This window comes from Drosophila persimilis, unplaced genomic scaffold, assembly GCF_003286085.1.
Source record: "Drosophila persimilis strain 14011-0111.01,24,50 unplaced genomic scaffold, DperRS2 tig00000000-arrow-pilon, whole genome shotgun sequence".
Classification (NCBI taxonomy): Eukaryota; Metazoa; Arthropoda; class Insecta; order Diptera; family Drosophilidae; genus Drosophila; species Drosophila persimilis.
In genome coordinates, this window is record NW_020825288.1 from 17238774 (window position 1) to 17351670 (window position 112897).

The 112897-nt window shown below is 45.3% G+C and overlaps 18 protein-coding genes, 2 long non-coding RNA genes and 1 other non-coding gene across 33 annotated transcripts; 7 read left to right on the forward strand and 14 right to left on the reverse strand.

Moving 5' to 3' along the window:
* Positions 1–14643: 14643 nt before the first annotated feature.
* Positions 14644–19851, reverse strand: LOC6587531. 3 transcript variants are annotated; one of them, XM_026989172.1, is made up of 3 exons: positions 17223–17348; positions 16844–16909; positions 14644–15501 (listed from the first exon to the last, which is right to left on the reverse strand). In XM_026989172.1, exon 3 carries the CDS (start codon positions 15486–15488, stop codon positions 14733–14735), a length of 756 nt encoding a protein of 251 aa, XP_026844973.1. In that variant the 5' UTR covers positions 15489–15501; positions 16844–16909; positions 17223–17348; the 3' UTR covers positions 14644–14732. The 3 variants fall into 3 exon arrangements, with proteins under 3 accessions (XP_026844973.1, XP_002014042.1, XP_026844970.1); XM_002014006.2 differs by lacking the exons at positions 16844–16909; positions 17223–17348 and adding an exon at positions 19773–19851; XM_026989169.1 differs by lacking the exon at positions 16844–16909.
* On the reverse strand, positions 15831–15904 carry Trnai-aau. The gene has a single exon. It is a non-coding gene; the product is annotated as a tRNA-Ile (tRNA).
* On the forward strand, positions 17602–21589 carry LOC6587275 (mitochondrial dicarboxylate carrier). Of its 2 annotated transcripts, none has more exons than XM_002014007.2 (3): positions 17602–17931; positions 20317–20748; positions 20814–21589. In XM_002014007.2, the coding sequence occupies exons 2-3, from the start codon at positions 20348–20350 to the stop codon at positions 21259–21261; spliced, it is 849 nt and encodes a 282-aa protein (XP_002014043.1). In that variant the 5' UTR covers positions 17602–17931; positions 20317–20347; the 3' UTR covers positions 21262–21589. The 2 variants fall into 2 exon arrangements, with proteins under 2 accessions (XP_002014043.1, XP_026844959.1); XM_026989158.1 differs by lacking the exon at positions 17602–17931 and adding an exon at positions 20150–20254.
* A 230-nt stretch (positions 21590–21819) lies between these two features.
* LOC6587663 lies at positions 21820–22585 on the forward strand. The gene is made up of 2 exons (XM_002014008.2): positions 21820–22039; positions 22203–22585. The coding sequence occupies exons 1-2, from the start codon at positions 21836–21838 to the stop codon at positions 22518–22520; spliced, it is 522 nt and encodes a 173-aa protein (XP_002014044.2). The 5' UTR covers positions 21820–21835; the 3' UTR covers positions 22521–22585.
* Positions 22533–24533, reverse strand: LOC6587801 (lipase 3). Its single transcript, XM_002014009.2, has 3 exons — positions 24448–24533; positions 23669–24388; positions 22533–22949 (listed from the first exon to the last, which is right to left on the reverse strand). Exons 1-3 carry the CDS (start codon positions 24526–24528, stop codon positions 22569–22571), a joined length of 1182 nt encoding a protein of 393 aa, XP_002014045.1. The 5' UTR covers positions 24529–24533; the 3' UTR covers positions 22533–22568.
* A 1049-nt stretch (positions 24534–25582) lies between these two features.
* Positions 25583–26806, forward strand: LOC6587748. Its single transcript, XM_002014010.2, has 2 exons — positions 25583–25852; positions 25908–26806. The coding sequence occupies exons 1-2, from the start codon at positions 25758–25760 to the stop codon at positions 26119–26121; spliced, it is 309 nt and encodes a 102-aa protein (XP_002014046.1). The 5' UTR covers positions 25583–25757; the 3' UTR covers positions 26122–26806.
* Positions 26807–26886: 80 nt separating this feature from the next.
* LOC6587812 (flocculation protein FLO11) lies at positions 26887–29314 on the reverse strand. 3 transcript variants are annotated; one of them, XM_002014011.2, is made up of 8 exons: positions 29211–29314; positions 28757–29151; positions 28191–28616; positions 27892–28020; positions 27504–27828; positions 27350–27441; positions 27151–27280; positions 26887–27088 (listed from the first exon to the last, which is right to left on the reverse strand). In XM_002014011.2, the coding sequence occupies exons 1-8, from the start codon at positions 29296–29298 to the stop codon at positions 26970–26972; spliced, it is 1704 nt and encodes a 567-aa protein (XP_002014047.1). In that variant the 5' UTR covers positions 29299–29314; the 3' UTR covers positions 26887–26969. The 3 variants fall into 3 exon arrangements, with proteins under 3 accessions (XP_002014047.1, XP_026850953.1, XP_026850954.1); XM_026995152.1 differs by having other exon boundaries at positions 28191–28649; XM_026995153.1 differs by lacking the exon at positions 28191–28616.
* Positions 29315–30959: 1645 nt separating this feature from the next.
* LOC6587865 (28S ribosomal protein S21, mitochondrial) lies at positions 30960–31391 on the reverse strand. The gene is made up of 2 exons (XM_002014012.2): positions 31205–31391; positions 30960–31135 (listed from the first exon to the last, which is right to left on the reverse strand). The coding sequence occupies exons 1-2, from the start codon at positions 31349–31351 to the stop codon at positions 31019–31021; spliced, it is 264 nt and encodes an 87-aa protein (XP_002014048.1). The 5' UTR covers positions 31352–31391; the 3' UTR covers positions 30960–31018.
* Positions 31392–32046: 655 nt separating this feature from the next.
* LOC6587785 (dnaJ homolog subfamily A member 4) lies at positions 32047–34812 on the forward strand. The gene is made up of 3 exons (XM_002014013.2): positions 32047–32104; positions 32969–34100; positions 34185–34812. The coding sequence occupies exons 2-3, from the start codon at positions 32997–32999 to the stop codon at positions 34293–34295; spliced, it is 1215 nt and encodes a 404-aa protein (XP_002014049.1). The 5' UTR covers positions 32047–32104; positions 32969–32996; the 3' UTR covers positions 34296–34812.
* Positions 34813–35748: 936 nt separating this feature from the next.
* On the reverse strand, positions 35749–38896 carry LOC6587735 (WD repeat-containing protein 36). 2 transcript variants are annotated; one of them, XM_026984671.1, is made up of 4 exons: positions 38883–38896; positions 37568–38723; positions 37075–37506; positions 35749–37012 (listed from the first exon to the last, which is right to left on the reverse strand). In XM_026984671.1, exons 2-4 carry the CDS (start codon positions 38709–38711, stop codon positions 35838–35840), a joined length of 2751 nt encoding a protein of 916 aa, XP_026840472.1. In that variant the 5' UTR covers positions 38712–38723; positions 38883–38896; the 3' UTR covers positions 35749–35837. The 2 variants fall into 2 exon arrangements, with proteins under 2 accessions (XP_026840472.1, XP_002014050.1); XM_002014014.2 differs by lacking the exon at positions 38883–38896 and having other exon boundaries at positions 37568–38755.
* A 1306-nt stretch (positions 38897–40202) lies between these two features.
* LOC6587761 (neuropeptide CCHamide-2) lies at positions 40203–46569 on the reverse strand. 4 transcript variants are annotated; one of them, XM_002014015.2, is made up of 4 exons: positions 46456–46569; positions 42341–42421; positions 40735–40961; positions 40203–40667 (listed from the first exon to the last, which is right to left on the reverse strand). In XM_002014015.2, exons 2-4 carry the CDS (start codon positions 42414–42416, stop codon positions 40560–40562), a joined length of 411 nt encoding a protein of 136 aa, XP_002014051.1. In that variant the 5' UTR covers positions 42417–42421; positions 46456–46569; the 3' UTR covers positions 40203–40559. The 4 variants fall into 4 exon arrangements, with proteins under 4 accessions (XP_002014051.1, XP_026849740.1, XP_026849745.1 ...); XM_026993939.1 differs by having other exon boundaries at positions 46341–46569; XM_026993944.1 differs by lacking the exon at positions 46456–46569 and adding an exon at positions 43861–44186.
* A 1723-nt stretch (positions 46570–48292) lies between these two features.
* LOC6587668 (GILT-like protein 1) lies at positions 48293–51693 on the reverse strand. Its single transcript, XM_002014016.2, has 4 exons — positions 51567–51693; positions 49230–49364; positions 48794–49153; positions 48293–48733 (listed from the first exon to the last, which is right to left on the reverse strand). Exons 1-4 carry the CDS (start codon positions 51636–51638, stop codon positions 48548–48550), a joined length of 753 nt encoding a protein of 250 aa, XP_002014052.1. The 5' UTR covers positions 51639–51693; the 3' UTR covers positions 48293–48547.
* Positions 51694–52486: 793 nt separating this feature from the next.
* Positions 52487–52930, reverse strand: LOC6587686 (dolichol-phosphate mannosyltransferase subunit 3). Its single transcript, XM_002014017.2, has 2 exons — positions 52766–52930; positions 52487–52703 (listed from the first exon to the last, which is right to left on the reverse strand). The coding sequence occupies exons 1-2, from the start codon at positions 52913–52915 to the stop codon at positions 52569–52571; spliced, it is 285 nt and encodes a 94-aa protein (XP_002014053.1). The 5' UTR covers positions 52916–52930; the 3' UTR covers positions 52487–52568.
* A 297-nt stretch (positions 52931–53227) lies between these two features.
* LOC6587654 (coiled-coil domain-containing protein 149) lies at positions 53228–56928 on the reverse strand. 2 transcript variants are annotated; one of them, XM_026995307.1, is made up of 8 exons: positions 55894–55961; positions 55498–55839; positions 55248–55408; positions 54598–55188; positions 54322–54429; positions 54161–54251; positions 53970–54108; positions 53228–53905 (listed from the first exon to the last, which is right to left on the reverse strand). In XM_026995307.1, exons 3-8 carry the CDS (start codon positions 55362–55364, stop codon positions 53311–53313), a joined length of 1641 nt encoding a protein of 546 aa, XP_026851108.1. In that variant the 5' UTR covers positions 55365–55408; positions 55498–55839; positions 55894–55961; the 3' UTR covers positions 53228–53310. The 2 variants fall into 2 exon arrangements, with proteins under 2 accessions (XP_026851108.1, XP_026851107.1); XM_026995306.1 differs by lacking the exon at positions 55498–55839 and having other exon boundaries at positions 55894–56928.
* Positions 56929–56964: 36 nt separating this feature from the next.
* On the reverse strand, positions 56965–58050 carry LOC6587671 (copper homeostasis protein cutC homolog). Its single transcript, XM_002014019.2, has 2 exons — positions 58042–58050; positions 56965–57919 (listed from the first exon to the last, which is right to left on the reverse strand). The coding sequence occupies exons 1-2, from the start codon at positions 58048–58050 to the stop codon at positions 57104–57106; spliced, it is 825 nt and encodes a 274-aa protein (XP_002014055.2). The 3' UTR covers positions 56965–57103.
* Positions 58051–58053: 3 nt separating this feature from the next.
* On the forward strand, positions 58054–59996 carry LOC6587722 (programmed cell death protein 10). The gene is made up of 5 exons (XM_002014020.2): positions 58054–58312; positions 58422–58599; positions 58739–58871; positions 58938–59102; positions 59529–59996. Exons 1-5 carry the CDS (start codon positions 58241–58243, stop codon positions 59611–59613), a joined length of 633 nt encoding a protein of 210 aa, XP_002014056.1. The 5' UTR covers positions 58054–58240; the 3' UTR covers positions 59614–59996.
* Positions 59997–60975: 979 nt separating this feature from the next.
* Positions 60976–86830, forward strand: LOC6587796. The gene is made up of 18 exons (XM_026991774.1): positions 60976–61269; positions 67567–67732; positions 67799–67897; positions 67953–68183; positions 69722–69845; positions 69903–70282; positions 72231–72753; positions 72819–72930; positions 76626–76771; positions 76851–77051; positions 77299–77483; positions 77545–78217; positions 78293–78579; positions 79767–79847; positions 81370–82023; positions 82705–83022; positions 83371–83659; positions 86686–86830. Exons 1-18 carry the CDS (start codon positions 61160–61162, stop codon positions 86814–86816), a joined length of 4710 nt encoding a protein of 1569 aa, XP_026847575.1. The 5' UTR covers positions 60976–61159; the 3' UTR covers positions 86817–86830.
* On the reverse strand, positions 72945–73604 carry LOC113566392. Its single transcript, XR_003409074.1, has 2 exons — positions 73558–73604; positions 72945–73506 (listed from the first exon to the last, which is right to left on the reverse strand). It is a non-coding gene; the product is annotated as an uncharacterized LOC113566392 (long non-coding RNA).
* On the reverse strand, positions 75419–76135 carry LOC113566393. Its single transcript, XR_003409075.1, has 2 exons — positions 76093–76135; positions 75419–76033 (listed from the first exon to the last, which is right to left on the reverse strand). It is a non-coding gene; the product is annotated as an uncharacterized LOC113566393 (long non-coding RNA).
* Positions 86831–93693: 6863 nt separating the features above from the next.
* LOC6587810 (sodium-independent sulfate anion transporter) lies at positions 93694–98300 on the reverse strand. 2 transcript variants are annotated; one of them, XM_026986558.1, is made up of 6 exons: positions 98159–98300; positions 95461–96119; positions 95059–95395; positions 94727–94989; positions 94481–94666; positions 93694–94416 (listed from the first exon to the last, which is right to left on the reverse strand). In XM_026986558.1, the coding sequence occupies exons 1-6, from the start codon at positions 98187–98189 to the stop codon at positions 94057–94059; spliced, it is 1836 nt and encodes a 611-aa protein (XP_026842359.1). In that variant the 5' UTR covers positions 98190–98300; the 3' UTR covers positions 93694–94056. The 2 variants fall into 2 exon arrangements, with proteins under 2 accessions (XP_026842359.1, XP_002014060.2); XM_002014024.2 differs by lacking the exon at positions 98159–98300 and adding an exon at positions 96195–96318.
* A 2146-nt stretch (positions 98301–100446) lies between these two features.
* Positions 100447–108333, forward strand: LOC6587833 (ataxin-2 homolog). 2 transcript variants are annotated; one of them, XM_002014025.2, is made up of 5 exons: positions 100447–100846; positions 103299–103720; positions 103785–104718; positions 104787–106261; positions 106319–108333. In XM_002014025.2, exons 1-5 carry the CDS (start codon positions 100770–100772, stop codon positions 106759–106761), a joined length of 3351 nt encoding a protein of 1116 aa, XP_002014061.2. In that variant the 5' UTR covers positions 100447–100769; the 3' UTR covers positions 106762–108333. The 2 variants fall into 2 exon arrangements, with proteins under 2 accessions (XP_002014061.2, XP_026840130.1); XM_026984329.1 differs by lacking the exon at positions 100447–100846 and adding an exon at positions 101010–101096.
* Positions 108334–112897: the final 4564 nt, after the last annotated feature.

Sequence of the window (112897 nt, forward strand, 5' to 3'; positions counted from 1 at the left end):
AAATAAAGAAAGTGTTGCCAACGTTACAGCAAAACCCTCTTCTTTGCACTTCTTTGCACAATGCGTGCCAAAAACATTCAGCTCATCTGCATCTTGAGTTCATCCTCTCGAGACACGAAAGAACAAGGAAGAACGCTATTGTGGAGCGCTAAGAGCAGCGACTAAGGGATACCCGCTACCAGTTCGACTTGGACTTCAACCAGCATCTTCAAATATTCAATCACTTCAAGAAACCCCCTTTGACCCTCTACTAAATTTTGTAGGAAACGAGTTGTCAGCCTGCGGAGCGCCCCTTGCATAAATCTACAAGAAAGTGTATACCCCTGAACCAAACGCCTGGTGCGTGTAAGTAAGAGCTTCTCACCTTTGCTCGCGCTACTCGAACAGGAATTCCAGGCACTCTGTCCCCGCCTTGCCCCGCCATTGTTCCTGGGAATTGGCAGGCATTTTGCCAGCGACTTCTAAAGGCATCCTCCCCATGCATCTGCATCTGCCAGCTAAGCCATTTCAGTCTGCACTTGGCCAAGTGGCCGAGAGAGACCCATTACTCAAGGGGGCTTTCGGGGAAGCTCTGTATTAAAATTGAAATGGATGTGAGTGCAGTACAGTGCCAGGAAAGGGCTTGTAATCCGGGCGTATTGGGCTAGAATCAGTAAATAAATCAAGTTCAATCTTAAATAAACGGGAATTATGGCTTCTACTCTTTGGGCATTATTATTAATGATTTTTCAAAAGCTGTGGATCCAGATTCACGAAAAAATGATTGGGAAATTTGATCATGGACAGGCAAACGACAGATCTGTTAATGTGTGACTTTATGCATACTTACCCATCGAATACAAATTAGCTTCTTTGAATAGATTTTCATACGCCCTGTTGCCGGGGAAGGAGCCTGGTGATGTGCTGCCAATAAAATACAATGGACCGCCATCCTCGTCCATCATTGTGGAGTGCAGGGCTTTTGAAAGGAGCAAAAGTAACTTCCCAAAATGGACAAGAGCGGGTCTTTCATCAATAAATTTTGTGGCCTGCCGCCTAGTCAATCATAATCTGACACAATAAAGATATTAATCAGAGCCATAAATTTACTCACGGTCTAGACAAGCAGTTTAACGGCCAACAGCTCCTCGCACAAAGCTCCCTGTCAGAGACGAAGACGAAGAGTTCTCTGATTCGCATTTTTTTCACCCTTCAAACAGGGCTTTAATAAGCTGCTGGAGCCGGAGACCTCAACAGTCCGCATATTGTCCCGGTCATTACGCACAGACATTTCAGATTACTCTTCCAGTTTATGAGCGACAAACTTTCACTTTCCAAAGCAGCAGATTCATTTGTTGTTCTGTCAGAGGGAACAGCAAATAACCGTGACTCAGAGTGGCAGGCAGACTGTCTATAAGCCGGTCATGTCCATGTCCAGATTTTAAAGCCAAGCACCCTCACATGCATGCCGCATGCCGCATGCCGCCCGGTCATTCTGCACGGGTCCTTGTCTGCCCCTAACGAGCCAGCAAAGAGCTGGACAAAGTTCCCCCAGCTCCCATGGTGCCCATCAGCGTGTAAGCACAAGGGCCCTCCAGAGTCCCCTCTTACCTCTTACCTCCAACCCATTGTTATCAATGCCAAACGGATCAACTTATGCCGTAGGCGAGCAAATTAGAATCTGGCCAAAACGTCTCAACTAGCCTTCAATTAAAAATGCACACTGCGGTCGAACAAGAAATCAACAGATTTCTCCGGCCCGATGCGGTTGGTCGAGTCCTCAAGTAAAGCTGTGCAAACAGGACTACAGGCTGTACATATATGTACGTGCATCTATATATAGCGCAAGGACCTAGTCCTGGCCCTTGGAAAAATATTTTGCTGAACCCAATTGATTCTTTTGTTGTCATTGTTGTTGTCACGAGGTCAACTCTTGCTGTGGCTCTTGCTCTCCTTCTGGCGATGCCGAATAAATATTATTTTTGATTTGTGGGAGTTCTGGTTTCGGCTTAGCCAGATTTTGGTGGGATAAGTGTGGCTCTCCAGGAATTTCGGAAACACGCATTGACATTTTCGAATCAGGCGATTTAATTAAATATTAATTGCATGCCAAAAGGGAAAATGCGGTATCCTTGATGTGGAAAGTGCGCAATAAAAATGGTAAACATTGAAAGGCTCACAGCCTCTGGCCCTAGCCCTGGTCCTGGCCCTGGTCCTGGCCCTGGTCCTGGCCACAGAACAATACTGCAAATTAAAATGAAAAGCGGAATGTTGAAATCCGAGCAGCAGCCAACAGCTGGCACTGGCAGCCAGCATTTGACAACAAATTAGACGGGTGTCCTGCCCTCCGACCCCACCCGGTCACAGTTCAACAAACGAAAAGTGCTTGCTTTATGGCCTCGATGTGGATGTACTCGACGCACTTGAGGAAAGGGCTTCCAGAACCGGCGGCACCCGCCTGCGGCTGCGGCTGCCGGTGCGGGTGCGGGTGACGGTGGGCGGGGAAACAAAACAAAAGTCGAAATCCCCGAAAAGCAGACAACTCGAGATTAGCTGCAGCTCAGTCGGAGTCCAGGCCACAAGTCGAGGGCCAAAAATAGCTCGCAATACTGGGCTCAATTGCAGCCAGCGAAACAATAAAGTGTCTTAGCCCGGACCTTGGACACGGAGCATTGAGCATTGGGCATTGAGCAGAGACCCAGACTCAGTCCCAGACTCAGTCCCAGACTTGAGGTCTGTCTATGTTTTTGTTTGCCCTTACCAGTCGGTTCCTCGGCCCCAGCAATTGCCCTTAAAGCGCACCAATTTAAGGATTCGACAGAAATGTTCCTAGAACGAGAGCTTAATCGCGTTGCCCTTGGATGTGTGTGCTTTTTGCCCTGCGGAACGTGTCCGGGCTAATTTGTTTGGGATTTAGCGCCATCATCGTCCGTGCGGCTTATTCTGGTAGAGTTTCAGTTGACGTCAGTGGAGCCGAAACTAGTATTGAGTCGACTTGCACAATTGAAATTAAGCCAATTTGCATAGATTTCATTAATTGAGGCGCCACTCGTGCAAGAGAACGGCAGCCTATCAGCGCCAGTTGGGAATCCTGCTCAACTCGGAGACAAAAGTAAAGTTTATTAATTAGCATTCGCCTGGGAACCAGCCAAAGTGTCCTTTTCGTCGGACGGCAGCTGAAGAGGCAGCCCAGCCACTTCCATCTGGCAAGTCAACAAGATGCTTTAGTTGAAAATGTTCTTGTGGGCGTATTGGATATTTAATTCCAACGCTTTTCACTCTGGTACTTTTTGTAGTTATCCGATTGCACTTCCGATTGAAATTCGGTTTTATTTTAATTGAATTAACTGCATTTTAATTGCCACTATAAATGGAATAACGTACCTCAAAAGGTACAAATCGCATTTCACTAATTTAAAAGTGAGCAATGGATTTTATTGAATTAATTATTCCAATTATTTCTGTTGGCCAAAAATCAGCCTGTCAGCTGCGTTTAAAAAGTTTCAGACCTTAGGGGAATGCGCCACCAAAATATTGTCCAGTTTCTAATTAGTGAATAGTTGAGGTTGTTGGGGCATGCCACTATAATTGTCATGCATCATGGATTTCCATGCCACCAGGCAAAGGAAAAAAAACTTTTAATTGATTTATTGCAAAAGTGTTGTAAAAACAAGTCGATCACTAGATTGCACTAAAAAGTTCTGCATGAGATTATTATAATCGTTTAAATTCAAATGGAATTGTAGCTCGTCCTCCGGCTGCTTTTCAGTCAAGTGTATCCTTTTCGCCATTAAAAGAAAGAAATTATTTCCACAGACTCAGAGAATAAGTAGACAAACATCAGATCGATTAATGGGAAAACTTAGAAATGAACTATAACCAGTGCCCTTTCATTCAAGGGCGTTGCCTCTGAAATAAGAATGGGAATAGGGGAAAATAAAGCGAATGAGTTATTTCTTTGATATCCCATCTTATTTTTCGCATTGCTCATTTAATTGAAAAATCCTAAGAACCTCCAAAAGTAATAAAAATGTACTTGTTGTGGTTTTCAGAAATTGCAGATAAAGTTCCACCAATAGAAACAAAAGGCTGAATACTTCACACATGCGTATGTAGATTTTCTTATTCTTGTCTTGTTCTTTTCCCCATTTAACAACTATTTTCCATTGTCAACAACAGCGACATTTGGTCGACGCTTTTGAAGGAGTGCACATGCAATAAAACTCGAGTAAAAGGAAACTCCACTCTTAAATGTTCTTTGTTACTTTTGTAAGAAAAGCACCATCCAATACTGTGCGATCTGATATGCTGTAAAAAACTGACATTTAACGAAAATAAACTGTAAGTTCAATCAAATTTATTGCATCTAAAACCGTAGTTCGTTTGCAATATATTTATTTATTTGAAAACGCCATAGAAGACCTTTTCTTGCGTTTTTTTTGCAATCCAACAGGACATAATTGATTTTATTTATTTTGTCAATTAGTTTAATAATGATCATAAGAACCACAATGTTTCTAGGTCTTCATATGGCGAATCTTTTCATTTGTTACAGTCGCCGCAAAACGTTTTGCCTTTCGACATTCCACAAAATGTTTGCATCTTGTATTTAATGATGTTTACGGACTTAATGGAGTATTTGCAATTTAGTGCGTATACTTTAAAAATATTCACAATGAAACCTAAATATATCTCAATGCAAATACACAAAATCGTATACATACTTCAGATTACAGTATGGAGACCACACTCTAATAGGTCATCAATGTTTCTTGATAAACTCATAGGTAATGAACAAAGCAGGATTCTCAGAAGCAGAGCAGAGAACCGACAGAACACCAACAGCATTCCATGGAACTCGACTTTTTGCGCCAAACCGCATTCAGCCAGCATCGTGGCCCCAGGCTTCTCCCACCACCTCTGACAGATTGACAGTTAAAAAGTGTCAGTGGCAGTGGTATATTAAAATAAACCTGAATTGGCATTTAGTTTGCCTGAGAATGAAAATAATAGAACTATGTTTTCCCCCCTTCCTTGTTTTCTTAAAGCTTGGATAGTCGCAACGTCGAAGTTTTTCCCAGTATAATGTGGGTATCAGTGAACTACAATAAATACATTTTTTCTATTTAATTTTGAAGGCATGTACTATCCCTATTCTAAGCCTGGACAATATGGGGTTGTGATGGACGTGAAATATCATTTTGGATATCCAAGTTTTACAATTTTTTCTTCTACCATGCTTTTTGGAAACATTTGGAAGCATACGATTATGCAGGATTTACCATCAGGACCATCAGAATAATAAATAAATATAAGAAATTATTAAATATAAAGTGAATTGCTCTGACGATGGCACTTATTCCAACATCCATTATGTGTGCTTGAGTGGTACATTTTTGTGTTATTTTTTTTTCATTTTAATGAATCTTGCTATTGGCCACGTCCACACTCGATGGAAGAACCCCATCCACATGTGGGAGCAGCAAAGAGCTTCCTCTACGTCGATGCTCAACTGGAGATGATTTCGAGTCACGTTCTCATGAATCCCAGTATGAATATATTACATTCCTCTTTTGGTGCATGACCATACAGAACCATTATCTAGGAATGCTTTCATTTCCAGTTCGAAGTGAATTCTTACAATGAGCAAATTGCAGTCGAAATGAATTCAATTAAAATTCAGTATAAACTAAAACATATCGTTGTACGGATTAAATGGCAAACAATTGCTGGTGAAACAAAAGAATTTCAACTATTTCGGAAGGAGTTGAAAGCCTCGTTAGGAAGGACCTGACCTGTGTGTCTGCATTTAGCGGGACATGTTGCCAACATCCGTTCCACAACAAATCACACAAAGGAGCCTAGCCGAGCCGAGCCGAGGCGAGCCGCACACGCGACCGGTGCGCAGCTGGTGGCACCGTGGGGCCTTCATGTGGGGCCTGGCATGGGTCATAGGAGCCGTTGCCAGCGTCTGGCACGTAGCTTTCGGTCTGCTGGAGCAACACGCGTCCACATGGCAGAGGCAATCGTTACACTGGCATTCGTCTCCAGCTGCTTGGCTGAGGCGATGTCTGACGCTTTAAGCGGCATTAAATCGTTGATTTCTTCCAGCCTGGCATGTGGTCCACATTTCCATTGCGGATCCCGCCTAGACTTGGCCTAATTGAAATGGCTTACTGGCGTATTGAGGACATTTTCTTACGTTCAGATTAGACAAACGCCCCTAAAGACTGTGAATGAGAGGACAGCTCCAGACAATAAGTACACGCTCATTTGTTATGCTGATGAGAAAATCAGCAGACAAGTGCACTGCAACACAAACACAAACACCAAAGGTACAGGGCAACAAAGGAGCCCGACCTGGCGTACAAATGATCTGCAAATCTAGTCAAATTTATCACGAATCACGCATTCCTTGGTCACGAAATCTGGCAGACTGACAGACAGGGGCCATAATATTTAGAGTGATTTTCACTGCTGACACAGCAGCCAGATATGCAAACTAGCCACAAGCCAAGAAGCTGGGGAGCCCATACATCAAGTGACCTTTCGTCAAGACACGCCTTGACCGCGTCCGAGTCGGATGGACTCCGTCGCGCCGGTCCTCGTCCAGGCCACAAATCAAGTGCAGGCTACAAAAAGCCAACAGACGAACAAACATCGGTCTGGACACATAAATAGCACGCCCACATTTAAAACACTCAATGCATAAATCAATGCTAAATAAACAATGGGGCGGGTCACGGACTGGAATAGTGGAGCAGGAGTGGGGGAGAGGGCAAAAACGTGTGCGCCCCGAGGCATGCTACACTTTTCCTGTTTGTGTTTCTGCCTCACTCATCATTATGTAACATTTTGCAGGACAGTCGGGGCAATAATGAGAATTTTTAAAGACAAAAGGCGCAAATACATTGTGACCTCGCACAAACAAGGCAACGAACTGAATTAAATGGGAATGAAAACAGCAATAAGTCAACAGTAAATCAATTGGAGCACATTTTAACGCGATTTCCGACTGATTTATGCGCAAAGAAGCGAGTCGAGTCCGAGCACCATCACCATCCACAGCACAATTACTGCCATCCGATAACTGAAGAATTTCACTGGCATCTATATATGTATACGGCACTTCACCGCCTTGTCTGTCTATTTTGGTTCAGACAGTACAGCCAGCAGCCTTGCAGCATATGAAAGCCAAATCGGATAAGATAGGATTACAGCTTAATATAATCTCCACGGCATAACCGCCCATTAAACGGCATTAGCAGAGGACGGTTTCCCAGGACCTTCAACAGAATTGCATAAATGCAAGCGAAACGATCACAATTGTATCCAAATGATTACACCTTTTATTTATCCACTGGGCTATATTATCTCTGGAATTATCCCAAAAACTCGCATATGATATATATGATATATGATCTAAGATAGCTTTATGTAATAATTACATATGCAGACTGTAAACTGAAATTGTTATTCTTTTTTAAGAACTAATTAAAACCTATTTCAGAGTAATGTTAAGGAGCCGTCCTCGAGCTGAGACATCCTTTACAGATTATTAGCAAATCTGCAATGAACATAAAATGGGTTTCTTCTGCAGCTGGCACGGTGCAAGCCACCAAGTTAATTGCAAGTTTCAGAGCGTCCCGAGAGGAAACGACCACAAAACCACCTCTTCCGTCTTTAAAATACAACTTGGCGCCATTCAGCAGCCATGGAGCTAGCATGTGGCATGGTGGCAAGTTCCTCTGTTCACCACCACTTTAGCAGACGCACAGCGGTGCAGGAAAGCGGCGAGATTTAATTGTTTCTTGGTCTGAGCTGCTGTTCGTATATCGTTTGTCGTCTGTCCTCTGTCGTCTGGCCCGGAGTGATACCAAAGACACAACCCGGGCAAACAATGCATCATTTGTGCCGTGCACAATGCATGTAAATTAAGCGGCTAAGTAAGCGTAACGAGACGCGAGAAGCCCCACGTGCTCCTGCCACAGACAGCGCACCGGCGCGACCTGACGCCAGGACAATGCGAATGGGGTCGCAGACGTGCGCTGAACGTGTCGCTAGTTCCTTCCTCTCCCATTCCAGGCCCCAAATTAATCAGCCTGAGGATGAGGCCATGTGTATTCTCGAAATTGTATCCCTTCAGGGCCCTAATTAGCAGACAACTAGATGCAATTACTCAAGTGAGAATACAACAATTATACATAGTATGATTAATAAGAAAATTAAATTACATTTACAATAATATCTTCTATCTGCAGTTAGCCGTAAGCCGTCTATAGCTATAATTTATAACTATAAATTGTTGGTATTTATCTTGAATAAGTTTGTCCGCAAATATTGATATCTCATCAGCAAGAGCGCTTCACAAGTCCAATCTTGTTGCGGTAGGTCAGATTTTTGCAATATTTCAGCAGGCACAGCCACAGCCCGGCCTGAAAAGTTTGGGCATAACGTTAATGGCCAAAATCTATGCCAACGCTAGTTGTCTTATCGCCATCCAAGCAACTCCTATGGCTCCGGCTTTGGCAGCCACTCAATTTGCATAATTTTGTGTTAATTGAAAAAGTTTTGCCGTCCAGCGAATTTATTGCCCAGAAGAACAGAACTCCCATCTGCTGGAGGGGAGCTGCAAACTGCTTAAAATAAGAACTGAGAGTGATGTGATTAATAATATAATTGAAACACTGGGGTGGGGAGAGCCTACGCCGGCTATTTAGGCTAAGCATGGCCAAAGGCAGCCAAGGAGACACGCGCCCGCATCGAGGACTCGCCATCAAAGTTATGGCTCTGACTTTGGCAACAGTTCGAGCAGAAGTGTCTCTGTGCGTGAGTCTGTGGCTGGGGCTGTGGCTGTGCATGTTCCTAGGCCGCAGAGTGGGTGGCCACGTGTTGGGGGCCATGTCATACTGTGGTTTTGTATTTCATGGCAACAACAGTAGCTACAACAGTTGTAGCAGCAGCAGCAGGACTGAAACAGCAACAAATTGCTTACACTTACACTTTTTGGGCCGCACATTTTATTTAATTTGATGATTTCATTAAACAAATTGCCCAGCGACCGGGTGCTCTTTCCTCCTCTTCTTTCAGTCTACTTGTTAATTTTAACTCTGGCGTCTTATACGAGTATGTGTGGCCCTCGATGTTTATGCTTGTAGGAGCTCGGGCCTCCGAATGGCGGCTGTCCCGGAGCAGGACAGCTCCGACAAAGAAATAATTAAAATTAGTCAAAGCTAATGGAGGAGCCACATCGGGAGCAACTACTCGTACAACTGATTGCAGCTAATGTCGAGTGACCTTCATCTTCATCAGGCCCGCGCCTGTCCACGCATACCCACATAGCACCGGGGTGGGCGGGGCTCTGCCCGAACAACACCATCCACTAATTCTGCCCGCTGTGTCTTTTGCCATTTTGGCTTTTCAAGTAATCTGCTTTAATGCCTTCCATTATCATTCGCTGTGGTTTGGTCCCTTTTGCTTCCTTCTATCTGTGTGTGGGTGAATGGGTGGGGCTGAGTGTGTTCGCGTGTGTGTGTGAAAACCCTCTTGTTTGCTTTTGCCTTGCTGTTCTGTTTCCGTTTTGCCGACACATGAAAATTACAACACGCGACTCTCCATTTCAGACAGTTCACACATTCTTCGGCCACCTGTGTGAGTGTCGTTTACACACGAGAGTGTGTGTACCTACACTGAGGAAATCCGTAATGTTGCAAGAATGATACGTTCCGGCCTTTTCTCCCAGCAAGCTGTTCGTGGCACCACACCGTTCATCATTGAACCGGCAACAGCAGAAGGGTGCCGTCAACACTTTTCACATTACTTTTCTCTCAATGTGCGTGAAAATACTCGAGGGCGTAACACTCTGCGGGGGCCTTGCCAAAGCTAGCAAATGTTGATATTCGCCCACTGTCGGCCGCCCCTCTTTATCTTGCCCCATTGTGCAAGGGCTGAGGGTGTGCAAATTTACTGCAACGCCAAAGTTTTCAGCAAAATTACGGCCATAAAGTAGGTGTCGGGGCGTCAGCACAAAGCACACGCAAGAAGGAACCGCAGGAGCAAAACACAATTAAAGGTACAAGCATTTTGTGGAGCATAATTCTGGCAGCATTCTGCCCGACCAATGCTTATCAAATGCAGAGCTCACTGCTCGAGTCCTTGGCCATAAACATTAAATTTTTTATTATATAAGTGGCTGTTTTACTAGGACGTCGACTCTTGACTGTTCGCGCACTGCTTTAGTATGCCAGGCAGGATGCGACAGCGGACACGGGCTGCCCGATAAGCCCAGCATTTGTCAAATAAAGATCAGATCGAGTGGCTACGTGACGGTAAGTATTTTGCTCAACTTTGGATACTGGGCATTTCTTTGAGGTTCCCTTTCAGGTTCAATATCAGTTACTACTATATACATATGGAAATTTCGTAGTCGAAGTGCAGTAAAAATATGAAAAGATGACAAGAGACTAGATTTTGCATTGATATTCTTCAAAAGCCATGCCTTTGTGTCGCCTCTGCGCATCGGTCTGTTTGTATGTTTCATGTCAGCCAATCTGTGCTAAAATGTAAATTCCAATTCCAAAGTGCCTCTCAAAATGCCCCCTTTGTTACAGTTGAATGGCGCTCTTTCGTTGGTCGTCCGTTGCATCAGTGGCGCGGGCCACGTGTTGCTGCCTCCGATTCTGATATGCCAGTTGTCCTGGGCCCTGTACAAGGATGGTCAGACGAGCCCTGGTCAGAGCCAAGGCCACGCCGAGGGCATCTTTATGACAGCCGGGCAAGCCATAAAAAGTGTTTCTGCAAATAAAGCAAACGACCCGACCGGACCGGACCGGACTGGACCGGACTGGACCGACAAACAACGCGAACGATAGAGCAGCCAGGGAATAGGAGATTTTTATACAATTTGCTGGTAACGAGCCATCAATATCGTATCTTTCTATGTTATCCTCGGACACTTTTATGGCACGGAAACGTCCAAGTCTGACCGTGCATATCGAAATTGGTAATTGTTTGGCCCGCGTCCATGCTCGTGTCCATGTTACAGCCTGTCCCGTGCCCGCTTGCGATTCGGAGTTGAGTTGGAGCCCAGAAAGATTGTCACACCATTAGATTGAGTTTTCAATTTGCTTTGCGATGCGTTGCGTCGCGGAGGTGCCAGGCTATGGAGCACTTAGCTGGGCTCTAAGCCCGCCCACGCCCACGCCCACGCCCACAGGCTCGAGCGCCCCCACAAAGCCATCCAACCGCATAATCGTGGCACAGCCCACATTAGAGTCGCGACTCGAATATCCGAAAGAGTGTCAACCCACATTGAGTGCCACCTGAAGGCAGGGCCAAAGGCTGTGCGGCATGTGTGGCAGGAGAGTGGCAAGACTATCGCCCGGAGCAGGAGCAGGAGCTGCTGGTGAGGCTGTACTGGGCGCCAAATGTTGTGTATACGCCGCGCAATCAATTTGAATGCTTTCCGGTTTATCAGGCACTTTTGCGTCTCTATTCGGGTGGCAGTCACATCGCGCATCGTGTGGCAATGCGATTACTGCATCTATAAATTGTTTGGCCTAATGAAAGCACCCGATTATCAACCAGAAATTGCGGCGGCATTTCACCGCGCTACGAGAGATTTAAAATAAATCCGTTTAAAACGCGCCTGCGAATCCACCTTCCGCACGGTCCCCCCCAAATATTTTGCGCACCAGTGCACTGCCATTGGCCCGGCCCGGGATGCTGCGGCATTTGAGTGAAAATTATTAAATTCGTTAGCGCCCATTTCGCTAAAATGTATCTTTAATTGCTTTCCCGGAAGCGGAACCGAAACGGAGGAAGCCATGCCAGGAAAAGTTTTTGCCAGCGAAAGGGGAAGGCGGGGGAGAGCACAAAGGACCCCCTAAACAGTTGAAAATTTTCCTCTTTTCTTTTTGCCAGAACACGACGAAAATGTTCATATTGAATTAGTGAAATTGCATGCATTTTCCTTGTGTTTTTCCTTCTTGCTCCGTCGAGCCAAATTAAATTAAAAAAAAAACCGGAAAACCGAAGTGGGCAAAAAAATGTCACGTTGCTAGAGCTGCGATTTCAAGGTCACAGAAATTTGTATTTTAGTAAAGCGATCAATCTCTTTGAAAAAAAAACTCTCTTTTCAAGACTTAAAGCTAAAAAATGCTGCTAAATATAGAGAATATGTATGTACATCTTTTCTAACCCAATGCCACATCCTGCTCACCCACTAAGGTGGCCTTTCAGCTCTAATAAAATGAATGTTTAGCAAATTATTTATTAATAAAAGATGCCACTCGCGATATCCATATGCTTCTTTAATGGATTATACACAATTAGTTCAAGTTAATTTAGTTAAAGTGTTAGCGAACTGATTTGCCTTTGCCTTGCCCATTTATATGTAGATTTAGGCTGCTTATCTTGTCTGGGAAACAACTCTTTGAACAAGTCGTCTTAGAGTTTTCCTCTCAGAAGAGTTCATGATGCCAAAGGATGTCGCGAGACGCTGACACTCTAAAGCCCAAAGTATCTGAAGTGTGTGCGGTAGTTAAATAAATATTACGCACACGCCATGTGGGGGGCCACAAAAAAGATGATGGGCCGAGAGGAGCTGCCGATAACTCAGCGGCAACGCAACGACAAAGTGGCGATGAAAATCGAAAGATATGGCGCCATATCAGCTGGCAAGCCAAAGCTGAGCCGAGTCCTTAAAAAATTGATGCCCCTTTTCAGTTGAGAAGGGTGAACAGCGAAGCCTTCGCGCTGGGGTTGGGGTAGAGTATCGTATGATGCTGAGGCCTAGGCTGACGTGGTCTGACGTGTCTGTGTTCGTTTGCCTGGTCATTGTACTCGAACTGTTGGCTCCCCAATTTCCAGCCCGGACCGGACCGCACTAATACGACGTTATTATCATTGATGAAAGGACGGCCGGGCCCGGCCCGGCCCGGTTCGGCTCGGCGAGCCAAGTTTATGTTTATGGCGCTCCTATGTGAATAAATTATGGGAGGCGGACAATTTTTTGGTCTCTTTTTCTCTCGATGCCCTATTGCTATTGTCATCAGTTCGCGGTCCAACATGGTAAGCCCACATCTCCATACGAGTATTCCTTAAATGCCAGTATGTATACATACGAGCTTGTGTCTGGTTATTAGGCAGCTGCATGTCCAGAAATATTGCGGCCGAGAGCGGTCGCCTGTGGCCCGTTCATTTCCGATTGTGCCCGAAAGTACGGGCATGCAACAGAAATTGTACATATACTCGGTCGTATGTAGCTGTGTTATTAGCATGGCTCTGAGAGAGGCGTGCCAGAAGCCCCCCTCAAAGTAACATCCTTTCGTATTTCATGTTTTTTTGACCAGTCATTACACCCACTTCCCGCATGTTGCTTCTGATGCGACTAAGGACAAACCGGCAATTGGATTTGGCCCTCTCCCTGCCTCCGCCCCGACCTGTACACATATACTTTTCTGCTTCCGGTTCCACAGCCTTTCGTCTCCATTCCTTTTCAGCCATCTCGAATTCGATAGCATATTTTGCGACTGGATGGCACTATTGGTTGGAGTCCCCGTCCTCGCGGATAACTTCCAATGAGAAACCCTTAGCGCTCTGGTGCACAAAAACATTTGCGTAATTAATGAATTCATCTGTTGGGTTTGTTTAAAGGCAATATCTTCGTGTACGCCACGGAGAAATGCAATTCCCGATTCACGCATGGCAGGGTCTGGCAGCCATTGGGGGGTTCTTCGATGGCAAATTAATGAAAACAAAATTGTAGCTCTGCAGCAGACAATGAAGGCCACAAGTGTTCAAAAATGCTGACATTTGCGGGGTTCCTTTATTGGGCAGTGTTCCGAATTTTGGTGCTTATGAAATCTCCTTTATTTCTGTCGAAAATTTGTCTTTAGGATCTTTAGGAACCCTCCTGCGCTCTTTTAAGAATTTCCAGATATTTCTTGAACACACCAGATAGCCAGTCATGTTATATGAGACCAATCCTGAAAGATTAAGCGCGTAGTTTAACAGTCAAACGAAATACACATTAATCAAGTTCAAAAGATAAACTTAACTTTTTCGACAATAAAATATTAAATTTCTTGTAGAGATTTTCGCTCGAGGGACGACGAACAGTGCGAAGATGGGATAACTTCTCACAATTAACGAACTGAAGGGACACTCGGGACGCTATACGTATTGCGATGTGGAAACTCAATCCAGTACAAAGAAATCGCAGATATAAATAAATCTTGTCCAGAGCGGAGGACCGACCTCAAAGTCCGTGCCACCCAAGCACATTTGAAGAGCAGTTAATCAACTTTTTTCTGCGTTGTTTGGTAAAATTCAATTGCCAGTTTTATTGTTTTCTTTTTCGGCGACGTCCTTTACCATATTGGGGGCCTAGCGTTGTCCAGCCCCGGCGAAAGTTTCTCGCTCTGAACTTTACTTTGGGGCCAGCCGATGGCCGGCTGCTGTAAAGTCATTTATACTCGTCCTTTATTGATCGTGACCAGACATAAATTCATCATTATTCCCTCATCAGTGTGGCTGGTGACGTCAACAGATGCCACCAGATAGCAGAAGGACAAAAGCAATTACAACGAACGAAGGAAAACAACAGACAGCGACATTGACGAGAAGGCGTATGCGATGGCTGATTGAAAGTTTGGCTGCGGATCTCAGAATATAGAAAAACATGGCTTTATTAAAATTCATACAAATAATTATATCAAATGGTAGCTCGGAACTGGGGCCCCGGACCGCGGCTAGACTTTCACTCCCACCTCGCCGGGGGTAAACACCTTGACATTGCGATCGTTGACCTTGTAGAGCACCTCTTTGCGTGCCTCCTCGCACGCATAGCTGCCCTCGTCGAGGACCCGCTCAATCAGCAGCTTGCCGTCGACTTCCCGGAACACGCCGCTCTTGAGCCTTACGACCTGGATGCGCACTTGGCCAAGCTTTGCCACGTTGTTGTCGGTCGGCTGGTAGATGTCGCTGTTGCTCAGCTTGGTGATGACCGTCAGATTGTCGCGCTCCTTGGCAAGGGAAGCCAGGTCTTGGCAAAACTGCTGTACCTGCAGCTTGCTGGCACCGAGATTGAACAGGATGGACAGATTGTCGATAAGTATAGTGTAGCTGTTGCGGTTGGCGTAGTTGCTCTCCACCTGGGCGCGGATGTCCTCCACCAGCTGCTCTGTCAGCGTCAGCCCGTCCGGGTTCCTCAGCCATTTGCAGGATAGACCCTCGCTGGCCATGTCGCTCAGCACGTCGATCACGTTGAGGGTCTTGCCCTGGAAGATGTTCGTGTTGTAGCCAAGACGCATGCCCGCGTTGAAGTAGTGCTGGTAGTGGTGCTGCAAGCAGACGAGCAGGGTGCCCGCGTTCGAGATACGCAGCCGCTGTCCCAGGATGCAGCTGATCAGGAAGCTGCCATCCACATTGGACTCCTCGCTGATGTGCACGAATCCCGGCAGCTTCTGATCGTTCAGTCCGCAAGCTAACAGCACTGAGGTGGCCATCACGTTGAAATATCTGAAATGAAGAGTCGATTTATAAATGCCATCAAAAGAGTTCAATTAATTAACCGGCTGGTCACGGGATGTCTGGCCAAGGAGGTTAAAGCACTCGACTTGACCGGAGCAAAAACTCCTAAGTAATTTATTGAGCAGGAGAAAAAAAAAGCAAAATGAAAATAGAGGAATCTACATTTTGTCACTTTATCATGGCTGTCAGGGCCACTCGTGGATATAAATCGGGCAATTACTAGCGGGTAGAGTGTGGGAAAATATGTCAAGCAGCATCAATAAATTATTAAGCATTTGAAACAGCAATAAATTAAGAAAAAAAGGAAAAAATCAGTCTGGCCCATGAGGGGATCGAACCCGCGACCTTCGCGTTATTAGCACGACGCTCTAACCAACTGAGCTAATGGGCCGCTGGACGAAATCGCGACAAACTCAAAATTGAAACCCAAAGCTGCTGAGAGAAAGCTTTTTGGCAGAGCTTTATTCTCACAGCTAAGTTGTAAACACTTTGCCTTGCCCAAAGTTATATTTAAACAGAACTTAGCACTTGGGCAAAAGTTGCTAAAAATTGCCGGCCACGGCACTACTTAATGTGTTAATGTACATGTACTAGAAACGTGCGAGGAAATATTTAAATTTGCTTAAAACATGCCCATAATAACAGCTGATAATATCGCTGCCTAGCTTCTCCATATCTTCGAGAATCAGATTGCACACCAGATTAGAAACAGATTTTGTATTGGGAAGCGCTGGCTGCTTAAAGTGCCAGAAAGTCGCAGACAAACAAGAACATTCTAATTAAACCTTGACTCCGAAATGCATTTAAAACCAACTGTGAGCTTTGCTTCTTGTGCACATACTCGTGTTGCTACATTAGTGCATACAACAGCAGTCAAAAAAACAAAGCTGATAGTAAAAATAATGCATAAACTTTTCTTATTCTTTTCCAATCTAGCGTTACTCGCCAATTTGCATAGTGATTAAGAACCACTATATTGGGAGCAGAAAATGACAACAATCGATCGTACGGTATGTACCTGTCGTTACATTACGTTTTGAGTTTGAGTTACAAAATTGCATACGAAGCTGAAGAAGATTGCCGAGAATGCCGAATTTTCTGGAATATTATATGGAATTATATAGTTGGACCCTTTTTCAATGATTTTGGATATTTGAATGACTTTTTTAAACTTTTTCTCCGCCTAGGAAAGAACATTTGAACACCTCAAAGGAAGCTGTTCCATGCTATCCTAGATTTTTGACCGCAGCTGTATAAAAATTTAACTCCTAATTAATAAAATTTTTCGAGCAATTGAGCTAATGTCTGTCACATGATTAATGCCCTTTACCTTGAACTATTTTGGGAAGGCACATGCCTGGATTTCCTCTGATGACGTAAAGCAGATGTACTCGGACTGGGCGTGGAAAAAAAGTTCATAGTATATTTTAACATAGCTTGTGTATGACGAAGTGGGGAGGATGTGGGTGGATTCGATATTGAATTGAATGGAGCTCGAGATAATGGAACGGTCTGTTGTCACTGGAATGCCAGAGTGGCCATCCAAAAGTTTATTCTTCTGTCTGTAGGGAGGTGTAACCAATTCGATTTCATTCTTGAGCAATTACACAGAATGTCTATATGTTTATATTCTCTTATTGTACAATCATAATGCACGCACATACACACGAACCTTGGAGAGCAAACGCGCCGTAAAAAAAATCTCTCACCAGTTTTTATTTGTTGCTTACGCTCCCGCTCTCTCGTTGTACACCGCTTGCTTAGCTTTCTCTCTGTCCAGCCGTCTCTCTCTCTCTCTCTGTCTCTCTCTTTCTCCGTGCCTCTCTCTGTGTCGGCGTTTCCACTTTTGCTTCTGCTTCTGACTGGCGAACCAGCAGTCTGACAGCTAACTAACTAAGCTGATCACGATCCCGATCCCGAACCCCGATCCCAGAACACTTCCCATGTGCCCGCCTTGACCGCGCTGCCACCTCGGCGGGCGATAAAACAAATCCAGAGTCGGAGCGAGAGCAAGAGCGCATGTGTAGGGTCTGCTGGCAGCCGGCTGATGTGTGGGCTCCGCTGGCGGTGATCAGTACGATTTCTGTGCTCGACCGTTACGTTACGTATACGTGCGCGCCTAGCCTCCAGCAGCAGAAGCAGAAGCAGAAGCAACCCTGACCAACCCCAGAACCCAGAACCCAGACCCCAGACCAGTTTTCGTGGACAGCAATGACGTGCTGAGGTCGTCGCTCGCTCCCTCCCGGCTCGCTCTCGCGCTGCGCTCTCTTCAGCGTGTACTTGTGTATTGGTGTGGCGTTGCCAAAATATAAACTTACTTAAAAGTCTTCTTAACGGAAAGCAGCAGCAGCAACAAAAGAAGGCAGCAGCAGAAACAAGAACGGCAGCGAACACACACGGCAGCATTTCTCGTTCAAGGTAAATTTCAGATCAGCTGTGACCGCCGCTGCTCTTCTCTCGGGCGGACGTTTCAACTGCAGTCGTTTTAAAGTGCAATTTGCGTCAGTTTATTATTCAATTTTGAGATGCCGCGAATGCAGGGCAAACAGGAGGCTCTAAAATCCAGCGACAAATAGATAATCTCCCCGGAATCATTGAATTATCACGCGATGTTGCGTGCCAGATTTAATGATCTAATCTAGGCTAGTCGACACGTGCGAGGCCCCAAAATCGGCTGTTCCCAAGTGGAAGAAACTGTATCACTGCCCCCGATCTCCAAACTTTTTTGGGGGCTCGGTTTGGCAAAACAACATTTTGTATGGCAGCGGATCATGTGATACTTGCGCCGCGTTATTGATTCGACTTTGACCAGCATTCAGTTTTATATTGAGATAAAATTTAGCCAGCCAGAGACGAGAATAAACCCAAACGCACAAAAATAACAAAACAGTTTGCCGAAAAGTCTTTCGCTGTCTGCATCTAATTTATGGAGCAATCGTGGCACGTGGAGGATGTTCCTCTGCAGGCCCATTGTAAACATATAGTAATTGAATAAATAAATAGACGGCCGGGAAAACAAACACATGCTAACAACAATGTTGCCGGCTGGGATTTCGATCAGCGGTAAACACGGTATCAATCCATAAACAGGGACACAATAACAAATCGAATGTTGATAAGTTCAGGAAGGCCCATAAAGATTGGTACCCACAGACCCGCCTCCAAGTCCAGTGTTTATTTATGGCAACAAGGCAACCTGCAAAAGAAAAAATCTAACTTTATGGATAGATACGAAGTTTAGTCACATCGATGTATTGGCCAATTTCTCTTAGATAAGTCAAACCCAAGCGAACTTTTCTTCAGATGTAAGCGACAGTGTACTTAGCTACTTAAACTCTCAAAATACTGGCAAAACTGAATAGTTAGAGTAGTTAGAATGAATAGTTACCATCGGGGGCCAAGGCATGAAGAAATTCAAGAAAATGCAAGGCCCTTCGTAACCCTTTTTGGAAAATTTACATATTTTGTGCAAAGCAGATAGTAATAGACATTTTAGAAGCGTGTTTTCTTGGCCTCTAGGTTACTTCTATTAGAAAATTATTCCTATATTTGAACCCATTCAATACCTAACCCTCTTTTAAATTTGTATGAATATTACTGACTCGATACTTACTCGTTCCTATAACTATGATACTATGATGGTTTAATTCTGCCCAAACATTTGGCTCTCCCATTTAATTCAGGTTTTTCATATGTGGGACGGGACTCTTAGGTTAGCTTTTAGAGAACATTAGATAGAAACGTGGACGTTTCGATGTAGAGCCTGATCATTGATAAATATATGCCCGTTGTACACAAATAAAATGAATGATAAACATTCTTATCACTGTTGTCCGATCTACCCGATAACCCTACAGGTATATAAGTACTTATGTGTGCAGATGTATATATGTATGTACATAAGCTAATATGCCGAAAAGCATTTAGCTTACATGCATAATACACATATATGGACATACATTAGCAAATAGAATCAGTACAAAAGCCGCACAAGTATTAACCATTCGGAAGACTCTGTCACGCTCTCTTTCTGCCTCTCTCACTCTCTCTGTGCATATGCTGAGGGTCTGGCCCCTCTGGCTCCCAGAATCAGCGCCAACGCGGATGCATTTGCGAAAACTGCAGCGTACACTTAAAACAGAAACTGGAGACGCTCGCCCGAAAAACCTTGCAGACTTGTGGGAAAGGGCAGTGACGACCGGCAATGGCGACTTGTTGCGCAAGTTCAGGGGTAGCAAACAATCGCTGCAATCACTTACCAGTGGAATGGGCGGGAACGCGAAACTCGGGAACAGTTTATAGACTGGGAAGATGCACTTTTAAAGATTAATTTTCTAAACAGATTTAAAAAATTCACAAAAAAAACATGTTGATGGGTCTAGTATGACCGTAGAAGCAGCCATCAGCTGTTTGAAATGGTGGTTGTTGACACGCGCGTATCGTTCTGTTAGGCGCTGGAAATGTACTGTTGTGCGCAGAGTGTGCTGCTAGACGCAAAACGTTAACGCCATTTAAAAGTGCGCGCGCGCACAATTGCAAAGCTTAAAGCTAAGCCTTCCAGGCTCCGTTAACGTCACGGGTCAGCTGTTGCCGCTGGAGCCTGACTTCCCGTCAGTTCCTGCGTGTGCTTTGTGAAAAGACACCATCATGACATAACACCTCTGCCGCTAATTGTAGTTAAAATGCCGTCCCGCGATAGGATATAGCGTCTTCTAATGTAATTTAGATACGTTTTTACTAGGTAAAACCAGGCGGAAAAGTAGCGGTCCGGCATTAAATGGTTCTCCACGATTTCCATTGCAGCTAACAGTTTCGAAGTCCACACTCAGACGAAATGACCACCAAGCAGAAGCAGTCGCGATGGTACTTCGGCGGCCTGGCCAGCGCTGGCGCTGCCTGCTGCACCCATCCCCTGGACCTCATCAAGGTCACGCTGCAGACGCAGCAGGGCAAGCTGTCCGTGTTGCAGCTGGTCCCAAAGATCATCCGGGAGCAGGGCGTGCTCGCCTTTTACAGCGGACTCTCAGCCTCCATGCTGCGGCAACTTACCTACTCCACGACGCGATTCGGGGTCTACGAAGTGGGTAAGGAGTACATCAAGACGGACACGTTCGCCGGCAAGATTGCCCTGGCAGGTCTATCGGGCCTGGCGGGCGGCATTGTGGGCACACCCGCCGACATGGTCAATGTCCGGATGCAGAACGATGTGAAACTCCCACCTGAGCAGCGAAGAAAGTGAGTCCCGGACGAATTTCTAGGTGATTGACCGAATTCCAATCAATGATTTATACCCCCGATAGCTACAAGAATGCCGTCGATGGCCTGATCAAGGTGTACCGGCAGGAGGGATTCGCACGCCTCTTTTCAGGCGCCACGACGGCGACGGGTCGCGGCATCCTCATGACCATCGGGCAGATCGCGTTCTACGACCAGACCAAGCTGTACCTGCTGGCGACGCCCTACTTCCAGGACAACCTGATGACGCACTTCACCGCCTCCCTGGTGGCCGGCACCATAGCCACGACCCTGACCCAGCCGCTGGACGTGCTGAAGACGCGCTCAATGAACGCCAAGCCGGGCGAGTACAGCGGCCTGTGGGACATCGTGCGGCACACGGCCAAGCTGGGACCGATGGGCTTCTTCAAGGGCTACATTCCGGCCTTCGTGCGTTTGGGCCCGCACACGGTGATCACTTTCGTGTTCCTGGAGCAGCTGCGTCTCAACTTTGGCTACGTGAAGTCCAGCTAGCCGGGGCAGGGCCCCAAATGGTTTCCTATTAGGCAATAAGCTGGCCAAGAGGTGTTCCCACTCCCCATCGCAATGCTAACATTCCAGCTGCATTACTTAACAACATGAACGACACTTCACTACACTGCACTGCACTACAGTACAGAAAATAATTTAGTTTTAGCCAAATGTTAACCGTTAAAGGATGCTTTTATTGTTGCAAATCGAGTGTGTTTTAGCTTTGTAGGCCCATCCACTGTCGCAACGGAGCTGCACTCGACGCGTCGTTGCGCATACTTTATCATTGCCGTGCTATTAGTAATTAAATATACATATAATTTGTTGTAAATGGGCTTCTGGCTGTTGTTGCTTTCTGTGTAAAGACTGTCTGTCATGCAATAATTAAATAAACTAAGCAAAAACGAATTGAAATTGGATATCACTAATCTATCGACACCCCAAACAAGCTCGCATCCGGTACGATACTTGTACAAGCTGAACTTGTAGCCCAGCGAGATCCTTATAAGGGCCCGCCACCAGGCCTTCACTCAACAGTGAAATGACTTATTCTGCCGGGTCAGTGTCAGTCCAGCAGATGCTGCTTCTGGGCCTAGTCCTGCTGGCCGCCACCCCAATTCGAGTTCAAGCGAAGCACACGCTGAAGCTGCATAGCCTGGAGAAGCTGCACGAAGATAACGACGATCTGGAAAGCGTGTTGCGCATAGCCGAGGACGAGGAGAACTTGGTCAAGGTCAGCGGCGAGCTGAAGCAGCACGTGACCATCGACAACGAATGGCAGGTATGGAATCATCTCTGCAGGGGCCTTCAGATTTAATCAAAGGATGTCGCCCCAATTCAAGATACGGAATCTGCTCCAGCTCAAATTAGTCCCTTACTTTTAAACGATATTTGGTTAAAGTGTGTGTGTATTATTCATCCATTCACGGGCGTACCCTTTGCAGATCCACTTTCTTATATCCCGCGCCAAAGAGCGCGACGAGGAGTTCGAGGAATTCTTAAACATGCCTCGGCTCGGCGTCTGCGACGTTATGAAGACCTATTACAAGGAGTTCCTGTACGAGAAGCTGAAGGAGCACTCGAACGCCCCGCACCCGGACTCTTGTCCCCTGCCGCCGGAGCACTACCATCTCAAAGACTATCCCCTGGACGTGCAACAACTGAAGAAGATTCTGGTGCCCGGCTACTATCGTATCGAGAGCAAGCTGCTAAAGGAGGACCACATCAAGCTGTCTTATCTGGCGGTTATCCAAGTCGAGTGAAAACAAGTGCACTTTACCCGCATTGATTTTATTTTGGAATTAGTAAAATTATTCGTGGGACCGCATCTGTTTCAAGACCTCATCGTACACGTATTTCTTGGCTTCCGTTCCCCAGATGAAATCCAAATGCGCCCATTTCTCGAAGGGCACCAGGTAGTCCAGGCCCAAGTTGGGAAGCTCGTCTCGCAGCTGCCGCACATCACCCACGTCACACATCCAGTCGTTCGCTCCATAGTAGAGCATGACGGGGGACTTGGCGTTGGCTAGCTTGTAGTTGGGGGGGAAGTACGATCCGTACTCGTAGGGGTTACGCAGAGCGGTGTAGTCGAACTTTCGGAACTTGCCCGAGTTGTACTCCTGGCAGAAGTGCAGGTTCTGGTTGACGGAAGCACCTGCCGGAGAGGTGGCCTTGATATGCTCCAATAGTTCCTGAAAAAAGTTTCATATTAGAAATATAAATGAGAACCGCACACGTATGTAACTTCAACATGCAAGAAAAAGATATGGAGAAGGTGGATATTTTCACTAAAAGAGAATTCTGACTTTTAAATCTCAGCCATAACTACTAAGACACACTGGGAGAGAGCGAGACTGCGATGGAGAGAGAAACGATCCGATCGCAACGATCTTATCTTATCTAGTAGAAAAGATCATTATTTATTACTCTCCATTCCCGATTTTGACCGTATCATCAATACACGTCAATACAATACGCGTTGTAGCTATACACTTATTTTAGTGTGATGTTACAGGACCCTCCCTCCACAAAAAATCAGGTAATTTAGTCGTTATAGTCTGTGAGATCTAGGCGCTTATAAAGTCTGACGGCTGGAAAGGTATTTCTATATCGATTCGACTATTGATGCTCAGGAAGAACTATCACATTTACAGGAACAGGGGTAGCTAAACTATATATATATACGGTCCTGATTATTGATTACTACACTCTACTCTACACTAGACATTCTGCAGTACGCATTAGTTCCTTCAGAGACAGAAGGGGACTGACACTTGTTAGTACTGGTATTAGAGCAATCGGAACACCTAAGATGGTTCTATAGTAATACACTATTGATACTGATACGATACTGATTATCGTTTGCAGGTATACGTTCGTTGACATCATATATAAAGAGAGAAGTACTCACATAATCCAGCTGATCGGAGTCGTAGCCGCCGATTAGGAAGATCTCGTTGGCACACATTTCGGCGTAAGGGGAGGTGGCCTGGCACATCTCGATGCCCAGATCCTGCTTGAACTTGTTGCTGGGCATGAACTCCATGGAACCGACGAGCTCCACCATGGCATTGGGCTGGCCGAGGATAGGTGCAAAGGCGCGGGTCATGGGACTCTTCATGTTGCCCATGTAGGCGGCCGGACCCAGTAGATGGGCGGACTTGATTTTGTTGTTGTACTCAGGCTTCTCGGAAACCATGACCAGGTATACGGTGGTACCCTGTGAGTGTCCCACGTACTGCACCTGCGTCTGTCCAGTAACCTCCAGAGCGTAGTCGATCATGGCGGGCACGTCGTAGATGCCAATCTCGTTCCAGCTGAAGTTCCAGAAGAGCTGCCAATAAGTAGGCCAGTACTTGTGCGCCTTGGAGTAAGTGTTTCCGCGCGCATTGCCCATCCAGACATCGTAGCCTGCATCGGAGAGGATGTAGGCCAGCGACTTCTCGGGTCCCATCAGAACCCAGTCCGAAGAGGAGCTGAGCATGCCGTGCATCAGAAAGGCCACGGGTCTGTTGGGGGTATAGCCCGTCTTTGGGGAGTAGGGGATGCGATGCATGGTCAGGATGTAGTTGTCGCTGGTGGTCACCGTGTGGCGCTCCATCGGATACCCATCGTCCTCGATGCGCTCTCCCTATAATAATGTCTGATAATAGCAGAAGTGCCCCTCACTCGTATTCCTTGCACACTTACGCAATCGGAGATGGGTCGGCTCCCAGCCAGGACCAGGCCTAGGCCGATCAACACTATGGATAATTGTAGGGTTCGTCTCATCGCGCAACTGTGGTCCGAGCACCCTCGGATTCCTCCTTTTATAGGGGTCTGCTGACCATTATCTTCAGATACGACTAGTTGGCCGCAATCAGATTTATTGTCTGCTGATATAGACGCGACTGAAGCTTGTTCGAACTGACCCCCCCGAATCAGTTAAATATATATTCGTAATATAGTATGCAGAGAGATAGATAGACTTTGGTCTAATCAGTTTCTTGTTCTGATCGAAATCATTGGTTTCCAATTTACGATCGAAAACCTGGACCCCCAACCCAGCACCTGTTTTTATTATCATTTTCCAATTATTTTGATACCCCCCATTTAGAACGAGTTCAAGGGCGTATTACACTTTTCATTGATGTATGCAACAGGTATAATGGTGTGATGTAATGGGAAGAGTAAGAAAATGACTAAGTTCCCTAGCAAACCAACTAAGTAATATTCAATTAAGCCAAAGACTGGGGTATTATAGTATTAGAAATGATATAGGTGCACACAAATAATAATAGTAAAGGGATTCAACCCTCTTGACAACCTTGACGACTGGAAAGAGGTGGAAAGGACTCCTTTTCGAACCAAAAGAAATCGATCAAAATAATTATCCTAAAATATGCCCGGTTTGTTTTATAGATATAATATAAAGAAATAGTGCAGCTTAATGTATTAAAATAAGTAAGAGATACTCTTAAGCGGTAGAGGTCACTGAGAGACGAGTTTTGGCTATAATTTAATTTCAAATGAAATCTTTACTAGTGGGTATCTTATAGTGTATAAAGTAGTCAAACCAAGCAGAGTATAGTATAGTATTTTGACTGGCTTTTGTTTTTATATTAACTCGTTTATGCAGAGATAACTGTTAAAAATAGAAAGTGCGATTACCAAAAGACGACACTTTCTCAGGAATTTCTGTGCGCACTTCGTCAGCATGCCTCTGGGTTCTTGGCCACATTTTGGTGTAGGGCTTTTCTGGCAACATTTCTGTGGGCAGGAGCTCTTTTTCACGGCCCTTAACTGAAATCAGAGCAAATTGAATATTGATTTCTGGGGACCACACATGATTGGTGGTCTGGTGTCTAGCACACGTATGCCGTGGACTGGCTCCCCATGACGACGCTTGACCACAACATTGCCTCCTGTGTGGGAAGTGGACATGTCAGAACGGCCACATATGACATTCGAAGGTACATTTTTGACGCGAGTGGAGTAGAACTAGCCAAAGTGATCCCAAAATGAAGAATCAGCAAGTGTTGGTTGACTACTGGACCATGCTCAAGACCTCTGGGCTATGCCTACTGCTGGCCTTCTGTGGATTCGTACTCCTCAAGTAAGCGCGAGTCCCCTGATGGGAGAGCTCCCTTGTAACTCGGAGTTTATTCCAGGATGGTGCAAACTGTATTCTGGCTGCCGGGGCACCTGAAGAAGAACCAACAGCGGCTGGAGGAACTGGCCAAGCAGTACGCCAAAGAGATTGGGGACGACGAGCGGGCCGAGATCGAGAAACTCTTCAACAGCAACGAGCCGCTGACGGAGGAGCGGATCAACCAGTTGCTGGACAAGCCGGCGGACGCGGTCGAGCCCAAGAAGGACCAGTAGACTAGATCGCACGCATGTTTTATATATATATATATATATGTATTTTAGTGTATAATCGATATTTCTTGATACAGGTTCTAGTTCTTATTTGCATATCGTATATGTAACTCACAAACAATCAATCGGTTAACCAATTCATTAATAATGCACAATAGCTCAATTACTGCGGGGAGAACGTATAATAGGTGTTATTATTGTGTCTGCTGCTGCTGATTCTGCTGCTGTGTAGGGAGCAGCTATGTGTGTATATTCGCTACTGATATATGCGGACTCAGAGCCCTTTCCTGCATCGTTACCAAAGATACTCCGCTCCTGCGACCTCCTCGACCGCATTGTTCCTAACTAACTCATATCAAATACAAGCAAGTGTACCATTTACTACGCAGTAATTATTCTACTTTCTGTGTTAGATTCATGTTAAAAGCTCAAAATAGCGAAAGTCTCCATCTGTTGAGGGGTTCAGTAATTAATTTTGCTATGGTTCCTAAAAATACCGTGTACTTAAGGGGGTTTCTCTGTCTCGTCCTCTGCCTGACAACAAAAATATCACGAGAATCTTTTGCTATATTACACATAGGATAAAAACATATCCATTAATCAACTTGGAAGTGCCAATCGACCGGGTAATTTTGAGTACTCACAATAAAAAACATAGGGCTAAGTCTAATGAAAGAGTCCTAGGCAATTCCGAGAGAGAGCATCTTCAAATCTGTTTGTTAAATGTCGATAGCTGATAGCTGGTAGCTGATGGGGATTATGCATGTATACATTTATATATATATATTTATATATAGATAGATTTATATTATTCTGATAACATTTGCTAAAGCGCTGCGCTACGCCGCGCTCTACTGGCTGGGAGTATGTATTGGAAGCCTGTAAAATGGATTGGCCAGGTTGACCCGTGCTGCCGGCAGCAGTTCTGGATGCTCGGTCAACGTGTCTGACAAGGCGCTAAGTAGCACTCCTGAAACGGAATTAATTGAGAGATTCATTAATTTATTCATCTTGGGTGATAGCCGGACTTACGTAATACTTTTTTCTGCAAATCAACGGGTATAACGCCTAGGTTGCCCTCATGTTCCAGGAACTCGGTTAGCTTCTGCAACTCCATTTGTGCCTCATCGGATCCATGGGCCAGGGACTGGGCAAACATCACCTAATCAGGAAGACAATCAATCGTTTAATGGAGCACTCAGAGCTAGGCTAGGCTATTTCTTGTTGCTACCTTTGCCAGCTTGTAGAGGATCTCCTCCAGGGAGTACTCGTTGTACAGGTACTCAACTATCTTGGCCCGACCCTCGTCATAGTCGGTTAGTTCTAAGAAAATGGTATAACGTTGAGGAATCTACATATGACTAATATGTCTGGTTAATTCCCACCTTGTTGCGCCTCATTATCCATATCCTTCAGCTTGTTCCAGAAGTTGAAGCTATCAAAGGTTTTCACTGGCACGGCTCCTGCCTGCGGCGCAATCCCCTCTGCAGCATGCACATCCGGGAAGGGTTTCTCCGTAGTTGTACTCGTGGTACTGGTAGTTGTTGTTGTTGTGGATGTTGTTGATGTCGTGGGGCTGGGCGGACTGTGGCGCTTCAGCTGGTTCTGGCGGACCTCCTCGGGGAAAATGCGGTTGGCATAGGATCGCTGCAGGAACTCAATGCCCAGACGAATATCCTGCAAGAACTTGAGAGCATTCTCTCTGGTGATCTGGGGGATAGAAAGATAAAATTGAGAATCGGACGGCCACGGAGAAGTTGGGTGATAACCAACCACTCTTCCACTGACTAGTTCCTCAACTGCCTTGACTACAGCCGTCTCGTCGCCAGTCCAAAATATATACTGAGCCATGTCGAATGAGGAGTACTGTCCATTAGGACTGTGCAGTAGCCCCTGGACCGTCTGGAAAACAGATTCGCAAAGAGATTCGATTAGCCAGAGAGCGAACAAGGTGAAGCTACAAAAATGACTGGATTGAGGTTAAATTTTCGCTGAAATTTGCCAATTTATTGCCAATCAATGGTCAATGGTCTGTGATCGGATATCGGTTATCGGTGATTTGTCATAAAAACCTTGGCCGTTATCTTCGGCGCGCTAGACCTCCGTTCCGGATTCCATGACACCACATCAAAGATGATGTCCCCAATGGTCTCCTTGTTGACGTCGTGGTCGTGGCTGTGGGGTCCTGCCACCTTGGGAGGTGTCAGGGCGGTCAGTTCCGTTTCCGCTGCAGCTGCTTCGATATTATCTGGCACGGCCGCATCCCCTCCAGACTCGGATTCGGGTTCGTGATCAGGTTCAGGTTCAGGTTGAGATTCGGCTGCTACTTGGGGCTCAGATTCGGGCTCGGGCTCGGGCTCGGGCTCAGGCTTTGGTTCCTCAGGTGGTGCTGGCGTTGTGGTTGTGGTTGTTGTTGTGGTGCTTGTGGACGTGGTTGAGGATGTTGGCAACACCTCCGGATTCTGGCCGAAGGCTAGACGAGCTGCACCGTAAAATGCCTGTTGGTTTTTGGGTGGTTTCGTGGATATACACTTGGATTTTCAAAAGACACATTTGGTGTTTACAAGGCGTGAGAGAGAGAGAGCAGGCAAGCCACACTACCGACTGGGAGGAGGGCTGGGGCTGGGATGGGGCTTACCTTGGCATGAACCGTCGGCTCGACCACCGTCTTGACGGCTGTCTTCGGCTCCTCCAGCTGTGAGCGTTCGCTCTCCTCCTTTGACGTGGCCGTCGTGGTCGTGGCAGAGGTACTGGTGGTGGTTGTAGTCGATATCAGCGGCGTGGCCACCTCCAGCTGCCGCTCCAAATCCGGCAGGATGTTCACGTTAGCACTTTGATGGGGCTCGGGGGCGGCGGCACCCTCCTCCACGCTCTCCTTGGTAGTAGTGCTGGTGCGGGCGGTGCTACCGTCATGCTGCCGCTTGCTCACACCCACCTGCTCCTTCCGCAGCTGGTCCAGCTCGCCGACATCGTCCTCTATTTGGGGGAAGACCGCATCGTTGCGCTTAACGGCATGGACTTCGTGCGAGGGATCTGTGGGAGGGACCTGGATTAGCACTGGGTCCACTACGGTGCGGCGGCTCGGTTCTCACTGTAGATATAGGGCAGCAGGGCCGGGTAGGCCTGCGCTAGGCCGAAGCACGCCAGCAAGAAGATGGCCACCAAGTTGCTTGAAAACATGCCGCGTATTCCAGATCTGAAAGTCGCATTAGACATAATTTATTCGATTACCACCGAGGGCTCGATTAGGCGCACACCAACACTAACATCCGTGAAGATGTAACGGCCCGGCCCCAAAAGGAAACACACAATACAGCGGACACACACACACATGCACATATCCAAATCACGCTAAAAATAACACAAGAAATCGATAAAACAGCACAACAAGAAAACAGCCAAAGTAAAGCAGTAAAAAAGCCAGTAAGAACGCAGTAATCGACTAAAAGATACTCCCTACTCGGATGTATAGCGTGTGCACTGGTCGGAGCCATTTGGAATTCAACAGGCACAAGCCTTCCCTTTTCCGAAAAAGATTTGCTGAAGATTGTTTCCACTTAACGGAGGGCTGAATTTCAAAATTCAAACGACTATCAAAGCTGATGAAGAATAGCCTTTTTAAGTTTTTAAGTTGGCAGGGGCCCTCCCTCCTCTTGTTACATCTGCCGAACGCATATACCTTGTTCTCTACGAGTACCGGGTATTTAAAGAAGCGGGGCGAGAAGGCGGACAACAACAAAGCACCAAACATGCCAACTTTCGCTCCCACTGCGCCATAGTCCCATCGGACTCACACACACCACAGAGAAAGCTTTTCTTTTGGCGTGAATTGGGTAAATTGGCCGCATAAGCGAATTATCGATGTCATTGGAGGAACACTTGAGCACGTTTTGGAATCCCAGTTGTGGGCGCTATAAAAGAGCCACCAGAGACAGAGGCAAGTGTTTGCAGCGTTGCTGCAATTGCACCACACACACATACAATAACACAAACACACATGTACAATCACATGTAAAAACAAGAACCCGCTCGATTGGGCCGCAACGCACTTTATCGAACAAATAAGTTCTTTCTATAATATTTCTGAAAAGTATGCTACATATCTTTGATTTGCAAAATTTACAAATATTTGACAATCGACAAAACTTCCTCAAGCCAATATAATTTTTACCTCTCAGATTTAAGACAAAAAAACACGTCCGATGCGTTCGAAGGGAGAAAATGTATAAACCTATCAGTACCGTTAGTACTGTGGGTCCGACAAGGTATAAGAAACTAGGGTGAGGCCTCTTGACGCTCTTTTAGGGACCAAAGCTGTGAAGTGGCCTTTTCTCTTTCATTGCGACAAATGTGTTTCGCCCCACATTTGGGGCACACTATCCATGTAATCTGCATAGTACGCTAAAATCGAATCAAAAAAATTCTGAACAAAGAATCATATTTAGTAGCCACCATTAAAGCATTTATGAAGTTTGTGTGAGCCCAAACAACCAAAAAATCATTTAGTCGTGCTCCCACAGAATTTCATAAGCGTTTAAAAGAAAACTGTGCCATAAGAGGCGCTGATTTAATCTAATTGTTTGAATAGCCGTACCCTTACCGGGTAACCATCAGCAGAGTAATATTTAACTGGTCAGATGTTTGTAACGCATCTCCGACAAGTACATTTTCTTAATCAAGATGACAATTTACTTCAACCATGTCCATCTTAATGTTTCTACAGGAGCATGTCCCTCATTTCTTAAGCTATATGGATGCACTGAAATAAAGAAGGATGGATTTCTCACTGGCTCAGTGCTATTTGAGATCCCACATGTTCTAATCAATGTAAACATCTTCCATTTACCAACAAGTTTTCTTAGATTTATTACATTAAGAACACTACGAAGAGCCTAGGAAACTAACTGCAGCCGGGGAAAGGTTCAACACGGTTCTTGCGGAGCACAAACTGTATTTTGCGGTTCATGTCTTCATTGTAGATGGCTTTGCACTTCTCAAAGTTCACACGGCGACGCACCTAAAAGAGATCAGTCAGAATTAACGTGTTGTTTAGATATGAATACGGAGGAACAGGCCGTCCACCCACCTGGTAGGGCTTCTCATAGAAACGCGTGCGGCGAAACTGATCAAGAATCTCTTCCTTTCCCAGCACGCGGTTGAGCATGCGGCAGGCCTCTTCCACATTGTTATTTTGCACTAGCACAGTGCGGGCCAGGAACTGGACGTGCCTCATGTTGTCCGATTTCAACTTTTATTTCAATTTTCAATAAACAAAATAAATATTTATTAAGTAACCAGGCGGCAGTAGTTCGATTGTTTTCACAAGAAAAATCGATAGTTGGTTCATTTGATTCAATTGATTCATTTGGAACCATCTTAGAGATGCTGTAGTTCAACATAATATCATTAATGTTCTTAAATTGATCAAACAAAATAATATAATATATTAAACAATATACCATAAACAATAAACAATATACCATATTCTGACGTCGAAATTTCAGCTTGGCGCGGAGCAGTAGTCGATAGTATCGATAGCCGTCAAAAGGTTATTGGCTCCGACGAGGTGTCTTCTACACACTTCATTCATGCTTTGACCTTTTTTGTTAAAACGTTTTTTTTTAAATAAAACGCAATAAAAAGGAGTTTATTTCAACATATCTTTTAGAAAATTGATATATTAATCGGATAAAATTATGTGTTCAGCTATAGAAGACATATTTAGCTAGTAATATTCGACGGAATATCAAAAACGAGGAATATGTAAAATATAACTTGAATTCGTCAGTATATTTACGGTATATTTTGAAAATGAGGTATGTTGAGGTATATTTCTGAGGGTCGGACGGTATATTTTATCTCACTCCAAGCGTGGCGAGCACGGAAAAAGTAGTCAGTTTTATAAATTATTGTAAAAAGTGTAATTATTAATAGCAAAAGTTAGTTTTGCTAGACACTCGAATACACGGCAGCGTTGATTTCAAAGGTAAGTGGCGAGTCTGCAAATAATTCCGTTGGTCTAATATGGCAGATTTCGTTTTGCATTCCCATTGTGTGTGTATTTGGTGGACTTCTCTGGCCTTTCCGCTTTTGTTAAGTAATCAGCGATAATTAATTTTTCGTCAGCCAACGAGATGGGCTACGAAAATTGCATTTTACACATTCTTTTGTAAAATCGATTGAACTTGTTCTTTTCGCTCTCCCATGTGCCTCGTTCATTTTCGTGCAAATTATTCTGACGCAGCGTCTTGCGCGGCACATGTTTGTACCTAGCACACACACAAAGGCCAATGGGTGTGTGTGTGTGTGTATGTTCATGTACTTAACTTTATTTAGCGAACATTTATTGGCATGGTTTTCAAGAAACAGAAAGGCAATCAATTGAAAATTGAACAAAGTAGTTTCTGCATTGCCCTTTATTCTGCTTTTCACTTTGTCCAAGTGCTGGGTGATTTTTTTCTTTCTTTCATTATCGTGCTCTTCTTTGCGGTCGCCGTTCGCAACGGCGCGGTGACCAGGGCTGCCAAACGCTGACGAAATTTTCTAGAAACTCTGGTGTGTGTATGCGTGTGTGCGCCCGTGTAGTCGTTGATGGGGCAGAAGGGCAGGGACGCAAGGTAGCGGCGTCAGCTGCTCATCGGTCGCCGACGGCATATTGAAATAGAAAAACTTCTAGAAAACGTGGACTGCGTCGCAGTTTTCGCGTACTACTGCTCGGCGTTAACCTTGAACCGGGCCTTCCGGAAGCAGCACATATGCACACACTCATCCCAGAGATATGAAGGCATCGCACCGCCCGAGGTAGAGGGAATCGTAGAACTCTATAGTAATACTTCATTTCTGCTTTCAGTTAAACAGGTTCAATATATTAATACAAGATGGTCAAGGAAACCGGATACTACGATTTGCTTGGCGTGAAGCCGAACGCAACTCCCGACGAGCTCAAGAAGGCCTACAGGAAGCTGGCACTCAAGTACCATCCCGACAAGAACCCCAATGAGGGGGAGAAGTTCAAAGCCATCTCGCAAGCCTACGAGGTGCTGTCCGACGTGGACAAGCGACAGGTGTACGATGACGGCGGCGAGGCGGCTATCAAGAAGGGCGGTGCCGACTCTGGCGACTTCCGCAACCCCATGGACTTCTTTGAGAAGTTCTTCGGAGCCGGATTCGGTGGCGGCGGCGGTGGCGGACGACGTCGCGAGCGTCGCGGCAAGGATGTGGTGCACCAGATGTCGGTGCAGCTCGACGAGCTGTACAACGGCGCCACGCGCAAGCTTCAGCTGCAGAAGAACGTGATTTGTGACAAGTGCGAGGGCCGTGGTGGAAAGAAGGGCAGCATCGAGAAGTGCGCCAACTGCCGGGGCAACGGCGTTGAGGCGCGCGTCCAACAGATTGCACCTGGCATCATGCAACACATCGAGCAGGTGTGCCGGAAGTGCTCTGGCACCGGCGAGGTCATACAGGAGAAGGATCGCTGCAAAAACTGTAACGGTCGGAAGACGGTGCGCGAGCGCAAGGTGCTGGAAGTGCACATCGAAAAGGGAATGCGTGATGGTCAGAAGATCGTATTCACAGGGGAGGGTGACCACGAACCGGATTCTCAGCCGGGTGATATCATTATACTGTTAGACGAGAAAGAGCATTCACTCTTTGCACATGCTGGCCAGGATCTCATGATGAAGATGCCGCTGCAGCTGGTAGAGGCGTTGTGCGGCTTCCAGCGCCTGGTCAAGACTCTGGACGGCCGTGATCTGGTCGTGGCCACGCAGCCCGGTGAAGTTATTCGCCACGAATCGACCAAATGCATCGCGGAGGAGGGCATGCCCATATTTAAGAATCCAATGGAGAAAGGAATGCTAATCATTCAATTCGAGGTGATTTTCCCCGACGTGATCAACCCGTCTGTGGTACCGACGCTCAAGCAATGCCTGCCACCGGCCCCAGAGATCAGCATTCCATTCGAAGCAGAGCAGACTGTTTTGGTAAGTAGATAATATAAAGTGAAACAGCTATCTCCCTTCGAATCTTGCTGATATCATTTGTTTCTTACGTGATGCCCCAAACAGGAGGACTTTGATCCCAAGCAACGCCGCCAGCAACACCAGCGCATGGCCTATGACGAGGACGATGGCGGCTATCAGGATGGCCCCCGAGTCCAACAGTGCACATCAAGCTAAGCGGTTATACATACTTACTAGTACCCCAGACACACCCCAAGCCCAACAAATCCATACGGCGTGCCAGCGCTGTACCCACACTGTAGCACACTGAGCTTGCAATGGCCGAAGACCAGCCACACAGACCCAGTTGCGTGTTGCATTGTACTACTCCAAACACCACACTCTACACTACACTACACAACAAGAAACCAACCAATCCAGAAACTAAAGTTATTTCATCTGTCCACGAGATATGCAAAGCTACGATAACGATATTTAAATCAATGGAAACTTATCAGATGTGCACTATGGCTATAACGCGTGGTTGTTCGAAAACTAACCAGAATATATCTTCTCAATACGTTTATGTTGAGTTAAGATTGTTGTCTATGAACCCCAAACTGAAACTGAAAACGCTAACAACAAATCAGTCGCCACTAGAACCGTATCTAAGAAACAACGTCTAGCAACAAGTTTAAGTTATTTAATTCCAGCATAAATAAAAGCGTTAGTTTAAACGGATATAACAAATAAATAATTAATTCACAATTTCAACTCAATCCGGTGTACTAGTCGACTCTTTCTTCCAAAGGTCGTGTCGCCATTTGCCTCCAGTCTGCTGCAGCTATCTCTCATTCAGTTATCGCTGCACCGTCATCCAAAGCATGATTCACACGCCCCTAATCAAATATACTAAATATGGCATAATATTATAATAATTATGTTCCGGTGAATTCCGTTTCAAACCCGCACAGCGTCATGGCAAATCCAAAGGGTGTAGCCAGTCTGGTCGGGTGACCTGTGTAGGCCTTAGGTCCTCATGGGTCTCCTTGTTTTCGATGAACAAAAATGCATTGGAGATGGAACGTAGGATGGAGGAGGTTTGGGCTGCGTTTCTGCCTGGCTTCGTCTTAGTGCTGCATGGGCCTTTTGATGATGCAGTTATTGTAAATACACCTTTCATTTCAAAAAGAAAAATGTTTGCCGTATTTCAATATTGGACTTGAGCGCTTTTCCGTATGGCTTCCATAAGTCCAAATTGGTTTGTGTAGGCTTTTATATGGGAGAAGCATGTGTTTAATCCACAGTTGGATTTCTATGCCATAGCTATGGACTATGTTACTCTTCTCGTGCTCACCGGTGCCACTTCTCGTCGTCTTGGCAAAGTCCTATATAAGACACACAGAATACACACTTAGTTGCCAACCTATGCATAGGCCAGTACATCTCTTTCGACTTTATATTTAGTTCATGGCTTCTAATCATGAGACGTATTTATCCTCCAAGTGAGTTTTTTTTCAAATGTGAGGCCAAGATATTTTATCAAATCTGCTATCAGGACTTGATTACCATTTAGGCTTACAGAATGACAGTTTCCTAAAAACATCCAGTTGCTTCTAAAGAATTTCCGAAGCATGGGTAGGATTTTGCCCAGACAGCATGTCGTCCGCTTTTACGAAACTAGGAAGGCTTCGTCGTTTTGTGTCAATTTATTTACAGCGTAAATGGATGAAAAAACTACAATTACGAGTAGATGGGGGTATGGGGGGAGACTATTCACTAGTTCGCAAAGTTACGTAGGGCGGCCACCACGCCGGTTCCGTAGGTCAGCTTACTTTCGACTCTATCCCAGGCCTGCTCCTGTACCCGCGAAACAGTGCGCAGTGCTCGGACCAGGTCAGGGGACTCCGTCAGGGTGAGGCCGTGTGAACGAAGAAAGACACTCAGGTAGGATTGGGCCAGTTCAAAGTTGAGGTTGGTGCTGAACATGAACTCGATGAGCTTGAGGAACTGCACCATAGCCAGAAGGGTTCCGCCGGCCTCCGGATGCAGCGATTTGATCTCAAAGTCGACCATCGAGGGACCCAGCTGGGTTATGTGAGTCACGGCGGGATTGAAATCGCTGCTGGTGGCAGTTTCCTCCAGCAACTGGCCGAAAGTGGTTAGATTGTTGAGTGTGGAGGCTTGTAAGATGCGCGAGCTGTCCTTGTCTGAGGCCGAATTGGTCACATCGAAGCGCATTTCTAGGCCAGACACAGTGGGCAGGAAGAAAGGCGCCTGCTTCGGTGCCTTGGGTGGGGCCTTGGGCTTGTTGCGCTGCTTAATAAGCTCCAGATCAAGAAGGTTTTGCCAGCGTGAGGCAGCCAGGCCCGATAAGGTGATTAACTCGGGTGCCAACTGCTTTGGTGTCTCGTATTGGGCATCGATCGTCTCGCCCAGTTCTTCGTCGTCCCCATCGATTTCCAGCTCCTTCATGCCATCCTCCAGATCCATGGCATCGCAAACGTTTGTGGGCAGTCCGACATATGGGGCTGGTTCATGTGGGTCAATGGAACGCAAGGAAATCTGATTGAACAGCGTCTTGTTGGCCCAAAGGTAGATGCCCAGGAGATTGACGTGAGCCGTGGCCAGAAAGTCACCATTGGGAGACATGCTCAGCGATACGCAAGGCCGCTCGACACGGAAGTGGTCAATCATGTACGAGGAGGGTATGTCCCACACCTTGATTGTGGAGTCCATTGCCGCTGTGATCAGCCAACGGCTGTCCGGACTAAAGGTTAGATCGTTCAGTTTGGCTGTGTGGCCCACAAACTTTCGCACAATCACCCGCGTGTGCATGTCAATGACGTACACCTTGAAGGTGTCCAGTCCAATGGCCAGCATCGAGCTCTCTCTGTGCTGTCGCATTATCGATATACCATCTGCCAAGCGCAATATGGCCAGGGGCTTGTCAACTGCAGAACGAAGAAAACTTATTAAAATAATTGAATCATTCTCCGAGTGCAGGGGTCATTACCCTTTCCCTTGAAGGGCCAGAACTTGAGCAGCCCCTCAGAGCAGCCAGAAATCACGCACTGATTGAGATTGTCGCTGGCCAATCCGCGCACGGCCTTCTCGTGAGCCGGCGCTCCGTAGCTGGCGCGATGCAGTCCCGACTGGATGTTGAAGCGCTCGATGTCGCCACTGCTGTATCCAATGATCACAAAGTTGCCGCAGTGCGTCAGGACAATGCACGTGGTCTCGCTCTGGAAGTTGACGCGATTCTTGTTTTGGAATTGCTTCGGCACCAGGCGGTGCTCGCCCATGCGGCTCTTGTCGAACGTCCATGTGGTGGTCTGTATGATGCCCGCATGGATGGCGGCTATGTTGTCCCACTCCTTCTCGCGCGCCGTGTCCGAGGTGAACTCCAGAATCGGCGGCATGCTAAACTTGTCGAACTGAAAGCGATCTGCAAAAGGAAATCGTTTCGTGAGAAACTTTGAATGCTTTAAAGGATCATTCTGACTCACTCTTATACTTGGTGGCCTTTGGGTTGTAGGAGGCCCTGCCCATACTCTTGTTCAGAGACTCGGAGAGGGTGGAAAAGACCCGCAAAGTGCTGTCCTCGCCGGAGGAGAGTATGGAGACGCCGGAGCTGCCGTGATAACGTATGCAAAGCGGTGGCTTGGTGTGCCCCTCACGAATGCGCAACTGGCGTGCGCCACCGTCAGGCATGTCGAAGACAAAGAGCTTCATGGAGTTGTCAGGGGAGGTGGTGAACACGACCGGCTCGCTGGGAAAGCAGATGGCCGTGGTGATCTCCTTCTCATGCGCCTGCAGTTGGCCAGCCAGCTTGCGCTCTTCCAGATTCCAGAAGGCCATGTAACCGTTTCTGCAGGCTGACACCAGAATAGGAGGACCGTCCGTGCGGAAGGCTAGACTGGTGACCACGCCCCAGTCCTGCTTAAAGGCCATGAGCACCTCGTCGAACTTCAGATTCAGCACAATGATGGCGCCATCGCCATGCCCCACAGCCACCACGTCCAGTGCTGGCGCCGGCTCGATGCAAGTCACGCGGCTCTCGTGGTGGTTGAAGGTGCACACAATGCTGTTTTTCTTGATGTTTAGGATTTTGATCTGGCCCTGGCGGGAGCCGAGCACTATCTTGTTAATGTATGTGGGCGGATGAGCTACAGCCGTAACCTGGAACTCCTCCACCTTGAACGGAACCTCCAGATACACATCCTCGGTGAAAATGTTCCACACTTTCAGCACGTTTTCGTGGTCCACGGCAATCAGATTCGAGCCGAAGGGCAGCAGAAGGTGCACATCCCGGTTGTGGCCACGATAGACATGGCGTATGTGCTTGCCAGCCCGCCAGGCGTAAATGCACTTGTTGCTCGCCGTGTACGTGTGCAGCCTGTCGGTTGCCAGGGCCGTAATGTCGTCCGGGTGCAGGCCACTCACATGGAGAAGGCGGAAGTGGCTGGCAGTGTACACCTGGAACGAGCGCCCGATGCAGGTGATCACCAGCGTGTCTCTGCGGCGCTGGACGTACCGCGTCACTGCGGGTACATGGTTGCTCACATAGCCCAGGGCTCGGTTGCGGCGAAAGATTTTGCTGCTCTCCTTGAACACGGCCCGTGGCTCCGACTCATTATTATCCTCTGTCATTCTGTGTATTTACTTTTTTTTGCAGTTTTACTTATTAAACAACATGCCGCGACGAAGCACGTGCAGTAAATATACGAAATATACCGTAAATATACTGACGAATTCAAGTTCATATTCCTCGATTTTAATATTCCGTGGAATATTATTAGCTAGATAAAACTTTTGACATACCCACATAAATTTTTCCGATTATTACATCGGTTTCCTACAAGACTGGTTAACTGTTAAATACTCATCATTATTGGATTGTTTAAAAAATAAGGTTTAAACAAAACCGATAAACAACAATTTCCACTAATTTAATTTAATTACATAGTAACTACACACTAACTACATAGTTGTTACATATTAACTACATATTCATGTAATTACCAAAGGCGACACCTGAAGGGGTACGTTTCCATGGAAGTGCCAGTGCGAAAAACCTCCGTTATCCACTTTTTGACATGACTTTTTTCCGACATTTTTTAAAAAATTGAGATTTTGATGGCAAACGATCAGGAATGTGGCCTGGGACATGGCTCTAAGTGGCATTTCTACACGGTTTGTACATTGGTGCATTGGACAAGAGGGTGAGTCCATAACGCGTCTTAAAATATACTGGAAAATACTATGAAAAGTATTAACGCGTCTTAAAATATACTGGAAAATACTATGAAAAGTATAAAAATTGCGTGGTGTGGCAAGAAAATAAGAAAATCCGATAAGGTATACGGTCCGGTCCGACCCTCAGAAATATACCAAAATATACCGTCTTATTTTAAAAACATACCATAAATATACTGACGAACTCAAGTTGTCTTATACATATACCTCGATTTTGATATTCCGTGGAATGTTACTAGCTATCTAGATCTTTTAGCCATGCCCACATCATTTTGTCCGATTGATGAATCAATTTTGAACTTGACTGGCTTATTTTAAATACTTCCTTTTATTGGATTTCTATGTACCGTTGAAATGAAAAACATGAAAAGTATATTGTACACTGCGCAACACAAAATTTACATATCATAAACTAAGTGGGCTCATGGCACAAAGCTGGCTGCTACAAGCGCACTGGCGGCGAAAGAATCAAGTTTAAATTTTGTTTTTCACCAACATGCATACATTTGGTCCAGCAAACAGTAAAATAAAAACCAGCTACCAATTCCATTTTGTTGCTTCTCTAGCACATTAGCTTATTTATTTAACCACTTTTATCATTATAAATAGAAACTCTTGTGAACATTTTATAGGTTGCATTGTCGTAATATAACATTTATACACTTATAACGATTAATGATTAATGATTAACATACATATACAATGTACCTTACACGGCCTTCCGCTGCCACATGGAGCTCCAAGCATTGATGGTGCCGTGTGCCTTTGGAATCCGTATAGGTGATATATAAAGTAAAATTACAACTACATATAGTCTTTCGCTTTCCTCGATAATAAACATAAATAGTGTGCGTGTATGCATAAAGATATTGAAACACGATGTAATTGAATTGTATCGGTTTTATTCATCTCTCGACTCCTCCATATTTTTTTGTGCACTGAAATCCTTACCAGCCCCTAAAAATTTCAGTTATTTTTCATGCGCTCTAAGAGTTGAAGCAGAAACATTTGCTGCGCTATTTGTAGACATTTATCAAACATTCTATACATTTTGCGGAAGTATGTAAATAACACTCATAGTAATTGGTAATGTCATAATGTTGGAGGTGTTGGTTGTGGCTCTTCTTAATGGTTTTGTCACTTTTGCTGTCGGTGCAGTTTGTGTTGGTGTTGTACTCCATTGGATCGGGTGTTACTGATGCTGATGCTTGTAGTGCTTGTAGTTCGTGTGGTCAGTGGTTCTTAGTTCAACGCATTCATCGGCACATCGCGGTTGAACAACTCTCCGGAGTTGGTCAGGGGATAGTCGAGTTCGCTCAGATGTGGGGCCGGTCGGCGTGGACGGTTAAACTGCAAGAGGGGAGCCGATTAGCCGTTAGTCAAGCCGAAGCCGGCGGAAGCCCTGGCCCACACCTACCCATGACTTCATGATTTTGTACAGCGCCTGACGGGCGGGGTAGTCATCAAACTCGCCCTCGGGCAGGGCCTGCGCCTGTTCGTTTGGCGCCAGCATGGGCAGCAGGCCATTCGGACGCACATACTCCTGCTCAGCCGCAGACTCGCCCGCTCCGGCTCCTGTGCCGGAGCTCAGGGAGCGCTTGCCGTGGCCCCCATAGCACACATGGCCGTAGGCCTGGCATCCCTCTGTAAGAGTGGGAGGGTGAAGATCGAAAATTAATTATCCATCGGTAGGTGACCAAGAAATTGCAAACGCTTCTAGCGGGCCACCTAATCGATTTCAGCGCACAAAAATCCTGGGACCCCCTTCGCCGATCCTAGGCCCGACCCCGACCCCGACCCCGACCCCGAACACGGGCTGAGGCACGACCTGTGCGTGTGCACTCCCCAAAGGAACGCACCACACACAAACTTTGTACCATTACGAGTATGTGGGTCGGGCAGATAGACTGCCGCTCTGACAGCCGAAATCTTTAATCGCTCTCCAATGCTCGGGAGAGACATCTTGTGATAACCATTTGACCCCGCCCGTTCCGCCGGGCGTCTGGCAGTGAGCGAATAAACTTTTGGCTGCCTGCTATTTTTGAATTTCCGCCCACACTGGCAAACATAAATTTCCCCTCTGCCCTCGAGGGAGTTGTCCTTGACATTAGCACAGCGCCGAAGAGATTGTGGGGCTGGGTAGCACGGACTCTTCGTGGTCTCTGACTGAATGCAAATATGGCTTGATTTTTAGGGTATCTTTCACATCGACGATGTGTGGATTTCTCTTGTCCCACAATGTTTTGCTTGTATTCACTTTGGGAGCCTGCCAACAGCCTACTCGTAAATGCTATTTCAAAGGCAATCAAATCGAAAAGTTTCGGTAATTGATGCGAACTGGGATTCAGATGATCATCCAATTATGTACAGACATACGCATATCCCAGAGGCAGCACAAATGCCGCTCTATAATCGAGAATATTCAATCAAAAGTGAACAGTCAAGTAATCCGGGAATATTCGAGGATACAGACGGACCACAGAAATGCAGGGAAACGGAAATTGCAGACCCGTGTTGCTCGTGCTCTAAGTTTAGGTTATCATTGCTATTTAATTTTGATTCAATATTATATTCAAAACCCGTTCTAGCGCTATCCTTGCTCTCCCCTTGACTCCTCGTGAGTCTTGTGCGTTGGTCCCCATTGCATTCTCGTGAATGATGCTCGTTATACGACATGACTTCTGTGGCCTTTGGGGGCACCATAGAGGAGTCAGGAAATGGAAATTGCACACCTTACAGCCCCACTGGCCCAGCTCCGCACTTGCCGTTCCCGCAGCTGCATAAACAAAGACTCCGGGGTCCCTGTCAATGGCTGTCGCTAGAGGGAGGAGAAGGGCTGTCGGGTGCCGTTTGTTTGTCTTGCATTAAACTGCAACAATTGATGCTGCCAAGGAGGGGCCTGGGTATGTGGCATGTCACACATTTATGGCTTTGTTTTTCGCTCTTAAATTGAATGCGATATTCATGCGAAACGACTGTTGCCGCAGCGTCCCATTTAAACTATGGATGATGCGGCTACTCACTTTTCGCCTGGCTCTGTTGAGCGGCCAGGACCACGGTGCAGATGACAACCAGCAGCAGCGAAATGGTGGATTTCATGATAGCTGTAATAGAGAGAAAGGGGAAGAGTTAGAGAGCTGGAGAGCGGAGGATGGGCACCTGTTGAGGACGGTGCCTGGATTTGACAGAGCGCGGCCCCGGAGGGTGTGCTACACTAATTAGGAAATCCGTGCACACGACGGGAAAGAGTCAGAAGTCACACAAATCGCACAAGTCAGCATGCATTTAGGGAGCTAATCCTGGGCCGCAAAACTTTTTGAACTATGATTTATGTAACGCCCCCACACACACCCACACACACCCACACACTCGCACACAAAGACAATTAACTTGAGGGCAAAGTGGCAAACGTGGAACCTCGGCAAATGTTTGTTTATTACGTGCTTTGAATTCCCAGAACATCCAAGATATTCAAAGATGAAAGATAAACTCATTTAATTTGCCGAGACCTGCATGAATCCTCTCTTAGTGTGTGTGTTTTTTTTTTTTTTATATTCATATACTTATTTATTTGCTCTATAATATTTACAATTTATATTTATCGGACAAGAGTGTGTTGGGACTAGGGGCCCCGCGGACTGCGGTACTGCCGCAAAGCATTGCTTCGCAGTGGCGTGGACTCCTACTCCGTCTGCTCCTTCCGCCTTCTCTCCAAGGACCTAAGCGTGCGCATCACGCTAGAGGCGAACTCCGCGGCCGCATCCCACACCTTCGGGTCTGCCAGCATCAGCGGCACCAGAGTCTCGGTGCTGACCCTAGACCCTGCTACTGTCTCCAATGTCTGACGCTCGAGGTCAAACCTGTGGCAGTCGAAGAGGACGTGGCGAGCGTCCTCCTCTATGCCTGTGCCACACTCGGGGCACCAGTCCTCTGTCTCGTGGCCGAAGCGCTTGAGGTAGCCGCGGAAGCAGCCATGTCCGCTCAGTGCCTGGGTAAGGTAGAAATCCACCTGGCCGTGCTTCCTTTCAACCCAGCATGCTATGCTTGGGATGAGGGTGTGGGTCCATCGGCCTTTGGGTGAGTGGTCCCATCGAGTCTGCCATCTGTCTATGCTGGTCCTTCTGGCGGCGTCCTTAATTTCTGCTTTGGAGCGTGCCTCGGCTGCACTGTCCGTCATGGCATCATGGATCTCCTTCCTCTCCCTTATCAGCTCCCTGAGCGGGACTTGCCCGGCAATGACTAACGCGGCTTCGTCTGAGATGGTCCGGAACGAGCACGCGATCCTAATGGCGCACAGTCTGTACGTTGCCTCTACTCCTCGCATGTGTGTGTGTGCGTGTGTGTGTGTGGGCCTAAGACTGAAATTAAAATTTGATTCCAGATGATGCCGATGCCGATGCCGATGCGGATGTTTGATGGGTTTTACAGCCCACATCAATCATGCGGCAAGTGTGCGTAATTAAGTTTATTGAGAACCGAACCAGGTCGCGTGTCACACTCGGATGCGACTGCAGTCCCGCTCCAGAACGGGGAATTCACTAACCTTAACTGATTGTACACGTAACTCCCTTTGTTTTCCCTGCTAACAGGTTGCCGTTGCCTTGATAAACCCTGTTTATCAGCAGCACTGGCACTCACTGGCACTCACTGGCAGTTCGCGCACACTTGGTTTGAGCTTATTTTCAAATTTTATTCGCCTGCCCTGCCTCGGCCTACAATCTAGGTTCGATAGATGGATGGGTTCTATAATCACAGACACGACCGCGGTTGGGGCGGATGTTTTTGCCAGAGTCACTTGATCTGGGACCCTCGAATGCGACTGTTCTCAGCACCGCGCCACCATCAGCCGAATTCTTGAGCACGATTTCACATTTTCAAGCACCCGCCAGCGACTGAGGCCGATCCGCCGACTCGCCCCGATCTATATGCCACATTGAAAGCCCAGCCCGGCCCGGCCCGGCCTGGCTGATAACTGATAAGCCGCGATCTACCCGGTAATCTCCGCGCAATCCGTGTCACGCGTGCTCCTTCCAGCTACCACCCCCACTCCCATTTCCACTCCCACTCGTAGTCGCAGTCGCGCCCCATTAATATTTCCATTCCTGTCGTCTGCCGGGCTATTTCGAGGAGCTGTTCGGGCTAAATTTATGGTCGGCCGATAAGTGATTATTAATATGTGGAGTGCTACTGTAGAGTGCAGGAAAAATCAACACCCACACCCACGCCAGCGCCAGCGCCTGCGAAAACAATAACAGTATTCTCATTACATAAACAACATGATTACCGGCGGAGGGCGCTGGACGACGGTTTATCAATTTTCCCAGCTATTTAGTCATCATAATGATGCCTTAATGAGATGGTGCTGACAGAGCCACTGTCACTAATACCCGTTCGTGCGGCTTCAGGGCATCGTAAATCACATTTGGAAAACTTTCCACAGGTGCTGCCGAGCTGTGGCTAGATATGGGTGTACCAATAGATCCCCCTCGGTCCAATCCCAATCCCAATCCCAATCAACATCTGCCAATGCAAAGTTCACGAACACCCGTTCGATCGGTTTCCGTGTGAAATTTTCTAATCGCCAGCTGATAATCCGAACAGAACAAAGCAAAACGATGCTAGATGCTAACCAGGTCAGCCTACAGAAGCGTGCCTTTGGCATGGATTGGATGGAGTTGCGGACAGTTGTACTGGGATCGATTTAAAGATAAAAAGATCCACATTCACCCAGGTGTTGAACTATTTTTAATTATAGCTACGTAGTCTTTGAGTCACAGCTTTCTGTGGTCTGTCTACACCACGTTTAAAGTGGTGTACCAAAGAGGGGAAGTACCAGTTTTGAGGTGGAAGTTTCGATTAACTAAAGAATTTAAATACTAATTGGGGATCCTATGTAAGATCATCATCGTTTCTGTGAACATTTGCTATATTTAATAAGGAAACGAAACCAAACTCTTCGTTTTTAATTGCCTTTTCTTTAAGATCTGCTAAGAGGAAGCAATGAAGAACTGAACTTTTTCAGAGAACTGTTTAAATGAAGCCATTTGGAGGATAATAACCGATGGTTTCTTTTCTTTAAAAGCTTTGATTTGGAGTCATTCTCCAATTATGTCTTTGTTCAAAAACTGTATTAACTTTTGATTGAATAGATATCCAAATTCAAAATATATAATATAATATTCTTAATGTTAACATGCTTCTTTGAATTTTAGAAATCTTAGAATTAAATTAAGTTTAGAGCAAATTACCATCTGTTTAAGACTTAACCTCATTAAGCATTAGAAGCTTGAATGAAACTAAAACCGGAAATATTATTCAAGACATGATTATCTGAATCCTATCTGTTAGATGTCAATGTCTAAATAGCATTTAGAATGCTTCTGCACGTGGAATTCCCATAACAGCTCCGACTATAAATCACAGTAAGTAAACCAATTAAGTAGCGAGCAAAACTCGGGAAAGTCAAGGAAAGTCCCCAAATCAAGTTAAAGTTACACAGCAAGTCGGGCCTGAATATACCTACTGCCTGTCTTTCTGTCTAGTATCTGCCTGCCTGACTGCTCATACACTGCTATGCATGATTTATGCAGTTGGCCCGGGCTGATGGAGCTGCTGGCTTTCAGTAGGAGCTCTCAACTTGGTCCTGGGTAAATGAGTGATTTGATAGCGTTTTCTAGTTTCAACTTTGGCAGAAAGTGCGTCCGGCCCGCGGCAGTTTGGACCGGGAGTGGGGTCGGGAGTGGGAGGGGTGCATTATGAAAAATAAATCAAAGCGGATTATCGTCGGACAGGGTCGGAGTGTGGGTGTGGGCTGCAATTATGAGCTTTAATCTAATTTAATTCAATTAAATTGAACAAATAAACAAAAAGCCAAGCACACGCCCCGCCGCAGGGCAGAGGCAAATTAGTTGGTCCTGGCAAACGACCGACAATTAAAGCAAACAAAGTATCTCGGCAGTAATCGGAGCAGCTTATCTTATGGATTCGACAGGCACCTTCGGGGGGGGGGGGGGCGCTACTCACCAAGTGTTTTTAATGAGTATAAGTTGCGAGAAATTTTCGAATAATTTTCTTTGGTTCAACACAAACTTTTCACTTGTTTGCCCTTAGATTAGATTCGCGACGATGGAACACCTACATTCACTTCACTGGCCAAAACGACTGACTTTCTCGTCCTCCTTGGGCTGGGGTCCTCTCAGGATGGTTCTTCTCGACGGGATCTCGGCGCTGTGTGTGTGGCTCGACTGCAGTCCGGAGTTCTTGTGATGCCGCCGGACGCAGACGGCCCTGCTTTATACTGCAAGACGGGGCCCTGTCTGTGTGTGCGTGGGTGCGAGCGTGTGTGTGGTCTACCGCGTGCCAGCCAATCAGAAGCGACCGGAAAGCCGAGTGGCACACGAAGTGCTTGCTGGCAGCGGGCGCCTTGATGTATGCAATGGCACTTTGGTCGTTTCGAATGCCATCGGAGGGAGGGGTGGGCGCTCGTAAATGCGTGGGAGCTGTAATGCGGTGGTTGGGTAGGCTATCCAAAGAGCATTTCCTTTGAGGCATGGCCAGGGCAGGGCGGGGCAGGGAAAAGAGTGGAAGAGGGCTGTGCCGGGGAACGTCAAATTAGCAACGCGCTCAGATTTATTTGCTCGGCAATACCTGGTCCTCTGCCATCGCAGAACAGCCAATGCCACAGCCAAAGCGAGCGCGTCACTTCAACAGATATGAATACATGAATGAATGAATCCATTTTGCACCTGTTTGCCACTTTCCGCCTGCTGACGCAGATGCCACAGTGCCGTGGGCCCAGTCAGAGTGCACTGCGAACCTTACCCCCCAGATGATGCCCCAGTATATGTTCACGTGGTGTCGAAAGCGCTGGCCATTTAATTAGTTTAGTGCCCCACATTTGATCGATTCACTTGAGGTGCTTTTGAATTTTCCCCTAGCTCAGCATTTGGTGTAAAGGAAATCTCACTTGCATATCAACAGCGGCCGCAAATTGATTTGCTAATGACTTGTTTACAACAATTACCCGACTCCGCGATAGCCTCCCACCACCAGTCCCCCATCTGCTGTAATCTATCCGTCGAACGCTCCTCCCTGTTGCTGCCCAGCCCCAGCAGCACTGCCGATTCCAGGAGCCTGGCAGCGCAGCTTATCGCCTCGCACCAAAAACAAATTACACGATAAGCAGCTGACGCTGCTCCGCAGAGCGATCAAAATATTTGACAACAAACATGTGAATTACGGGTAAGCTCCCACCCCATGCAGGGCTTCCTCGTCGGCGCTCATCTCCCCATGCTGCCATCACTAAGGTGCATCATCCGCGAGGACTTTGGACTCATTCAACCATAAACACATAATTTCTAGAACTGGCAGCACCCTGACTTAACCCGGTTCCTTCTCAGAGATTACGCCTACAACTACTATATTTAAATTTATAGAGAAACCCCGAGATCCATAGGGCTGATTGGGATGATTCTTGAATCGTATTAAAATGCAGCAAGGGAGCTTGGGTTATCCATATACTCTACAACATGTTGTTGAGAGAAAATAGTAATCGTAATACAATTTCTCGAAATTACATTCAATGCTTTACTTTACAAATGGATCTACAAATGGACAGATCTACAATCTGACGTCATCACGGCATCACTGACGTGACCAAAGACCCCTAGTCTTTGCAGACATCACCTTGATGGAATGGACCGTACATCAATTATATACAACATGTAATCTTGAGTCCAAGTCAAGCAGTTAAGATCCCATATTATTTTTCTACAATGTCTGTTCCGCAGTTTAGCATCCAAATTGTTTCATGTTTTCGACAGTTTCGGGTCCAGGTTAAGTCCTTCGAATATAGTCGGATAAATTTTGAATAGATTTCTATGCGTAGGGGGTTTTACGAAAAAATAAAATACATCCTGCGGAAAATATTCCAATATTCTCTATATTATTTAAACCTGTACTTAAAGAATTCACAATTTTTCTGTTTTTAACGTTTTATTTAATTGTTACATTTAAGAGCACTCCAGCTCGTGCAAAATAAGTTTGATCTCTGATATATATATTGGAGCTGGACGATTGGACGGCTTGGGTTTCAATTGGCCTGGAAGCAAACCAGTAAGCAGAACAAAAGAGAAAAACAAATCATAAGGCATTGAGATTCCCCATTGCACGGAAGTTGGGGCGGAAGCAATTGAAGATTGAGATTCAGATTCAGTTGGAAACTTGACAGCTTAGTAGAAGGAGCGGATAGACCAAAGACCCAGCAGGGAGCTTAAGATGGCGCTTACGCTGGCCAGGCTAGGGGTGGCGGCGGCGTTGTGCTGAGCGCAGATTCTGGGCTGGGGCGCCGAGACGTACTGGCAGAGGGTGCCAATGAAGTTGACCTGGGCGCGGTCGTTGACCTTCTTCTCGAATTGCTGCAAGACAATGGAAGAAGTTGGTTACGTGATCACCTCCTGGAGTGACGATGCACTCACCTCGTTGAAGAGAATACTGGGCACGCTGGTGAGGGGCTCCTTGAGCCGCATGGTGGCTTCGCCGGCCTTACGAAGCAGCTGACTGCCCTCGGTGGTGTTGGCGCAGGTCTTGATGTTCTCCCAGTTGTTGATGTGGTTCTCGGTGGCACAGCGCTGGCCGGGGTACACGTTGTCCGGGAAATTCTTGCCGGCCCGCATCAGGCAGTTGATGAAGTCGAGGGTCAGCGACTCGCGCGTGTACTCAATCTGGTAGGAGTTGGCTTGGATGTGCTCGATGGCGCAGGCATGCACCTTGTTGCCGTAGCACTCGTTCGGTCCATGGTGGCAGGTGAAGGTCACCTCGGCGCCCTGCGTGAAGAACTGCCGGGGCAAACAGATACCGATGCAAATGAGCCATTGTCCTGGTCGCCCCCGTGGCCCCTGCCACAGCACTCACCTGGGACTTGCCGAACGGCACAAATGTGAGATCCACCACATCGCGCAGCTCCCCCTTTACGGCCGGATAGAGCTGCTCCGTAATGAACTTGGCGCTGTCCGGGCACAGGGACTCGTAGTAAATGGCAATGGGCACCTGAGATGGAACACAAAATGGAAAACAGTTGTTTAGGCGGCATTTGCAATTTGCATTTTTGCGAGAGTCCAGCCCAGTTGTGGCATGCAAATCGTTTGCAAATCAGTTGCGGCTGAGTTGGCAACTGCAAAATATTATTACTCTTTGTTTGTCGGACGGGGACAATTGCCACATGCCACATGCCTCATGCCTCACTTGGCAGTTGAAAATGTTGTTCAGCATTAACCAGCATTTGTTGGTGGACAAAGAAGGCACAAGTTCGAGTAGATACAGAAAATATAGACGTATAGACGTTTGTATGTACTATAAGGATGGTGCGTACACAACTCTAAATAATATATGTATCTTAATACATTCTCTAATATTGCTTTTTAGCCAATGCTCCAATTGAAGATATTACTGCCTAGGCCCTAGTCTCTAGGCCCTAACAATGAATTGACTGCTGGTTTTCTATGAAATTTCGCTTCTCACCACGAAATGAAAGACGGACATATATTTCGTATATAACCCAGATCAATTGGTACCGGTCGATTATAGATGATACCTTATTTCGAAGCAAAACAAAAAATTATGAAACGTTGATGGGTTCGTGGATACAAACTTTGAGCGACACTGTCTTCTAGGATAGATTTTGTTTGATTGGGAAGTCTCTTAAAAAGAAATATGCGTATATGTAAACGTGTGTGTGTACCAATGCACCTATACTGGAGCCTATAATTGGCTTGTATGACTTTGATGTACAGATGTTTTTACATATGTACATAGTATATATTTATTGGATTAGCACTTAAAATGTGGTTTTATATGAGTATGTATGTCGAGTGCCTCAATTGAGGGAATTGACGACTCATTCGATTTCGCCGATCCCAGCTAATGAATCTGCTCTCAGTTCGTCTTCCAATTATTCTCCCTCTTTCATTTCGATCAATTTAAGTGGTCGTACTCCCAGCCTGAGTCACAGATTCAATCAAAGTAAAGCTGTTTCCGTTGAGACTGAGTACAGTGTGCACCAGCTACAATATAAGCTACAATGGTAAGTATTGGGTCTCTAAAATAGCACCGGCTCTTAGCAGAAAGAAACTCCAGTAGATCAAAACTAAACTAAATGAATATACATATATACATAATTAGTAAATGCCAACAATGAAATTCTAGTATACAATTGAGAAAATATACAAGTGAAAATAAATACAGTGGATTCCAAAACTAGCCTTACATATTTGTGCAGCCTGCTTAAAGTCATTCGTTATAGATTTTATATTCTATATTATATTCTTCTTGCAAAGGATGAACTGGTTTATATTATCTTGGAAAGTATTTTGCGAGAGTTATGTATTATTTACAAACGTTCCTATATGAACGTAACTAAAGGTTAGGGCTACAATAAACTATACATGCACACAAATTTGAAGTACCATGTGGTTAAAGCTCCCACCAATCAGGGAATATCATTTGTAAAAAATTACTTTTCATTTTGCCAAACTAGTGTGTGTTGTATGTCGTGACTACGGGCGGCAAATGATGCGCAATAAATTTAACAATGACTTCTAAAAAATAATAAAAATAAACGGAATGGTGTGCACACACATATGCAAATTATTTTCTGTTTTTTCCACGAACAAAGCGTCGGAGTTGGGGCCAAAGTTATATAAATCCGCTGACACACCGCTGGAAGAACCATACCATACCATTCTTTTTTTCGCTGGAACAACCACAACCGAAACAACTACACCAACAGGTTGGTGGGCGGGGGGCGGGGAAGAATGGAGTTGCAGTTGGTCGCCGGCGCACACCGGTTCCCACTATTCGAAACTGGTATCAGAACCGGTTCGCATCACAAACAACAAACGAAAATACCACCAGAGCAGAGTAGCAGAGCTGTACAATGGAAATTATGCTGAATGATTTTCCGTGGCATGGCATTTTCCGACAGCCTACAGTTCAGTCAACCCGTGCCACTTGTTGCTGCCCCGAAAAGGGTGCAGCACCACTCTACAATCACTATTCAGAGTTGCTATTTTCGGTAACTATTTCTTTTCATGCACTTTTCCACCTAAATGCTCGCACTCGTGCATACTGCGGCGTCTTCGGGGGCCCTGACACGCTTTTTAGTTGTGCAATCATTGTTTTTGCGCGCTGATTCGCGTGGCCTCGTCTAGGGCTTGACCACTTAAGGATGGGCTAGATGGACTGGAGACTCACCTTGGCAGCACTGTGGACGGAGGCGACCAGGCAGGCCAGCAGCAGGCAGACACCAATGAATTTGTGACTCATTTCGCTTTTTATGGAATTTTCGGACACGTAACCAGCGGCAGTTCTGTTGCGAGAGACGTCTAAGCGCGATTTGTTTGTGCTCAAAGCTTGACACGCTAGCTAGCCCCCCAAAGAGTCCGAGTTGGCGTCTAGCATGCATAATTGGGGCTGGGCAGGGTAAAACTATAAAAGGTAAGTCGACGTCGCGAGAGCTCTCCATGGGCCGTCGGCTCTGAGAGCTCTTAGCTTGGCTTTGGGTCGAGCCACGTTGCGACTGCATTTGAATGTACATCTGTGTGCAGACCGGTTCTCTTGGGAACTCTCGCAGCTCTCTTGTTGATACCGTCGCATCTATATACATACGTACATACATTTGATTAGTGGCCCTACCTAATACAGATATACCTCGGGACTGGTTAGCGGCTAGCGACTAGGATTAGTTAGAGATGGCATACAATTTGAATTGAATAAAAAATATGTAACCTGCGGCGACAAAGTTAGCGTTCACTATTTTTAGAAACAAGGCCAGCTGTAGGTTCAATTAATAGCTCTTTGGGGACTCTGCGAATAATTACTTAAATTCTTTCCGGTACCTTTGTACTCCAGATCATGCGGCTCTCCATAAATGTACAATCAGCGTTGCGCCATGACGTGACACGCTTCCTTACGGTTTTTCATTACGGATGGATGCAATATAAGGAAGATATTTTCTTCCAGCGTTATCTGTCACTCAGTCTGGTGGGTGTTCAGTATTTCCATTCCTCACAAACTGAATCTCCAAATGTTTTCCAACTTTTCCACCTGGGGAAATCAATCTCATGCGGCTGCAATGTTTTCGACGCACGCAAAAACCAAAAAGCGGCACAAAGTACATTCATATACAACTTTTATAATTAATGGAATTACAAATTAACATGCACAAGGTTTCAGCGTAGTATGTTGCCCACTCCATCAGTCGCGAAACCGAAATCCCTTGGCAATCAAATCTTTGCGGGCCTCTAGAATCTCAGCCTGCAGTTCCTTTGCCGCCTCGGGGCAATCGTTGAAGGTAAATGTCCGGTACAGCACAGTCCACACGGAGTACAGCTAGGGTTATTGGACAAGATGGGGATTAATTATGATTCCTTCCATGAATTCCCTCCACTTACGCCAAAGAGAACCAGCAGCAGCAGCGGCAACAGCTGAATGTGCAGCAGATATTTGCTCGTAAACTGCGTTTGCACTGTGCCCAGCACTACAGAGAGGTAGGGCACTGCGAAGAGCGTTGCGTAAAAAAGCCAGCGTTGAAGGTTCGTCATATTTGATTAAATTATTAAATGTTTATTATTAAATATTTTTAATTCTGCGGTTCTTTACTAAGCGACAAATTATACGGTCTCACCCTCAGAAATATACCGAAATATACGGTCTCATTTTCAAAATATACCGTGAGGCACGAACTTAGCCCACTTAAACCCCCTTTATTTAAACACGATAACAACTTGATTTAAGCCGCGGAAAATAGTACTATTAATAATCGTTGGGAAAGGCAGATCCCAACATTCCCTTCCTTAAATACATATATTAATTGTAGGCGGGTATATTAATATATATATATAATAATAGAACGGCATCTTGTCAACATTTACGATATGGTTCTATTAAAGTCCTGTCTTGGGGAAAATATATAGAAATATGGGACTAGATTTTGCTACTAATGGATAATAGAGGCCACATTCTCTGCTCTTATTGTGACCAATGCCTCGTAATCGCGCAGGTCTAGCTCATGCAGCGCCTTCTGCACCAAGGTGGCCAAATGCGGTGGCAAGTCCTTAAGATCTTCCATTCGCTCTCGGGCCACAGCGCTGGAAATGCGCGGCGTACCATTGCTGCGGGTGCCAAAGCCACAGTTGCCGGAGTCTGTGGTGGCCGACGATGATTTATGGAAGTCCTCCCTCTGCACATCCACTTCGTAGACGGACGAGTCCACCGATTCGGCTGAAAGCGATGACATGCCATCGTCAGAATGCTGCAGCGTCTCTATCCCATTGCAGTCACTTGGTTTGTGCTTGTTGTGTTCCTCCGGTTCCGGAGTCAGAGTGCCGCCAGCATTATCTGGAGCACTGGACGGAATGCTGCTAATGTCTATGTCATCAACCATAGCGGCGCAGTAGCCATTGAGCAGTAGCTGCGAGGGGGCATAGCCGTAGTCGTCATCATCCTCCTGATCCGCATCAGCACTATCTGCATCACCGGCCAGGAGTTGCTGCCAACGTTGCTCCAAGTCTGTCATTTTACCAGCGAGTATTCTGTGGAAATAGAGAGTTCTTTGAATGAAATTCTCTTGAATGGTTATATCTGAGTATCTCTCACTTGTTGGTCTTCTTCTGATGCGTTAGAGCCAGGTTCTTGTCGTTCAGGTTATCGAGTAATGCCAAGCACAAGGATTTCAGGTCATGTATGGTCTCCGTTTTCTGTGGCAAATCAATGCCGCTTTCTAGAATTGTCTTAACTGAAAATGAAAGCATTAAAGTGGAGGTAATAGGAAGACTACAGAGGCTTACCCTGCCTGGGGCTCAATATGGTCTCGTCGTTTGCGCTGGTGCCGCCGCCAAGTTTCACAATTCCTTTTTTGCGCTTCGCATCTAACATGGACTGAGGGGCAGGTTAAAGAGGGATTGATTGTAGTACACAGTCGATGAATTTACGTGATTTGTTTTGCTACCTTATATTTGGAAATGCTCTGTTTGGTTAGATCCAGCTCGCCCTCCTGGATTTTCACACGTTCATGCAGGTACTTGTTCTCCAACAATACGCCATCAATATCGAGCAGCTGCAAAACATTATGAGTTTTAAGATTCGAAAATACCAAGATATTGCATCACCCTTGAGCAGCTGAGTCGATCCCAGAATCTAAGAACAATATACAGTCCGAAAAACATCGAACCACTTTTTGGCCATGCAAAAACTTGGTATTGCTTGAACCAAACAAAAACCTTACCTTGGGATGCGTTTTCTTGGCCCTGAGGGCCACAAATAGTTCGTGATTTAGGCGATGCGCCTTGCACTTGTACGCATCCCGCTCTGTAATCAGTTCCTCCTTTTCGTCAATGATCGCCTTGAAATCAAACGCCAGCTGCGCGTTTTTCTTCTTCAGATTCTCCAGATGGCAAATGAAGTTGGCCCGCTCCCGCCTCCATTGCAGCTCCTCTTTGTTTCGTGCCGCATTCTCGCTGGCCATGGCCTGCACCCGAGCCTTGTTGCTGGCCTCTGTCTCACGCAGCAGCTCCATGTCTCCCTGAATCTCGTTCAGCCGCTGCTTCAAGCCCTCCACTTCGGTGTTTAGCTTGAGGTTCTGCTCCCGGGTCTCGTGTAGCAGTGCAGCAAGACTCGAGTTCTGGCTGAGGGGGCCGCATCCGTTGCCGCCCACGGTCACGAGTTCGCTATTGTGTTTCAGGGCAGAGTAGCGCAGCTGCAGGGTCTCTGCCATCAGCTTATACTGATCCCGTTCCACGCGGAATTGCTCCAGCTCCAGCCGCAGTATCCTCAATGCCTCTACTTTGCTCTGCAGCTTACGATGAACGGCGGAGGTCTGCAAAAACACAGTAACACCTTTCACATATGTAAATTTTAAGGCAGGGGTCGTCTTACCTCAACGTTGTACGTGTCCATATGGTCTCCGTAGGAGAGCTCGTATTGGCTGACTGCCCCTCCACTGGCGCTGGCCACATCCAAGTCCAAGTCCAAGTCCATGCTGAATGTCTCCATAGGTTTTGCAAGTGTCTGACATTGACAATACAAGTCGAGGCAGTCTGGAATTACAGATATCACAATATCTTTGCTTCAGAGGGCTCCATTCTGGCCAAACACAAAGGCAAGAATGAAATGAATCAATTTTTACCTGCGCATGCGCTTAAAGCGCCAAAATGTATGCTACATATGCTGTTTATCGATAAGATGTGCAGGAACAATCGGATCGGTTGATATTTGTTGTATTTATTTATTATTCATAAATATGATTCAAAATGTTTCTAGATGTACGGGTTTTTATGTGTCAGACACACTTTCGAGAACGTGATTTTATTGAAATCGTTTTCGCGGCGGCGCGGCTGCTTGCAGCCAAACTGAAGGCTCCTCTGCCGTTGAATCAGAGCGCTCCTCACAAGATTACAAAGAATCTTCACATCCGAAACTGTCTCGCTTTTGATTTGCAAACTTTCAACGCTCTCCAAAATGTTTTCAACTGATGGGCTATAGTTTTAGGAGTCTTTCAAGTGAAAGATTTCTATTTACATACCTCTTTCAATGAGCTTTTGATGGCGAACCAGATCCACATCTAGGGAATACAACGACGCCGGAGCAGGAGCATCCCGGCCTCCCCTCTGTCGATTATCCAAGTCAATTTGGAGTGATTTATACAGCGCTTGTCTGTCCCATGATACGTCAGTGGAACATCCGGCCGCCTTGGCTTCTTTCTGCGGCAAATAGCCCTCCGTCGTGGGCTTGCATTGTGTCCAGCATATTTCCTCAAATGTGGCCGCCTTGCAAGCCTCACGATGTGGGCTCCTTTTGATTGGAAAGCAAGACCGAGGCGCGCGCAAACGTTCCATTTCTTGATCAATAGAATTCATCCTTTTTCGCACGCCAAGGAGTTGCGCTGAAGCTCTTCGTTCACAGGCACCATTTTCCTGCCAGACAGATTTTATAGTCGCGCCGAGGTGTTGCGTTGAAGCTCTTTTTTCGCAGCAACCATTTTCGCTCAATACGGACTTTGTCCTGGGGCCAAGGAGTTGTTTGGAAGCTCTTCGCTCTAAGGCCCCATTTTCGTTCAAGACAGGTTTTGTTTTTACGCCAAGGAGTCGCGCTAGAGCTCTTTCTTCGGAGGAACCGTTTACGCCCCTTACAGATTTTGTCTTCAGGAGTTGCTTTCCAGGTCCTTGTTCACAGGCACCATTTCCATTGTGGACCGCCTTGACCGCACCGTTTGGTTTGATTGATGGTTTGATGGCTGATTGGTCTGGTCTCCGCCTTTCTTCGATTAGCGACTTGAGAGTCTTCTCGTTGGCCCTCAGTTGGGCCACGACATTTTGATTGGTCCGCACTAGCCTCTTGATATTGTGAATCTGATCGCTAAGCTTGTTCCCATACATTTCGACCCTTTGCAACACATCCTGCATGCTGTCCACCTGTCGTCCAAAGTCCGTTTTACTTTTCGTTGATGTGGTCTTCTTTTGTTTATGTTCACTCATGACTACGCCTTCGATGGTGGTGCTGGTCCGCAGGTTGATCTAAAATTTACTAGGAAATTTCCCTTAATTTTTTTATATTGCTTTTGATTTGAATTTTAGAAAAAAGACTACCATACGAATTTCACAAACTGAGAGCTGGGATCTCTATCAATTCCGAATTATATTGATGAACCTGATGCACAACATTTGTCAGTCTGGCGATAGAAAATTAACTTAAAGCTAGCCAACACCATGCACCATCCTCTTATGCTCCTATCCTCATCGACAACTCATGGCATTGGCTATGGTTACCATTTTGCGCACCACATTCGAGTTGGTGCCGTAGTAGGGGTCGATGTCCTGTTTGCCCATCGTCACATCACATTCCATGCGTGTGGTAGTGGGCGCCGTATAGTCCTCGCCGGCCGTGTCCATGGCAGAGGCGTGGAACTCGAGGCACCGACTGACTGTCAGGATCTCCTCTAGATTGGCCACCTTGATGCCCGCTCCAGGCATTATGATGATGTCCCTGTGATGTTTGGCGATCAACTGAGCGAGACAATCGGCTCCCTCGGCTGCCGATGGCCGGAAACCGCTGCTCAGGATACGCTTAAAGCCCAGCTCCCGCAGCAATTCGACATGCTCGTGCATACGCTTCTGGTCGGTGAGATCAAAGGCCCGGTGAAAGGTCACGGGCAAGCCACCAGATTGCTGCATCACTTGCCTGCACTTGTTGGCGTCGATGGTGCGATCTGTGTTAAGCGCGCCAAAAACAAAGCCGTCGGCGCCATGCTCCCGCAGCAGAGCCATGTCCGTGAGAATGGCCTGCATTTCCTCCTCGCTGTACAGGAAGTCTGTACCACGTCGGGGTCGCAGCATGCAAAATATGGGCAGCGTAAACGAGTCCTTCAGCGTTTTCAGCGTACCCACGGTGGGTGTGAGGCCGCCCTCGCCCAGTGCCGAGCACAGCTCTATGCGCGAGGCACCTCCAACCTCGGCGGCAAATGCTGAACCAATCGAGTCCACACAAACCTCCAGTTTAATGTCATGTCCTGACATTTTTTGTTTATAAACAAATATATTGTTGTAGGCGTACTAGCGGTGGGTCAACCAACCGATGCCGATCAGCTGTTTGTGACCGCACATCACTAGGAGCACGAGTGCAATCGATATATCGAGTGACCGATATACCAGCTCGAGTGCATTGTTGGCAACACTGTGCCCATTTTGTTGTGAACAATTTTTGTTAATTTTTTAATTTAATTTGTGCAAGTCGTGCGAGTGCAGAGCGTGGCCCAGATAGCGGAACCATTGAACAAAAGTGCAGCATGCGCCAGTCGACATAGGAAGTACCATCAACGCAACGCAATAGGTTGCAGCCAGATCGGACGTAGGCAATAGACGAAGTACATAGAAATGACCATGGGCGAGCGTGAGCCAACTTCGTCTCTCGTTCTGCCCGTTATACTGCGGCCTATTTTCTCACAGGTATGAAAACCCAAACGGCCAAACAACGCCATGCCAGTTAGTGGAAACTGGGGGGCGGATTGCCAGATTTACGGATGTTGCATAAACGTGTATTTAACTTCATTTTCAGCTGGAGCGACGCGATGTTGGCGCAGCTCAATCTCTGCGCTCGGCCATACTTAAATCGGAGCAGAACAATCCGGGGTTTTGCTACGACCTCGTTGCGACGATCGTGCGACGTGCTGATCTAAATGTCAACCTGAATGAGGCCGTCTTGCGATTGCAGGGCAACATTACAGAAGCAGACCGTAAGTCGAACAATGCAAACAATTGAATGCACTTGCATACACCAATACCATACCCATACCCATACCCATGCGCCTGTGCTTGTGTGTGCATTCACCTTTTGTGTTTGTTCTCACGTTTATATTTATATATTTATCGCAGTTAATGAATACCGCTTGACACGCACCGAGGAGCCCTTCCAGGAGCTGAACCGCAAGTCAGTGGCCCTCAAGGTGATCCTCAGTCGCATACCCGACGAGATTAACGATAGGAAGACCTTTCTGGAGACCATTAAGTGAGTCCCTACTCGTATCTATCTATCGTCACGCTGTTTAATTGTGAATCATCCATCTGCTTGCAGGGAAATCGCCAGCGCCATAAAGAAATTGCTCGATGTGGTCAACGAGATCGGCTCGTTCATACCGGGCGTTACGGGCAAGCAGGCTGTGGAGCAGCGGAAGAAAGAGTTTGTCAAATATTCCAAGAAGTTCAGCACAACGCTGAAGGAGTACTTCAAAGAAGGACAGTAAGTGTTGTGACAAAGACACTTTGTCTATTTATCGTTTCTGTAAGGGACTGCGAGCGAATTTTACCCGCCTGTCTGATAGCCAGCCGGTTTCTTTAATCGTCTCATATCTGGTTTCTTATCGTATCGGGCCAACCGTAAGAATGATGTCATGCCATAGGCGTTCCGGGTTTATGTTTATCAGCTGTTGGAATAGAATGGAGTAACTCTTCTACGAGTGGGGTGGGGGTGGGGCATTTGCTTTAAATTGCAAATCGAACTGTAATGGTTTCGCTTAGGCACTAATGCTAACCGGCCTTGAGGTAATTGGCCTGTCCCCTGGTGACCTTTTCCGTACCCAGGCCAGATAATCGATTCAGAATAGTAAAGTATGAAGAGGATATGCCCCCGCACTAATCAACCATCAATGTTTTCTTCTATTTCCAGACCGAATGCAGTATTCATAAGTGCACTTTTTCTAATACGGCAAACGAATCAAATAATGCTGACAGTTAAGAGCAAATGCGAGTAGAAAATTAAATGTTTGAATTATGACAAACCTTAGTGGCATTTTAAATTTATGTTTAAATAACCATTTAACTACACCCACACACACACAAATCAAATAAAATCGAGAAAGAGATAAGCGCATAAGAAATGCAAGCACACAAATATTACACACACTCCTTCGCCCCAAAAAGAGCCCGAAACAAAAGCAGTCCGAGTTAAATGTTTAAACGAAAATCTGTTGCAACTATCTAGTTAAGCCTAATCCTAATGTACACCATATCTATATGTATGTATATGGATATGTAACCACTAATCGGAGACTAAACCCAATGCTAAAAAATGCAAAGGCCCCAAGCATTGATTGTAATTTATGATTGACAAAGAGAAACTATTTGATGGAGAGGACGACTGTGTGCATGTGTTGTTTATTTTTCTCGTTTACAATTTATTGTAAATAATTCATTCTTTTTCTGTTAACAACAACAACTGCAGCCGTTTGTTTGCTTTTGTTTAGGAAAAGCGCCTACGAATAAATTTAAAATTAGTGAAAAATGAGAGCGACACAGGAAATGTATGTAGACCAGAGAAGAAGAAGACGATGAATAACCCTTGAATTTTTAACTGTTTTTAATTGTTAGAGTTTGAAATTGAACAACTATACATAATAATAATCATTTACTTGATGACATGTTTGATTTGAAAATGCGGTAGAGAAAGACAGTAGAGTAGGTGGCCGAGAGGCAAACTATCAACAGGATAATGAACGAAAATTATTTTATTTAAAAAATGTTATACAAAAACGAAAAGAAACAAATAAAACAAAAACTCATAATGTAGAAATAACAAAAACAAAAGCGACAAATAAATGTATTTATATTCCAAGAGGAAACTTTTTGTTTCATATTACTACGGGTCAAAGATCGTTGCACACAAAAGGATGGAGCTGAAAAATAGATCATCTGTACATGGATAGTGGTTTATAGTTTTTGATGTATTGTGCTTACTCCAGAAGGTTTTTTATTTAGTTTTATTTGGGTTTTGTGGGATTATCTTTAAGATTTTAGAATACTTTTTGACCTATCCGATCAAGAATCTTGTAAGAAATTACTTTCTTTTGTGCGTAAAAAATGACTACCCCTACAGTAGGAATCTCTTGTGTTAGCTGCGGCTGTTAGCCTTAACAGTGGCAGACCGTTAACAGTTTCAACCCCAAAAGGGGAGAGAGAGAGAGAGAGAGCGCCAACGCCAAAGTGCGGAGAAAATTGCCCATTTTTCAGTGTCATTTGACAGAAAAATCGATTTGCCGTGCACACTGGGCCACTCCGGGCAGGCAGTCGGGCAGAAATCAGAGTACAAACCAGCCGAGCAGCGCGACCGAGATGACCCACTTTTCGGTTTTCGCACCAACAGAACAAGAGCCCAACTGCTATCCGAAAAAATTGTGCTTCTAAATGGAATTAAATTGAATTTTTTTGTGAAAAGCAGTTGTTAACTAAACTCGCGCCTAATATATGTAGCTTAGTTTCGATATTATGTACAACTCGTAGCCGTAGCCTAGTGTAAACTCTATGCATTTATGTGAATTCGCCAGAGGAAACGTGGAAGAGGAAACTTGGCATAGGCGACCTGAAAAAGCACCAGCAGTGAGCAAGAAGAAGCACCAGAAGCAGCAAAAAAGGTTCGCATCCCGTACAAAGTCCCGTTTCGTTTCGTTTCGTTTTCCCCCATCCATATCCAGTCCAGTGATAAATCCGATACAAAAAGTGTAACATTTTTCCCCATACGAGAGGGGAGCCACCGTACTGGGCGACTACTGGACTCCTCGAACGGTGGGTACGGAAAGAAACAAAAAAAAAAATTAATGAAAAAAAGTCATGAAGCGTGCTCACGGAAAATTTTGCTCTACACCAAATGTTTTTCCCCAACAGCGAGCGCTAGCAGCAGCCGCCTGCTGCTGCGTGAAAATTTTCATTGGGCCCCTTAAAAACGCAAAAAAAAGGAAGTTCGCGAGTGACAAAAGAGTTTTTCCTAAATGAAAATGAAGAGTAAAGTGACAAAAGTGCAATACAAAACTCGCAGGACCTCTCGCAGAAGGGGAAGTGTGGAAAAGGGGTCGCAGTGAAAAGTAAAAGTGTAAGAGGAGCTTATCGATGAGGGGAAAAAGCAACCCGTCAAACATACATACATACAGGCGAACACATGCATGCACATGTGTATGTACACGTACGAGCAGGCAGATATGCAAATGAGAGTAATCGAAACGTTGAATGAAAATGAAATTCGCACAAAAAACTGCTAAGCGTACTGTAAAGTGCATAAACGAAGGCACTCTAATTGGTTAATAAATCAAATCAACTGCATTTGGGCGCGAATACTAACACAATCACACCCATTATACTACACTCGCACATAAAGCACTTCAGAGCGAGAGGTAAGTAGGTAAAGCAGTATGTAAATGGCCCCTGAAACTGAAACTGGAGCACAGGGAGGAGAAGCAGGGGCTCTGCAGTGCCCAGGAGATGTAGGAAGACCAGGAGATGTAGGCAGGGTAGTACGAAATGCAGAGGCAGAGGCAGAGGCAGAAGAAGAGCGGTGTGCTTACCGTTTGGCGTTCGTGTGTTAGCGCGTGTGTAGGTGTAAACATTCTACATACATATTCATACTACTATAACAGTGGCTGCCATCTCTCTCCCACGCCTCTCTCCGACTCCCTCGCACTGCTCAATGACATTTACTTTTGATTGAATTCCGTTGACGTTTAATTTTGCCCACGTTTTTGTTGTTTCCCACGCATTTTGTTTGTATTTATGACGGGCCTAACCTTATGCTCTGCTCCTTCTGCAATGATCGGAAGTCACGCGCCAAACGACAGGAATAACAAAATCAATCAATAGGACCTTAGTTATGGGGTCTTGTTAAATGATGCGAGTCCTCTGGAGTCCTTAACCAAGTGGACTCGAACTATCCCATATACATTTGTTGTTATAAGATCCTATGATGATACCCGTATGATTTTGCAGATCAGCAGACCCGCTCTGGATTTGGCCTTCGCTTCTGCTGGCATCTTAAAGAAAACCTATTTAATTTCGTATACGTATTTTCTTCGCCAAGGATTAATCGTTGGCTTTGGCCAATTTTGACATATGGCCATCATTCAATAATTCAGGCGCTGTTCGGCTTCGGCGACCCTGGTTGAGTGGCCGCATGAGATTTCCGCCGGCTCTAGCCCCCACTTTCCCCCATAACTGCGCCATGGTTTTTACGACTATGGCTGTGAGTGGGTATATAGTTTGTTATAAATAGGCTGGATAGTTTTTTTTTCCGCGTTCGTGCTCTTGTTCCGTTTCGGCATGGGGCCCGCTTTTCCTTGGCGGCTCTGCGATTGAGGTCAAATCATGAGAAGGATAATGAACTTTTCTCACATCTCAAAACGTAATTGCTTGACTTTAAAAAGTTTCCGTTGTTTTTGTCTTATTTTGAAAAGTTTCACTCTGAGGACTTTCTTTGAAGGTTCTGTTCTCCATTCCATGGTTGTACGTATATTTATGCATGTAATAGTTCTGGTAATAGTTTCTGTAATTGCTGGTATTAGAGGTACTTACTCGTTAATGCGATTCGACAATGCGAAGAATTTAATTTAATTGAGCACGCTTCAAGCAGCGGGAAAAACTTTGAAAAAACTCTACACAAACGTAATTTTGGGAAATGTTCAATAAGTACAAATTATCTGCCAAATGTTTGCGTTGCTGGGAAATTCGTGGAGCAATTTGTCAAGGCAAAGGCTACCGATGCGATGCCAGCTGCAAGTTAATTGCATTTCTTGCGAAACTTGTCTGTCAACACCAACACATAACCCGAAGGTAGAGCAAGTGCCACTTTTCAGTAAATGAATTTTGGGGTGGCAGAACAAAAACCGAAAAACAAAGAAGCCAGAACGACCTAGAGTCGGCTATAGGGATACCCAGCTGCCGAGCTATCGGTAAGAAATGGTCAAATCATGTTCCGAATCCGAGGATTAAAATATTCAATAAAATATTCTTACTCAATTTCCCCCACTACAGATCGACATCTGTATGTCGCAAGTTTGAAACAAACATAATCTTCATGAGTGCATCTCTAATGCTCTCCGATATCCAGGTTTTACGTACCATCCGATAAGGAATATGCTAGGCTAAATGAATTATTTATGGTTTAAGGAACTCTCTAGTTTTTCAGCTTGTTGCATAAATCTGCACAGGTACCAATATACCCTTGATGTGCACTATCAGTGCCGTGCAGAAAAACCAAGGAAACTTTTTAAATTAGTTTGCAGTAGTTTGTGGCCAACGAAAGTTGGCAGGACCTGTTCCACTCGCTCGCTCCCTCTCCCTCTGCCTCTGCGTTTGCCTCTTCCTCTGCCATTCCATAAAAAACTTATCAAATATTGTTTTAATTACGAGTATTTACACCATTTCTTGCTGCTGCTCTGACAAATGCATATAGAAATGAGCATTCGCCGGAAATGAAGATATTGAGGTATCCTCCGACTGCAGCAGAATGAATGGGAATTTTCCATTTCATTTACTCCGCTGGCCTGGCCACACAACGGCGGCCAAAATGTGGGTTAATAGAGTGTAAGGCTGCGCTGGGGCATGCCGCAACCTAGTTTCGGTTTCGGGGAAGGGAGCGTGGAAGCGTGGGCCCCGGAGAGGCTAATCTGCACTTTAAGAACTCATTAAAATTTCAAGCTTGTGGCCGACATTGATGGCTCAACTATGCGGAAACGGAGCTCTCGGGCTGGGGCTCTCTCTATCCATCTGTCTCGTGGCCAGCGGGGTCTTCGGCTGTTGGCTAAATGTTTAATTGTTTGTTAGCCAGTAGGCTTCAATTCCAAGATGGAGGCTGCTGACAAACAAGTCGGATATTACGTAGGCTACCCTACACTGAGAGAAATACTACATAATTTAACTTTGTTCATTAAAATTTGGTAACTTTTTAACCATATCTGAATGAAATGAAATGTCTGAAGCTATAATATTTGACATATTAGAATCGATTATTACATATATTTCTTCCAGTGTAGCTGGTAGCTTTATAAGTGTATGGGTTATATGTGAGCGAGTGTTGGTGTGTGTGCTTGTACTCTAGGGAGATAAATGGTGCCAAGCACTGCTGCTTCACTGCTACAGACCCTACCATACCATCGCCCTCCTCCTGCGGCAAGTGTGAGTCGCTTAAAATAGTCACCGACAGGCACGGCACAAAGCAGATACTCTGACGATATGGGATGGGGGGTGGGTATGGAGCTGGGGCCTGGTTGCTCTTCCTGTTTTTCTTTGGGTTTAAAGGCAAACAAGGAAATGACAGCGGCCCGATAGCAATCTGAGGCTGCTGCTACTGCTGGACAAAGTAAAGACCAATAAAAATAAAGAACAAACTGAAAAAAAGCATACACCCACATTTTCACAAAGGCCTTTGTGAACACGAGGCAACAGCCATTGTGAAATTCATGCCATGATGTCTTCCATCATAATTAAAGCAGAAGAGAAGACTTTGTACCCTTGAAGAATGATCTTCCTGCGAGAGATAGTCATCCGGCTTAGTCACCCGGTTTCTTCTTCAGAAGAAAACCAAGATTTCCAAAAGGAACAGGGATATGGCTATGGTTCTTCAATCATCTGTTGAAAGTAATAACACCCTCTTCAAGGATATAGCATACAAGTCTGGTGGCCCAAACTTCTAACAGCAGCAGTTTACATTGTGTTATTTACATGCTGTAAATGTGGCGCTGTTAAGCGTTAACAGCCTCGCGCACATGCGCAGGTGCGGGCTCTCCGAAGGGACATTTACTCACGCACTCTCTCTCCATCGAGCCATATAACCGACTCTCTCACACAACTCCAGACGGTTGTCTCTGTCGCCCATTCGAGCGGCGCGAGCTTAACAGCAGCGGCCGCAGTAACAGTGCCAGTAACAGCAACAAAAAGGAAAGCCATCCCCCTGCATAACAGCAACTAGTGGCCGGCTGTGCGAATGTGGAACCTGGTTGCGCCTCGCTGAGGGCATTTCCATCCGAGTCGGGCTGCGCTGAGGTCGAAGTGAAGTGGGTATTTATTTGGTGCATGTGTAATATGCAGAGGGAAATGTCAGCAGGGATTGCGGAGGAGGAAACAGCAGCGGCAGGAGCAGGAGCAGGCAATTAGTAAGTGACAGTGATTGCTGGCTGATTTGCCAGTTAATGAGTTGATGACAGTGATTGTGATTACCAATGGGGGCAGCGCAACAAGAAATAATACGAGTATTACATGTGGGTGCCACAAAGGCGCCAGGCAGCCAGCCAACCAGCCAACCAGCCAGAAGGACGGCGTGCCGCTGCAGTGGACAGGTGGTTTTGGTTGGTTTCCTTTGATGTTCGCACCGGAAGGGGCCTAAGTATTGCGAAATGGCAAAAGGCTTCCGTTTTCCATCGGCTGAATGCTGTCATGCTCGCCCACCGAGCAACAGGGCGGGGCAGCAGCACCACACGCTGGAGATAAAGGCATCAGGCATCAGCCAGCAGAGGATAAACGTTGTCATAGCTTTTAAATGTCACACCGCCCATACAGCCATCGCTACCCATAAACACGGCAATTGACAGCCCACTCCGCGCCCAACCAAACTGTATCTGTGTATCTGTGTAGGAGTGCGTGTGGGTGTGTGCGTGTGCACAGGATTGGATGTGGATGCACCTGAGCTACGCCCTTGCTACGATATATTAATAAATCTTAAATCCGTGCAGCATGTAACAGCTCTTTCTACACCCACACCTACACCTACACCTACACCTACACTTAACCGTACGGCAACGCGTGCGGCGGCCATATCCTAAATAATTGGATTAAGGTTTCCATTACGGAAAACTTTACTGCACTTTTCGTTCACTAAAAGCCCACGTGCCAAAGCCGCAGAGGAGACCTTTCATCTGACCAATTAAATTAATACTTTAGCTTCGTTACTTTTTTCGCATCCTGACTGCAATATCCTTACCTTAATGACTCCAAATTCCATTGCCAGGCGAAAGTGCACTCTTCTTTATATGGCGAACCATTAATTTTTCTGCGTTAAACAAACATTTCTCATCTACACTTTCACATCCTTCCTATTCTTATAGTCTTGCCGCCGTCTAGACCATCTGGCGCCTTGGTCTTTCCTCGTTTACACTGAAGAAAAAGGATATTCCGTGGGGGAAAATTATCTCACTTGACTATTTTATGCCCCAAACTATTATTAATTATTGAAATCATTAAGAAATTGGTATAGACGATATGCTATTCGACCTGTGGATATTCAGATATTGTGATTTTTTTCTTAGTGTACATATATCTAGAATGGTGTATGAGTAATGTTTTGCTTGACTCATCCTGGGACTGGCTGAGAGTGTTAGATATGGGGTTTTGATAAAGAGAGGAAGAGAGTCCCCTTAAAGACAAAATTTTCTACATTTGATGAAGCATTACAATGGAAATTTCTCTCCCAAATGAATCCTATGGTCCAGCGTCTCTGAGAGATTTCACAGCTGCCTGTGACGGGGCGGTTGGCTGGATATCCAAATGAGCAATCTCTCAACAAGTCTGTGGAGTGCGATGAGTGGCTGTACTGGCAACGCCTCCTCCGAGCCTGTGCGTGGCTATAGTACACAACAATAAATCCCGGTCAGCTAGGCAATTAACCTTAAGGTCAAAGTTCACACCCTCAGCAATGACCCACAGACACGTGCGTGGTGGCGCCTATTGAAAGCCGCCGAAGCACCAGCAGCTGACCTATTTCCACAAGACCACGACGTGCACATAAATAAGTAAAATATCCAATGCAAGGGATATCAAAGACAACAACAAAATACTACTATTTATAAGAGCTAAATGGAGTCAAGTCGCAGTCGAGACCCCCGCCGACTGGCTTTTATTTATCGATGATTGAGAGAGAGTCTAATCCTCCATTGTTTTCCTTTGCATTTCAGTCGTCATAGGGGCAGCCACAGCATGCCGTACGAGTCGATGCACCACCATCAGTCGGCGGCCGCTGCCGTGGCCGCTGGCACCGCTCCCAACGGAATGCTGGACTCCCTCAGCCTCCAGCTGCGGGACTCGGAAATGCGACGCACAGAGATTGAACGGGCGCATCAGGTAGGGGCATCCCATCATCTACAACCTAAAAAGCCCCCTGTACTAGTCCATTTGTGTATTCACCAGGAAACCCTGGCACAAATTCGCAATCTAAGCGGAAGCGCTCGTCCCGATGCCGAGGCGGTTGAGAACCTACAGTCGAGAGCCCGTGAACTGGAAAAGAAGGTATGTTTCAGACTGCTCTATGGACCACTATGTGAATGATTAACTGTTTCTTTAGGTTTCGCTGGAGAACGTGCACTGCGAGGAGCTGCAAATCGAACTGACGGCTGCCTTGAAGGCCAAGGCAGCGCGTTCGGGCCAATCCTCCCACATGGGCAGTGGCGCTACGGGGTCCGGCGGTGGACCCATTCCAACATCGGCTAGCAGTTCCACCGTCACATGGGCACCGACAATCAGCCACCAGGACCAAGGCTCGGAGATTGATATCATAATGGCAAAGATTGAGCAGGTAAAGGGCAGTCAGAAACAGCCAGGAAATTGATTTGGCTAAGGGTTCCCTCCCATTACTGATACTGTAAGGGAAACCAACCTTAGATATTCATTTTATTCAACGCAGAGGACAATTGTTAAAGATATGTGGGTGTGGGTGTGGGTGTGGCAGCGAAGAGAGAAACATCTGGTAGGGTTTTGGTGTATGATCAGCGGAGATGGTTTACTCATACTCGCTGCTTGAAAACGACTCATCGGAATCGATATCCTTGCTCAGAGCCTCTTCTATGAAGCGATTGACTTCGACCTGGCTGACCACCGAGCAGCCTGATAGAGAATCGCTGTCGTCGACGCCCTGGGACAGAGCCGACATGAAGCTAATCATACTAGACGCATCCGAAGTCCAGTCGTTCAGATCAGACTGCGTGGCGATCTCGTTAGTCTCGTGGGGTCCCGGTCCCTTGGGGAATCCGCCGTCATTGTTGATCTGCAGCTGGCAGCGCATCATCTCGTTCTCTCCAAAGAGGCGGCGAATAAGCTCCTGGTTTTGCTCGGTCTCCAGATCCTTCATATGGCCGAGGACTTTGATCATATCAAACATGCGATCGATGCGCTCGTCCTGCCCGTTGACAATCTCCTCGAGACTCGCCATGTATTTCTCACGAAGGTTGTAGCTCTCCAAGAGCATGTCGCCCTGACAGTGCTCCTTGTACTTGGCCACGATCGTCTGAACGCCGGCAATGTACTCCTCCACTGTGGCCTTCAGTTCCAGGTTCTCGCGCAGCTCTAGCGCCTCCTCGTCCTTATCCGCCAGATGCTTGATGAGCTGCTCGTGGCGGTAGTTGCAAGAGCTTAAAATTTCCGAGTCGACTACGTGGGCATCCAGCAATAGCCCATCGATCTGGATGATCAGTTGGCCGAAGCTATCGGACAGCTCGCTGACCGCCTTCATGAGATCACTCATAGGTGCTGAATCCTCGGTGTCGCTCATTGCGACGTAGAGCTCCAGTTGATTTATTGCTAACGTTAAATTTCGAATTCTTTTCTCTGTTACTTCTTTGTTTTCCTAGTTCCTAGTTTTGTATACTGTTCCGCCAGTCATCCAAGGGTAACAATGTAAGGTCCTACTTTGATCCGAAAATATTGGAAAGGAAAGTAGGAAAGGCCTACTTAGACTTGAAAATGCATGAGCGAAAGCGCTCTGCAGTAGGGTCAGGGCAGGCACGTACCAATAGTGCCATCTCTAGCATCTCAGTTTCGCTAAGGGTCTAGCTCATGATGAATCTAGTTATAAGGTGACGTCTTCCGCTGTGGTGAGGACCATCCACGCTCTCTTGACTCTCACAACCGCTAGAAAACATAGAAAACGTTTTACGTTCTGCACGCTAACATGCAAACTGACAACCGGATGGTCCTCGAAAGGGAGAAGATTTGCTGACGACATCACCTTATGACTTATGCACTGCCTGAGAGTAGCGAAATGAGTTCTAGCGATCAATGAGTTGGGTTTCTTTTATTTACAACCAATTATTATCTTGTTTGCTTTGCGGTATTCAGGATAATCGTGTGCTGGCCGAGCTGGAACAGCCTCGCACCTCGGCCAGCGCCAGCATGTCAGCATTGCCGCCCAGTTCCATGTTGAGCACGGTAAATAGCGAATTTAGAACCATATCAAAGAGTGGTAAGTGCCGTCCCTTAAAACGCTTTTCTATGAGTTAAACATACATTTCTTTTGCAGAACTCGAAGAAGAACTGAATCGTTATAAAAGGGCCGTATTAGGCGGCACCTCGAGCGGCTGCGTCTCGGCTTTATCCTCCGGCTATTCGAGTCTGCCGCACTCCCTGGCCTCCACGCTGCCCAATGGTGCCAGCACCAGTTTGAGCGGCGCCAGCGTTGGCTCGCAGAGCGTGGCCGCCGCCGTTGGAGCTGGAGCTGGGAGTAGTGGCCTCCAATCCATATCGGCCCTGGTGCCCAACTCAATCAGCGGCATATCCTCGAGTCTAAGCAGCCATGCCATACAATCACTGAACGCGGCCGCCTACGGCGGCATTGGCCAGACCTCCGTGGAGAAGCTGCTGAGCGGTACTAGTGGCATCACTGGCATCCCACCATTGCCGGTAAATATTCACACGATGAAGGCTATGCCAACGGCATTAAGTCAGGTAAACCAACTATTTTCAATCGCAATGCATCTAACTACAACAACAACCAGTACAACAGCTGCAATTTCCAATAGTATTTGTAAACGTTCTCGTAATCCCGAACCGATCAAATATGCTTTGAAGCTTTTTGGCATCGCCACGGCATTGGTTCAGTTTTGGCTTGCAAAATATCTAGAGCATCACCGAATCATAAGATAATACTATTTAATTCTTTGTACCCATAGCGATCATAACATAACTGCTTTCATTCGTTCGTTCGTTCGTTTTTTGATCGTTGATCCGTTGATCCGATGATCGTTCATCGTCGATGAGGCTTGGCTCGGCTCCTGCAGCTTCCGACCGACAAATGACGTCTGTGTCTCAATGTAAATCTCACAAATTGAGTTTGGTTGTAGTTGCATTAGTGATGAAAATATACATACATCCACACACTCCACCCACTACGACATAAACAGCCACAAAAACAACACACACACATAGATCCTAAGACATCCACTAGATTTTTTATCAATTCATACATACATATGTCCAATTCCATGTTAAAATTGATTGCTTACTCCATTTAGTCATTAGCACTTGTTGACCTTTGTACCTAACGCTTTTGCTGGCATGCTAGAAAATGCATATCATCCACACACTCATTTAAAGATTATTTCAAACTATACTAAACATATGTGAAGTATGTCAGGAAAGTGTTATCAAGATATGTAATATCAAATGTAAATTGTAAAATTTCTTTGGGTGGTGTTTGAAAGGGGCTCCAGGCTCTCTTCAAAGCCACCCGGCGACTCTCTCGTATGAGTTATGAGATAGCTAACGACTAAGGTGTTACCATGTGCCACCTGTCAGCTCATAATATATCGTATGAATGGATTCATTAAGCAGACTTGCTTTAGTTGGTTCTCTATAGGTTAAAGCACTTCCCTAACATACTGCTGTACATACACCTGCATTACATAACATTTCCGACTCCTCTTAGTTCCCATAAATCGACACATATTGTACATACATATATAGTAAACGATACACATGCATATCTGTACAAAACATAAAAAACCTAACTAAGAATTTCATTTGAAAGCTTCCCGTTCGCTGTTGATAAACGTTTTTTGATGATGTTAATGATGATGATGATGATGATGATGACGATGATTGGATGCTTACCATTCCATACCCGTACATACAATATATATTGCTTGGAAACGGCTTCAGTTAATAGCAGAAACTAATCGTACTCGTACTCGTACTCGTACTAACCCATTTCATGACCCACATCAGATCAGATCAGTGTATTATCCATACCCAACCAATCCATCGTATTTATGATACGTTTGTCTCTCTCCAGCCGAATAAACGTGTACTCTCTGTGATCTCTCTTTTCCCATTTTATGTGCTTTCTTTCTCTCTCTCTCTCTCTCTCCCTCTCTCTCTTGTTTCTTGTCTTCCCTCTGCTCTCTTCCTCACTCTCTCCTCTCGACGTGGTCTTCCACTCGTGTGTGATATATTCCATGTGCTTTGACTCTGATAAATCTGCGGTTCGATCGCTCACCGCTCACCGTCAAACGCCAATCAATTCGTTCTGCAATCAATCTATATGTATGTCTGCAACTGTATCTATGTATATCTCTCTATGTGTGTGCGTGTACATACAACCAAACCCGTTTCGTGTCTGTATATCCTTACAATTAACGCCCCAACCTGTAAAATAACCCAAAAACAACAACCAATACAAACCCAAAAAACTCACAAAAACCAAAAATCGCCTTGTAAATTCGAAACACCCGAAACAAAATCCAAAATTGCAAAACACACCTGCAATCGACACTGAATTGATATTGAAACTGAATCTGAATCTGAAATCTGAATCGAGTAGCGCGGAACAATACAACTGTATAATTTACAGAGCACAACCATGCCCCTCCTGTCACTCAACTCGCATAACCTGCCGCCCGCTGGCTCGAGCAGCTACTCCGGTCTGGGGCTGGGTGGCAGCGGTGGCGCCGCCGGCTCCTCGCTGACGCATCCCACCCTGGGCAACATCAGCATGCTCGATACCAGCGCCCTGCTGGGCGCGGCCGGACTTGGTCTGGGCGCCGGGCCAAGCGGCAGTGGCATCACGGGGGCCACATCGCTGTATGGCCTGAGTGCCGGAGCCGCCGGAGGATTGGGCAGCTCGTATGGTCCCCCGTTTCTAGATGTCGCCTCGAGCGCCTCGTATCCGTTCACGTCGGCTGCCCTGCGTCAGGCCTCCAAGATGAAGATGCTGGATGAGATCGAGATACCACTGACCCGTTACGGCAACCGGAGCTCACCCTGCTCGCCAATACCGCCCAGCAATTGGGGTCTGGACGAATTCGCAGATGGCCTGAGCCTCTGCATGATGCACAATCGGGGCGGCCTGGCGCTGGGTGCCCTGGATCTCGACAGTAAGTACAGTCGTCACATAACCCTATAGGAAGGACCATATCTATAAACATTATTCTATGAACAGCTCGAAATCATGGCTTGAATGGAGCCAGCGAACCGCAAGTGGATATGCTGGATATTCCTGGAAAGGGCCGCTGCTGCGTGTTCATAGCCCGTTTTCCGTACGACCCACCCGAGTAAGTCCATCAAATTTGCATAGTTATTTGTATATACTTTATATAACCTTTCATGTAGTATGTGTATACTTTATAGAACCTTTCACTGGCTAGGAGAGCCCTTGTTTAAGGTGCCGAATTGTTGGGAAAGATACAGGCATCGACAATTTCGAAAACAGTTGAGACTTCGAAAAATTTCTTGAACGATCCCTTTATGCATTGCACCGCATTTTCGTGTTCACCACCTCTAATTGCTTCCTGGAATCTTGTCATGACTGCAACTAGATCCAGGACCTGTGTTGCAACTCCTTTGACACAAGAGAAACCACCAATAACTGCATTTAAGACCAAGCCCGCACAGGCGAAAACAATCTGACCGGCTATGGTCACAAGCTTTTCCAAGGCGGACAGAATTTTATACTCCAAATCTGCGAGTCCTATGCTACAATCCACCACTTCTCGAGTTAATGCTGGCGCTTTCTTGACGAGTTTGTCCAGCCACGATATAAAGCACATCAGATTCCTTGGGTCCAATAATCTTAGGGCGATTGCAAAGGTTGACATATTCGCGGAACTTATTATTTCATCCTCTGCCAACTGTAAGGTATCGGCGATTAGCCAAGATCTTTCTAGTTAAAGGCTTTTTACCGATAAAAGAGGGAACAAGCACAGCGCAACGGCCAGCACAAGATGGGTCTTCATGGTGAAATGGCATTTAAGCCATAAATGAAAGAGTCTACTAGCCGCAGAAAGACATACATACCGAAATTGATTTGCTTCGGAACATCTGCACATTAATCTACCATAGTGAAACGATTTCTTACACTTATGTCTGTATATTTACTTTATGCATTCTTTTAATGAGAGCTTCTCATCAGGTAGCCTCGAATGCATTGTTTAGTCAAATAAAGAAATAATTTTTTTGTAGAATGGCCGATCAGTAGGAGGCTGGGTAGTTGTAACAGGTTTAGTAGTTGTTGTTGTTACCGGAAGGGAACAGCTATCGATGACTTCGTAAACACTTGAAGCTTCGAAATATTTCGTAAAAGCCGTGTTCGCGCACCCGGATTGAGTGTTTGGTTCACTGTTAACATCGTTGTTGAACTTTTTCAATGATCCAATCAAAGAGTATGCCTTTTGGACAAATGCTTTCACACAAGATGTTCCACCGACGATTGCATCCACGATTACACCCTTACAGGATTCAAAAATAGGCTTGATTCCTGCGACAAGGTCTTTGAAGGCGGGCGCTGCGTCCATCGCTTTTCCACCATATTTTTTGCCACATTTTATCAACTCAGAAGTTATACTTCCTGAATTCTTGACAAGTCTGGACATCCAATATAGGTAACACTTCATTTTGGTAACATCCGTCAATTTTTTTAAAATTTCAAAGCTTGACATGTTTGCGGAGCTTATTTTTTCGCCATTATCTGCCAACTGCAAGGGATCGGGGATTAGCTATGATCTTTCTAGTTAAGGGCTTTTTACCGATAAAAGAGGGAACCAGCACAGAGCAACGGCCAGCACAAGATGGCTCTTCATGGTGAACTGACATTTAAGCCCCAAATGAAAGAGTCTACTACCCGCAGGGCGACAGACATACCCAAATTGATTTGCTTCGGAACCTCTGCACATAAATCTACCATATAGATACGATTTCTTGCACTTATGTATGTATATTTACTTTATGCATTCTTTTAATGACAGCTTCTCATCAGGTAGCCTCGAATGCATTGTTTAGTCAAATAAAGAAATTATTTTTTTGTAGAATGGCCGATCAGTAGGAGGCTGGGTAGTTGTAACAGGTTTAGTAGTTGTTGTTGTAACCGGAAGGGAACAGCTATCGATGACTTCGTAAACACTTGAAGCTTCGAAATATTTCTTAAAAGCAGTGTTCACGCAGTCGGATTCATTGTTTGGTTCACTGCTCATCTCCTTGTTGAACTTAGTCAATGATCCCACCAAAGAGAATGCCTGTTCTGCAAATGCTTTCACACAAGTTGTTCCACCGACGATTGCATCAACGATTACACCCTTACAGGAATCAAAAATAGGCTTCATTCCTGCGACAAGGTCTTTGAAGGCGGTCACTACGCGAATTGCTTTTCCGCCATATTGTTTGCCACATTTAAACAACTCAAGAACTATACGTCCTGAATTCTTGACAAGTCTGGACATCCAATATAGGTAACACTTCATTTTGGTAACATCCGTCAATTTTTTTAAAATTTCAAAGCTTGACATGTTTGCGGAGCTTATTTTTTCGTCATTATCTGCCAACTGCAAGGGATCGGGGGTTAGCTAAGATCATTCTAGTTAAGGACTCTTTACCGATAAAAGAGGGAACCAGCACAGCGCAACGGCCAGCACAAGATGGCTCTTCATGGTGAACTGACATTTAAGCCCCAAATGAAAGAGTTTACTAGCCGCAGAAAGACATACATACCGAAATTGATTTGCTTCGGAACATCTGCACATTAATCTACCATAGTGAAACGATTTCTTACACTTATGTATGTATATTTACTTTATGCATTCTTTTAATGACAGCTTCTCATCAGGTAGCCTCGAATGTATTGTTTAGTCAAATAAAAGGTATTAGTTTTTTGTAGAATGGCCGATCAGTAGGTTTGGAAGTCACTTCAGCTTTAGTATTTGTTGTATTACCCGGATATATACAGCTATCGATGACTTCGTAAACACTGGAAGCTTCAAAATATTCTTCAAGCGCCATCTTGGCGCACGCGGTTTTACTTTGTGGTTCACTGTTAACCTCGTCGTGGAACTTTTTCAATGCTCTAAACAAAGAGAAAGCATTTAGTGTAAATGCTTTCAAACAAGCTGCTCCACCGACGACTTTATCCACGATTATACCCGTACAGGCCTCAAAAATGGGCCTGATTACTGCGACAAGCTCTTTGAAGGCGGTCACTACGCGCATTGCTTTGTCGCCAAATTGTTTGACACATTTTGCCAACTCAGAAACTATATTTCCTGAATTCTTGACAAGTCTGGACATCCAATATAGGTAGCACTTAATTTTGGTAACGTCCGTCAAGTTTTTAATAAATGTATAGCTCGACATGTTTGCCGAGCTTATTTGTTTGCCATTATCTGCCATCTGTAAGGGATCGGGGATTAGCTAAGATCTGTAAACAGACTTTAAAGGCATCTTTTTACCGATTTGGTGGCGCAAAAGCAAAGCACAGCGACTAGACCAAGATAGAACTTCATGGTGAACTGGTATTAAAGCCATAAATGAAACCATTTTGGAACAGTACCCGAACTGATTTCTATTGCAAAAACCTGCAAATTGATTCGATTTATTCCAGTTCAAAAATCCTCATCAGTTAGGTCTTATTTATTAATTATAATTTCATTAAATGAAACATCTTGTATAATGGATGTATAGGATGTTTGGGAATTTCATTAATTGGAACAGTTTCAGTAGTGCTATTCTTTCGACCATTTGGTCATACTTAATGGTTCATCTGAGGAATTTTTTCAGCTCTATAATCAAAGATTATTAACGTATAATCGTACATGCCTGAACAATGAGCCGTTCTGGACTCCTGTCGCTTTTGCGCCAAAATCTTTGGTACAACCGACCAAATCAAGAGTCAATGTTACTGAATTCTGGACAAGCCCATAAACCATAAATGAAACCGTTTATGAACCATAACCATATTGATTCGTTATACTCAATTTTGCAGGGAGGCTGAGGGCGAGCTGTCTCTCTGCACCGGCGACTATCTTCTGGTGTGGACCAGCGGCGAGCCCCAGGGTGGCTATCTGGATGCGGAGCTACTGGATGGACGACGCGGCCTAGTGCCCGCTTCATTTGTACAGCGCCTAGTGGGTAGGGGTCCTCGATTGACACTCACTTTCTCTGTCCTGGGCATACGGTAACCTTTCACTTTGTTTCCTTGCCCTGGCAGGCGACGATCTGCTGGAATTCCATCAGGCGGTTCTATCGACACTGCGCGATGCCGAGGACGGCTCGATGCAGTGCGACACAACGTCGCTGCCCTCCTTGCCGCCGCACAACCCATTGCTCACACACACCCACGAGGACCTGGCACGTTTGAGTGAGACGCACACCGATCTGGAGCACGACCAGGATGACATTAGCGATAATGGTAACTATTGCCCCTAAGCATCCGGCCCGAAGGGATCATATTTTTAATATTTTTGGTTTTTGTGGCGATCCGCGAATGCATCGCTCTTTGCATGGCATGAATGTGAGCATTACTCTTGATTCCTGAGACCAGTAGCGACAAAACCCAGTCCCCAGTCCCCAGTCCCAGGCTAGCAGTCATCTACAGATTGAGGAGCTTCTGACATTCATCTAATGGTTATATTCTCTCTTCCGTGACACAGTTCCAGCACCCAAACACTTGACGCTGGAACGGCAGCTGAATAAGAGCGTGCTCATTGGCTGGTCACCACCGGAGCCAGTGGGCTACAATCTCATCGAGAGCTATCATGTCTATGTGGATCGTGTGCTCAAGGTCTCTGTGAAGGCTAATGAACGCACACGCGCACTAATCGAGGGCGTTGACTCCACACGGGTAAGGCTTAAGACCTTCAAAGGATATCCTTCAGGATGAAGCTCACTGATTCCTTCCACAGCCGCATCGCATCAGCGTGCGGAGCGTGACCCAGAATCGGCAGACGTCCCGGGACGCCGCCTGCACCATGATCATCGGGCGAGACACATCGCATCTGGGCCCCTCGGCGGTGCGCGCCTCGCACATAACGTGTTCCTCGGCGGTCATCTCGTGGCAGCCGGCCAATTCCAACCACCAACACGTGGTGTGTGTGAACAATGTGGAGGTGCGCACCGTCAAGCCGGGCATGTATAGGCACACCATCACCGGTCTGGCGCCGAGCACCCAATACCGGGTGACCGTGCGGGCCAAGCATCTGCGAGCGGTCGGGCAGCAGACGCCCCAGACGCCGGGCAGGCCCGGACAGGAGGAGGCACCCGGTGCCTATGCAGATTTCCGCACCCTCACCAAGGGCCTGCCCGATCCGCCGCAGGAGATTCAGCTTGAGGCTGGCCCACAGGATGGTACCATTCTGGTGACATGGCAGCCGGTCGCCAGGCCCACCGCGACTGGGCCTGTTACCGGCTATGCTGTGTACGCCGATGGTAAGAAGGTCACCGATATCAATTCGCCCACCGGCGACCATGCCCTCATCGACATCGGCAAGCTGGGCGTCTTCAATCCGCGGGCCGTGACCATACGCACCAAGTCACGGGACTCCCAATCGGCGGACAGTGCGCCCATCTTGATACCAAGTAAGTGTTGACGTGAAGTACCCAGAAGAAAGGACCATCCATATCCCTAATCGAATCTGATTTGATCTGTTGCAGACACTGTGCGCAATGCCGTTGCTCGCCGGGGACCAAATCAGATGGGCATGGGTCCGCAGCTGCCGCAGGGGCCACACGGCATGCAGCAGCAGATGGGGGGCATGCCCGGGCAGGTGGGACAGCAGCAGCAGCCGCTTATGATGGGCCAACAGGATCCTCACGGTCAGTACGATCCCAACCACATGCAACAGCAGCAGCAGCAGCAGCAGGGCATGCAGCAGGGCATGCAGCAGGGCATGCAGCAGGGGATGCAGCAGGGACAGCAGCCCGGTCAGCCGGGTCATCAGGTGAGTGTCCAGCCGAAGGCGGTGCCCTCGGGAGTCCGTATACACTGTAAATAATGTTCTATGAACTTCGTTTTGTTTTATCATTTCGATGCAAATTGGCTCTGAAATATTCTAAATTCTATTATATAAACTTTAAAGCCAACACACCATCGAAGAATGTACATACCATTAAGATATCTACGGAATGTAGACATATACTCCATATACTCCCTATACTATATATACGTACGAATGCTACACGATCAAATCATCCAATGAAAAACTTTGAAAATTACATTCCTAACAACTGCTTGCATAACCACAAACCCTGCACCATCAGACCGAGATTGAATAAGAATCCTTAAACATCACACACTCCCTATAAGTATATCCTAAACGATTGCATCTCTCTCTCTCAGAGGAGAGGGTCCTGTGTTGTCTTAAGTTTTACTTTACATCTTTACCTTCTCTCGCTCTGTTTTCTGCTCCTAACTTGAGATCTATTTTTGGACTGCCTTTATTTCCAACTACCACTACTACTACTTTCGGTCGATTTGTTTTGCAAATGTACCACATTATATACATACACTGAGAGAAATTCTGAGACCATCGCACAAAATTCACACAAACAAAGTACTTACTAAGGGACTCCCATAGAGTTCTCGATCCTATGTATGTGATAAGAACCAAAGCAATTAAAAGACCTTCTCCCAACCCAAAAAAAAAAAGGAGAACCTTGTATGTATGTAAAGTTATTTTTGATTACTTTTTCTTAAGTTTTATTTGAAGAGATATTTGCCCCAGAGTATGCCAACTTTTGCTAGTATTTTTTCCATATATCATTTCAATTCTTGGGTTCATTTTAGTTGGTTCCGAGTAAAGTTCACAATTATTGTAGCATGTCTTTGGATTGCAATTAAAATTGCAAAATGAAATTAAAATTAAAATTAATAATAATAATAAGCAAAACCCAAATATATTGCAATATATACGATTTTGAACTTTGTTAAGTTGATTCAGATTTCAAAATAGAGTTTTTATCTAAGTATTTGAGCGGAAATGAAATGCCGACCGATTTTATTAAGGAATATACGCAATGCAACGAACAATTTTAAACAAAACAAGTTACATATTCATTTTCATTATATGAAACCAAAAAACTGATACGATCGATATCCGATCCATACCGATCCGATCCGACATAACAGCCCGACGGAGGCTCCGGCTTGTTAGGTGGCCTGCTCGGTGGCCTCTTCTCGAAACCCACACAGAGTCAAGTGAACCAGAATGTAAGTTTTACCCACAACATCTCTCACATATTACCACACACACTCACACACACACACCACACGGACACACACTCACCCACACTATAGACATAAGTTAACCGTTAATTGTAACCGTAACACTTGCGTACAAGTACTATATAGAACTATAGAACATATGTTGAGTGTTCGATGCATACATACATATTTTGTTTGGTCAGTAATCTCTAGCCTAGATTTCTCGCTTTCAACTCCAAAACAAAAACTGGATAATTGAACCTGTATATTGAAGTCGAAAACTGAGTAATTTGCAGCATTATTGCCTATACTATAACTATAACCTGTGAAAGCCCTTGATTTTGTTTGAGTTCCTTATAGATTCCTTAAACTTTTTGATTTCCTTACTAAGTATCTTTGTATATGCCATGCCTCTAGGGAAATTATTTAGAAAATTATCTGGCTTGTAAGTACCAAAAACAGGATTGATTGAGGGTATACAGTTCTTGCATGTTTAAGCCGGAAATACTCAGTAATGGCCATATGACATTAGACGCTTTGGTAACTGACTAACTGGAAAAACAGAGATAGCCTGATGGGTGCACGCAGCATGCAGTGAGAGCGAGAGATACATATATGTGCCAGCTGTGTGTGTTGGAAAACATAATAGTGAACCCAAATAGTGACTCAGTTCTGCAAACACTTATTAGGCGTTTTGTCTCTGTTCGCAGCAAAGTTATCAAAGTCTAATGTCATAATACTATAAATAATCTAAGCCATAGTTTCCAGCCTACAGCATAGAAACATCGATCGATATTTATGGGGCAGATTGAACTTTATACATAGGTCCGATCCGATACCCCAGACGATCATTTGTACAAAATAAACGTCTTACTGTTGTGATCTTAAATTGAAAAATACTTATAAACTAGTACCCACCATATATCCTATGTAAATCCGCAGTTGCTGCTAGAAACACACAAACACACATACCACTCGCAGATACCGCTACTGTATCTGTATCCATCCACCCACCAAGATACTCCGAACTCGAATCCGTGCTTTCCTACTTCCGATATTACCATTCCTAAAAACCTACTACTTACTGCCTTACCTGTACCTGTACCTGTACCTGTACTCGTCTAGCTTCGTACTCGACTATCAGCTATAGATACTTGATAATTTTCAGTTGTTCGTATATAGATCGTTATGCGCCAAACACATACACATACACACATATATACATATACATTTACATACAGTAAAACACATTCAGCTTTCGTACTTCCTTAGTTGTCTAATAAAAAGAGAAAAAACTTTAAAGTAAAACCAGCTAAACGCAGACGCCTCCACCTTTGCTACTAAACCGAAAAACCTCTCTAAAGACAATGTGAATGAAAAACAGAGTACAGATTAAGAACCTGCAACATCCTCAAAAGAATCTAAAAACATGCTAACAAAATTTTAAATTCATTCAAATTAATTCAAATTCATGCGCGTGCAAACACGATCAACGAATGACGATCCTTGGGAATCGAATATCCTCCAGGGATACCAACCGGGGGCAGCAGGTGCTCAGCGTGGCATGGCGCCTTTGCCGGGCAGACCTCAGGGGCCACAGCAGCAGCAGCAGCAGCAGCAGCAGCAGCAGTACGGTACCCAGGGCCCCAGAGGAGGGCCACGCTTTCGAGGACCAGTTCCCGGGCAGATGAACATGCAGGGTCAGCAAATGCAAGGTCAGATGCCTGGACAGATGCCTGGACAGATGCAGGGTCAGATGCAGGGTCAGATGCCTGGACAGATGCCTGGACAGATGCCTGGACAGATGCAGGGTCAGATGCAGGGTCAGATGCCTGGACAGATGCCAGGACAGATGCCTGGACAGATGCCTGGACAGATGCCGGGACAAATGCCTGGTCAGATGCAAGGTCAGATGTCTGGTCAGATGCCCGGACAAATGCCCGGACAGATGCCAGGACAAATGCCCAATCAGATGATGGGTCCACGGGGTCCCCTCAACCAGCAGCAACAGCAACAGGGCCAGCACCAACCTGGCGGCCAGCAGCCGGGACAACAGCAGCAGCAACAGCAGAAGAAACCCCGCTACTTTGTTGCCATGTTCGACTACGATCCATCGACCATGAGTCCCAATCCCGATGGATGCGACGAAGAACTGCCGTTCCAAGAGGGTGATACGATCAAGGTAAGCCACGCTGATCCCCTTCCAACACACACAGAACCACCAAAACACTTTCCAGCTGCTGCCGCAGTTCATAGGCCCCCGCAGATCAGACGGCGATGTGATGACGATCCACCCACCACTCGTACAACGGTAACCCAGAACCAGATATGAACCAGATATCGTCATCAGATTGAAGATTGGATGCAATTGGATGCGATCTCGATATCGATATTGATATTGGCTGCGCTTGCTTGTTGCGCTAATTGAATGATCAGTGCATGTTTTTCCTTCTGCCCACCCACCACTCACCACCGACTACTCGACTCCCACCTCACTGACTCACTGACTCGCAGACCCACTCATCAGACTCGTTGAGATCTCGATCGAAATCAGTTCAACCGTATTCTGTATCCGTACCGTACCGTTATCCGTTTACCCCTACCCCCTCTGCAACTACAACTACAATCTCTATATCTATATCAACCCATACAGTAATCAAATACTACCCACTAAGTAGACGTTGTTCTCTCTCTCTCTCTCTTCAACTAGTTCCATAAATAATCGTTAAGCTAGCGTTATGCACCCAATACACTTTTACCCACAATAATCTCCATGCGATCCCATACCGAAACTCTGCCCGATCTATACTCATGTCTCCCCATCTCTGGCTCTTCCACTCCGCTCTCCTCTGTCTTGATATAGGTCTTTGGTGATAAGGATTCCGATGGCTTCTACTGGGGCGAGCTGGCCGGTCGGCGAGGCTATGTGCCGCACAACATGGTCTCCGAGATGGAGGACACAACGGCACCGATGGCTGCAGGTGGTCAGATGCCTGGTGCCATGCAGGGCGCAGTTGGCGGCCAAGCCCAGGTGATGCCAGGTCAGGTAGTGCCCCAACAGAGCATGCGCAACGTGAGCCGCGATCGTTGGGGCGACATCTATGCGAACATGCCGGTGAAGCGGATGATTGCCCTCTACGACTACGATCCTCAAGAGTTGAGTCCCAATGTGGATGCCGAGGTGAGTCGCGGGAATGGATCGCTTGAAAGTAGTACTACTCCTGTGACTGAGTATCAGCTTGGACTCTTTTGTTTTTTGCGCCTCTTGTTTGATCTGTGAATGTGTTATCTCCTACTTAGCGCAGGGCAAGCCGTGCGGGGAGTGGTCTTATGGGTGGTCTGTTGGGTAGTTTTCTGCCAGGCTTCCGCCAGGACGTGGCAAGTGAAGTGAGTGTCCCTCAGCCCCAGCCACCTCCATAGAACACCGCCACTAGTGCTAAGACTGCTATACCGATCTACACTTTCTGTTTGTCTAACCTTAAACCAAACCAGCCAATGGCTAATCCCGAACTCCTTTGCCCATATCCAGCAGGTGGAATTGTGCTTTAAGACGGGCGAGATCATATTGGTCTACGGTGAGATGGATGAAGATGGTTTCTACATGGGCGAACTGGACGGCGTACGTGGCCTGGTGCCGTCTAACTTCCTGGCCGATGCGCCCGACCAGTACAACAACCAGATGGGTCCCAGCGGCTCGGCCGGCCGTGGTGGGCTCAGTCAGCGGGGCAGGGGCCAGGGACCCGGTGCGAGAGGACCACCGCCGCCGCCGCGGGATAATATGATGCCTGGCGCGGCCGGGCGTGGTCAACCAGGTAAAAGTAAGTAGTCTTTTGTGACGAACAGAACGACAATACATACTATATATCCGCAATTTTTCACATTTTCTTTTACGTTTTGTGTTTTCTTTCATGTATTTTCGATTTAAGTTGAAAACGAATTAATCAAATCCAATCTAATGATCAAATGATACCGAAAACTTTTTCGAAAAAAAGAAACCAATCACCGGCTTACAAGAGATTTGAATTTTATTTTCCAAGTCTTTGGTTCGGTTCTTCTGTTCGTACGATTGAGTTTTCAAAATTCTGAAATCAAAAATATCACCCAAATAATACAAAAACATATACTTTTATCTCGAAATCACTTTATAAGATGAAATAACTACTATGCAGGTTCTTCCAGACTACATAAACAATAATTCCAATTCCACAAAGCAGGATAATGTACTGTGTATACCCACAACTATAGCAAATCCATTTCTGATACCCCCTCCTAATATTTTGAGTTTCATATTATTTCTTCGTTTTGTGTTTGTGTCTTTCCAAATCTTCCCAAAAAACGAAACGATATTATACCACTCAGCCGAACAAACACAGAGAATATTTTCCACTCTTTCTCTCTACTATTTCTGTCTCGACTCTCTATCGCAAAAACTTCAAAATGAAACAAAAAAAAACAGTTACAAGTTGAATACAACAAATTCTGATTTTGAACGCCGCCAAAATTTGATTTCCATTACGATTCCGAGCGAAACTTTCTTATGTGCAACTCTTTTTCTCCCATTTCTTTTTTGAATTATTGAATTGATGTACAAATTAAATGATTTCCAGCACCAATCAGTTTGATATATTTCCATTTATATATTTACTATATATATATATATATATATATCAATATTCCTTCATTGTTTTGTATGTTGTTTTGGTTTTGTTTTATTTCGATTCAAGTGATATATAATTCTAATCAAAATACAAATATACAATAGATAGTTGTTGTTCTTGTTGTTGTACACACACAATATATTATATCTATATATTTCTTAAGCATATATCACACCATCAATCCATCAACCCATCCATTCAAACTCATACTCCATCAAAGACTAAAGAATTCAACGGATCAGTAATAAGTATATCTGGACTTTTCGATATTTATTTCGAAATTTAGTCAGGATCATCAATCATTGACCCTCATGGCCATTAGTCACTTTCATTTGTCATCTCATTACGACTTTTGTATATATCTTTTCACCTAGCTTTTTCGTCTTCTTCTTCTTGTCTATACCAAAATTCTTAAGTTTATTTTCTCTTTTCTATACTGGTCTCCTGTCTCTTTGTCTTGCGTGCCTTTCTCTAGCCGTGTAAAAATTATAGTTGGTCTTTGCATGTCAATTGAATAATGTATTTTTTTTATACAGTTTAACAGATTATACTCCTTACTTTGGGTTTTTGTTTTTAACAGTAAGGCCAAGTGTTTGCATTAACAATACTAATAATTAACTGCACCTGATTGCCGAATGAACTTGAAATATGCCTAGTAGATCACCCACCAAAATGAGACATAGAAACCAAAACCAAAAGACAACCAGCCAACCAGCCAACCAGCTCCTTGAACCAGAATTAGTGAATGATCATGGGAATGATCGATCGTATCTGTAAATACTGTTGGTAAAATGCCTCTCTCTGACAGACAAGACAGATCCCGAACCCCCGACTAGCCAGCAAAGGGAAAACGAAACCTCTGTTTCTTTCGGATTGTAATCCTCTGGGACCGCCCCGAAGATCCTTGTATCCCACAAATACAAACAACATTTTTCGAGTACCGTTAAGTACTCTCGTACTCGTATCTGCTTCTCGAACTACAAAAATATTTCTTTTAGCGTTGCTTTCCTCTCGTTGATTTTTGGACTTTTTCGTTTTCTGGTTTTTTTTTCGTTAAATGTTTTCCTTCTGGTTTTCTGAATGTTGGTCTTGTTTGTTTGCGAATTAGCTTCTTCGATATATATTTACTATTCGTTCATATTTTTGTTCAAGATATAACAACAAAAACAACAACAGCATCAGAAAAAGGCTAACCAAAAGCACAAAAAAAAAAACATACAAAAAACCTTAAAAAAATTCAATTTCAAATAAATAACGACGGCGCGTATTTTGTATCTAATGTAAATCTTTTTGTAAAATACTAAATTTAAATTTAAACTTTAACTTAACTTATTTCCAAATATACAAATACAATATATAAATATACTACTAAGCCACCTAAGTGCCCGTCCAACTACTACTATTTATACTACCAATACCAATACTACCTTTACTTACCCCAAAAATAACTTGTAAAGTGCATACCAAATGCTTTAATCGAATCCCCATCCACTATTCAGAAATATCAAGCGCTATCCAGGGCTATATTTCGTTAGATCTGAAAGGTAATATTTAAAACAATTTTAATCTACATATTGTATGTCTGGACAACAAATATCCCCAATAACAATCAAATCAAATGCAAATCAATTCTCTATCCAATCCGATCCGATCTGAAACCATTTGACGCCTCTCTTCCTCTCGTTTTTGCAAAGCTCCCAATTTTCAACAGAATGAAGCCCGTATTTTATTTGAAAATGATGTGAAACATTTTAAAATGTGTTTTGTTTTGTTTTAATTTCGATTCCACCCTTTTTGTTATGAGTTTTTCAATTGGTTTGTTTTTTCTGAACTGCGGTGAATTATAGAGAACAAGACCTACCCACGCTGAGGAGACCAACCAAAAAAGCATATCCTGAATAGTCTTTTCAACCCACATTGAAACACAGATCCCAGAACAGATTCAGGCAGCTTCAGCAGTCCTTACTCGAACTCTTTATCGAACTCCAAATCGAAATTGAACGCGACTAAATTTCCATATATTTCGATATAAAGTTTTGGTTTTGTTTTTTCGATCATTTGGTTTTGATTTACGTTTGGGTTTCCACCTCTTGCGTTCGACTACTACAACTACTTCTTTCGAATAATTTTTTGTAATGGTCTGCTGTGGTAAATGTGAAGTCTTTATGTTATATTCGTTGCTATAGATGCTCGCCCTGCTTCCCCTACACTGTTAGACAACACGGGCCATCCTGCCCCCGATCACCAAACGCAGGTAAATACTCTTTCTCTTTTGTTTCCTTTTTGTTTCGAAATATTCGTTATAGCGAACGTATGAAAAAAAAAGAAAGAACAACGATATACAATATTTTCGTTTGTTTTTCGAAAATAACAAAAAAATAAAACTGCTTAAACTAAATTAACGAAAAAAAAGAGTTACGTATACGCCAAAATGTATCCGCAATTGTTCACTAAAAATACCCAAACAACAAAGCCTACCTACAAATACTATATTATTATTACTACAACAACAACAACAACAGCCACAAACTACAACTACTTACAACAGCTATACCTCTATACCTGTACCTATACCTGTACCTATACCTATACCTATACCTATACCTGATCTTCTAGCTATACCTCCTACACCTTGCTATATCTGTCACTCATTTACTTTTCGGTTGAAATTGTCGGACAAGTCCAAAGTCATTCATGAGACCCCGAACCCCATCCTCAGATACTCAGATACTACTGACACCGACAGAACAGTACCAACACTCTATCCGTCCCCTTCCAATGACATACTGCTATCGCTTTCGTGCACACACACACGCCACTCCAGTAGCGTCGTGCTGTTGTGTTCCGGTCTCTTTTCCATACTCGCCAATATTCGATTCGATTGTCCATTGTTTCGTCCTCTTTCTCTCTCTCTCTATGTCTATAACTATTGTACGCATACTACTACTACTACTACTACTACTACTACTAATCCTCATCCTAAACCTAATCTTGCTCTGTCTATATAAACCCTTTATGTGTGTGTGCCATAACGTATATCCAGTCCCAAGTCAAACGCTTACAGTACAGTACATGAACATTCCGATATAAACGCTACCAATCAACAACCGATCAATAGTACATATGTATAGCTAGCAACATGTTTATCTTGTAGTTAACATCCAAGACAAAAAAACACACACATTTTATATACATATACCAACATCCCAAAACAGAAACAACATCAGCATTCAGCATCGGCCACAGGCTCGTCCGTGTAAAGATCGTTGAGAGCATCCATATAGCCTGCAAATGACGCACTTCATGTTGATATACTTGAAAACGAACTACAACACTAAGGAACTATTATGATAATCCAGATATCATGCTTGTGTGTATAGCCTGTACATATATAAGAGTTCCATTCCCGAGGAGCTTCAACACATTTCCACAGCCACAGTCATTCACATCAATTTCCTATTCAGTTATTAGTTCTTCTTATTTATACATTTTCTTTTGTTATAAGTTTTCCTTATACCGTCTGTTTTTTCCCAATGATTGGTCAGCTTATGGACTTTCTAGCCTCAAGGCCTAGTCGGAGGCTCGTAGAATATACTTATACATAGGGATATACTGATTAAGGATTCTTAACTGATGATTTGACGACAATAATTTTTATAATTTAAAAATGGACACCCCTTCGGGAAGTCATTATTGAAAAATTGGTCTTACTTTTGTCCTTCAGAACTTTTGTATTTGTTCTACATCTACGAGCAAGCTTCTCCAATTTAGGAAACAAATAATCCGAATAAGGATTTTAATTTTTAAAACTGTCAATATATTCTGATTACAATTGTGATCTGTTATCCAGGTCCTGGAATTTTCATTCTGATAGCCATGAAGATAACATACCAGCTGCTGCCCCAATTCTATATCTTATTAATTTTATTAACACTTTTTGGGCTTATGGGAAAGCCACGTTTTAATTTCTAAGATTATTTTTTGTTAGGGGGATAAAATGAGAATTATTTTGCTTCCACATGAATACAGATATAATATAGATACACAGTTTACAAAACTAGTCCGAACCAAAAATGTAGGTAGGGTCTGGTGTACTTCTAAACGTCTTCCAGAGCAAACAAAAAACAAGTTTCCCCCAAATTGAGATAAATTCCCAAAAACGAAAATATGTACAGATATATATTCAAACAACATCCAACAAAAACAACAAACATCTTATCTAAGTATTACCAGATATACGAGACACACACTCAAGTAAACTCAAGTATTGCTGATAAGAACCAACCCATAAATATACATACATACATACATACATATATACATAGCATATATATCTATATATGAATACATTTTAGTTTCTTTACTGGTAAACGCTACTAATTATATTAATTAATTGCTACTACTACTATTGGAATATTGGATGTAATGTGTACAAACTTCTATGTGATTCACTGTATGTGTAACTCTTTGACGTTTTTTTCGTTTCGTCAACTGATGTTTCAGTTATTTTCTACCTTCCACGCCTCCTAAGTTGAATCCCAGAACCACCCGGATTATGCTTTTCACTACATAACCCTCATATGATTTTATTTTTGGCTCACCTTTACGTTTTTAGAACTGCATTTTGCTTTATGTTTAGACAAGAAAGAAAAACACAGCGATACGAAAACGGAATTTAATTTGATTTTGTTCATCGAATCATTGGAGATTGACCCAATCTATCTCTAGATGGTTTCTGATTATGACACAATCGATCACAAAATACACACCTACTATACTTATCCACATGTCTCACTCTTCTCATCAAGGTAGTGTAAATATATAGCGACTAGATCTACTTAGCGAAGTCCGTGCCACCCTGGGTCCAGCATCGAGAGTTTTTTTTCATTCTTTTTTTACAAGACAGAATACCACATATCTGTTGTCGAAAGAAAATGTTGGCACATTTTGTTTTTTATTTTTGTAATGCGAATTCTTGTGTTTACCTTTTGGCCCTAGGCCCCAGTTCATTTTGCGTTTGAAAACTATTAAGAAACGTTGCTAGTTCTACATTGTTTTTGAGTTGTTCTTTTCCAAACAAACAAACAAATTGTCGATCCCGTCGACAGATGTGTGTACATTTTACATTTCGCCGAATAACGTACTCGTATTGCTACTGGTATTCGTTTTGATTGAGAAGACGGAATACCATCTTGGAGCTCATTGATTTCTGCTGCACAGGATCCCGCTTCGGTTCGGTTCGATGCGGTTCGATTCGGTTCTTGAGTAGCCATTGCCATTTCAGTACAGTAGTTAAAGCATGTAGTTGCCATTACTAACATAACCAAAACGAAAACAAAAACGAAAAACCAAAAACCAAAAACATACAACCATCTCAAGTAATCTCAGCAACTACTGCTCGTGGACGAGTCCAAGTGCAACACCCATATTAGAGTTGTTTTTCACTGCTACAAACTAACCAATCCCTTGGCCATTTCGAGTAACCACTTGAGAGAACAAAATGAAAATGATACCTACATATGAAAATATTGAGAAAATTTTACCCATAAATATACTATACGTACAATATATAAATATTTGAACAATTAGTTTGCCATTCGTTTGACGAGATTACCGTACTGTATCCCTGATTGGAGCCATTCTTCGACTAACTCGTTCTCTTTGGTATATTCGATAATCGCCAACTTGCAGGGGATGATCGGCCGCGTTGGTAATCAGCAGCAGCAGCAGCAGCAGCAGCCGTACGGTCAGCAACAGACGCAAATGGGACAACAGCAACAGCAGCAGCAGCAACAACAACAGCAGCAGCAGCAGCAGACACAGCAACAGCAAATGGGACAACCTGGAATGATGGGCATGGGCCAGCAGCCGCAACAGCAGATGGGGCAACAGCAGATGGGACAGCAGCCAATGGGCGGCATGGGACAGATGGGGCAAATGGGCCAAATGGGTATGGGAGGACAGCAGCAGCAGCAACAGCCGCCGGTCACGACGCAGGCGCAAACGGGTGGCCTGTTCTCCGGCGCGACTAGCCTGCTCTCTGGTGCTACTTCGGCTGCCACCGGTGGTCTATTTGGGTCGAAGCAACCGCCCAAAACGGATCCAATGCAACCACCCGGCGGTGTGCAGCCAACGCAGCAACAAGCAAATGCCTTTGGTGCACAGCCCGGGATGCAACAGCAGGGCATGCAACAGGGTATGCAACAGGGCATGCAACAGGGTATGCAGCAACAGGGCATGCAACAGCAGGGCATGCAACAGCAGGGCATGCAACAGCAGGGTATGCAGCAACAGGGCATGCAGCAGGGCATGCAACAGGGCATGCAACAACCGCAACAGCAGCAGCAACAACAACAACAAGTGCCACCGCAAGCCCAGCCCCCGCCGCAGGGCGGCGGTCTGCTGGGCGGCCTCAAGGGCATTGCAGCGGCGGCGCCCGGCGGCGATGTCCTCTCGAAAGGCAAAGATCTATTTGGCAAATTTGGGTTCGGCTTTGGCAAATAACCCCGGTCATTCCATAGGGTCCTGTTATATTATTCGTAGATTAGACCTATTATTACTACTATGATTATGATTATAATTATTGCTACTGATTATAATTATGATTACTAAGCTAATATAAAACAAAAACCAACAAAAACGCTAAGAATGATAACAAAAACATAAAAATTAAATAAATAAAATGAAACCCAAATCCCCGGTCCACAGTGGGCTAATGTGAAAGTTGTTGTTGATATGATAAAACAAAAAAAAAAAAACAAAAAACAAATGATATGATAAAAACTGCAACTAATAGTACTAATGGTAATATTTTTTATTAATTAAATTGATAGAAAAATATTATGAGTGACAGACAACAACAGCAGCAGCATCCCAGGGCAGCCACAAAAGAAAATCCGACAAATGAATTGTTGTAAAATTATTTAACAAATACAGAAAGAAAAAAAAACAGAATCAAAACCCATTATCCCAAAGACATACATAGATATCGAACACACACACACACAATATACTGAATACATATATACAGAAAATACAGAACAAGATATGGGGATGCGGATGCGGATGCGGATGGGGATGGCATGGGATGTGGACGCGAGGGTGGAGAAAAATACATACATATATATATTATACATATACATACATTATATTTACAATTATTTGTTAACGCACATTGTTAAATTTGCTACTGTTGCTGACCAGTTTATAAATATTAAAAAAAAAAACAAAAAACGAAAAAGAAGAAAACCCAAAAAACGAGAATAAATGATAAAAAAAGGCAAACACATAAGATAAACTAAAAACCCAAAAAACATAAAGATACATATATTATATGTATATATTGAAAGTATATTGAAATCTAACAAATGAGATATACTAAAATTACGTTTATAAATCAAAGAAAAGCAAAGAAAAAAGAACGACCGCATGTTGAGAGTAATGTCAGAGGAAGAACAAATATACATACGAGTACATACATTAAAACTAATGAATAAATGATATGATACATATTTACATACATACATATATACGCATAGACTATATACAAAAATTCGTATTCAAGCCAATCGGGAGCGACCTTTACTTCCAGTCCAGCTAAAACCAAGCCCCAAACGCCCCAAACGCCCCAAACGCCCCAACCCCCTAGCCACACATTTTCGATGATAGATTTCATCTTTCGACTGTTCTCCTAGCTAATACTATTCGATATTCCCCCTCCCCCCATTTCTTTCAGTGTTTTGATGTCCATAGAAGCATATATGCGATAAATATCAGTGTAACTTAAAGCAAACTAAAGACCAAGAGAGATCTACTCCTACATATTGCATATGGGGGATACGATTACCCATAGCCCCATGTGGCATATATGTATAAATAAAAAAAGTACTTAAAAACAAGCACAAGAACTTAGCGTTAGATACAGGAGATAAACAAAGCCCCCACCCCCTAATAATTCCCTAAAATATGGAGAAACTTTCATTCGTACTTTCCTCTTTCGACCCCCTTTGCTACTAATGCTATCTATCCAAACCAATACATAAGTACTACTCGGAACCCTACTTTACCTATTCCAGATGTTAGATTAACCCATTGCTATTGCCTTTGTTTATCTCTCCGAGGGCTCCGAGAGAAAAAGTTTCCTAAGGTTCCAAAAATTGCTTTAACTCAAATCTCACACACTCACACACACACACACACATACATACATGCGTACCTCTTGCTTTACAAAAAAATATAACAAAACAAAAGAAAAAGAAAAAGTACATATATTAAACGACAAAATTTACCAAAAACAAATACGAGTATATTAAACAAAAGCATATTTAAAAGAGCGCATACATGTATGTACATATGTATATGTACGAGCATATGTATGTGCTTGGATGGCAATGAATTGTGAGCAAAATATTACTTTACATACACACACACACACACACACACACAGAGACACCAGCAGACACACACGCAGACACAGACTAAGGCAAACTAAGAACTCAACTGCAGGTTGACACCACTGTACATTGTACGATAAACTGGCAAATAGTAGATTTTGGGCAGACCAGACACTAGATATCAGAATCAGAACTAGTCGAATGATAGCTAAGAAATGTTGAAATGTGTACCCCCATGAGGGGGGTGTTACGAAACAAGTGTTAACTTTTCCCACGTAAATGATTTATATCATACAATCAAAGAGAAAATACCATTGTATTATTTAGAGACACTTCCGAGGGACAAGCAGCGCAATCGACAGATCAGAAAATGACAAGCAACACTTACAGAACAATCTTACGAGAAGAAAGCCCCAACTTCGGCTTCCACCACCGGAGTGGTTATATCATCTGCAGGGATATACCGCGGCTACACAGATACTTATACACAGTTAACACAGAGATACACTATATAATCACCCCACATACAAGTACACACGAGTATATACAACAATTTATTTCAATGGAAACCAGAGATAAATACCAGAAAAAACCAAAACCCCACACACAGACAAACAGGAAGATAATAGCGGAAAATACTATGACAAAAAAAAACAAAACAAAAAAAAATGAAAAACCAACTAAATTGTTATACTGTATTATTATACTTTTTCTATAAATTATAATTTCCTTATTGAACAAACAAAAAAGCGAAAAAAAACATAATAATTAAACAACAATTTCAAAGAAAACAATATGGCTCTCAATGGACTTAATTTCATTCAGAATTTTCAGTGCTCCAGCAGAAAAAATTACTCATACGACGTGTAGATGTTGTTTTTTTATGAACCTCCACCTGCTGGGGAGGGCCATTATCTTTACAGCCGAACAGAGCATACAATATATAGTTAAATAATGCAATTAAGTATTTACAGAGCCGCTTACTAAATAACTTAATCTACAGAGCTAACCATAAAAGCATTTGCGCAATGCCTGGCCCGCCCGTCACTGGCAAACGTCAAACGGTGGCAGTTCCCCAGAAACATTTATCTAGATACAATACAAACCGACGCTGACAGGATGACTGACGTGGGTGGCAGCGGGGCTTTAGATAGGAACAAACATTCAAAGTTTCGCTTCGAGCTGCGGCGCCACAGACTCTTTCTCCTGCTGCAGGTGACTAATCAACTGACTGTCCTCCTGGCAGAAGCGAAGATTGCCATTCACTGGCAGCATTTCCTGCACCTTCAAGCTCATGTTCTGGAGGATCAACAGCACATCGTTCTCGGCCATCTCCTTGCTGACTGCCGTCAGCATCTCTGTGAAGGTGGCATCGAACTGCATGAAGCGGGTACAGTCCAGGACAACGGGGAAATCGTTGCGATAGAGCGAACAGGCACCTCTCAGCTCCCCGCGGAGAGTGTCCACGCCCGTGTAATAGATGTCCGAAAGGGGCACAACATGCACATAAGTTAGGGATTCGTGCTGTAAAGACAGGATATATCTTAGGCATAAGAGAATTCAGAATTTCCATTCTTTCGGGTCGTACCTTTTTCAGGGAAACTTCTATTTTAGGATTACCCAGCCGCAGCAGAATAAACACCATGCTCAGAACAATGCCAAAGAGCAGGCCCAACTCCACACCCGCCACCAGGCAGATGATGAAGCTGCCCACCCAGCTGAAGAAATCCTTTTTGTTGGTCTGCCACAGCTCCCTCACGGGGGCCACATCAATCTGTGGAATTATAAATATATATATGATATGTGACTATGAGTACAGTACAAATCCACCCACCATAAAGATCACGGCTGCAATGAGCACAGCCGAGAGCGAAGCCTTGGGTATGTACTGGAAGTACGGCGTAAGTATGCTCAAGGCGGAAAGCACAATCAGGCCCGTGTAGATGCCAGCCATAGGTGTGCGTACGCCCGAGGCCTGACTGACCGCCGAGCGGGTGAATGCCCCACAGGTGGGCATGGCACTGAAAAAGGAACCCGCTATGTTGCACAGGCCCAGCGTCAGCATCTCCTGCGAGGCATCCAGGTTTCCATCTTTCACTGCAAAAAAAAAACCACACCCAAAATGAGGCAACATTCGATAGTTGATCGAACATTACGTATACGTACCAAAAGCCTTGGCAATGGCCACATTGGCCAATACGGCTACAATGGGGACGACAATGATGCCGCTGCCCAGCTCATGGAGGATATCCGTGAAGACGTAGGTACGATTCTGGTATTCGAAGGCGAAGGGCGGCAGCTTGATCGAAGGCATGGCCGACGACACTTTGGAGGAGAGGGCAAAGGGTACCGCTTCCATGGAGCTCTTCTTCACCCAAATGAAGACCAGCAAGCCGGTGAAGAAGACCACGAGGGCATTGCGCGAGATGCTAATGTACCACAGCACCTTCTTCAGGCGACGCGTCAGCGACGTGTCCTGCTTGAATTTCACTTGAGAAAGTAGCTGTGGAGCAAAAGAGATAGATTACTTCACCCGGGGACTGTTTAGTAATCTCTCTCAAAACTTACACGCAACGACAGCAGCACGCACAAGCAGGATATACCCATGGCGGCATCCGAGGGTTTAATGCTGCTAAAGAACTCCCCGATCGAAGAGAATCCTTTCATGCGAACACCCAAGAGATTCTTGATCTGAGCAAACACCACAATCACAGCCGTGCCGGAGGTGAATGCCTTGGTCACAGGACCCGGAATGAAGCTCACTATGAACCCCAGCTGGAACACGCCCATGGCCAGCTCCACCAGACCCGCAAGGAAGGCCAGCACGATCACAACCTGAACGGGCTTATCCGCACAGAACTGCAGCGTGAGAATGGCCATTAGGCTGGTGGGTCCAATGGAGACCTGCGGTATCGTCCCAAAGAACACGTAGATGATGGATCCAATGAAAGCCGAGTACAGGCCGTACTCGGAGGAGAGGCCCGCGAGCGCCGCATAGGCAATACTCTGTGGTATGATCGTCAGTCCGAGGGTGATGCCCGCTATCAGATCGGCAAAGGCCCGCTCCCGATCGTAGTTCCGTATCCAGCTGAGAATGTAGATGCGACGCAGTAGCCAGTGGGCCTGCTTGGGCTTCGTGTACTTCCCCTCCACGTCAACAGAATGCGACTGGTCGTAGTAGTCGTCGCCATTCTGCAGCGTATACTTTTCCTTCTCCTCGCAGTTGGCTGAAATTAAGGGACAAGTGGAGGGCTCTTCAGTGAAAGTTCGAGTCTCAGGATCTGTTGATCAGTGGCTCCTACGATCGTAAATGGTGGCCACTGTTGCTGGCCCAGACTGGCCCTTAGATGCTCCATCACTCCGTTTGCCCGTGGGCCACAAGCCGAACGTGTGCTTTCGCGGCCAACGCATTTTGTACTGATTTGTCTGTTTCAGCTTTCGGTTTTGCCAATGGGCCAAGTACCCAGCACCGCGCTCTCTCCCCAACGAATTTTGTTTGATTTTTATTCAAGGCAAGGGGAATTTTTTAGCATTTTAACACGGAACGAGCAGCAGCAGTCCGGCTTGCCCCGAAGCACAGCCGATCCGAAACAAAATACAGTTTAATTGTGTGAAAACGAAACGTAATTAAGCACATATGCATGCTCGGATGGGTGTATCTGTACTTGTGTAATAGTTATAAATAACCGAGAGATTCTTTACTTCGATTGAGAGACATTATCAGTCTAGTCGTTTTCTCTGTTTGTTCCGGACTCGGAAACCAGTTTCAGCTTCCTCAAAATGTACCGAGCTATTATGCAAATTTTGATATCGTAGCCCCGAGATTTGTAGCTTAGTTTAAATTGTGTCAGCAAATCATATAGAGCAAACATTACCCGGAGACATGCCCGATTGTATGATTAAAATTCACTAGAAAAATGCAAGCTGCAAATTAGCACATTTTGTACTATAAAAAAAGACCGACTCTTTTGGGAGACTGTGAGTCATCAGTCTAACTACAGGAACAATTGATTCGAATTGGGTGTTAGCTTTGGCTCAAATTGCGCTAAAAGCTTGTGCCAATATTAAGTATCCCATAGTTGTACATCACGGTTGTAACGGTTGGGTAATCTTATTTCAAAAAAAACAAGAACCAAGAACTGCTCAATCCCTTTTTCATTCATCTAATCAATAAAATCATGAAATATCCGTATAAACAATCAATGGGAGATACTCGCACATTTATCACGCTTCCAGCGCATGTAGAGCCCTGCGGTTGACTCTCTACCCAACTGCTTAATAAAATATAAATATACTCGTAGTAATTATTATAACGACGCCCAACCAATTTAAGCCATAATACAATCAAATCATTATATGATTTCGCTTTTATCATTTATGTGGTCGATCTGTTTGTAAAATTTAAATATATTTTGTCATAGCAGCAATATTTATCGGTCATGTTGAACCCAAAATAAAAACCAAAAATTAATGTTAATTTGTAACATCAGGCCAACAATTTTTAACAGCTTTTGTTGGCCAGATTTGCAGCTTTTCTCTAGCTGCTAATTAATGCGGGCGATCGGTAACAGGTATAGAAATCACAGGTGTAATCTGTTTAGAAGTAAAGAAAAATGTGAGGGATAGATGTACAGGTCAATGTACATAGTCCGAGGAATATAATTGTTGGAATTTGAGGTTTTGTTTGGATGAAAGGTACAATGTTCGTATCGTGGAGTAATACAACCAGCGGATATTCCAAAGGATATGAAGACTAATATACGCTCAGAGAAAAAAGCTCAGAGAATCGAATAGTTCCACTTTGATTTAGAAATGTCTAGCAATATGGTAACACCGAGAATGAAAGTGTTTTCACTTGCATTTTAGCATTACTATGCAAATATTTGATCTAAATATATTTCATATTTATCTAGATATATTTCTTATTTAAAATAAATATATTTTAGATACATATATTTATTTTAAATTGTTTTTTATTTAATTTCGATTTTGGCAGCATTATGAAGATTAAATTAAAAACAGAACATTTCTTTTAAAGATGGGTGGGTGTGTTTATTTTTACAATACCATATTTATGTCAGTGTAGATAAAGATATGCCCACCGATATAGAGACAGTTGCAGGACCAAAAGTTACAGCCTCCTGTTTCAACATTTCACTTCATCACAACAAATCCTTAACCTGTCCAACCATGTTTAATCCATAAGAATCCACACTTAGTGTCTATACGCACAACTTCGTTGCTACTGCTTTAAAGCTCAACCTACCATCAAAGGATAACTTCTTTACGATCGTCATGCTGCACTTAAGCGTATATCCGTAAAGCCGTTCGATCACAGGACATTCAATATATTTATCTGAAGGATATCGTATCTGTTTGTATATTCCTGTAGGCTTTTCTGTTACACCCGAGTGAACCCAAGTGCACCGTTCCGCAATCTTATGAAAACTGCCGAATGGGCGAATTTCTGAATGATAAATAAGCTGGAGACGGGCAGGGCAGATTTTTCTGATAACACAAAAAATGAAAAAAGTCAAGAAAACGACAAGCGACAAGCAATCCTCCTTCTTTCTGCTCGAGATCAGCGCAACAATGGCACACTTAACGCCCCATCCCATTCGGCAGGCAGATGGGCACACAAACAATGCGGAGAGGCTGGGCCTACAAATAAGTACACTATATAACTGGATATGTCAACCGGGAGCAACATCGCCATGTGGAGGGAACTACGACGATATCGCGGTCCAAGTACGTAGCGGGGGGGAAAGGTGATACTAGTGGGTTGATAAAAATTTCCGCCACCCCACTGGTTGTGGACCCCAAGTTATTTTCCATCTCGGTCTGCTGGTCAATTGGAATTCTCGACAGGCAATATTTGGATTTGAGTTTAGATACCCACAGATCTATTATGTACTTCAATCAAACGGCGACGCCTGGTGACAGTCTTTTGAAAAGCTCTTTGTATCGGGTGTGAAAAGAGCTGCTATAGGTAGATTATGATTAGATTTTGACCCCCACTTCGCCTGGAGGCAGCTAGGTGTTAACTACCCCCCAGCCCACAGGGTATATATATTACAATACTACATGGGGCGCGTGGGTCTGTCTTGGCAGATATACAGCTTCGTTATATCTTAACGAGGCTGTTGGCGAGATGGCGTCGTAATTAGTATCTTAAAAATTATCTCTTACGGAATAGCCACAGTAGCTGCTGGCAAAATATGAATTTACGGCTGACTTTGAAATGTTTAAAGTGCAAAATTGCCGCTTAACAGGAGTTTCTCTTGGCCCCAAGGTCGTTGGGCGTCAGACGCTTATCTGAGTGTGGGGTAAATATGCGGCGTTTTTGTATCTAGACAGCCGCAGAAAGCAGTCGCAACTATTAATAGGTACTTTAATGTTTGTGATCTAGATTTGAAACAAATATTTGTGTGAGTGTCTGACAGCGCAACTTAGTTTTTCCAAGAATGTTGCAAAGCTGCCTTTAATTTTAAAACATTTTAGCGCGCAGAAATTCAAAAATGCCGTTGTAGCTCCAAGTGTTTGGTAGCGATGAAGTATCGTTCTTTCGATAGATGGTCTATCGCATAGCTGCTTATCGAATATATCGAGTATACACAATTCGGTCGTACCACCGATTACGGTATATTTTATACCTCACTCTGTATATTTTGACGTCGAAATTTGGTATATTAAATAGCATAAAGAACAAAACTTCCATACACATTTTAATTTTCGCTCTCTCAAATCGTGCTTCCTGCATCATTTATTGCACTGGATTGCATTCATATCCTTGTCACTCAATCGCTTTAAAACTTAGGCTACATTCCTGTATAGGGATATTACAGAATTGCGGATATGTTTGTCATCTCAAAGCAGCTTGGAAAACAGTACTGCAATAATAATTTCGGAAAATAGGGTATACAAATTTCTATACTCCTAGCAGAATCCCGTTGACCAGCAAAAATAACGTAGCGTGTTCGAAACTTATTTTAGACATATTCAAAAGAGAAGAGGATTACCCAAAATTATCCAATCTAGTAGAAAATTGATTCGTCAGCCGGATAAAATTATAGTTTTAGTGCTGGAAGCCCTAGCTTGCTAGTAATATTGTGCCGAATATCAAAATCGAGGAATATGATTTCCGATCATGGACAGCGAACGATTAACCCATTGTCGACCATTGGGTGGTTTAATAACCTCCCCGAAAATTAATAATCTTGAGGAAGTGAAAGATATCGTTTTTTGTAAGTAAAGAGGAAGGATAGACCGGATTTCCAAAAATAACAATTATTAGCTTAACTTGTTCACCTGCATAAAAAGAGGGGGGGTTAAGTGGGCTAAGCTCATTTCTTTCATCAGTATATTTACGGTGTATTTTGAAAATGAGACCATATATTTCGGTATATTTCTGAGAGTCGGACAGTGTAGGAGGAATTAAAAAGATAACAAAATACTCTTCGCGTGAAAAGTTAATAAATTAAATAAAGACTTTTTTCAATAAACCAAATTCGACCTGTATTGTTCTATCATTGTTCGGTGCAAGTGCTGCAAATAAGCAATGGTAACTAGGGATGGTAAAATATCGACATCGAAATCCAACCTTGTCAACTCGTTATCGCTCTCGTACGCAGGGAAAAAATAAATTTAGCAACAAAAGCATATTTAGCAGCAAAGTAACCGTGCTGAACGCCGCCAATATTGCTTTTTTTGGCTAGAAAACGCCTCGCGTCGTGTTAAAAGTGACCGCCCACCACGCGATTATATCAAATATAAATCAGAAAATAGCCCAAGCAAAGGAAAAACGCAAAGTTTCATACGTTTCATCGTTCGTCCACTCTTCTGGTGCTGGCAATTGGCTTGCACTCCCCCAATCTATTATGAACAACAATAGTAAGCGGAAAACTCGACCTAGTGGAGGAGGTGGCGGTGGCGGAGCCAGCGGCGGCATCTCAAGGTAAGAAGAAGCACCAGCTGCAGTGGAAAAGCGAATGCAAAAAAAGACAAAAGCGACAGACACAAGGAAAAAAGAAACGATACGAAGCGAAAAAAAAAAAATAAAACACACACACAAGTGTAATCGGTCGTGTGTTGTGTGGGGCTGGTTTGCTTTTCGCTGCTGCTTGCCGTTGCCCTGACAAATTGAAAACCCGACGACTAAAAACGCCACTGAAAGAAAGAGCGCTCTCCCGGTCCGGTCGAGAAAGGTGAAAGCGCGTCTCGTGTCTGTTTCGTGGTGGCAGCTTTTGTTTTTGTTATTCTTTCTAGTGGCTGCAACTAAATCGAATCGAGGAATTCCTTTCCCGTTTCGTATTGTCTGAAATCATTCTGAATTTTTGGAAGACCAAATCGTAAATGCAAATGGCGCTTATATAAGAGGCCCAGCTGTGTGCTTGTGTGTGTCAAATCAGTGTGTTTAGTGTTCATTGGTGTGCGTTTATCGGTGTCAGTGTGTGTGTCGTGTGTATGTGTGTGCTTTCAGCACCAGATTTTATGCTTTGTTTACATTTCCCTTTCGCCAGAAAAAATTAGTACAAAAACATAATTTGTTTAAAGGTTTCCGTTGTCGCATTAGTGGCTCATGTTCCCCCCAAAGAGTGCCTTCGCCTCGCTCGCTCGCACCCCCAAACAGTTGGACCCAGTTCCCCTCTTGCCGCGCCGCCGCTGCTGCGCCCTTAAAATGTTCAATTGAAATATGACTGCAGCGCGCCGCACACACACAACTACACACATCCGCATTTGTGCACAGTTCCGGGCATAAGTATTGGCACGGCTCTGTATGTAGCGTTCTCTGTCTCTAGAAACGATGGAATGTGAATAAATGTTAAAAGCAGATAAAAGGCAGAATTAATGGGGTTCCTAGAGTTAAACATTTTCAGTCGTGCCAATACTTATCGCCATAGCTGTTTATGGTACACGATCATTATTTATTTATATACCAACACACATGCATGTGTATAATTGTGAGCACTGTGGGGCCTGGCGAGGGCCAGGCCAGGCCAGTGATGCACGCACACGCGCGCACGTATTGTACTATAGTTTTTCTTTTTGTTTTCTTCGTTTGCCTCTTTTTTCGACTGCATTTTCTTGCACAGTAAGCATTTTGCAGTTCTGCCTCTGCCATTGCTATGACGTGCAGCGGCTGCGCTGCGCTGAGTTTCTTTTGGCACACTTCGTCTCCCCCTTCGCTCGGCCTCAGCCTCTGCCCCTCCCTGTTGGTGTTCCGCTGGGCGCTCGAAATTTGGGTCACTTTACAATTTGCTGACCGAACGATACATCGCATCGCTCTTGTTTCCATTCTACTTCTATGCATATTTATCCGCTATTCTGCCATGCACACTTGCCTTTCGAGAGTGTGCCGTCAGTGCCTTCGTTTCGCTTCAGCCTATTTCTGAGAGCAGCTCTTGCTCTTAACCGTTCTCTCTCTGACTGTCTCTGGCTCACCTTATCGCCACGCATGATTCACTCTTTAAACGCAATCAATTATTTGTTTTCATTCACCAAAATGTGCACAATGCACGCCACTCCTGCCGCTCCCCCTTCGCAGCGACTGCTGCACACCCACGCCCGTTGCTTGCTGTTGTTGCGGCTGTGTGCGTGGCCGGGTTCATTGTGCGTTTCGTTGCGCATTTCACGGTCGTCGATCCTGCACGCAACCAACACCAAGTCCATCCATCCCCCCAAAAAACCAAAACGAACGCCACTGGAAACCGAGCTGAACCGTGATTAAATAGGTCCAAGACAGAGCAGAGTCAGCAGAAAAACGAACGTCGCTTAAAACCATAAATATTTCTGAGAATTCTACAGTAATTACTCACTGTTTTAAACACACAAGCAAAACGTAAACAAAGAGCGGAGGAACCAGATACCCTGAACCCCCGAAAAACGGAATCAGTCCCAGAGGTGATTCCATTTTGTTTCTTTGGCCACACTGCAGTTTTCGTACGGTAAAGCAGCAGCTGGTTGCAAATATTCTTGTGGAAAATCTATCCAATTCGAAATAAAATCAATTTAAGTAGCACGACGAGCGTTTTTGATTTGGAAACCCAGTCGGTGACTTCCATAATTCATTTAGTCGCATAGCGCGCGTATCGGTAAGTTCTAAAAAGCGAACTAAAATGAACACAGGCAAACACACCAACAGACACACACACACAGCCCCACACACACAGCCCCATTGTGGGGGTGGGTCTTTAGAAGGGGCGAGGGTCATGTCGTGTCAGAGTTTGCCAACAACGAAACGAACAAACGAATCGATATCGCTGACGTCCCTGAAACGCTTTTCGCTTTGTCTTTAGCCTGGCTACTATATGGCTATGGCTATCACTCTCGCATCACATGAATATTGGCAGCCCCGAGCCGGAGAGACGTTGTGCTTGTGAATAATTTGTGCCGTGCCATTCTTCCAGATACAACGCCAACGACAACAGTCTGAGACCAGCGAACAATAAGTCAGGTGCGGCTGGAAACAGTGCAGGAGCAGGAGCAGGAACAGGCGGAACAGCAATTCGACCGGTGGCGCAGGGCGTCTATAATAACACGTTTTTCATGCACTCGGCTACGGCGCTGGTGGGCAGCGTTGTGGAGGTGGTCCTGCGTTCGGGTAATATCTACGAAGGCGTATTCCGTACATTCTCGGGCAATTTTGACATCGCACTGGAGCTACCGGCGTGCATTAAGTCCAAGAATCTTCCGGAAGAGGGCAAGGTGCCAAAACACATTATATTCCCGGCCGACACTGTGGTTAAAATCGTGGCGAAGGACTTTGATTCGCAGTACGCCACCGCTGGCGCTTTTAAGACCGATGAAGCCATCTCTGATAAGTGCAATGGTATGTCCTATCTAGTATTCAAATCCTTTCATCTCCAGTGCTTATCATTTTCTCTTCGCTATAGGTGCGCGTCTGGACGAGAAGGAACTGGAGCCGTGGGACTCTGGCGCCAATGGGGACATTGATATAGAACTGGATGGCGCTGCCAATGGCTGGGATGCCAATGAGATGTTCCGCAAAAATGAGAATACATTCGGTGTGACTTCCACTTTCGACGACTCTCTGGCCACGTACACGATCCCACTGGACAAAGGGGATTCGCTAGAGTTCAAGGAGGCCGAGGCAAAGGCTGAAAAACTTGCTGCCGAAATTGAAAACAATCCGACGTGCCGCGACCGTCTGGACTTGGAGAATGGTGATGAGGAGGCACTCTTTGCTGCTGTCGAGCGTCCGGAGCAGGACCATCGCCGCGATGGTGACAGGGAGCGCGAGCGCAACGATCGCGACAGGGAGCGTGAGGAGCGCGACAGAGACCGTGACCGTGATCGTGGCAACAAGCCGCCACGTGGCGCTGGCGATTTCCAGCTGCGCGAGACCATGAGCAGCGATCGGTATATTACAAAGCAGACGCGCGGACCCCAGATGTCGCATGTGGGCATGTCCTCGCAGGGTGGTGGCGGCGGTGGTCGCGATCGTGATAATGGTCTTATGATGCCCGGGGTCATCAGTGGCGGCGGGGCTGGCCAGGGTGGCGCTACGCAGTCGGCTGCAGTTCTCTTGCTTGCAGGCGGCCTGAAGGCCTCTGGGCCAGCCTCGTCCGCCAATGCGGCCGGCATGGACGCCTCCGGCAAGTATTCGATGGTTAAGCGCAAGACGGTCACCCAAGGGGGCAAAGTAATGCGCGGCAATGTGCCCCCCAACAGCAGTGGCGGCGGCAATATCTCTGCCGTTCAAGGCGGCAACGGCAATCCTGTGGGCCAGAGCAAGGGCGGCTATCAGCCCACCATGGTCATGCAGAACCAGTATGCGTATCAGGGCAACTCGCAAATAATGCATGGGTAAGCAAACACCAAAAGCAAAGGCAAGTCCTTCAATATATTAATGTAATTGTTTCGCTCTCGCGCAGGTCCTCTCAATACCGGAACCCATCTCACATGAGCGGCGGCCCCTCCAAGTTGAATGGCGACGCGAACGCCAATACCAATAAGCCGCTTCCCCAGCGACAGATACGCCAGTACCAAGGCTCTCAAAGCAATTCGCTCAACTACGGAGGAGAGCCACAGCCGCAGATGGGAAAGCCCATGCACAGCTCTCATGGCGGCCATCCTGGCCAAAATAGTAATTCGCCGCCGCTGCAGACGGGTGGGCAGCCGCAACAGCAGCAACAGCAACAACAAGCGCCACAACAGCAGCAGCACCAGAACATGGCGCCACAGGGCCAACAGCCACAGCCGCAACGTCAGATGCGGTCTCGCGATAATCAGCTACAGGATCTGCGACAGTTTGGCCAGGACTTCCAGCTAGCTCCAACAAATAATTCACCGCCACAGCAGCAGCCGCAGCAGCCACAGCAGCAACAGCAGCAGGTGCAGGTGCAGGCTCAGGTGCAACAGCAACAGCGTGCTCTTCTGCAATCGGCCTCGCCACCGCAGCAGCAGAGCCAACAACAGCAGCAGCAGCAGCAACAACAGCATGTGCCCATGCAGCACCAAGGGCCACCACCTCATCTGCATCAGGCAGCTCTATCACAGCCACACTATGTGCCTCAACCACAACAGCAGCAGCCGCAGCCTCAGCAGCAGCCACCGCCTCCCCAACAGCAGCAGCAACAGCAGCATGTACCGCTGCACTTGCAACAGAAAGCTCAGCAGCCGCCACAGCAGCAGCAACAGCAACAGCTGGTGGAGACCCAACACCAACTCGTGCCTAAGCAGCATCAACAGCCACCAGCGCAGCAGCAGCAGCAGCAACAGCAGCCACAGCTGGCGCCGGAGCCATCCCAGCAGCCGCTGCCTTTATACCATCCAATGCCACCGCCACAGACGTCGCCGGTAGTGATTACGTCTCCGGTCCTGCTGGAGGCGCCGCCGCCGCAGATACTGACGGCCCAACAGCCGCCGCAGCAGCAGCAGCTGGCGGCCACACCCAAACCAGATGCCTCTCCGGCAACTGGCAGCAACACCACAACGCCCACTGGCATAGTCAGTACGCCCACGACGGCGGCTGCCTCCAGTGCTGGGTCCGAGAAGTCCACGCCTGCTGCTGCATCGAGTGGAGCCACCAGTGGAACCGCAGCCGCAGCTGTCGGCGCACCTGGTGCTACTGGTTCTAGCGGAAGTACGCCTGTGGTAAAGAAACACGTGCTCAATCCTTCGGCCAAGCCTTTTACGCCACGGGCGGGGGCCGGCACACCCAACCCCTCGCGACCCCATACGCCACAGACGCCGGTGCCAATGCCGGGCATTTATACGACCACGGGCACACATGTACCGGCGGCGGCGACCAATCAGCCCATATACGTTGTGCAGCAGCAGCATCCATTCCCGCCACCTACACACCCACAGGCCGGACAGCCACCGCGCCTACGTCGCAATAACTATGGTGAGTCGTACGCACAGAGTTTTTGGAATAATAATCGAACCCTTAATTGTATTACAGCTCCAATGGGAGCCTCGCAGATGCATGTCTCGGCAACCACGGCCACCGGACAGCCGCTTATGGCCGCCGGTCCCATGACGCAGTTCATCCAATACCCGCACGCACCACAACAACATTTCCAATCACAGGGATATGCGCCCATGCCGATGCGCTTGTATCCGGATCAACAGCCGCAGTTGCAGTTCCTGACACAGACGCCACAGTCGACCACGCCATCGCCAGGACAGCCGCATCAGCCGTTCCATCCGCCACCACAGCCCTCCCCTGCCGGCGGGGGACCACAGCCGGCATACACGCCGCCCACACAGCAAACATACCAGTTTATGTGCTTGCATTCCCAACACGTCCTACCCAATCCATATTTCCAAACACAGCCGGCGCCACATCATGCGCCGCAAAATCCACAGTATCAGATTGTGATGCAGCAGCATCACGCACAGTGAGGATGCCACCCGAACAACAGCAACAGCAACAGCTGCACCTGCAGCTGCAGTGCCAATGGGCAGGGGCAGGGGAAGGCATTGTCGCGCTGTAAGGAACGGAATCTGTACGGGCAGGCAGCCAGTCATCAACAAGCCACATTTACACACCACATAGCCACATAGCCACCAGCATACAAAAATCGCTACACCATCCTTCATTCGCATTCGACCTTGAGTAGGCGCGCGCGGCTTTTGTAGTCGCTCCAAGCGATCCCCAAAAAAAACACGCATCCAATCCCATCCCATACCCCCAAAATCGTTTGCCATGTGCAGGAACGGTTCATTCTGTAGTACATCTCACAGACCGAGACAACAACTAGGAAATTATAAAATACAATTAAAAAAAAAAACAAAAACAAAAAGGAAACTAGTAAATTTTGAAATTGCAAGACTTCTACAGCGCACGGAAGCGAACAAAACAACAAAAAAAGCAATCACTGAACAACAAACACCAAACGTATAGAAACTACAAAAAAACAAAATAAACAAAAACAAAAACGAAAAAAAAGCAAAGTTTGAGATGAAGAAGCAAAGCTAAAAGCAGAAGTCGAAGTCGAAGAAACCCCAAATTTATTTGTTAACAACAAAGTGTATAATGAAAGCAATGAGAGGAGCGTTTCCAGCCCCCGGCTCGTCCCGCCCACTTGCGCCCCTAGGCAACTTCCAAATCAAATCTGAAGATTGGCTACTCCAAAATGAATACAAAAAAAAAAAACATAAATCGAAAATCGATTAGCGAAGCGAAAAGAAGTCAAATCAAAAGTTTCAGCAAAAAGTCGGAATAGGACGGAGGAGCTACATTTTGTAAAACATTGTTTTAAACATTATCCTTAGATTGCACCTTTTGCTGTCCTATAGTTTTATCCGATTTGGCGAGCCTCACCAACACACACAAACAAAGACCCCATCACACCGACACAAGACATGCCACAAATTTCCCCCCCAGCCGCACACCCAAAATCCCTCCCGACGAAGAAAGAAAGCGACGTGCAGTCTCACACCAAAACCCAAAAGTCATCATTCCAAGTTGAATTTTCCAAAATGTGCAGGCAGTTGTAACCCCGCGATGGATGGGTGGATTGATGTAGGCCCAAGCCGAAACCCTTTGGGCTTGCACTGCGGGAAATGAAAAAAACGAATGTGGATTTCTAGAAAAGCAATACATTTTTATTTGTTTCCCTCATTTTTCTGTAAAACTAATTAATTTGATAGAAATTGAATTTTGTTTTGTTAGCCTTTGTTTTGCACTTAATTCTATAGCATTTATTGGACATGTTTTGAAAAGTTTTGATACAATTTTCCTTGGCCATTTGGACCAGGATATAGGATCTTGTGTCTCTGACTTCTTTCTGGGTTTTGAGTGCCGCCTCCGTTGTCCTTTTACAAAACTGAAGAAGAACAAACCGTATTAATATACTTTGCCGGTCATAAAAAAAAACACAGTTTGATTATAATTCGTATATGATCAATAAGAGCATCTGTTGTGGTCTGTTTTGTTTTGTAAACCTTCAAGTTTCCTTAAATGAAAAAAAAAACAAGATTATAAAAGGTAACAATTATTATAAATTTAAATAAAAACAAAAACTAAAAAAAAAACGAGAAAAACAAAAAAAAACCAAAAAATATAAAACATGTGTGTATCCTTATTTCCGGTTATCTTGAGCTGGCGGGCAGCCCGTCATCATTTTTCTCCCGGGGAATGGATCGGATCGGATCTGAAAAGAATGGATTGTTAAGGGGGCATTTCATGTTGAAATTTCTGTACCCAAACTCGTCAAAATGGCTGTGATATGATTCAAGAGTACATAAGGTCACAAACATTTTAACGACATGGTATAAGAAAGATGCTTTCCGTCCACTCTGTGCTCCATCCTGCCCTGCCCCGATCGATGATGGATTGCTGGCCATTCCACACGAAACTCATCAAAATGGCTGTGATATGATTTGATAAATGCAACATTTCACAACCGTTTGATGGGTTACGTAAGTATGGGGATGACGGTTTTTTTTTTGTCCAAATAGTACGAGCCGAACACTTGTTGGGCACATGGGGCTGGGGGCTGGGGCTGCACATAGGCGGGGTACATACGAGTATGTACATTTTTTGTGACGCGAAACTGCAATCGATGCTCATTGCAATGCCCATCAAAGCTGGCTGTGATACGCTTCAAATGCAAATATATCTTTCTTCAGCCATTTTTGATGACACTGAAAGTAAGGATACCAAGTGCCGATACGCACGCACACACACACACGCACACGCACACGGACGCAATGCACCAACACCCACACCCACACGCGCCTCAATGCAATGTTCACGTAACTGTGGCGGCGGCAACGTTAAGTGATTTTGGGCGTAATAACGTAGCCATTTACATACGGGGCACAACGCACAACGTAGAGTAAATAACGTAACACATAGGCGGCTTTTCTGTCGTAAACGTATACATATATGTATGCATGCAGTGGGGGTGTGTGTGTGTCTGAGCGAGTGTTAGTGGGTTGTATCCGGCTGTAGTTTTTCTTATTTCCGGCCTTTCAAATTACTCGTCTTATTTACGGGGGAGAGGTTGGAGCTCAATTCGAGTTAACTAAAGGATTAAATTAGACTGTGTTAGTGTGTGTGTGTGTGTATGTATGCGCGCGTGTCCAATGGCGGGGCTCGCGCAGGACTCCTGGTATAGTATCCTTCTTCGTTCCGTTCCGTTCCGGCTTGCTATGCGATATTTCTTACGTTTCAGGGTACTTTTTGTCTGTATCCTTCTTTGTGTTCTGTAGGTTAAGTAGCCGAAATATGTACGTTGCATGTTGCATATGGATCCCGCGATGTGTGCTCTGCCATGCACTCGTATGTGTCTGTGTGTGTGCAAACCCAGCGCCGACTGCGACCACCGCCCTCTGCTGCCGGCCGCTAAAATGTCTGCCATCCAGTCTAACTGCTGTGTTGCCTGTTGTCTGTACGTCTGTCTCTCCGATGTCTGGTGTGCCGTACGTACGTACGTACGTTTGCCGGAGTGCGTCAATGTGTGTTTCTGTGTGTGTACGGCACGGAGTGTTCACCCTTAACATGCCCTTCCCAGGACCCAGACGGCAACAACCACCATACCATTCTCTCTCTCTCTCTCTCTCTGCCCAAGCGGGAGAGTATTACGGGGGAAAAACGAACAATTTTTCAAAACTTAATTTTGGAAGAGAGATGAGCAGAGGAGCAGAGGAGCCGAGTGGCCATGTCCATTAACCGCTAGTTTGGATACATTCTACTGCGAGGAGGACTGACTGTTATTCCATTTGATAATAATTCCAAAATCAATGATTTACTGCGCATTTATGTATCCCTATGTACAGGCAAGGGTGTTTCCCCAGTCGGGCTGATTGATTTGTGGCCAGAGTCGGGTTTGTTGTTGCCGCGTCTGCTGCAGTTTTTGCAGTCGTCCAAATAGTACAATACTCCTTGTACACATACATACAAGCCAGTGTATGTGTAGAGCAGGCGAACGACCGACCATCCCTTATTTTTCTTCTTCCTTTCCTGCTTCTGCTGCTGCTTCTGCTCCTGCCTGGCACTCTTTCTCTACACGCCATCTGCTATGTGTGTGCGTGTGTATTACTACAATCGCAGACGGACTTTTGGGCTTGCCGATGCCGATGCCGATGCCACCCACCCTTCTACCAAACAGCAACCTCATCATCATCATCGTACGGTACGAGTCCTTCCTTCCTGACTCTCTCTCTCTCTCTGTCTCTCTCTCTGTCGTCCAAGCAGTTGTCCTGGTGCTAGTCGGCATTTGTCGTGTGTATACCGAAATTCGTAAAATTTCATTTATGGCTAGGGCTGATTGTTGTTGCTGCTGCCACGGCTGCCACGGCTGACGCTGCCTCTGCCGCTGCCGCTGCCGCTGCTTTGGCTTTGTTCCTGTTTCAGGGCGACGGCCGCCGACGCCGCCGTCTTCACCTTCACTGTCGCAGCCTTTTTTTTGGGGTGTTCCGCCCAATTCAAAGATGGATTTAATGCGCTTTTAATTGAGGGAATCATTGAACTCTACTCCCACTCTTATGCATGATCCTTCTGCCACCGTCCCTTGGGGGTGCTCCTGTGGACAATGTGGTATCGTTCCTTCTGTATCCGCTCTCCTCGGCATCTTCTGTATCCTGCGGACAGGCATATTGTGTCATATACAAACTTTTCACATCCGCTCCATGTATCCTGGATTCACCGCCAGCCTACCCAGGGACATGCCAAGGCCGGGCCCAGCCTTTTGCGCAGTTTCGAATAATGGCCGCAAAACAAAGGATAAAGGAAAGTCGTGGACAAAAAAAAAAACGTAGTTTTCACCGTTTCACTTGAGTTTTTCACAGCTTAAGCCATTTCCTACGCCATTTTCGTGCACACGTACTGGTACGCTGCGACCTTTTCGATTTTTGGCATAATCATTTATTTATTTATTGTGCATTTTACCGTTCGATTAGCAATAATTTATTAACCGGTTTTTCTCGTGACGTTTTCGCCTTTTTACAACCACACAGAGAACGGAACGACGACGGGCCAACCATCGTAGAAATATTCAAAAGGATGGTTTGGTTGTTTTCCACCCTCTCTCTCCCTCTCTCTTTCTCTGCTCTCTCTCTTCGAGACAATATGTACAGGCGGACGCAGGGTATAGCACTATTGGTGAGGGACAGGTAAGCCACTTTTCGCATTGTTACTTGAGTCGGATACTTAGAGCCAGAGTTGAATGCACCTCGTGATTTATTGTACCTTGCGGCCAAACTGCCGCTCGTGAGTGTGTGTTTGGGTGAGAGCGGGAAAATTTGGCAGGACCTTTTCTCTTTTTCAGCGCTCTCTCGGCCCTGCCTTCGGCCTTCGTGTGTAGTTTTCAATTACAACTGCCGATTGGGTGCGCGCGCGAAAAAAGGGCAAAAAAGGCGCGCCCCCGCCCGCCGACCGACAAAATACACACAAAATGTATTCCGTTTTTTTTTCTTCCATTTTCACTTTCGACAGAACTGCGCTGACGCATTGAGAGCGGCTCTCACTTCAGTGTCCCCAGAGAGAGAGAGAGAGAGAGCGCGGATGTATGGGAACTGTACAATGCCGAAGGAGAGATCAATGCACGTATAGGATTCGTTCAACCTCTAGACAGTCATAATGCCAAAGGATACTTTCTGGCAGTTTAATAGAAAGAACTTATCTTTTTCGCTCACTCTCGGTAGTATCGGTAGTAATGCTTTGAAAATAAAAATAATACAAATTTATAAATAATAAAAAACAGAAAATAATTTTTATTTAATGATTTTCATTAGACAAATAATCCCATAATCCTTACGATCCCTGCTTTTAGTGGTAGATAAGTGAGAGTTGGATATGGATATGGAGCGTTACAGTTTCCTTATGAAATTACATTGAAATATTAATGGTATTCCTGAAACCATATAAGAGTCAATTTTAAGAGTTTCTTGAAAAAGACAAAAAAATAAAACACAACCATTTATTACAAATATTTGTAAAAGTATTCTCCCTGCTATATTGAAAACACACTAATAAAACAGAGCCATAAAAATAAACATTTTGAAGTATACTTTGCACGAGACAAAACTTAGGATGTATGCCCAAGCGAGTGGATCGCATCCTCATACTTAGAATTGGCAATATGTATACCTAACCTTTCTTATTTACAATTAAAAACCTCGATTGTGCTGTAAATGGATCAGAAAATACAGGCCATGATTGACTAATCTTGCTGTTCAAGCATTTGGTCCACTCTATTTTAAGCCGAGCTGAAGACCCCTCGAATATGCAGAATAGGCCCTTGCTCTTTAAGCCATCGGCGCTTTCTGTTCTGTCCTTTGCTCCACGTACTCCTAAGTAGAGATATTGGCACATTACTGTAATTTCTGGTTGAGCAAGTGGAGCTCTTAGCACAGGTCCACTGATGCTTATGCACTCGAACTAATTGCAAGGATATACAAACTTTGATGCCGCGAAATGATGCCCATTCTGCTAATTTTGAAACAAATATTGTAATTTAATCAAACATTTATTATGAAAGCCTCTTTGCATGCGATTTGGCGTGGCTTTACCTTTGCCCGCCATCAGGGT

Bases quoted from the DNA above. Each gene is read 5' to 3' on its own strand.
- LOC6587801 (XM_002014009.2), bottom strand. From the start codon at position 24,528: ATGAGACGAACCCTACAATTATCCATAGTGTTGATCGGCCTAGGCCTG. The intron at 24,389-24,447 runs GTAAGTGTGCAA...ACATTATTATAG, and splicing joins GCCGACCCATCTCCGATTGC to GGAGAGCGCATCGAGGACGA. The intron at 22,950-23,668 runs GTGAGTACTTCT...AACTTTTTTCAG, and splicing joins ACTCCGATCAGCTGGATTAT to GAACTATTGGAGCATATCAA.
- LOC6587833 (XM_002014025.2), top strand. From the start codon at position 100,770: ATGAACAACAATAGTAAGCGGAAAACTCGACCTAGTGGAGGAGGTGGC. The intron at 100,847-103,298 runs GTAAGAAGAAGC...CCATTCTTCCAG, and splicing joins GCCAGCGGCGGCATCTCAAG to ATACAACGCCAACGACAACA. The intron at 104,719-104,786 runs GTAAGCAAACAC...GCTCTCGCGCAG, and splicing joins AACTCGCAAATAATGCATGG to GTCCTCTCAATACCGGAACC.
- LOC6587531 (XM_002014006.2), bottom strand. From the start codon at position 15,488: ATGGCCACCTCAGTGCTGTTAGCTTGCGGACTGAACGATCAGAAGCTG.
- LOC6587654 (XM_026995306.1), bottom strand. From the start codon at position 56,845: ATGAGTGAACATAAACAAAAGAAGACCACATCAACGAAAAGTAAAACG. The intron at 54,252-54,321 runs GTAGCAAAACAA...CCTGCCCCTCAG, and splicing joins AGAGCATTTCCAAATATAAG to TCCATGTTAGATGCGAAGCG. The intron at 54,109-54,160 runs GTAAGCCTCTGT...TTTCATTTTCAG, and splicing joins CATATTGAGCCCCAGGCAGG to TTAAGACAATTCTAGAAAGC.
- LOC6587735 (XM_026984671.1), bottom strand. From the start codon at position 38,711: ATGACAGAGGATAATAATGAGTCGGAGCCACGGGCCGTGTTCAAGGAG. The intron at 37,507-37,567 runs GTGAGTCAGAAT...TTCCTTTTGCAG, and splicing joins AAAGGCCACCAAGTATAAGA to ATCGCTTTCAGTTCGACAAG. The intron at 37,013-37,074 runs GTAATGACCCCT...TTCGTTCTGCAG, and splicing joins CTGGCCCTTCAAGGGAAAGG to TTGACAAGCCCCTGGCCATA.
- LOC6587668 (XM_002014016.2), bottom strand. From the start codon at position 51,638: ATGAGTCACAAATTCATTGGTGTCTGCCTGCTGCTGGCCTGCCTGGTC. The intron at 49,154-49,229 runs GTGAGTGCTGTG...TTGCCCCGGCAG, and splicing joins TGCCGTTCGGCAAGTCCCAG to TTCTTCACGCAGGGCGCCGA. The intron at 48,734-48,793 runs GTGAGTGCATCG...ATTGTCTTGCAG, and splicing joins CCAGTATTCTCTTCAACGAG to CAATTCGAGAAGAAGGTCAA.
- LOC6587865 (XM_002014012.2), bottom strand. From the start codon at position 31,351: ATGAGGCACGTCCAGTTCCTGGCCCGCACTGTGCTAGTGCAAAATAAC. The intron at 31,136-31,204 runs GTGGGTGGACGG...GATCTCTTTTAG, and splicing joins TCTATGAGAAGCCCTACCAG to GTGCGTCGCCGTGTGAACTT.
- LOC6587686 (XM_002014017.2), bottom strand. From the start codon at position 52,915: ATGACGAACCTTCAACGCTGGCTTTTTTACGCAACGCTCTTCGCAGTG. The intron at 52,704-52,765 runs GTAAGTGGAGGG...CAATAACCCTAG, and splicing joins TGCTGCTGGTTCTCTTTGGC to CTGTACTCCGTGTGGACTGT.
- LOC6587761 (XM_026993929.1), bottom strand. From the start codon at position 43,641: ATGCGAGGAGTAGAGGCAACGTACAGACTGTGCGCCATTAGGATCGCG.
- LOC6587810 (XM_002014024.2), bottom strand. From the start codon at position 96,303: ATGCGTTGGCCGCGAAAGCACACGTTCGGCTTGTGGCCCACGGGCAAA. The intron at 95,396-95,460 runs GTAAGTTTTGAG...TTTGCTCCACAG, and splicing joins GCGTGCTGCTGTCGTTGCGT to CTACTTTCTCAAGTGAAATT. The intron at 94,990-95,058 runs GTACGTATACGT...TTTTTTTTGCAG, and splicing joins GGCCATTGCCAAGGCTTTTG to TGAAAGATGGAAACCTGGAT.
- LOC6587812 (XM_026995152.1), bottom strand. From the start codon at position 29,298: ATGTTTTCAAGCAACTTGGTGGCCATCTTCTTGCTGGCGTGCTTCGGC. The intron at 28,650-28,756 runs GTAAGCCCCATC...TGAAAATCCAAG, and splicing joins AGCCGACGGTTCATGCCAAG to TGTATATCCACGAAACCACC. The intron at 27,281-27,349 runs GTAGCAACAAGA...CTTCCTGATTAG, and splicing joins TCCTCTACAAGCTGGCAAAG to GTGATGTTTGCCCAGTCCCT.
- LOC6587785 (XM_002014013.2), top strand. From the start codon at position 32,997: ATGGTCAAGGAAACCGGATACTACGATTTGCTTGGCGTGAAGCCGAAC. The intron at 34,101-34,184 runs GTAAGTAGATAA...TGCCCCAAACAG, and splicing joins AAGCAGAGCAGACTGTTTTG to GAGGACTTTGATCCCAAGCA.
- LOC6587748 (XM_002014010.2), top strand. From the start codon at position 25,758: ATGAAGAATCAGCAAGTGTTGGTTGACTACTGGACCATGCTCAAGACC. The intron at 25,853-25,907 runs GTAAGCGCGAGT...AGTTTATTCCAG, and splicing joins TGTGGATTCGTACTCCTCAA to GATGGTGCAAACTGTATTCT.
- LOC6587722 (XM_002014020.2), top strand. From the start codon at position 58,241: ATGACCATGGGCGAGCGTGAGCCAACTTCGTCTCTCGTTCTGCCCGTT. The intron at 58,872-58,937 runs GTGAGTCCCTAC...ATCTGCTTGCAG, and splicing joins ACCTTTCTGGAGACCATTAA to GGAAATCGCCAGCGCCATAA. The intron at 59,103-59,528 runs GTAAGTGTTGTG...TTCTATTTCCAG, and splicing joins GAGTACTTCAAAGAAGGACA to ACCGAATGCAGTATTCATAA.
- LOC6587663 (XM_002014008.2), top strand. From the start codon at position 21,836: ATGCTGCTTCTGGGCCTAGTCCTGCTGGCCGCCACCCCAATTCGAGTT. The intron at 22,040-22,202 runs GTATGGAATCAT...TACCCTTTGCAG, and splicing joins CCATCGACAACGAATGGCAG to ATCCACTTTCTTATATCCCG.
- LOC6587796 (XM_026991774.1), top strand. From the start codon at position 61,160: ATGCATTTATGTGAATTCGCCAGAGGAAACGTGGAAGAGGAAACTTGG. The intron at 61,270-67,566 runs GTTCGCATCCCG...TTTGCATTTCAG, and splicing joins CACCAGAAGCAGCAAAAAAG to TCGTCATAGGGGCAGCCACA. The intron at 77,052-77,298 runs GTAACTATTGCC...ACACAGTTCCAG, and splicing joins GGATGACATTAGCGATAATG to CACCCAAACACTTGACGCTG.
- LOC6587275 (XM_002014007.2), top strand. From the start codon at position 20,348: ATGACCACCAAGCAGAAGCAGTCGCGATGGTACTTCGGCGGCCTGGCC. The intron at 20,749-20,813 runs GTGAGTCCCGGA...TACCCCCGATAG, and splicing joins CCACCTGAGCAGCGAAGAAA to CTACAAGAATGCCGTCGATG.